The sequence below is a fragment of the Cryptomeria japonica genome, chromosome 4, assembly GCF_030272615.1.
Source record: "Cryptomeria japonica chromosome 4, Sugi_1.0, whole genome shotgun sequence".
NCBI lineage: Eukaryota > Viridiplantae > Streptophyta > Pinopsida > Cupressales > Cupressaceae > Cryptomeria > Cryptomeria japonica.
In genome coordinates this window covers 361,621,477-361,765,655 of record NC_081408.1, presented here as the reverse complement: position 1 = coordinate 361,765,655, position 144,179 = coordinate 361,621,477, and the positions used below count along the sequence as shown (strand labels likewise).

Here is a 144,179-nt window from a genome sequence, read left to right as displayed (position 1 = left end):
GGCTTAGAAAATCCCATTCTAGGAGAATATCAATTTTTATGCTATTATCTTGCCAAAATGAACAAGAATAATTAAGCTCCTATAAATTCCCTAAATCAAAATATTCTAAGAATTTCAATAATGAGATTGTTGATCATGTATCTAGAAGAGTAGAAAATTGTTTATCATACTCTCCTAGTGTGACAAAAATTATGGTTTTTATAGGATTCAACTTATATTTAGACCAATTATCCTTTACCGCATCAGATTTATCCATACCTATTTTGCATAGTTGTTCCCCACATCCTGAAAAAATCTTGCAGCTATTAGTTTGCTAAAAATTTCCATCTATCTGTGTTGCAGGTTCCATCTTAGGTGCATAGTGTGAAATGACTTCTTTCTTCTCAAAATATTCTTCATTAATCATTGCAAAATTCTCTTCAAGGAAATATTTTTCACAGTTAAGAAGAGTTTGATCAGTAAGAACTTATTCATAATATTGATCAAGCAACTATTCATATTAACTTTGATTCATCTCTTATGTGTGTAAATCTTCTGCTAAATACCATTTTCCCCCCATCAAACTTTCCATTGGGATTTTCTTACCCAGAAGGAAATAACAAGTTGTTAGACTATGACAAACATGTTGATTCCAAAGGTTTTCATATTGGATTTCCTATCATAGAAACATCCAAGATAATAGATTTCCAAGATTTCAATATTTAGACACACCTCCTCATCATGTGGTGTCCTTAACTCCAAGGGTCCAGAGAAGAAAGTTGTTTGTAGTCAACCTTGTTAAAAATCCCGATGTGTTTATTCTTCAACAACTAGTAAATGATAATTCTTACAAAAGTGCTTTTAGAAGAAGTCACTCAAGGGCTAGAAATTTAGATAATATTCCAAGCTCCATAAATAAGCCATATGTTGATTACAATCTTGAAAAAGCATTCACTCCCAATATAGAATATCCTTTTCAAGGACAATTATCTTCTGGTAGGTCTTTAAATCCTTACCCTTCTAGGTCTTATATGGCAACACTCTTTGATTTAAGTAATCCAAAACTCGTGGATGTTTTGACAAGACAAGTCTTTATAAAGATTGCCTGACTCATAAAGAGAAGAAGAACCTGAGCAAGATAATAAAGGAAAAGGGATTAAGATAAGTAAGATGCCAGAAAGGGCAACTACGATTAGAGAATCTTTCCCAAGAGCACAAGGGGAGAAAAAGCTAATATTTTAAATAAATATTGAGTGGAAAAAATAAGAACTTACAAGTTATGAACCAGGTAGATGGTCAACTCCTGAATCATTCACAATACTTAATGAGGATTATAAACTTTAGGGTAGATATCAGTTTAAGACCGCGCAAAAAAATTGGTCAAACATAGAAAAACTCTAAGGCCCCCAAAAAATAGATTTCTCAATAGAATATATCAAATCAAGGAAAACATTGATGATTTGGCTCTTGATGTCTCGAGAAATTTACAAATTTTTGAAGGTAATAATATTCAGATAAATATTATGTGTATAAAGATTTCTTCAATAACTCATAGCCAACAAAGAACTCAACAAGATATGTTAGAAAAATAAAGCATTGGTTGATCTAGTTTCTAAAAAGCTTGATAAAATTAGATCTAATGTCAAAAAGATCAAAAGTAACTTAGGCTAAATTGATAGTTTTAAAGAAGAGGATAAAACCTCTAACTAAATTGATGTAGCCAAATCAGAACATAAATGGCACCATTGATGAAAACACAAAGAGACACCAGAATGGATCAATCTATCCTTCACTGTTATGCTCCAATATATCTCTACGACCCAAAGAAATTATAGTCTATAGCAAGTTGAAATTACCCTTTTTGACCTTTTTGACAACTTTCAGAACTTGCCTTTTTAGGTAATTTCCAAACTTATCAAAAAAATCATGAGAAACTTATAAATATCTAAAAATCACAACTTCAACACAAATTACCAACTTTATAAATTAGTAACAATAAATAAGTTCAAAAATAATTGAAAAACAACATTCTAGAATCTAAAACAATTGAAAAATCAACTTTCTAAAATCTAGGAAAAAACAAAAATGGTTCTTTTTAAAGCTCTTGCATCACTCCCCTTTGGTTCAAAAAAGATGCAGCTCTTGCAAGTTTTTATCCTCAAACCATTTCCACTTGACATGATTCAACTTCTTCAACTCCCACTCTATAATCCAAGTGCTACATGCTAGTGATAATCCTTCCCACTATACCAAATATCTATTATGTTGACCTTGTAGAATGTAAAGTGCCTTCTTGTCCATTATTTTTCCCTTTGGATTTTCTTCCACATGCATTTCATCTTTAATGAAATTGGAAAAATTAAAATTTACCTCATTCTCCTTCATTGTTATTGCTACATCCTCATGTTCATTTCTTGTTGCATTTTGATATTTCAAATCTTGAACATCCTCCAAAGGAGCTGCTTCTAGTATTTCTTCACCTTCTTCTCTTTGCATCATCAAGGCATAACAAAATCTCATTACCTTAATCTCTTTGACAAGTTATCTTTTAGACAACATAGTCTCACCTTTTCCTTCATCCTTAAGAGGCAACAAAATTACTTTAGATCCATCCTTCCAAAAGGCATATGTGTTTTTCTCACAATCATCAATAACTTTCCTATCATACTGCCATGAACTCCCCAACAATATATGACAAGCATCCATGGGAATGACATCACGCCATACTTAATCCTTATAGATCTTTCCTATGAAAAATTTAATTAGACATCTCTTATCAATAGTAACTTCATTTCATTTTTTGAACCATGCAATATAACAGGGATGAGAATGTTTTTCATACTACAAGTTTAATTTATTTACCATTTCTCTAGAAACCATATTCTCACAATTGCCTCCTGTAGACACCTAAAATTGTCATGTCTAATTAAATAAATATTTTATTTATTTAATTATCTAAGCCTAATTCTTCTATTAATTAAATAAATCCTTATTTATTTAATTAATTCATTTATCCTCTTCTAGCCTTATTTCTCATTTAAATAAATACATTTATTTATTTAAATTATCCCTTTCCTAAATTAAATAAATATCTTATTTATTTAATTGATCCCACTTCTTCTATTAATTAAATAAATATTTATTTATTTAATTAATTCATTATCTTTTTCTACACATGACACATGTCATTCATCTCTTAATTCATACACTACCTACCTCTTTCATTATTTTGCTATTTCTTTTACCTACCCTCTAATCCTAGCCGACCTCTCTTTTTACACCTCTCAATCTTAACCCTCCATTTCTTATTGTGTCTTCTATTTAAGGAGATGCTTTCTTCATTGTCAAACCCTAATGACACATGCTAATGACTGATTTTGGAGGACTTGGCTACACTACAATTCCACTTGCAACCACATTCCGTTCTTTGTTGAGCTCTTGTGCATACAAAAATCTGAGAGCAAGCATATCAAACAAGATCAATGGAGATAGGAAGAATGGAGATCAAAACCCTATTGGACATGTGATGGTATAATCTTTATGATTTTGAGTTATTTTACATTGTCTTAGGTTATCTTCATATGTTATGGTGGATCTTTGTTCATTGTTAGGCTAGGGTTTAGTGGTTGAATCCATTTTAGTCTTTCAATATTGTTGTTATTTGTTATCCATTTTCACCATATACATTTTGGCACGCCCGGTGGGACTCTTGTCCCTTTGCATTTAACATTTTTGTTGCAGATTTTGCATTTTTGAAGTTGCAGATCGGACGATTTCGACGACATTTTAGGTTTTTTTCCGCGTCTGCGAGTGTTCGGATCGCGTTTTTGTGTTTCAGAAGTGTCTGTGATATCGTGAATCGCGCCTGTGTTTTTGCCAGATTTTTATTTTTGCAGGTTTCTGGAATCGCGTCTGAGAATTTTAACCACGTCTGTGACTGATCTTATCGCGTCTGCGTTAGGGAGAGGCGTCTGTGGTCTCTGATCGCGTCTGTGAACTACAGAACCGCGTCTGTGTAGTTCAGACGCGTCTGTGTCTGGTATAAAGGCGTATGTGCTTTCTGTTTTGCAACTTTTTCAAGTTCCTTCGATTCGGGTTTTCGGATTTTGTACTTAGGGTTTCAGATCTGGTTTATTTTCGGCTAACCCTTGCAGATCTAGCTAACCTGGTTGTGTACAGCTTGCTTTGGAGGCTAAATACGTTTTGTTGAAGGCCCCTTTTCACAAAGTCTTTTTGGGTTTTTTAAAATTTACCTAACTTGTGTGCTTGCAGGAAGGGGTTATCATTTGAAACAACCCAAACTACTAACAATTTTGTTGCAGGGCCTTAGCTAGGGTTTTGTAATTTTTATTGTGTGCCTTGTTTCATAGCTTAGCAAACACTTCAATTGGTGCACTAAAATTGAATCATTGTCTTTTGTGTCTTGAGCAATAGGCTCTTTTTGTTTACTCTTTAGAGGGCCTGTCTTCCCGTGTGGTCATTAGGACTACTAGTGAGAAGAGAACGACCCAAGTGGTAGCGAGGAAAACCCACCTCATCCAAACCACTATAATCAAATGTATTCATGGTGAAAACTATGGATAACGTGTGCTGATTAGTTCATACCGACACTATGTCTCCCCATAAACCCGTTTGATCAAATTTATTTGATCATTTGTAGGGCGTAACCCCTACCGGCTGGGAGCCTTCTGTATTTACAGAGCTGAAAGTGCTGCATGTATGGCCACACGAGCGGATGCCCTTACTAACACCTCTTTGTTTTAGATGCCCAAATCCTTCTAGTTGTTGAGGCAGGAGGTCGGACCTCTGGTAGCGGCCCACACACATACGGTTCTTAGTAGAGATACAAAGTTCGCCATGGGGAGTTTTCATGGGGACTGATGCTTGGCTGACCCGAGAAGTGAGTGCCGAGGGTGGAGCCAGTGAGGTCAGGCATCTAAGTATCCGCTCTGAATAGCGTAGCCTCGAGGGTAAAACCCTATGTGGGATCAACAACTATTGTCTTGGCCAGCCCTAAGATTTGTGCTTGTCTTATGCTAAACACTCAAACATTCAAGACAAAACAACAAAACATTGTGTCTTTTGTGTCTTCAAGTGTATGCAAAAACTTTTTACATCAAACAACACACTTTTTGGAGTCTAAACAGTCTGCAAACATTGAGTCATCAACACTGTGTCCTCTTGTCACGAAAAACAGTCGAAAAATCAGATTTGGTCACAACAAAACAACTTCACAGATAGGAAAAATTGCACTAAGGTTACAGAAACGCGTCTGTGTCTGTTCAAACCGCGTCTGTGTCGGATAAGCGCATCTGTGAAGTACAGAATAGCGTCTGTGTTTTTAACAGCGTCTGCGTCAAACAGAGTAGCGTCTGTGTCTTAAAACCACGTCTGTGAAGTATACAGAGGCGTCTGTGTCAGGATTTGAAAACTTTAACAGTCAAGCAAACAAAGAAAATCAGTTTCGGCATACTTGAGCTTCCTAGGTTGTCTCTTCAGGTTTAATCTAGCATTCAGCCTGTTCTAAAGTCTTACACAGTCCATCATTGCTTCATACCTCATTTTACATTCACAATTGTTTAAACTTGAGTCAAAAGGTCACTTGCTTGTCCTCATCATACTTGGTCAACACACTACATACAACTACACTTTGCTGAGTGGTCCCTCATCAAGGTTTCTTACCTTTGGGTCTCATTTGGTCTTACTTAGAGTCAAGGTCAGCTTACCTCATCAAGAGAAACTATCCTCTCTTTGGAAGTCACACCTACTCTACTACTTACATACTTGGTCTTACACTTTGGACATTGCAAGTACACCTCAAGATTCATTTACACTCCATACAACTCTTGGTCTTCCATACTCTTGTCATTTTCATCTAGTCTCTCACATATTGGTCAAACACCTAGTTCATGGTTGAAACCCGCCTTCAAAAATCTAAGAGAATAGCTAAAGAAGCTCAAGAATCCGTAAACATGAGTTCTTATGAGTATGACAATGATGTATTCTACAATCCTGAGCACACTACATTACCAGACATGAATGTTTATAGACACAATCCAAATGTGGAAAGCGCAAACACTATAAACAATGCTACACACAATGACACAATGGACAATTCTTCAATACTATCAGCAGAAATACAAGAATCTATAATGGACCCTCAATTCAATAGATTGGTTGAAGAGATAATGAGGAGAGATCGTCAATATTTTCTAAACATGATGGCACAAAGTGGAGCCAAAATACCGCATGATTTTGACTTATCTCAACTTATGGAAAGTAGACCTTCACAACAAACTCAACCTAACATGGATCAAAGGAGACCAAATAGTGGAGGACCAAATAATATGATGCCGGAGTCACCATCAGTTTTGCTTTAAAAACCAGCAATACCACATACACAAGCTCAAATATATGATACTTACACTCAAAGACCATCATGGAGGCCTTATGCTCAAACACATGCTCAAGATATGGGTCAATTAAGACAAGTGGATACACAAGGACATCCTCAAAATTTTGACACAAGGAGACCTCATGTCAAAATTGGGGGCAACACAATGGAAAATGAAAGGCCTATTGAATATGGTTTATATACGCAAAACAGATATGGGGTCCCTCAACAAGAAGTTATGCCAAGTGCTCCATATATGTTGCAACAATATAGACCTCCATATGGACATGTCTATGATCAGTATCATCCATATATGCAGCAAGCTCCTCCTCAAATGGGTGTTTCAAACATGGGATATGCTACAAGAAATCCATCTCCTCCCAAAAATAATTTGGAGCAACAAATTAGAGATCTACAAAAGAAAGTGGAAGACATGGGCACATCAAAACCCACATATACTATGAGAGATATATGCCCTTATCCCTTCGATAAGAGCATTCCAATGCCTCCATTTCCTCCGCACTTTGTAACACCAAAATTTGACAAATATAGAGGGAGAGGAGACCCCAAGGCACATATAAGACAATTCTTCACAGCTTGCATTGAGGTAGCCGCAGAAGAAACATACTTAATGAGGTTGTTCCCACAGAGCTTAGGAGATCAAGCTATGGAATGGTTTTCTCAATTACCTCCCGGTATTAAGTCATGGGGCGACTTGGCAGAAGCATTCATTCAACATTTCTCTTACAACATTGAAACAGATGTCTCAGTTACTACCTTGTGCAATACAAAACAAAAGGAAGGAGAATCTTTCGCAACATTTTTACAGAGATGGAGAAACTTAGCTAGCAGATGCTCTTGTGAGATCCCGCAAAAACAAATGGTGGAGATGTTCACACAAAACGTTAATAAAACTATTGGCTATGATCTCAGAAAAGCTTGTTTGTCTACATTCAAGGATGTCATTGAAAAGGGCCTAGCAACAGAAAGAGTCTTAATTGAACAAGGAGTTATCAAACTATTCAAAGAAAACAAAGAGGACTTCAAAGGAAAGGACAAACCAAAATTTTGGAACAAGAACAAGAACACAATTAATGATGGTGTTGTTGATGCCAATACAGTGAGACCAAAGTTCATCTTTTCTGGTTCAAATTCTACCAACAATCAAGTGAACAATCAAACGGCTGCTAAACCACGAAGGAAGTATACTCCATTGGGAGAACCACTTGAATCAGTATTCAAAAAGCTTGTAGCAAACAAAGTGATCACGGTCCCAGATTTTCCTCCATATGAACCAAAGGTAAAACCGAATTGGTGGAATGATGATGAATTTTGCGAATTTCATAAGAGCAAGGGTCATAAGACAAGTAATTGCCATCGATTGAAAAACATTGTACAAGATCTCATTGACAGAGGAGATATTGAGATTGAGGGACATTCATCTAACCAAGAGCATGAGGTGTTTAAGGAACCATTCCCAAAACATGACAAAGGAAAAGGCAAAGTCACAGATGATCAAGCCAATTACACTAGAGCATCTTACAATTATGATTCCACTATTAATCACATCTCAATGGACAATCATATTTCTACCATTACTATCAAAAACAAAAAGCCTGAGAATCCTTCTCAAAGACCCAAAATTGTCCTAAAAGGTGTGGGATCTTCGTCCGCATCTACCTCTGAATGTCATGTTACAACCCGTCGAGGTAAGATCACATTGCCAGGTGCCTCTACCAAGAATACCAATCTTTCATCTACCAAGCCTGAGTACGACCTTGTAGAGCAATTAGGGAAAACACCCGCACTCATCTCTATTCTTGAGCTCTTACGTATATCTCCTGCACATAAAGCTATCCTTGATAAAACCTTGAGAGATACTGCTGTCCCTACTGATCTGAACGTGGACCAGTTTCAAGCCATGGTGGGATACTTATCTATTCCACACTCCCTCACATTCACAGAAGCTGATGATGCCTCCATAAGTCAGCCTCATAATGCACCTCTACACATTGAAGCCTTCATACATAAACACCGAATAAAATGAGTCCTGATAGATGGAGGAGCAGGTCTTAATATTTGTACATTGAGCACCATCAGACAATTGGGATATTCTGACAAAGCTGTGAATTCTACAAACCAAATCACTATTAAGGCTTATGATGATGAAGAGCGTTCGTCCAAGGGCACGGTCATCTTACCACTAAGAATAGGGCCAGTCACAAAGGACGTGGTTTGTCAAGTCCTGGATCTAGACCTCACGTATAACATATTGCTAGGACGTCCGTGGATTCATGAAATGAGGGCAGTCCCATCAACATACCATCAATGTATTAAGTTCCCTCATAATGGAGTCGAGGTAACGGTTAATGGTGATCCAAATCCATTCATATATTGCAATAACTTGAGATCACATACTGAGACTATCATTCCCAGCAATCGTGAGGCTACTCCTTCTTCAGCATATATTGATCCTGAGTCATTAAAGCCCTCGACATCCAAACAAGGTGAACTTAGAGCCAAGTTTCAAGACAAAGGCATGGGAGAATACACTCTGAATCAAACAATGTTCTTACGATAAGTCATGAACTCCCCCAAGGAATATGGGAGGCCACATCCTAATAAGCAAATCTCCCTCATGCTACTCAAATGGGATCCTACCGTCTTTCAAAAATGGGGCGAACTAGAGGAAGAAAATTTATATAAAATGCTATATAAGGACGCTGAAGAGGATACACATGATCAAATTATAATACCCTGTGAGAACTATGGCAAAGGTTTCAAAATTCTGCAAAGATTCGGGTATGATGGGAAAAGTCCTCTTGGACTACGCAAAGAAGGTGTCATGGAGCCTTTACAACATGAGCTAACTACAAGAAGGGAACGCTCCAAGGGGCTTGGTTTTCTAAATCCCAAGATTCACAATAAAAGAACAAAATAGATATGGCGAGTCAAAGTGGCTGAAATTCAACAAGAAGATGACTATTCTACAGATTCCAATGAATGGGAATGGGGTTCAGACAAATCCTCCAGTGACTATGAGCTCAACGAGACATTTAGAGAGCCAGAGGAACCTACAGAGGAGGAGGAGTTTTACAAGAAATTCAGAGTTGGTCAAGAACCGACCCATAAGGATCCCGCACAGTCGACGTTTCAAGGCCCTAGGTCAAGATCACATAGGATGAGGACACCTGTCCCTGAGGGTGCTACTAGTGATGATAATTTGGAATCACTCACGATCGAAACTGATGAGGAGAGTGCCATTGACGACCTCGATGACTATCTGGACCTACCTGAATATAACCACATCTTCACTATTAGCCTTGCGGACTCTAAAAACACTAAAGACCTTCCCCTCGTTCACCCCCAACTCATTGACTGGGATCATGACGGACCAGCACAGTTTGATACATTTCAAAATGATGAAGCTATTGTCGATTATCTTGGCATTCGCGATGATCTTCCTCCTGGAGACCATAAAGCAGGATACGCCATAGAGCTTAGTAACATGGCATACTTTGGTGAGGGTGTCGGGCCTTCTAGTCGCAAAAATGTGAAAATAAAAACAAAACAAGGGTCTTATGGCGAAAACCACACTGTGGCGCTATCTGACTCTAAAAAAGTAAAAAGAAAGGACGTATCTGAGGGTGAAAACCTCTCTGAGGCGCCCGAAGACGGAAGGCTTGACATTCTCCCTGCATCATACGAGGAAAAATCATCCATGTTGGTAGAGGAGACTATAAAGACAAACATTGGTACAACAGAGGTTCCACATAACATATTTTTGGCTCAATCATTGACAGAGGCCGAGAAAGCAAGATTCATAAGCTTCTTTAAGGAACGACAAGTCAACTTCGCATGGTCTTATGCTGATATGCCTGGACTAGACCCGGATTTAGTAATGCATCATTTAACAGTCAAACCGGGGGCAAAACCAGTAAAGCAGAAATTGAGGAAAATGCATCCACAAGTGGCATTATTAGTCAAGGCAGAGCTGGAGAAATTACTGGATGTCGGATTCATACGTCCAATTGATTATCCCGAATGGATTTCCAACTTAGTACCTGTTAGCAAACCAGATCGCAGCATCCGAATATGTACAGACTTCAGGGATATCAACAAGGCTTGTCCAAAGGACGATTTCCCATTACCAAACATTGATTTAATTGTTGATCTCACAGCAGGCCATGAGATGTTATCCTTAATGGACGGATTTTCTGGATATAATCAAATCAGGATAGCACCCGAAGATCAACATAAAACATCATTCACTTGTCCATGGGGAACCTTCTGCTGGAATGTCATGCCCTTTGGGCTGAAAAATGCAGGTGCCACGTATCAACGAGCTATGACTACTATCTTCCATGATCTCATGCACATAACCGTGGAAGATTATGTTGACAATCTTTTGGTTAAATCAATAGATAGAAATACACACTTGGACATACTTTCAGTTGCTTTTGATCGGTTGGAAAAGTACAAGGTAAGGCTAAATCCTAAGAAATGTTTCTTTGGAGTAACCTCCGGGAAGCTCCTAGGATTCATTGTGTCTAAAAGAGGAATAGAAGCTGATCCAGCAAAAGTCAAGGCTATCTTGGACATGCCGCCACCCAAGAATATCAGTCAACTTCGGTCTTTACAAGGGAGACTCCAGTCCATACGAAGATTCATAGCACAACTTGCAGATAAGTGTAATCCTTTCCAGCACCTGCTACACAAAAACATCAAGTTCAAATGGGATGAGAACTGTCAACAGGCTTTTCAGGCCCTTAAAGACTATCTTTTGAACCCGCCAGTTTTGATGCCACCAATTCCAGATCAACCATTGCTACTTTACATATCAGCTACTCCAACAGCACTGGGGGCACTCCTAGCACAGCAAATACCTGACGGCAAGGAAAAAGCAGTCTCCTATATCAGTCGCACATTGGTGGGATATGAGCTGAACTATACACCAATTGAGCGTGCATGTCTCGCTGTGGTCTTCGCTTCACAAAAATTACGACATTATATGCTCACTCACAAGACTAAGTTGATTGCCAGAATTGATCCACTAAAATATCTTCTCAACAAAGCTACACTTACTGGGCGGCTAGCCAAGTGGGTAATGATCTTGAGTGAATTCAACATTGAATACGTGGACAGAAAAGCTATAAAAGGACAAGCAATTGCAGATCAATTGGCAGATGCTCCCATGATAGATGATGTTCCTCTACAGTCAGAATTTCCAGATGAGTCCATTCTAACAATATCACCTGCAAAGCCATGGCAACTATACTTTGACGGCTCATACACACAGCATGGGGCAGGAGCAGGTATACTCTTTATAACTCCTCAAGGCGATTCTATACCAAATTCATACCGCTTATCATTTCCTTGCACCAACAATATAGCAGAATACGAGGCATTAACAACTGGGCTAAGAATTGCAGTTCAGTGGAAGATCCAAGAGCTTCATGTTTTTGGGGATTCTCAACTGGTCATCCGTCAAGTAACTGATGATTATCAAACAAAAGATGAAAAGCTAATGCCTTACAAACAACTGGTAGATGATCTGAAACAGCACTTTGCAAAGATAGAGTTTGAGCAGATACCAAGAGAACAGAATCGTGCTGCTGATGCCATGGCTACAATTGCTTCGCTCATTGATCTACCGCAAAATGAGACCTGCTATGAGTTCCTGGTAGACAACCTGTTGATTCCTTCATATGAGATCACTCCTACGGAAATCATATGTGTTGTTGGTCCTGAATCCCAGTTATATGGTTCCATATTCACATACCTTCGCGACAATATCTTACCTCCCGATCTATCGAACAACCAACGCCGCACTTTCATTCGCCAATCCTCTCGATACGTCATTTTAGCTGATATCCTATACCGACGAGGTCTAGATGGCACCCTCTTTAGATGTTTAGAGAGTGATGAAGCTCAGATTGCATTACGAGAAGTGCACGAAGGGATATGTGGTCCGCATACTAGTGGTCCTACCTTGGCCAAGAAACTCATCAAGACTGGATACTAGTGGCCTACTATGGAAAAAGATGCATATCAGTTTGTCAAAAAGTGTAAGTAGTGTCAAATTCATGGAGACCTTATACATGCACTGGCATAGGAACTATAGCCACTTGCATCTCCTTGGCTCTTTTGTCAGTGGGGACTCGATCTCATAGGCAAGATTCACCCTCCTTCTTCCAATGGACATAAATTCATTATCACAGCCACAGAATATTTCACAAAGTGGATTGAAGCCGTGCCTCTCACACAAGTTACTGGGAAACAAATCGCTACTTTCATCCTGAACTACATCATTTGCCGATACGGGATTCCTACTTCCATTATTACTGATAACGGGCGTCCCTTCAAAAATCAGGATGTTCGTGAACTCTGTGAGCGCTTCCATATCTCTCACCGTTTCTCCACACCATACTACCCCCAAGGTAATGGCCAAGCTGAGGCATCTAATAAAACAATTCTCAAAATCCTTAAAAAGACAGTCGACGACGCTGGCCGTAACTGGCATGTCCAACTCAATCCCGCACTTTGGGCCTATCGTGCCAGTGTCCGCACACCTACAGGAGCTACACCCTACTCACTTGTCTACAATGCTGAAGCCATCTTGCCTATTGAGGTCGAGTTACCTTCTTTACGGGTCTCCTTGAGAAACATAATCAACGATGAAGACTACAGGGTCTCTCGCTTACAAGAACTAGAACTGCTGGAGGAACGACGACACACTGCTTTTAATCATCTCAAGGCTTACCAACAAAGAATGAGTCGCAGTTACAATCACAAGGTCAAGCCTCGCACATTTGAGGTAGGTGACTTAGTCCTCAGAGAGAACCCCAAGAATCAGCAAGACAGAGATAAGAAGGGCAAATTTGAACCCAACTGGCTTGGTCCTTACATCATTACAGCAGCCTATGGATCTGGGGCATATCAGCTCTCAACTACAGAAGGTGAACCCTTGGAGGATCCTATCAACAGCATGCACCTTCGCAGATTCTACACATAAGCTCTTTGGAATATCCTAATGCAAAAATACAAAAAGAATAAAAAAATTTCAAAAATACAAAAAAATTATAAAAACAAAAAAATCGTTACTTGGTGAAAACCTGGCAAACAGGCGCCTTGTGACAACAAAAAAATTTGAAAAATCGAAAAAGTAAAGAGAAATAATTTCGTCCAACGCTGAAAACCACTTCGATGGCGCCCTGGGCAAGTACCATGGTGAAAACTGGGTCACCAGCGCCATGCGTAGAGAGACTTTGCTCCTCTCTCCTTCAGGATTCTCTTTCATCCTTTCACTTTGCACACACTCACAACCTATTCACTCACCAATAAACTTACCCATTCCCATCATGGCTTGTTATTGATCTACCCAAGATTGGTTAGCCATCCATAACCCTCCCTTTTCACTCCCTTTCCATCCATAATAAATCAGATCCTATCTGTGACTAAGGCAAATCCTACGTCTAGTAATGGGTGTGGAAGTGAGAACATCACATGTTTCGAGGAATACAGTTTCTTCCAGCTTCCTTCAAGTCTATCCGCGCACAATCCGCAATAAAGCAACATCTGCATCGCCAGTCCCCAATAAAGTTTCGTCTTCTTTGCAATAAAGTATCAGTTTCATGGATTCAGTCAGTTTCAAATGAGACACAGCAGCAACAATGAGCTTCAACAAAATCAAATCTTTCAACAGACTCAGACAACATATGGTTCAGTGCTATCTATCCTTTTTGTGAAAATAAACATTGTGACCATAATCAAACATGACTTATACAAGTGACAAGAGACACTAAACTTGAGGACTACAGTGGATGTTGGTGTCGAGTCTTGGTTTTCTTTTGATTTTATCTTTTTGGTGACATGTCTTTTAGCTTTTCCAGGATGTCTTTGACTAGAGATTTTATCTCCAGGATGTCTTTGACTAGAAAGGCGAGGATGGGGTATCGTCACCTATTTGCATTTGCTGTCTGTGGATTGTCTTTTAGTAATGCTATGACTTGTCCAAGGATATGAGGACACTGTGAGTCTAGTATGAATTGGGGCATTCCTTGTTTGTGACTGTCTTATCTCCATGCAAACGGGTACAATGACTTTCTGGGTCGAACAGATGCCTCAATTGTCATAACCTATTTTGCCATAATAAGCTCAATGATGATACCGCACAAGAAGCTCTTTCACGTTCATGTCTTCTATCTTCCATCCCCCTTTCTTGATTGACTTCCATTGTCCTTCTCGAGTCCGCGTAGCCCGCTATCACATGACTGAGTATAATGACACACCAAAAACATTTGCATTTCATGTAGCTGCACCTACATCATCACATATAAGCATTTCATACATACATATAGATATCACAATTGCATCACATCCTGCATATAACACATGTTAGCACATCTCACATTTTCATTATGTAAATAATCATTTGCATTATCATATTCATTTGCATTACATACATTCACATTTGCATCATGCATCACATATACAACATAAAAGAACAAAAATATATTGCATTGCATCATATAAGCATCCATATCATAAAACATGTATCACATAAGAACATTTCATCACATAAGGTACACATGCATATAGCTGCCGCAAAAATGGATCATCTCTCCTATATAATCAAAAGTGTCATGATACAATGATATTAAAAGAATCATATGGCTACAAAATCACCCGCAGGTGTCTACAATACAAAAATGGTACAATACTGATACATAGGGAGCCCTCTAAGGCTATGATGAACTCCCTCCCTCGGAGCCGCCTGGCCTCGACGCAGTTTGAGCCCTAGAAGGACCCACCCCAAGATCAACTCTCCTAGCCCCTGTGTCCCCTGCAGTCACCCCTCGTGTCGTCCTATCCAGACAGAGGAACCCACTGATAACTCCTGCCAACACTATTGGTAGTGCTAATCCTGTCCATGTCATGGTATCCCATGCCACATGTCCCACCCTCATCCCTAGTCCTGGATCCTAGAACACTCGTCTCAGTGCATCCCTATCTCCGTCTCGATCATAGGGTACTAACTCCCCATCGATCAGTATCCGTAGAATCCTATATACATCCTCCAAGGTGACTGTCATCTCACCCATCGGCAAATGCAAACTACAAGTCTCTGAGTGCCATCTCTCAGCCAGTGCAGTCAACAATCCCATGTTCACCCGAAACTCAGGCACATACAGAATGTATCTCAATCCCATAACCTCAATCGCAGCTCAGTCCTCGACTGTCAACTCAGGTCACAACCTCTGAGTCGATGAGAATCTCTCCCGTGACTCCAGCATCGGCAAGTACTCCTGCAGTCAAGCAACTCAATCATGTCAGTCATAGTGACACTCACTGTTCATCACAAAGTGTTGCTATCTATCCTAGTAGTACTCCCTGTTCATCACAAAGTACTACATGTGTGAGACTCACTGTTCATCACAAAGTGTTACTCACATTTGCACTCCCTGTTCATCACAAAGTGCTGCTCATATTTTAGTACTCCCTGTTCATCACAAAGTACTTTATCTTGGTACTCATTGTTCATCACAAAGTGCCTTGATCTATCTTAGTCTTCCCTAGAGGACCTTCTTGAGTGTATCCTCTCAGCAGCTTATCCAATCGACAGCATATGTTCATCACAGAACTGTCGATTTGACCTGGAAGACATAAATGTGCATTTATTACATTACCTAGTATGCATTAATGACAACAATAAATGCATCAAAGTACGAGGAGGTTTTGTGGTACTCACTGGCTCTCCTGCCTCCGTTGGCCTCTAGAATCGACGAACACGGTCGAAACTATGAACAAAAGCCATCGCTGCTGACTGTTGCTGCTTTATTTTCGCTTTGCACTATGCTCTTGTGATGGTGTAGATGACAATGAGGATGTATTTTCCCCCGTGGTCTATCTTATAGATTGCCCTAGCTCTTATTTCCCGAGTCAGTCTTCCTTATCCCATGACTTTGTCACTTTATCCAATCAGTCCATTCTATCCCGTCTTTCTTATCGAGAGATTGTCTGCAATCTTTTCAGACATTTTCATCCAATCTCTCGAGGGGGCATATAATTCCCATACTGGGGCAACTTTGTATCAGTTCATCTTATCTTCTTTGAAACAACGCGACAAGCCGCATTGTCTCAAAGAGGGGCAAAATGTAGACACCTAAAATTGTCATGTCTAATTAAATAAATATTTTATTTATTTAATTATCTAAGCCTAATTCTTCTATTAATTAAATAAATCCTTATTTATTTAATTAATTCATTTATCCTCTTCTAGCCTTATTTCTCATTTAAATAAATACATTTATTTATTTAAATTATCCCTTTCCTAAATTAAATAAATATCTTATTTATTTAATTGATCCCACTTCTTCTATTAATTAAATAAATATTTATTTATTTAATTAATTCATTATCTTTTTCTACACATGACACATGTCATTCATCTCTTAATTCATACACTACCTACCTCTTTCATTATTTTGCTATTTCTTTTACCTACCCTCTAATCCTAGCCGACCTCTCTTTTTACACCTCTCAATCTTAACCCTCCATTTCTTATTGTGTCTTCTATTTAAGGAGATGCTTTCTTCATTGTCAAACCCTAATGACACATGCTAATGACTGATTTTGGAGGACTTGGCTACACTACAATTCCACTTGCAACCACATTCCGTTCTTTGTTGAGCTCTTGTGCATACAAAAATCTGAGAGCAAGCATATCAAACAAGATCAATGGAGATAGGAAGAATGGAGATCAAAACCCTATTGGACATGTGATGGTATAATCTTTATGATTTTGAGTTATTTTACATTGTCTTAGGTTATCTTCATATGTTATGGTGGATCTTTGTTCATTGTTAGGCTAGGGTTTAGTGGTTGAATCCATTTTAGTCTTTCAATATTGTTGTTATTTGTTATCCATTTTCACCATATACACCTCCATCAATAATATCTTGACATACATTTCCTCTTGAAGTACATCTAGTTCGAAAGGTACTAGTTTGAAGCCATGAGTCATTAGAACTTTTACTATGTGCTTTCTACCTCTCTGGAATTACCATGGTTCTTCTCATCATGATGTTTTCTCCTACATCTGGTGAAACTTTAGATCTAATTCCTTATTTTGCATTCTCAACTTTAGCTAAGTTCAACCTGGGTCAGAAGTCGTAAGGGTTGTTATTAATTGATTATGGGTTATCTATATAGCTACCCCTATGGTCATATATACCTCCTTGTAATTGTGTGGATTTTTCCTCTTGAAATTGCCACTGGTATAGCATTTTGTTCACTCTTGACTCATGCATCTAGAAAATTCGTATTGTTGTCCCTAAGAACCTCAAAATTTTGAATTGGAGAACTAAGAGCATTAGAATCCCTAACTTGAAACTTAAATTCTAATGGAATGCCCCTTCACCTGTATTCTTACATTTCTAATTCAACATAATACCTATGAAATGATAAAGAAAACAATAATCATGCTTCATGACACAACAATATAGTTTTGAAAATGCAATCAGAGAAGAAAAAAATTGTTGTACTATTTACTTATGTTCTATTACTCATCATTAGTACTCATACAAATACGGGTTTAAAGTCTTCATTCAAACATAATTTCATGAAATCAACATATGTACATTCATCCATACAATGAATAATGTATTCAATTGCAACAACTTAGAAGCTTTCACGAATCAATAATAGGCTTGGTCTATATTTCTTTTCCACATGCAAGACAATGTGAGAGCCCAAAAAACGTGTTCCTTAGACTTTTTCAACCTCCCTACACACAATGGAGTTGTTTTTAATCACTTTCTCTCTTTCATGGATGTCATCATAGCTTCTTGGATGATATTGGAAATCTGGGGCTTTCTTCTTGCATGAGAGCTCAAACATAGTCTAATATAAACTCAACCCAAGAGTGCTTAGGTAAAAAATAAATGAATTGTGTTGAACCAACAACTTACTTCCAAAGGCTCACATGGTTACACGAAGGAGAAAAAATCCATACATGGTGTGTAAGACTTGTTTTCAAAACTAAAAGAGCAAAATGCAATTCAAGGTTTAATGCATGACCTTACACAACTAAAATTTGCAATAACTTGAACTAAAATCTACTCATTTTGCTCCCTAAAAGATAAAAATGACAACAAACCTTTTGTTTAGGTCATGTATAATTTTCTTGAATTAGATCCTATTTGTTAACTCGTTGGTCCAACAATCCCTAATATCATGAAATATGCATTTACCTTCATAATGAAACCTTGCCACCTAATCTATCTCATGCATAACTAAAAACCCTTGTCCATTGCTCATTTGATTTCACAATCCTTGGCTCGACATTATATAAAAGGATATTTGATGGCTCACTATGTAGATTCCTTAATTCAAAAGAGTCTTATCTCACAGTAAAAGAGGTGCTTAACAATATCTATGGTGTACACTAGTTGTATCCTCCTAGCCAAAAAACTCTTTAGAAGATGATACCATTCGGTCACCATTGAGTATAATGCATTGCTATTTGTAAAGAATTATTAACCTATCTGTAACATGGATATTTGGTTCATGTTCCATCATGTACATTGTAACCCATCACCACCCCATGACCCTTTTTCACAATGAGGCCTCAACATTTTTGGTAATATTCATTCATCTTTATTGTATAGTGTAATAGTGAAAAATTAGGGTTAGGGTTAAATTAAGATAATAAAACCACTAAATGACCTAATTAACCAATTACATTAAGAAAGAGATGAATCTAATAGATCTAGCCTTCAAAGACCAAGATTATGATCAGATTCCTAGTTCCTTAACAAGGCTTTATCCTCCTTGAATTGAATTGTTGAAAATTAGGGCAAGATAGTGAACTATTGAAGCAATTCGATAGGAACAATGAGCTATAGATGTCATATAGAGCCACCAACCTGGATCTGAGAAGAAGAATATATTTCATATCTGTTCCCAAGAGTTCGAGCTGATTTTTTGAGACTGGATAGTATCAATTCGCCCTAGTCCTCCAAATTTCTCACCGTCGAAAGATAAACTATTTGTCTTTGTGAATTATGTTGATCCTCCTTGTTACAGTTCTATATTTGTTCCTTCACACATTGAGAAGGGGAAATATGTTGGGAATAGGGGTTTACCTTAGGCCAAACCCTAGTTTTGTAATTAATCATGAAATTGAATTGAAAATGTAAAAGAAATACTTAGTAAATACTTTCCTTTTGAGGGAAAGACTGAAAATGATCGAAACACTAATGATATACCTTAATGAAGTTTTGTTTGTGTCCACAAAGGAACTAGGGTTTCATGTAGGTTATCTTCATAAAACATAGAACATGAATGCCATCTCCAATGGTTGAATATTGAATTCACTTATGCTCCAATGCTTGATAGAAGACTATTAGCTTGATCACTTGAATGTAGGATGTTCATTTTTCTCTCTTGAGTTGATTAGGAACTTTGAATTAGGGTTAAAATCAGAGGGGTAGACCTCCTTTTATACTTGCTTGTCAAAAATCCGATTGAATTTCCGCAACAGGCTGACACGGGGCAATATTTATTGCTCATCAAAGGTGATCGTTAGAGAGGACCAATATGGGTCCAAATTAAAGAGGTCTAGGGTGTATACACCTTGGTCCCGATTTGGGACAAGGGTGTCATACGTCTTGGTCCTGTAAATCAAGACTCCAAACTAAGGGCTAAGCTGGAAAATTGGTGTAAATGTGAGGTAAATGAGTGGTGTGAGCAGAATCGGTATTGCAATCAAGCTTTGGAGGTTGGAACACCAAAGTGAGGCCTAGGTGAAGAGAAAATTACATGCGAGTACAATTTAGGACACTAAAAATAGTTACAAATTCACAATAATCGCCATTGAATACTTCACCAAATGGATTGGTGTTATTACTCTTATCTATCCCACTAAACAATAGATTTTTGAATTCATTATTGATTATATTATTTATCATTGTCGTATTCTTTTTCTTATTATTATTGACAATGACAAATAACTCAAAATAATGAAGTGTACACTCTTTACAAGTGTATCCATATCCAACATTATTGGCCCATCCCATCCTATCCACAACGCAACAATCAAGTAGAGGAATCTAATAAAACCGTCTTAAATGTCCTTAAAAAGATAGATAATGATGTTGGTGGTGATCGACTCCTATAACTTAATCTCACCTTTTGGGTACATCACATTAACATCTGCCACATCAATTGATGTGACTCCATATTCCCTCATCTTTGGCTTTAAAGCTATCTTGCTAATTAAGATCTGTATATGGTGAAAATGGATAGCAATAAACAACAATATTGAAAGACTAAAATGGATTCAACCACCAAACCCTAGCCTAACAATGAACAAAGATCCACCATAACATATGAAGATAACCTAAGACAATGCAAAATAACTCAAAAAATCACAAAGATTATACCATCACATGTCCACTAGGGTTTTTTGATCTCCATTCTTCCTATCTCCATTGATCTTGTTTGATATGCTTGCTCTCAGATTTTTGTATGCACAAGAGCTCAACAAAGAACGGAATGTGGTTGCAAGTAGGATCGTAGTGTAGCCAAGTCCTCCAAAATTAGTCATTAGGGTTCTGGTAATGAAGAAAGCATCTCCTTAAATAGAAGACACAATAGAAAATGGAGGGTTAAGATTGAGAGGTGTAAAAAGAGAGGTCGGCTAGGATTAGAGGGTAGGTATAAGAAATACCAAAATAATGAAAGGGGTAGGTAGTGTAGGAAATAAGAGATGAATGACATGTGTCATGTGTAGAAAAGGTTAATGAATTAATTAAATAAATAAAGATTTATTTAATTAATAGAAGAAGTAGGGCAATTAAATAAATAAAATATTTATTTAATTTAGGAAAGGGATAATTTAAATAAATAACTGTATTTATTTAAATGAGAAATAAGGCTAGAAGAGGATAAATGAATTAATTAAATAAATAAAGATTTATTTAATTAATAGAAGAATTAAGCTAAAGTAATTAAATAAATAAAATATTTATTTAATTAGACATGACAATTTTAGGTGTCTACAAGATCAAACTTCTATCTTTAGGTGTGTCCTTACAACACCTCGTTGATGATGAGGAGTATTCGATTGCATGCTTGTATGAGTTAGAAATTTGAGATGAATGGTTCCTTGATGCCCTTTGTTACCTTTAAATCATATTGGAACCATCTCAATCATAATTACAACAAAATCAGAGCTTGGGAGTTTGAGATTGATGATCTTTTCTTTATTAAAATCAAATAAATCTTTAAGACAGATAAATAAGGTAAATTTGAGCCTAATTAGTTAGGCCCACATGTCATAATTTCTAAGTATGGCTCAGGAGCATATTAGCTAGCTACCCTTGGTTCAAGAGCTTAATGAACCAATCAACATTGTGCACCTCAAGTGCTTCCATGTTTAATCCAAGAATTTTAAAAATCCACAAAAAAATCACAACAATAAAAAGAAAAATTGCTCTCCATTGAAGACCAATTCTATGGCACCTTGGGCCACTCACCATGATGATAAATCAGTTAAAAATGTTATGATTGACGTCTTAAAAAAAAAGTGAAAAAAATAAAACAATAAAGCTAAACAACATCCTGTGTGAAAACCACCTCTAGTACTTGCTTTGGACAAATACCAAGGTGAAAGTTTTCTCGTGAACACCATGTTTAATAATTTGGGATTTTTTGTCTTATAGATCCTAGTCCATTTCCGATCATATTCCATACCTCCAGTTCACGTTTCCATCCATTACATCCATGCCTTGTTATACACTATGCATAGGTGACTACATCCCACTTTGGTATAAATATTAGTTTATGTCTTTTGGCTTGCTCAATGAATATGATACCTTCGATAATAAACAAATTTTCTTGCATTTCTAATGATTCTACATATAAATATAAATACAAATATCAAATACCAACATGTGCTTTCAAAATCACAAATAACACACTTGAAATATGCACTTTTAATGAACAACCTTGGAAGTCTACACTTGAAATACGCACTTTTAATGAACAACCTTGGAAGTCTACATTAACCTTGATAACATAAAATAGTTAATCCTTTGCTATCATTAATTTTTTCTTTTATCTAACACTTGTCTTAAATGAGATGTTTGCTCACCTAAACTAGACATGATCCAAATCAAATATTTTTTAATCTTTTTGACACCTTAGCATGAGGTAACATTAGTGTGTGTGAGTTGAAAGATTCTCATATTGTTTCTATGGTTTACCTTTTTGATATTTTTACTTTTATATTTTATTTTTTTTCTAACCCACAATATGCCTACACAGGGCTACAACTATCATTTTATATCATGGTGTGCTTTGAATGGTATAGATTGGGCTAACGTCTATTGTTTCTATGTGTCATGTTTGATGGTTGTTCTCTCAATTGACCCACAAAATTCAAGTACCTTATGATGTGTAGGGATCTCCTTATGTTTGTTGGTTGTTTCATCACAGATCCATTAAGAGCATTATATACCTTGTGAGTGTTGAGGCATTCTTTGTTCATTGTTTTCTTGAGAGTCAGTCCATGCATTAGATACATTTCCACCTTGGTCTTGTATACCTTAGTGCACAAAATCCATAGCTACATTAAATCAAGATTAGTAGGCTCGAAGTTAGTGTAACACATCATCGTGATATTGGATGTCATCATCATCATGTCATTCGTAATCACGTTTCTTACATATTTTTTCCATCTAAACTTTTCTTTGCATCTCTTTTTATGAGGGTTCAATCATGTAGTGTTTGCATGGATAATCTCTCGAGTAGGGATCAAGATCATCCATCATATCACTTTCTAAATTTTAATTTCTCATCCAACTATGACATATCATCATTTTCTTTTTGTTATAATTTTTTATTCTTAGATACTTTTCTTTTTTGTGAAACAATTTCACTCCAAACATCATTTCAAAGAGGGGAGATATATTCACTTTGAAATATTCTTGCATTATTCAAAGCATCGTTTATTAATCATTCATTTATCGATCATTGATTAATCATTCATTTTTTAATCACTTATCATTAGACATTTAATCATTCATCACAATTACCATTTATCAAATAGTTATTACTATTTTCTACCATTCATTCATTAATTAATTAGATTAAAAAAAATGATATATGAATGTGGCAAAGGGTGCCACTTCCATTATAGAGTTTGAATTAGTGTCTAAGACATCAAAATGTATACTACAGTAACTACTAAGAAAACTATAACAAGAAAAATACTTAATGATCTAACATCGTCACTACCGAAATGACGCAAAAAGAAAAGAAAGGCAAATTCCTTACCCAACCATCTTTGTTGTATGTGCTTCACCACCTACAACGACATCCTTCAACCCTTTCGACACCATTGTAATCCTAACATCCTCCATAAGGAATTCCAACTAACCCTTTGCTCGAGCTTTGCGAAAATCTTCATCAAAAGTCATTTTGAAAATGAGAAAGGGCATTAGGGGCCTATTGTAGCATTGGTTGTGAACCCTCATCTACGGTCCTAAAAATTTCCCAAATGAATTACTATGGTTTCCAAACATCATTCAAAGGAAATTTGTAACAAAAGATTTAGGAGTCTTACCTAAATCTCTTTTTATGAGGGTTCAATCATGTAGTATTTGCATGGATAATCTCTCGAGTGGGGATCAACATCATCAATCATATCACTTTCTAAATTTCAATTTCTTATCCAACTACGACATATCATCATTTTCTTTCTGTTATAATTTTTTATTCTTAGATACTTTTCTTTTTGTGAAACAATTTCACTCCAAACATCATTTCAAAGAGGGGAAATATATTCACTTTGAAATATTCTTGCATTATTCAAAGCATCAATTATTAATCATTCATTTATCGATCATTGATTAATCATTCATTTTTTAATCACATATCATTAAACATTCAATCATTCATCACAATTACCATTTATCAAATAGTTATTACTATTTTCTAACATTAATTAATTAATTAATTGGATAAAAAAAATGATATATGAATGTGGCAAAGGGTGCCACTTCCATTATAGAGTTTGAATTAGTGTCTAAGATGTCAAAATGTATACTAATAGTAACTACTAAGAAAACTATAACAAGCAAAATACTTAATGAACTAACATCGTCACTACCAAAATGACACAAAAAGAAAAGAAAGGCAAAGCCCTTACCCAACCATCTTTGTTGTATGTGCTTCACCACCTGTAACAACATCCTTCAACCCTTTTGACACCATTGTAATCCTAACATCCTCCGCAAGGAATTCCAACTAACCTTTGCTCGAGCTTTGCGAAAATCTTCATCAAAAGTCATTTTGAAAATGAGAAAGGGCACTAGGGGCCTATTGTAACATTGGTTGTGAACCCTCATCTACGGTCCTAAAATATTCCCAAATGAATTACTATGGTTTCCAAACAACATTCAAAGGAAAATTGTAACAAAAGATTTAGGAGTCTTACCTAAATGAGGATGATGTCGAAAGATAGCATGGTAGGATTGAAAGCATGTACCATGGTTTTGACATTAGCAAAAACTACTCACAACTCCACTAAAATTCACATAAGATTGTGTTTATATCCCAAATATCGTCAAAAAATACCACAAAAAATCCTAGTGCATAGGGGTAGATTTGCACATCAACAACCAATTGGGGCTACCAAGTGTTTTTAATCCATTGTTGTAGTTCAAAGAGGCTTGGCCAAAAACCTTTGAATCTTCCAGTTTCATCTTTGTAAAATATGATACATTTTCTTCCATTTCTCCTTATCTCCTCACTAAAATGCACTATTGGAGAGGCCAAGGCATATGCTCTAAACCAAAAACACTGATTCAGGAAACCTTTTTTTCGTATTAGGTCAACATAACAGTCCCACCCTGCATCCTACTCAAAGGTCATAAACTATGGGTTTGAGCCACAACATACTCCTATAAAGAACCCCCTACACATCTAACTTCACAATGTTGCAACCCAACACACCTAGCAAAGTGTCGAAGGTTAAAAAATGCCACTAGGAACCCTAATCCACATAGAATCATTCAACTCACGCATGCCAAAAGCTCACATCTCATTTTACATTTCAATTAGATCATATTTTATCATCTAATTAAATGGGATCTAAATATTATTTTTTAATAAATAAATAAAATTTAGATTTCTAACATTGTTAATTAACTCCTAATAGTAACTTATTCTTCTTATTTATCCGTCAAATGAATTGAAAATTCATTATTACCCTTGAAGGAACACAGTGGACTAGTGAGAGGGGTGGTGAATCAGTGATAATAAAAAATTCTAACTATCTAAATACACAAAACTTTAATACCAATAATCAAAACTATGAGCAAAGATACATAACACATTTGCACACACATGTAGATTGCAAACACATGACACCAGATGTACGAGGAAAAATGACGGTGGGGAAAAATCTCAGTAAGAAATGATTTTGGAGTCTATTGCTTCAATTTAGCCTCACAAATAAAATTGATTACAATGTTTATGGGCATCAACCCAAAGGAGCACCAACCCCTGAAGTTTATGGGCACCAACCCAAATGAGCACCAACCCCTAGCTCTGAGCACCCACTCAGAGATTTACAATAATCATGTAATCAAATACAATTTACGTACCTTGTTACTAATGAGGTTTTGTAACACCTTGCTAATTATCTTCTTCTTTCAAACTTAATCCTCTGCACCCTAACCTCTTCTCTAGTTCTATGCTCTTTGCACTTGTCTTCTTTTTGTTCTCTACAAACAACTCTCTTTTTTTTTTGCTCCGATTACCTCTCCTTCTCTACCTCGCATAGTGTATATGACCCACTGTGTTCTCTGCCTTAACTCTCCACTTCTCTGGTCTTGGGTCTCTGTTGCTTTCTATCTCACTCTCTAGTTTGCACACACTTCTATCTCTACCCTGCAACCACTCTACCACAACTCTGAATTTCACACCTCTAAATTTCACACCTCTGCAACTCTTTTAACTCCTCGGTCCAGCATAGCTCTGCAACACTTTCTCACCTTCAGTATTCAATAAAATAACAACAAATTCAACATATTCATCAGTTTGGTCAATCAACAACCCACATCTTTATACAACCTGCAATCACCTCCACAAGGTCAACCGATTGTAAATCATCACAGGCGGTTTGCATTGTTGTCATACAACATGGTCTGTTCAATTTCTCATGTTGTATTAGATTCGCCCATTTAGTCGGTTCACATTTTCTCCAGTCAACAACTCGAGTTCCCAAATGCACAAAATCGCGCCAACCTATGTTCTTCAAAGACTTTAAATATAGATCGTCGATCTTGTAGATATGACCAAAAGACTTGGTCAAATATGCCATGGTAGCGGTGTGCTGAACTGACATTTTTTGCAAATTGCATAATATTGCATGTTATGCACGTCCAACCTTCATGCGGGTTGGCGGGATACATCACCTTTCTTCATTTTCTTGCCCCGCGAGACCATTTTCTTCTAAGCCCGCACCGTGCGGGATAGCGAGATCAACCTTTCACCTTGTTCTTTGTCTCCCTGCAAGACCATCACACATCCAACTTGTATGGTGCGGGATAGCGGATGCTTCTCCCATCTCAATCTTTTCTTTCTCTGCAAGGTCACTTTTCTCTCATACGTCATGCCATGGGATGGTGGGATATTGCATTCGCATTGCTCTTCATGTTATCCTGAGAGGTCTTTTAACACCCGACTATCTTGTTGTGGGGTAGCGGGATAACCATATTTTGTACTGTGGTTATTTCCTCCCAGAGTCTCCCTAGTCCATACTCTCTGGCTGCGGGATAATGGGGGACATCGTTTACCTTGCCTTTCATGTTTCCCCACACGACCATCACTCTCCATTCAAGCACGTCACGAGATAGCGGGGCGACAAGCCTGTCGCGTTATTGACGTGACTAGCCTGTCGTGTTGTTGACATCTTCGGTCGCATAGCCATCGTGTTATTGACATATGCTGTCACATAACCATCATGTTATGGACATCCGTGGTCACATAGCCATCATGCTATTGACATATACAATCACCTTCTGTAGTTTTGTAGATTGAGATAACCTGCATGTTATGCACACTAATTGTAACATTTATGTAACTAACACGGCGTGTTATACATAACTGTAGTTATAATTTTTATGTCAGACAAGATTGCACAATCCCTTACCAACTCAATGACAGTGTCTTCCTTGTCCATTTTTCACGTCCCAATGACTCACTTACTGCTTTCCCTTATGTGACTAACACGGTACATGTTATATGGTGCTGCAACAACACTTATGCTCTTGGTCAAATTGGTTTGCTCCATGCTATCACAACTCTATGACCTTGGTCCTTTAATCACCTGCAAGTCCAATAACAGACTCTTGTGTGCTCTCTATCTTATTTGAGGCCATTGACTCATGCAACCTCCATGCATATTCAACAACACTATATTAGCCAATCTAATCATCCTTTGAGGTACACATCTTCTCGTTGTCAACCTAAGACCATACCAACTCTATCAATCTTGAGATCTTCCTTTGGGGCACATATCAGGCTACATCATCTTATCTGCAACCTACAACATGACCTTGTCGATATTAATGGCAACACAATGCTCTATTATGCAACTTCAACTTTGACATCTCTATCATTTTTGACTAGTGGGTGTGAAGTTGTTACTTAGCATAATCTCTGTCAAGATGCACTTGTTCTCTAGGACACTTATTGTCTCTGCACTCTATACACTACATCACCTCAACTGTTGACATCAATGATAAATTCAATGCCAACAATCCTTATAGGAGTTTTGGTGCAAGAGCACCCAAGACAAGATTGGCCACCATGAGGCCATAATGAAGATTTATGAGATATTTGAGATGTAAGGTCAATTTGACCATTTTATTTTGTAATCGTGGCTAATAATGCCATTTGAAGTCACATTGTTCATGTATTGATTCATTTTGTAATGAGTTGTCATGTGGGTAAAACAATGTCAAAATGAGTAATGTAATTGGGTTCAAGGGGTAGATTAGGATTTTAATGAACATTTTGTGTTCCATAAGGTCTCATAAGACCAATTTGATGTAATTAGGCTAATTAAGTTGTCTAGATAAGAGTCAAGGTACAAAAAGATTAAAAACTTGTCAATTGACAACAAAAAGTGTCAACTTGACAACAAAATAGATGTAAAATGCCTAATGAGTGGTTAAAGAGGTAGTTATGAGGGTGGTTGTCGGTTCCAATAGAAGGAAAGGCTTTATAAATGATTGTAATACTCCACAAAATGGAATGGTGGTAGAGATATTAAGTTTGTGATAAATAAAAAGATCATGCACAGGTTAACACGTGTGTTGAATGATGGAAATGGAGTGCATTCTTGTCTCAGACTGTGACAAGAAAGTTTATGATAGTTTGGTGGATGAATGGTGCAATCCAAGTTGTCCACAAGGGTTGGAGATAGTTGGGTAATGTGTCATGGTGAGTATTGAAGGTGTCCAAGGGGTGTGAGAGTCAGGGACACTTTATTTGTGTGAGTTTAGTGACTGTCTCAGGGATATATGTATGACTGTCCCAAAGAGTTGTGTATGACTGTCATTAAAAAAAACACAGTCATGGCGCAGAGGGAACAACTTTTATTTTAACTGTTCGATTTTGTTGATTTTTGGATATGTTGTTCCTAGCGAAGTTGTATAGGTTCTCACCAAAGAGATCTTCCAAAATTTGTCCGGTTTGCAAGTTATGAGTGGCAGAGTTTTGTACTGTCATAGTTGACAGTGAGTTCATGTTTGTATCACATTTGTTGTGTGTCACCCCAAGTCTCAAAGGAAGTAACAACGGTTTGTTGAGGGTTTAAGGGTAGGAAGTCACAATGTTGTGTTGACACTTATAGATGCCAATGTGTTCAAGAGAGTTGATGTTGTTAGTAGGCATTGCTAGCGCTTTGAAAATGGGAAAAGGATTGGTTGCATGAAGAAGAGACTTAGTTGTCATTGAGAGAGAGTTGTTTGTTGAGTTGTCAAAAGGTGTAAGGTTGCTGTCATAAGGGTATTGGTTTATCAAGGTTGAGTTTGTGATCAGTCAAGAAGGGTATGTGTCCAAGAAGATAAGTGTTTCATAGATGTTGTGATGAAGCAAGGGTTGTGAAAGAAGAGTGAGTATTGGTGGATGTTGAAGATAGGTCCTATTGATGGGTTTTGGAATGGAGTTTTGTTACCAAACAAAGGGGAGATGGAAAGTTCTCTATTGATGATGGATGGGCCCATGATGTCTCTGCATCAAGTTTGAAATGATAATTTTCCATTATGAAGTGCATTATCTTCTCCACTTTATTGAGTTAACTCCAAGGTCAATTCAATCAACTTCAAGTCTTCAATCTCATCTTCTTCCTCCATTTGAATTATTATTTTTATTATTTTTTATAAATATCCCCATTCTCTCACCACTTTAAAATGAAGTTCGTGAGCAAGTTTACTCTATCAAATTCATTATCAAAGTCAACAGTGTTATACAATTGAGTTGCATCCATACCCATTAACAAGCAAGTCGCCGCAACAAGCTTGATCTAAGATTCACACAAAGTTGGAGTTTTTTCTTTTCTTTTTAGTATGTTATTTTCCTTGTTTCAATTGAATGCTTACAATAACAGCTCTATCTTAGGTGACCTTCGATATTTGATAGATATAGCTAATTGGATATAACCAATACGATCATTGAACTCATTAATGCACACCTATCATAATGATTTGATCATGTGACTATGGATTTGGCTTAGGCATGGAGGTGTTTTCGCTGCTATGTGTGAACCAATATCCTCATCTCATCCAAATCAAAATAACACATTCATAACAATATATTGTATATAGAAAACAATAATTTTGAAATAATGAATTTGAAATAATGAATTTGAATGCATTTATTAATAGTAAACATTCAATCACATTAATCTAACTAATCATGAACTTTCCATTACAATAACTCAATATTCATTCCCATAGTTAAAAAAATAGATACTGTCTAATTTATTGCGCCTAATTTTATATCATCAATAATTCAAATAAAGTCTAAAAAATATTCTTCTAACGTAATTAAAATTTACCAGCATCTTTTAATCAAACTCATACACGAATAAGCATATGTCATAATAGTATTTTGTATGTATTATTCATAGATATGTTCATTTCGAGCACATCTTTATGAGATAAAGATGAGTATCAATGTATAATTTGAATGGAAAGAGTTATCAAGATAGATGCTTATAGGCTAAAGAAGTAAACCCATGCTTGAACACCAAAATTGTTGATGCCTAGTGAGACCCAAAGAAGCAATCATCTACGAAGAACAAAACATCAAATACAGTTAAAATAACAGATGAGATTTGAAGATGCTCTCGAGACCCATAAGTGGTTATTTGACAATTTGACATTAATGCATCATGGAAACACGATCATATGTGGAAGCATTCTTTACTATAAATCCTTCTAATGCAATTGAGTGCTTAATGAATCCAAAGATTGGATACCTTAATTTGTGACTCATATGAAATTGAGGGTTTAATGATTGAAGTAAATAGACACATCTTGAATTTTGAATTGAAAGATATTTCACTTTGAATTGAATCAATTAAATATACTAAAAAAAATGATATAATATTTCATAATTTTTTCATTTCATATATATAATATGTTTATAATCTATACAATTATTTGATTCTTATCCGATTTGAAATCAATCTTTATCAATACATAATTTAAAAATAATGATTTAGAGAACCAATAAAATCCATTTACCACTCGTGCTCTAAACGACATTGAGGAAATATAACCATAACAAATTAACAATTGAATGTGATTAGAAGAAATTAATATTAAGAAATTGATTTTGGCGGGAATACATAGATTTTGAGTTATGAAAAGGGCGAACGAAACCCTCCGCACAAAGGGTGAGGGTGAGGGTAGATGGTAAGGAGAAATGGAGGATTTTGGCGGATGGGAGGATGTGGATTTGGACGAGTCTGACCTTGTGAAGAAATTGCAGGCCTCACAGCGCCTCCCGCCCAATCATTATGACAAGCACACGATTTCTCAGCTCTCAATTCCTCCTCACAACAAGGCTGCCGAGGAAGAGGAACAAAATATCAGGGCGCCTCGCAGAATCCCTGGCCCAGCTGGAGCTCTCCACAGAACCTTTCATACAAAAGACGGCAAAACCTCTGTAAATGAGCCACGCGGACCTCAACTCTCCGCTTTGTGCCCCCAAATTGACTTGGATTTTGGACAAGGTCCGTGGCTCTGCGCAATGGATTATCTACACAGGGAAAATCCTGGTATATCTTCATATGCCTCTTCTCTCCGGATGCTTTTGATTGCCATTGGAGCAGTGGGAGCTTGAATTTGTCATTGCAACGTTTATAAAAAGATGATATCGAGAATTTGTGAATATGGGTATGGCTGTGTTACATTTATATGTTGAGTCACCTGGAGATGCGAGTGTGGTTAAAGGTACAAAACCGTGAGTTTTCTGCTGGCTATAAAACTGTTAACAGCTAAATAAAATTAATCGATCACATTATAAAGCACATTGACTATCAAGTTATTAACCATCGCAATTCTAATACATTATAACAAGTTCAAAAAATACATCTTTTTGGTTGGCCTTTCGGTATGGAGCGTAAGATTGTGAATCTTTGGATGCCTGTATTCTATACAGTGGTTCCTTTCCCACACATTTTTCTGGGATGCTGCAGCTAGCAGTTAAGGTGGCCAGGCCTAGTGACTCTCCTGTTCCAGAAAGCTTAAATGGCTTTCACTTGTTGCCTCCCCTGTTTTAATGATTAAACTCAACTGTAGCCGCAGCAAATGCAACAATTTTGGTCTAGTGGCATGCTCCTTAATTTCTAAATTCAGGTGGGCTTCAATTTATGTAAAAAATGTCCCAGTACAAACGATTTACCTTTATAAGAGAAATCAAGGGAAGCATCAATCTAGGTAACCTGCCTCCAGGGATTTTTTCTGCCAGTTTCTCGTTTCTAGAGGATAGGCACGTCACGGTATTGCACTTTTTTTTCGTTCCCTTTCTCCCACTTTTGAACCATCCGAGGAGTCAATCATGAAAGTCCCCATTTAAGTCTGTCTATATCACCGACTGAAATTTTGAGAGAATATATTCTAGAAGAAATTGGACCTTTTTTGTGTCTCTTGCATGCGTTGGAAAAGCATTTAGAAAGAAATATATTGGATCTGTGTATGCACAGGTCTTGGTTCTATGAATGCTGTTCAATAAGATAGTAGTGACTTCTTTGACATTCAGTCTCACAATTTTGAGAGCCAGTATTTTAAATCTCATGCCTGTAATGAATGCAAGCAGTTGGAAAAAGGCTACGAGTGTGCAAAAATTGAAATTTAGAAATATCGGAATGCCTCATAGCTCGGTACCAGTGGCACAGGCTTTCAAAAGCCTAAGAAGGACCGTGAGGAATTTCAAGAATGAGGACTATAATTTTCTATGCCATCCTCGCGCTCTCTAAGCCAAGGTGACTTAGAGTTTATGACTTCCATAGTTAGTTTGGAAAATAATTTTTTCAAAAGACTGAAACTCAATTGATGAGGTGGATGGTTTGATATTTCTTTTGACTATCTGCAACATTCAGAATCTCGCGATTGCTTGTTTGACTACTTCGATTAAAAAAGCTATGAAGATTGTTTAGAGAGGATGCCCGCTTTGAAGAAGGTGAATATTGATCAACATTAACTTCTTTGAAGCAATCTACTAATTCATAGAAAGTTAGTAAAACCCACTTAAGAAGACTTTCTTTAAATAGAATTGGAAATAAATTCACTTTTATATAGTTTTAGCTGAGATTACTCTTAAGCTAGCTTCTTCTTAATGGTTCATATGTTTTTCTTGAAGAAACAGAGTGAGTCTTTTGTGAGAAAAAAAACTAGGGTGAATATCTCTTTTGAAGGAATACTAAGAGTTCTCTTCCGTTAATGTAAGAAATAGGTTTCACATCATGTGGTAGATTGAGGGCAAGCTTGTAAAAGGGTTTCATGGTGGTATTGGAGGCCAGAGGCATTTAATAAATTTGATAATATAAACTTTGTTTTATGTGGATGAGTAGTGCAAGTGAATAGGGCCAAACATTGATAAGAGAGAGAAGCCTTCTTACATTTGAACCAAGGGAAAGGTATGTAGGAAGGGTAACAAAAAGAGAAATTGTCCAAATTATGTCCTTTCTAAACCACAAGAAAACTAGGAAAGAGATTTGTGCCTGTTCATTTTACATTAGACAACGTAAAATGATAAGGAAAAGAGGAATGACAACGAAAAAACCCAACAAATTAGTAGAGGCTTAAAGATGATGAATGGGCAAAGAGGCTTTGCATTTTGACCTCTTGGATGAGAACATCTAGGAGGCAATAACAGAAGAGTAGGTAGACATAGTTATGGTTAAAAATAGTGAAAGAAGAGGTTGTGTTGAAAAAAACAGGGCAATACCCTTCCCAAAAGTTCTTTGAACCTTGGCTTAAATCTACATGGCTAAGTAGTGAAATTATCAAATGGTTTAGTGATGGAATTATCCTACCATGTGTATAATGTTAATTGTTTGTTTTTGACGTCGTTAGGTAATATGGTCAAGAGTGCTCGAGAGAGATGGTTTTGGTATTATGGGCAATCCCTCTTTAAAGACATGCCCTAAAGTTTAGACGTGGAAATAAAATAGTTACATAAGCATGAAATTTACTCATGCAATATTATATTTTCCTTTTTGATATTCTACACCCATCGGGGATCTTTTAAAAGTGTATTCTACCAACATTTCATTCCCTCACATTAATGCTTGTGTTTCAATTTCTTTGCTTGTAAAAGATCATTTAGTAGATGGTAATGCGAATTTTGCTGAACTAATCTAGTTTAGTACAATGAGAAAAAAACATATAGTGAAAATGACATTTACTGATAACATAGCTCATGGGGTCTCTAGATAAAGACATCTTTTAATGTATCCTCTCCCAAAAAGGACCAGCTAATACCATCTCAAAGAAACTCAAAGAAGTCACATCCAATACAAGAGTAAAATGATGATGAAAAGACCTTCAAGGTCAATTCTTATCTTTTGACTTGGCTCACAAATTTTGAAAGAAAATCACATCCATTGCATATGAAATGAATCAGTAATATGGATACGGAATCAATTAAAGTGCTCCTTTTCAATCACCTCTCCTCATACATAGGATTCTAAAGAAGACATACTGCACACTTGTTTTTGAGAGTACATGCTAAATCACCAATAGTAAGACTGCTTATTAAAAACTGAATCTTCAACTCTAGTCGTCCTCTCACATTTGTCTTAATGCTAAATCACCAATAGTAAGACTGCTTATTAAAAACTGAATCTTCAACTCTAGTCGTCCTCTCACATTTGTTTTCATGCTTCTTTCTCTACAGTAGCATGCAGATGCAGAGCCTGTATGCAATGTGTAAGTTAATTGAATTCTCTTTCCCTGAACTATGACTACTGCCATTCAATAAGAGACTCACAGGCAGGAATATTGTAAAGCAAGGATAAAATGTCATCAGATTTCTCTCCCTTTCTCTCGCTCTCTCATTTCCATGTACATACTCACTGAATGTAACACTCCTAGCATTGTCTCCCCAAATTTTCTGCTTGAATTGAATTGAATTGAATGCAAATTGCTTGAAGGATAAGAAAAAGTGTGTGGTTTTAATGCATGTAGTCTTTTCTTTTATCTTTAGATAAATTTTCATGTATCTTCCACAATTTATCAATAAGAAAAAATGGGTGTGATGTTATGTGGAAAACCATTCGATATGAAAGGTTTTAAGTTTTTAACCTAGGTTACCGGGTTCGCCCTTGGGACGCCCTGGTACGGGTCCGGGTTCGACCGGGTCCGTGGTACGGGTCCGGTTTGACCAGGGTTCGAAAAACCCAGGGTGGGTTCGACCCTGGTCGAACCCAGTCGAACCCGGGCGGACCTAGTCGAACCCGGGCGGCTGGGCGGCCCATAAAGTCAAAAAACAAAGCAAATTTTTTTTTTTTTCAATTCCGCCTTGTAAAAAGTGAAAGTTATACTTGAATATTTTGTCATTTTGATATTGAACTTGATGTATATGATGCTATTATCAATTATGGTATGATCATGATGCTATGATTACAAGTTTATGTTTGTTTTGTTGTTTATATGATGCTATGTGACATGCATATTTTAATTCATGCTTATAGGCTTCACAAATATCAAAAAATATATATATATATATAAAATTTACATGTTTTTGTACTAACGAACCCAAACGAACCCAAACCCCTTTTCAAAATTTTGCCGTACCGGCGTACCGGGTTCTTCGAACCCGAACCGGCAACCCGAACCCGAACCGGCAACCTAGTTTTTAACCATCATTTCTTTGAGCCAAAAGACACCATGTAATGCCTGCCACCAGCCGTCTATGATTGGAATGATCAAAGAGGAATACGGAATATCATAAAAAGTCAAAATTAATTACATGATGACGAAATGAAGGGTTATGATAATTAAAAATAAAAGGTGTATAAAGGAAGATAAAACCAAGAGGGAGCTAGGAATTGATCAAGACGTTATTTATTTTCCTTTTGGAATACGAATTAAGGATTCGTAATCTGAGAGGACAAAACCCCTCAAGATAAGAAATATAAGGATGAAAATCCTTAATTTCTACTGTCAGATTAGTGGATGAAAACTTTTAACTTAGGCAGAAATTTAGGAACATTTTGAAGGCACTTATGCAAAGAGAGATTAATGCAAATTTGAAAAAAAGAATTACTGTAGAGGCTAAAAGGATAATTTTATATTTTCAAGAGACACATCATAAGCTTTAAATCTGAATTATATAATAAAGTTATTTCTAAGATAAATTATTATTTATAATCAACTAAGAAATTATAATTGTAAGCTAGGGTTATTTATTTACTGTAAAATAAGGAAATTTCAGATTGGGAAATTACAATTGTTATCAGGAAATTTATGCAGTGGACCCAAAGAGATCAGAGAGCCTCAAAGAGAGAAAAGAAAAAACTAGAGGTAGCATTACAAGAGGCTAGCAACCAAATTAGAGGTAGAGGAAAGAATAAGATGGTCAATTGAGAGGAAGAACGAGAGAATGAGTGGAAGGCTTATATGCAAAGACAAGAATAAATGACAGAATTACTCTTTCAAATGCTTCAAAATATGAATAATACAATCAATTTCCTCATGCCTGCATGAACTAGTGTAAGAGAAGATAGTAATTCAAATCATTTAGCGTCAGAACATAACAATAGAACTCCACTTGGATGACCACCTACAACCACACAGCCCACATTCTTGCCTCGAGTTGAGCAACCATGGGGAGAGGAAGAGGCAAACATGGTAGAAAATGACTTTGATGAGTGCATAGATGCATACTCAAGTCTTGATCCAGATATCAGAAGACACATTCCATTTATGGTTTATACAATTTCACAATGCAAGATCAAGGAATATTTCAAGAGGAGGAAAAGACAATCCAACGGAGATATGCAATGAAGGTTAAGTAAGCTGACTCTCCCTACTTTTAATGGTTCAGGGAAGGTCATTGCACGGGCATGGGTCCAAAAATTAGATACCTATCTTTCACTTAGTCCGATGACAAAAGATGAAGCTGTCAAGTTTTCCATTCTTCACTTGGAGTGTACAAGACATGAGTGGTGACATCATGGCCTGATTACACAAGGGCATCATCAAATTATGACATATGCTGATTTCACACAAAGGCTCATAAACAGATTTGATAGGGAAGACCTGAAGATGCACTTTAGGGAGTTGACATGATTAAGACAGCCGGGTGCAGTAGAAGATTATGTAGCAGAATTTCAAAAGATTCTAGTCATGATTCTGGATATTACTGAGAGGAGACTCATGTTTCTGTTTATTGAAGGGCTTTTAGTGTCACTTTGGGGTTTGATTCAAGATTTTGAGCCATCATCTCTATAGGATGCTATTCGAAGGGCTTTGAAATTGGAAGATTCAACAACCAAAAACAAATTTAACCCAAAAGAGCACTGACAAAGCAGCAAGAGAAACCCTTCCAAAAAGATACCCTCAACCAATAGCATTGCTTCCAAAACCAAACAAGGGTGAAAAACTAAGAATGAGCTTTAGAGTAAGAAGTTGTGCTTTTCTTGCAGAGAGCTGTGGGAGCCAGGCCATATATGCTTGGGGAAGGGGCAAATACACTATATAGAGGTTCATCGCAAGGTAGACTCAAAGATCGAAGGAATTGAGCCTAAGGCTATGGCTAATGAGATAGAGTATGAAAACAAAGAAGAATAGGAGATTTCGAGAGGCATTCTTCCTACTCTTTCCAAAGCATCCAAGTACCATGCTTTGAGAGTTTGGGAAGTTTTGCAGGGTCACAAGGTGATAGTGTTGATTGATAGTGGGGCCGCTCATAATTTTATAGATGCAGATTTAGTTTCTAGGAAAGGTTTGGATACAACAAAGTTTGATGGGTTGAATGTTATGCTTGTGGATGACCATATCATTCCTTGCAGGGGGAGACTACAACAATCCAACCGATATTTGGCAGTTAGCAAGTCAAGGATGATCTATGTGTTGTGGGAGGCGAAACAAATATAATCCTAGGGGTGCAATGGTTGCACTCACTAGGAGAATTTTCTCAAAACTATCAAAATATGGAGTTCAAATTCAAAACAGATGGGAAAGACATGATACTCTAATACATTTTGAATGGAGCCCCAAGCATGGCTGAAATGAAAAGAATGGAGATGTGTGTTTGGAAAGACCAAGCCACTCCATACATGGAGATAATCAAGGACTCTCTCTAAGGTAGTATACTTCACTATGATAATGCTTGGTCCAATTTGAATATGATCATTACAGCACTCCAAAAATGACTACCATATGAGGTATTGGCTAAAAGAGACCCTTTTAGGAAGAATCATCATTCTAGCATGGCTGTTTGGGATTCTGGAGGTAAGATCTGTAAGACATGGGTCATTGTGAATATTGCTGCCCATCTCAGTATTGCTGCTACTTATATTTTTAGCTTTCCCATCCATTCAAGACAGCCATACAGAAGAAGTTAAGAGGCATCTTCCATTTTTAAACCTTGAGGAGGTTATTGGGAATGCATGAAGGTTTCAACCAACATTTCTCTATTTTTGATCAAGAAAAAGAAAAATGACAGCCATGGCAAAATATTTCATTTGACAGTAAAGTTGAACTCAATAGCGAAGTTTTGGAAGAGGCATTTGCTCATGATGTTGAAGCTTACACATATGATGATAAGGTCATTAAAGAAGCAAGTGTGATGGGGAAACCAGGATTAGTGATTATTAGTATTACTACTAAAGATGATAACTTATTTGTTGCAGTGCCCAGGATTGATGATCATGGATCCATGGTATGCTGTGACTTGAAGTGGCTAAAGCTTCTGGAACTGTTATTGCTTGAGGACAAGCAATCTTGGGAAGGGCAGATTGTAATGCGCCTACACATAAATAAATCGCTGCTAGCTGCCTATGATAGGAGTGATCAAAGAGGAATAAGTAATATTATAAAAACTAAAAATTAATTGAGTAATGAAAAGGTCAAAAGGTACAAAATAAAGGGTCATGACAATTAAAAAGAAAAAGGTATGTGAAGGAAGTAAAACCGAGAGGGAGGCAGGAATTGATCAAGACATTATTTCCTTGTGGACAATGAATTAAGGTTTGGTAATTTGAGGACAAATCCCTCAAGGTTAAAGATTTAAGGACAAGAACCCTTAATTTTTATTGTCAAGTTAGTGGATGGAAACTCCTAATTCAGAATGAAATTTAGGAACATTACAAAGACATTTATACAAAGAGAGATCACTGCAAATTTGAAATAAGAATTACTGCAAAGGCCAAATAAGTTTATATTTTCAATAGGCACATCATAAGCTTTAAATCTAAATTATATAATCAAAATTATAATTTTCAGAATAAAAAATTATTTCTAATCAACTATGCAATTGTTATTGTAGTTAGGGTTAGGCATTTATGCAAAGATAGATCGCTGCAAATTTGAATGCAGAATTACTGCAGAGGGTAAAAGGATAAATTTACGTTTTCAAGAGACACATCATAAGCTTTAAATCTGAATTATATAATCAAATTTCTAATTTCTAAGATAAATTATTATTATTTTTTTTTGGTAGGTAATAGGCCAAAGCCGAGTATTTTGAATTATTATTATTATTATTATGTTTGATTAGATTGACCCTAGACCTTCTCACAACTTAGAATTTATTTTAGATGTCCTTATTGGGAATTGAACTTGGGTCTCCACAGTGAGAACCCAGCGTTTTAACCAATTAAGCTTAACCCCTTGGACTTCTAAGATAAATTATTATTTATAATCAACTTTGTAATTACTATTGTAAGTTAGGGTTATTTATTTAAGGCAAAATAAGGAAATTTCAGACGAGGACATTACACAACAAAACAAAAAACACCCAACTACAATAAGATTATCCTATTCTATTATGATGATCGCAATAGGATCGGCCTAAATTCTATTATTGTCCTAATCCATGACTTCTATTCTTGCGGGTTCTAGGAGAGGCATAGAGAATGCAATAGTAATAGCCTCTATACACTTTTGAAGATAAGCAAGCTTCTTGTTACTCTTACTGACCAGAGGATAGACCTCACACACTTGATTATTGTAGTTTGCATTATGAATGACCAGGTTATTGTTAAGTTAGTAGTTAGCACTTGAAGCAACAATTGTATTTGAGGAAGGAATAATATTGATCACATTATAAAGGCTTTTGTGTTCATATGTAGAACTGGGTTCCTTTGTCATCTTGCCAACCAAAGCTTGGGCAGTTATAGCATTTGAGTATCCATATTCTTTACTACTTTGATACGATCTTGAAGCTCAATTTTCATCATTAGGGGAGCTGCTTATACAGATAGGTATAGAATTTTCCGTTATATTTTATGCATGGGATCATTCTCATCAGTCTTGGACATATCATCTATAATTAGCTTCCACATGTTGTGGCTAGGAGGAGAGTTCATAGGATAAATCTTGTTGTTAGGGAAAACCATTTCCTCCTCTCTCTTCCTCTTGCAACTAGTGTAAACTACGCCACAATAAAAACAGGCACATCATAAGCATAGAAGACTATGACAACATGATCAAAATTTCTATATTTCTTTTTCTTTTTAAGGGTAGAATGTTTAATGATAGGTCATGAGTTAAGGAGAGCACAATAGCAAGCCATAATGTCATGGGCAAAGGATTCCAGAATAAGAATGAAAATCATATATTCACTCCTCATACAAGTCCAGGCAGATATGACTTAGCTTTTCCCAGTATCATTATGGTTTACCTTCTTCTCCATGATATCACAATAGCAATACAATACATTTAAACAACTTACAATTCTGTTCTAGACATTCCCCACACATTAAAGATTCAAGACCAGCCTGCTACAACACCAACTTTAGATTTTAATGTTTTATTAATTGTTGTAAACAAAAATGTGGCATAGGCAGATTTAACACAATTTCAGTCACTTCAATGTCATGCTCTTTCCTCTCTATTATAAAACTTATTATTGAAAGACCAATTAATGATTGGTTTTCCAACAATTTCAATTTGGAGACATGTTCAGGTCACTGGAGCTAATGAGAATGCAGGGGGTGTTCCAAAGCAAATTGAAGAAGCTTGTCTTGTATTTCTGGGTCCAGAAATGCCCTGCCACAAATGAAGATAATATATTTTTTAAACTAATTGATTCTGTCAAAACCCAATTTCTAGGGTTTTGAAGTTCTGAAAATTAATGATTTTTTTTCTGATTTTCTCAACTTAAATGATCGTCTGTTTGTTCTATTAAACTGATATGATTATTGACTACTTTTGTACATGTTGAAGAAATGTACCTTGAATATCAGCGACAACTTACACTACAAAAGACTTGCATTCCATTCATACAACTCTAGATTACAATAGTATTCTTGAATAATCAGCTGTTAGTTGGATTCAAATGCCTGTAGTTCTGATTTACATGGCAGATAGTATGACATTGCTGATTTCACACTCTTTTACAGCCATTTTAATGTTTATATTAAGCATAGAATTTGCTGGTACAATAAGAAAATCTGATACAAACTGATATAAAAATCAGTATTAAATAAAGCTTGTAAACACCAATGAAATTACATGAACACTTCCTAACAGTGTCTTCTCAAAATGGCTAAGAAACTCACATTGTTTCTAGCTAAAATCAAAGACTAAACAACGTGACTATAATACAAAGATTGAATTGGATTAAACACAAGATATTATTAATTGAATATGGAGATTCGTATACAAAGCCATAAATTATAAATCAATAGTTGCTGAAATACAAAGCTTGCAACAAATATCAAACACTAATCAATTTGCAAAATCACATCACAAATAACATGTAAGTGGGCTTGAATTCAGCTGAATCTTTAACATAATTATACAATGCAAATGTCATAGTTAACTTATAAACGAGAAGTCTGCTCTGCTAGGGTTAGGTCTTCAAGATGATCGTTTCTGGTGCTGTTTGGAGCAGGTTCCCAATGGGAACTGTAGGTGGGTGCCCCCTGCGGGCGTCCCCATCTCCCCCCCTCCAAAAAGGGGGACCCTGCTGACTTTGCTGTTTTGGGTCAGAACGTTGCTGCCTCTGCTGTTGCTGGTCAGAGATCTGCAGTACAACCTTCAGCTTTATTGTCTTATCAGCTGGAGTCCTTTTTTTCAGAAGAGGAACCTGCAAGTTTTGTTGACAAACTGTTGGGTGACAGATCTACTAAAATGAACAAAGTTTCATCCCTCTCTGAGTGAAAGAGGCCTTGCAAAATCAATGGTCTATTGGTTGAAGTCTTTGATGAGTCGATGAACGATGCTATTGCTGAACTAAGCCTGTCTTTAGTGGGTAAGTTCCTTGCTTTCCGTCCTAATATTAATCATTAGGAAATGGGTAGATCTTCATTGGAAAGTTAAAGGAAGTGTGAAAATAAGTGTTATGGCCAATGGGCTCTTTCTCTTTAGCTTTGTGAATCAAGATCTTGTTAAGATCCTTATTGAAGGCCCTTGGACCTATGGTAGTAATTTAAAAAACTTTCCGTCTCTTTGCAAATGGAAACCAGGGTTAGATCCTAAGAAGCACCTTAGGGCAGTGGCTCCAACCTGGATTTGCCTCCTAGGCCTTCCTCTAGAATATTGGACCTATTGAGTCTTTAGAGGGATTGCTGAATCCTTTGGGAGTCTCTTGGCTGTGGACAAAATAACTCAACACAAATCTAGGCTAATTTTCGGTAGGATATGTGTCAATGTGGCGGTCAACTTTGCCCTACTCACTCATGTTACCCTCCACTCAAGATATGGATCTTGGGATCACCCTATAGAATATGAAAATGCTAAAGCTTATTGCCAAGTCTGTAGGAAATATGGACACTTTAGGAATGAATGTAAAAAACAACCTATTAGGAAACAGTTTGCTCTAAAATTTTTGTTCAGGACACATCTTCTTTGAGTAAGGGGACTACCGAGAGCTCTGGGATCCCGATGGTAGCAAAGGCTGGGATCCCAACGGTTGAAGAGGTTGAGAAGACTCATAGATTGAATAAAAATAAATGAATAGATGATCTTACAACGTCCTCATCCAAGACAAGGCAAGATAATCAAAAGATTGTGGAAGACCAGATAAATGGAGGGAAAGACCTTGTTTTATCTGAGATAGACCAAAACAAGGCAGCAAATATCCCCAAGGAAGGAGAACCAAAATTTAATAAGGAAAAAACTAAGGAAACCATTTTGGCAAAAGATAATAATTTGATTGTGGATCTATGTTCCTTAGATACTAAGAAGGCACAACATTAAATCAAGGGGTTAGTGGTTGGGCATGAGCAACAAGCACAAAGTTTGGAGAAGGAGCTCATTCATTGTGATAAGGAGAATGTGAATCTTGGTAAATGCTGGTTTGATAATGAAGGAAAAGGAAATAATCTTGATCAGGGTATAAAGAATTTTAAAGAAAACTTGGCCCTCTTGGGATTCTCTTCTAACCCTCCACCTAGTAAATCTAAGAAGACTCATGAAGAAGAGGACTCGAAAATGGAATGGACACAGGTTGGTGTCAAACCTAAAAAGAAAAAGAAGGCAGATGTGGGAGAGGATGCCAAACTTGGAAGACCTTCTCAAAGAAAATCAAGAAATAGGGATGCAACCAAGGAAGTGGCTACTGGGAGGCAGAAGACCCTTGATGGCCTCTCTGATCCAAAAATGAAAAATAAATGAAAAGATGGGGACCCCTTAGATGGGGAGTCTCCTTTGCAGCTCAAGGATGAGCTGATTTCTATCCTCTTTTGTAAAGATGCGGATTTTGTCTTGGAATATGAGAAGCTTAAATAGCCATGTTAAACAACATATGCTTAAATGTACTCTGCTAGAGTAGAGGGTTGATATCCTTCTCCATCAAGAAACTAAAATGAAAAAGGAAGCTTTTCAAAACATTGTTAAAAAATTTGGCCTTGTGCTGATTTTTTTGTAAGTGATGCGGAAGGTGCTTCGGGAGGCTTAGCTACTCTTTGGAACTTGATCTCTTTTTTAGGGACTATGTGGCATTCGTCCAAGAATAGCTTGATGGTTACAATGCAAAATTTGAAGTCTAGTCAAGTTTGGAATTTTATTAATGTTTATGCCCTAAATGCTCGATCCCCCAAAGTCGCTTTTTGGAACTCCTTGGCCTCTTTATCCTAAATTGTTCGGCTAACAAGTGGATGTTGGGAGGAGATTTTGACTCCCCCTTATACCTTTTTGAAGAACAGGGTGGTTTTGAAGACTTCTCAGATAGTATGAGTGATTTGGCTGATTTTATTTCTGTTGTTGGTCTTATGGATATAGGGTTGCAAGGTTCCTTATTTACCTGGTCAAACAACAGACAGGGAAATCACCTAATCCAAGTCAGAATGGATAGGTTCTTGGTCTCTAGCAACTGGGATAATATTAATATCCTTTCCTTGTTTGCTCTCCCAAAGACGGGGTTAGATCATAATGCCATTATTCTATCTTGGGATGAAGGGTTACTAAAGGCCCCTTCCCTTTTAGATATGAAATCATGTGGACCTGTCATTCGGATTTTAGGAAGCTTGTGGAGAAATGGTCGAGCCTTGTTGCAGGTACTCCCATGTGTTGTGCCTTGCACACACTCCCTGTCTTCGACAAGGACCTCTTCTTTTTGTTCGCTTCGTTGAGGTCCTGAAGTAATTTTTGTCCTTCTGAGAGAGAGAGAGCTTGGAGGTAAAGCAAGAGGAGAATAAGGTGAATGCAAGCCTATACATCTGAATCTAAGCATCAAACCTCACCATATGAAGAAGGAGAAGAAGGGTCTTCAATAGCCAAATTTGGACTTGAAACTAAATTCTAAAGTTTTCCTACAAAATTTGGTGATAGCTCATCTAGTAGGATTAAGACTCTATTCCCTAAAACCTTCCAAATACCAAACTTTTCCCTTAAAACTTAAGTTCATCCTAGAAGTTCGGTGGTTGAATTTTAAAAGGAATTAGCATATTCCCAAATTGTTTCCAAACTCCTAAATTTACCCGAGATTTTAAAAAAGGTGCCCCAAAACTTAAGTTTTGACAAAGTTTTTAAGGGATCAGTGAAAATTTCGGTATTTGCATTCGAATTCGGAATAAGCTTATTCCCATTCATGTTCCCAAAGTTTTTAGTTTGTTGAAAAAGTTAAGTATGAAATAGAGCGAGTCTAAATTTTGGTGCCTTTACTCCTAAAAGTTTTTCAAATGTCGAAGTTCATGTCAAACTTTATCTTGAGACATTAAAGGTCGAGTTTAATAATTTTTTAAAACGTGGAACTCCAATATCGGTGTTAGCAATAAAAAATGGAATAAACCGTTTATTCCAAAGAGCACTCCCAGCATCGAGGAAAAGTCTGAACTTATCCAAGGTTTAAAAAGAGCAAGTTTAAATCAAGATTTAAAAACAAAAGTAGCGAAACTTGGTGTTAGCATGAAAGCTATGAGTAAGCTTGTTTCTAAAATGTTTTAAAGCAAACTTTATGAAGATCGCACCACAAAGAAAGAGAATCGTAGAGCCAAAATCCATGAAGGAGAATTGTAGAGCTAGAAATCACGAGACATGACATCATCTCTAGGAGGAAGGCGTCTAAAAAGAAAATCGAGAGGAATTGCTAAGGATAATTGAAGCAAGGCAATCAAGAAAGAAAAAAAATGATTGCTGAAAGAGAAATCACGAGATAGGAATTGTTGCAAAAGGGAAACATTAAAAAAGAAGTAAATCAAGCCAGCCCAAGAAAGTAAATCATGGAGCCCAAAATCGCAGAAGGAGGATTGCTTGAAAAGAATCGTCATAGAAAGAAGCAAATCGCACAAGAAAGAGGATGACCCAAGATTGGGCCTCTTTTAAAAAATTTCATCAAAGCAATTTCCCTAGGTTTGTTTTTCTAGTCTAATGGCCATTTCAGCTAGTGATTGAAAGTTTGTGCTTGATTAGGTTAATAACAAAATGCTCTGTTCAAACCCTAGGTTAAAAAATGTATTTGTGGTTTAGCTCATTTTCAAAATTTGTTTAAATTGTTGCCCAATCCAAACCCTAGATTAAAACATGAGCATTACCTAGGTTGAAAACCAACCAAAAAACTACGTTGCCATCTCAAATTCGGGATTTGCATCGAAAATCAGAATTAGGGCCTGTTCCTGAAAGCCCTCCTAAGTCCAAACTTTTTCCTAGAAGTATGGAAAGTTCAGTTTTTGCACAATAAAGTGGATTAAACCTTATTTCGGAAAAGCTTCCGAATACCGAATTTTTGCCTCGTTGATTGGCAAACATTGGAAGTGTGAGGTTTTCCTAAGTTCTGAAAATGTGTCCCAAGCCTGAATCTGAAACTGATGATTGTTGCCTGCGTAAAATTGCTAATCAAATACTTAAAATTGCTTCCTCGCATCTAGTCATGCTTTAAGTGGAAACTTTTTATTGTTGTGCTAACGTCTTGTTGATGTGTATTTTATGTACATACGAACATAGAATAAAATACCAAAGTATTTCTCTCTCTTGAACAAAATCACCTTATATGCTAAGATCACTAGAAGTTCATATGATGATTCCAAGATTTCTATGGTCACGACTTGACATGTGGGTAACTCAATGGTTGATGTGAATTGCTGTTTTCACTTGGGGACTTATGTAATTGTTCAATATGGAGACTTTTCATGAATCAGATTTGGAATAGGAATGCTGAGGACTTAGGATTTTGCAATTCAGCTCTTGATCTAATGTAACAAAGATTTTTAAAAAAGGACAAAAGGAATAGGGTTTAGGAATTCTATTCTAAAGCCTAGAATGCAAGAAAAGGGTGAACAATTCATTGGAATCCTACTAGGCAAGGTCTCATCATCAAATTGAACAACTTGACACAAGCTTAGTGCAATCATCTAAAGCATATCTCATAGATGTTCAAATCATTACCATCAAACATTGATACCATTCAAGTTAATGCATAACAATCGAAGTTAAGTGCGCATAAAATTCCAGTTGACCACGCAAAGCACACTTACAATCAGCAAGAGGCTAGTTGTATGGACTAAATGGATTCCACACAAATGCATTCAACAAATTCTTTCATTCAATCTAACAATACTTGAAAGCAAATTCTAATCTAAATTTCTAATCTAACTTGGAGGCAATGAGAACCACAAATGCAATGCAACACTTAAACAAAAATCATCATCAAGTCGAACAATGATTTGTATTCAAATCTGCAGCATGTACCGACAATTCTCAAAAATATCTCTCTTACAAATGAGAGGCAATGAGGTTTATATAGTTAATTAGGGTTTACATAAAAAATGAAGCCACCATCATATGGCTCAATGAGATAATGCCTAATCATCAAGTAGGGAATCTTCTAGAAGATTTTGGCTCGCATCTTTTTGTCTCACAGCATATTCTAGGAGTATAGCCAATATAGATTCTAACTCTTCCATGGAAATGCTAGGTAAAACATCCTGCTGCACATCAATCACATCCAACGCATTGGAACAAGCATCTAAAGTGTTCTCCCAATCTGGCATAAGCTTCTGTGAATTATGGACATGGATCAGCAAGGAACCAAATCATCCATCTGATTCTTCTTCAAAGAATCCAACTGATTGAAGTACATGAACTTCATTTTATCTCTCAGTTCTGCTAAGTGTAGACCGTTGGCATCACTGGCATCTACTCCCAGTAACTCTTCTATAGATGTAAGGATCTTTGATTCTATCTCGTGAATTGATCCTTCCATCTCTGCACAATCCTTACGTGCGTGCTCATATGTGGATTTCTTCATGGCCAATGAACAATACCAACCATGGAAATCATATCTGTCTGCATCATGCACAACACCTTCCTTGATCAATATGGACATAGGAATCCTCTTCAAAACTTTGAGGCGGGGAATAGTCTTCTCCTGAATAGGCTGGAATTCATTCCAAACTCCCTCCAAATACTGTATCCTGAATATAAGTCGTTGTCCTATCAAACGCCTGGACAAACTGAGTAAGGAAATCATCCGCCTGTCTCTTCACATCTTCAATCCATTTTCCCAATTCCGAGAGTGTAGCCCTCGCTACCTCGTAATCAATATGAAGTCCACGATCGACTGCAATAGGAGAAACAAAGGTGGGATTCTCACGCCTTATCTCTGCAATGTACTCTCTAAGTCTGATATTCTCTTCTTTATACTTTTCTTTTTCTTCAATCTCCCTATCAACCCTCGCATTGATCACCTGAATTGTATCATTGAGTTCTTGGAACTCTTGCTCTTTTGTAGTTCGTCCAAGGACAACCGAAGTGATCTGGAAATCCATAGGAGTAGTTGCATCCATACTCACATCACCAATAGGGATGGCCACCTGTGCAATTCGCATTCCAGTCTCATCTCTAGCTATGCGTTAAAGTATCTCAACCCTCCTAGTCTCTTTCTCTTGATTTCTCCTAGCTAGGTAGTCTTCAATATCATTAGTGGGCCGCGCCTCTATCATCTTCTTACTTTTCTCCATGCTCTTCATTAGCCAATCGGGAATAGCAGTCATCTCCATCCCGTCATCAAGACACATCTCTTGATCAAATTCCTTCAATGCTGAGATAACATCATCATCATCATCACTATTCTTGGTCAAATCATACACATTCTTTCCCAAGCTAACCTCCAAAAAGACAGTGGGAGATCTTGGTTGTTCATCATCTTCATCAGGTGGTGCAGATTTGGCTGTGGCATGCAACTCCTGAGTATTATCTGGTATAATCACTGTGTTGGAACATTGTTCAAATTCTCCATTTTGTTCAGGCATATCAATCTCCTTGATTGATGAGAAATTGATGGGAGACAAAGGAACACTAGGCTTTTGCTTCTTCTTCTTTACATCTTCAATCTTCTTCCCCTTAGCCCTAGTTTCTTCTGGTGTATTCTTCCTTCGCTTTGGAGCTTGACTCTCTTCATTTGCATGAATTCTTATATCAATTGTTCTTTGATCATCTTCGGAAGAAGAATCCTCCTGTTTCATCTTCTCATATGTGAAGATAACACCCATATCTACTAATCTGTTCATTTGCTTGTCTACCCATCCTTTGGAGAAACTCATGACTTCTCTCATCAATTCATTCAAATTTGTTTCTTTTGGCTCAGACCAACTAGGCAATAGGATAGACCTCTTCATTTCATTTTCATATTGTGGACGAGTATGATCCTTATCATCCAATACTTAATCCAGAATGAGAAAGAGTTCATACTTTCTCATGAAATCCACAAACATTCTAGACCACATTCTTCTCTTCACTGCTTGCTCGTCCATCAGGCTGGCCCAATAATCTTCAATATCCTACTTGTGTATGAATCTATCTCCTTTGATCCTTCCAACCTTCTTGTGCGAATTGAATCTTTCTCTTTTCTTGTATGTCCCAAGCCGATAGAATGCAATCTCTTCAATCACCGTACTAGCTGCAGCAGTGGATTGGCACACCTCCAATGTTTTTCCTATGGAAATAGGAAAAGTCATCCCAGTTCTATGCTTCTCCTTTTGGATGGAATCATATTCCAAAAGCTGTCTCACTACTTCCAATAGGATCATTCTGTCAGTAGGATACCTAGGAAGCTTGTATGGTTCGAACTGAAATCTCTGAATCCTTAGGTATGCCAAAGTGGGAAACTATATGTCCCATGATCCATATTGTTCAACTAATTTCGTTGCCTCTTTGGACAACCTTTTGTGGATTCCGCCTTGTAACATCCTCGTAATATACATGGTGAATGCATCATTCACCCTCCTGTAATCTTCAATTCTATACATGCTCAGTTGTGGATAGCATTCATAACTTCTGTATTGCCCTTGTCCATTCCCGACTTCACCTTTGCATATCAATCCTTTGTATGTGACAAATCATGCAAGTATATATATAAGGTAAGAAGTCATGGTGAAAGACTTGGATCTCCCTACATTTCTCAATTGGAAATCCAGATTGTCGTTGATGATTTTCGACCAATTGATCATTGTTCCTCTCAGACAATCTTGGATAAAATAAAACATCCTTCCATCATATAATGCACCTTGTGGCATCCCCATCACTTGGTTCAATAGGAATACCAAGTCGCTATATTCCTCCTTCAAATCTGTGCACATGAGTGTCTTGGAATGATGAGGCCTAGGCTCAATCATCCACTCTTTGTTAACTATAGTTTTGCATGCATCCGCCTTCGCTTTATACTTTGCCTCATACTCATCCTTTGTCCTATCCTTCATGTTTGCACTGCGGGGAATTCCAAACACTTCGATAATAGCGTCCTCAGCAAGGTAGGCAATGGTCACACCCTTGGGAGTCTTGATCATTCGGGAGAGAGGATCGTAATGCTTTGCACACTCTAAGATCAACTCCTTGCACTGTATGGATTGTGGAAATCTAGCGACATGATAGATACCACTCTTCATGATGTTTGCATAGGTAGGAGAGGGAATCTGGTTCTTTATCCCAAACATCCTTTGCCGCATTTGCCCCATATTCAGGAAGTGCATGTTCGTATCTGATCTCCTTCCATTTGGATAACAATTTGGATTCCGGATAGAATCCCTCCTGAACTATCTTTTGCTGTTCCTTCCGAACTCTAATTCCGGATTTCGACATTGTACCTGTACAAAGTTGGAAGTCAATAACTTTGGAAAATTCATCTTGATAGCTATTTACAAAATTTAGACAAGTTCTGATTTCTAATGTTTTAGACAATTTTAGGGATGGAAATCAGAAATTTGATCTACATTTCTAACGAATTCTGAAAATAAAACGTAAGTATGATAAGGATAGGGTCAAAACCTTCATAAAACCTCTAAAAATCATCAATTTCAGACTTAACTAAGTCTGAAGACATTAGTATACTCAGAAAATTCATCAAAAATCTAGGTCATAGGAGTATACCAAATCTGGAAATGTGCTAAGAAAGGTGTGAAAAGTCTGATTTTCACTCAAAAAATGTCTGAAGACACCTTTCCAAGCTCACCAATGGCTGCCAATAAGTCTGAAGATAACCTGCAACACCTAAAATCAGTCACTTAAATCATGTTGCAACCATGTAGAATGCAAATGCATTATGAAAACAACCTTCCCAAGGTTAAAACAATCAAATCTGGGCATGAATGGAGGGCTGGTAAAAGAAAATTAGTCTGAAGACAAGTCTGAAAATTAAAGTTTCAGACTTACCAGCACCTCAAACAATGATGATAAACCCAGAAAATGACCACAAAATGTCATAAAAATGTCTTCCAATGAAATCGCCCAACTTGGAAGGTGGCTAGAAATGAAGTTAAGTCTGAGGACAGCCTGCAACAATGGTGTTTCAGACCTGCAACATCAATGGCAGCCTCCAAAACTCTGCAAAAAACTCATCAAAACAGTCTGCAATCAAAATCGCCTCAATGTGGAAGTGCTGGTAAGTGAAAAATGAGTCTGAAAATGTAGTTTCCAGCCAGCAATGGAGGTCTGATCAGCTTCAACAATGGAGGAAAATGCAGGTCTGAAGGTAATTGTAGCAAACAACAATAATGGCGCCCCCATATGCAAGTGCTTTACTCCAAAAATGGAAGAAAATCTCCACCAAATAAAATCACCCAGCTGGGAAGATGGCGCCACCTCAAGCAAAATCGCCTAAGCATAAAAATCGCCCTCTAAACTTTCTCCAAAAGGCCTTCAAAATTTTCACCCAGGTCTGATTAGGCAGAACATAGTCTTCAAAGCACAACTTTAGCTCCAATGGTGTCACAATTACACTTCACAAAAATCGCCCAGCTGGAGAAAATCGCCTAACTTAGCCAGTTAGCAATCACCATCAGCAAAGATAATGATATTATAATGCTGGCCAGCCCCCTTTAAACTTGTTTTGTCATTGATTTTTCACCACACAAGCAATGTGGGATAAACTTTGCCTTCATACTTGCATGGGGTGAATCGATTTGCTTCTAGAAGTGTCTAATCATTAAATGATCATTGCAAATCATTAATTAATTGTTTTGATTTTTAAATAATCGTCAACAATTGCAAAAACAATTAAATTTGGGGCTGATTTATTAACATTTTCAAAGTTTAATTCATTTTAAACCCCTTCGAAAAAATCACCCCATATTTGGATTAAAAAATCCAAATAAAACTTATTATTGCCTTCTGGGGGAAAATTGATCCCTATTGGGATAAAAATCCCGATGAAAAATCATCACATTTGCACAAAATGTCTCCAGGGGAAAATCGCCATCCATTTGGAATCAAAATTCCAACTTATTTTCATCACTTAACCTCAAAAAATCACCTTGGGGAAAAATTGACCCCTATTTGGATAATTATCCAAACAAAATTTCATCAATACTTGCACTGGTGGAAATTCACCTTTCATCAGGAATCATTATCCATGCAAAAATCCTTAAAATTTAACAATGAATAGCCTTGGTGGAAAATCGATTATCATCAGGAATATGAATTTCATCAGTATAAAAGTCATCTGCACTCCCAGGGGAAAAAGGTGGGTCATCAGGAGGATTTCCCAACACTTAGTCAAACTTTACCTTCCCTGGTGGAAAATCGCCCTCCATCAGGAATCTAAATGGGGAAAAATAAGGTCCATCAGAAATCAAGTGGAAATTCATATCACATCAGCATTTTGAGTGGGGAAAAATTATGGGTCATTGGAAATGTGGGGGAAAAGCACCTCCCATCAGAAATTTTGACATTTAGACCCTTAAAACATGTATTTTCATCAGGAATTTAATAAATTAGCCAGTCAAAATCATCCAGACACTTCAAATTTTCAATAAAACGCATCGGGACTTCTGCAAATTCACCAAAATTTGAGCGACACAAAAGGAATTTCATCAAGATAAAGTGCAAATTCATCTTGAATGTCCTCTTAGGAGCAAGAAAATAACCCTTAAAGGACCCTTTAATGCTTGGGCACTAAAATATCACCGACTTGAATGTTTAAAACACATCTATGCTCAAAAGGGTCTACACTTGGACAAAATTAGGATCACTTTGACATCTAACATTTTACACACTTGATCCTATACAAAATTTGAAAACCCTAATGGCAATTAGGCATGACCACATTTCTATCTCGAGACTCAGACATTGAAAACTCAAAATTGCCAGACGCGCTGCCAAACCCTAATCTAACAAGACGCAAAAAGCAGAAAGAGGGGGTCCCCGTTTGCAATGGGGCGATGTGTGAAAAGGTCACAGCATGTCTATATGCAATTACCTTTATTTGGTGAGCTAACCTCATATTTAATCCTAGAAGGATCCATCGTAATTCGCGTCCACGTGTGCAAGGTAAATGCCTCCTAAGGCAACCAACTCATATAAGGCACATGAGACACCAAGTACATCCAAGACATCCAAAACGAAAGATCACCATAAAGTGGACAAGATGAAATATGAGTACTATAGGAGTCCAAAATTCAAAGCAAATGGAATTATATAGGATACACGAATTTTGGACATATAGACATCCAAAGTTCAAGGAGAGGATGTACGGCCCAAACCCAACTTGGAGGGCACAAATGATGGTCCAGAGCGACATAGCACAAGCTGCTGGTTTCCCACAGGCCATTCAAAATTATGAATTAATTGTGGAGTGTGCCAAGCACTACTAACCATCAACAAGGGTGGTATTTGTCAATGAGATGGTCATAGCAGATTTCACACTCCTTGCCATCATGAAGGCTTTTTGCATTCCCATCCATGAGGATATGATAGTTGTGCATATGGATGAAGCCCGAGGATTGTTCAATCAAGACCTAACCAAATGCAAAAGCAAGATGAATGATAACTAGTATAGGGAAAGGAGACTTCACTGCACCAAGATATCAAAGAAAATCTACAGGAGTGAATTTAAGGAGGAATTTGGGGATATGGTGACCCTCCTCAGTTTGGTTATGGGATTACCACTATCGAACGTGTTCGAGGACTGGATGTTTTATTACACAGAAGAAGTCTTTGGAGGTCGACTCATGACAAAATGGGCCCAAATCATAAGTGACAACACCCACGAACAATTGGTGCACTTGGCTGAGAGGAGGGCATTCACTATGTCCTCCTATGTGGTATACATGTTGGCTCGACATTCTAGATACATTGGGCTGATCTGCCTTGGTGAGATTGGAAATGGAGAAAGGCAAATCAAGGTCCATGAGTGTTACCCCCAGCTCCACTTTCATATAACATTGGCCAAAGGGAGATAAATAATGCAGCCTACGGAATAGGCCAGTATGAGAGGGTAAATGATGCCTTCACTATGCGAATTGTCTGAATAATGCAGGAAGGATTGCAATAGAGGTTGTCTAAGCAAGCAATCGCATTGGTGAAACGATATAGAGCTTGGTTTATACAGCTCCCTAGGTTCTCTTATTTGAGAATTTTTGGATATGAAGGTTCTCCATATAGGCTCCCCATGTGAATTGTCTGAATAATGCAGGAAGGATTGCAGTAGAGGTTGTCTAAGCAAGCAATCGCATTGGTGAAACGATATGGAGCTTGGTTTATACAGCTCCCTAGGTTCTCTTATTTGAGAATTTTTGAATATGAAGGTTCTCCATATAGGCTCCCCAAGTACCCTACAAATAAATTGTTCCTCCTAGAGGTAACTAGATAGGCAAGCGCAACAGGAAGGGTGCTGAGAGAGGTCGCAAGGGTATTGTTTTCAATGGCAATTGGGGATAGAAATGTTTATGTGCAAACCATTGCCCAAGCATATAAATCAGCAGAGGAATTGGCATCATATGGTCTACAGGAGCACACTAGTAGGAAAAGCTATGATCCTACTGGACTAGAACGAAAGCCTATGGGAGGCATTATAGGCACAAGGTTGACATAGAAGACTATTGGGTCTGTTGCAACAACAACTTTGAGGTCCAGAGGAGGGAATGTTCTTGGCTGAGTCTAAACCGGATAAGAATATATGAGTATGCCTGGGTGCCCGATCAGATGAATGATAATGAAGATTGCCTGTAGCATCCCATATATGATTTTGTCAAGGATCGATCACCAACCTTAATTGATTGGTCGTAGGATCCAATCACCAGCTTGGAGGTGATAATGAGGAGGCCGAAAAGATACATTGGTGCTTGGATACACCAACAAACTAAAGAATTAATGTTTGAAGGTGTAAAGCTTACATACAACTTGATGGGAGGCCTTGAATTAAATTCCTTCGAAAGTAATGAGTAAATTGTTGGTATTATGGATGACTTCGTCATGTGTTGCATTGGTTTTGTCATTGATGTCAACACTTATCTTTCTGGAGGTCTACATTGTTGATTTGGCACTCTGGTTATATTGGTTTGTTGTTGAACCAACACATTGTGGTCCCGACATGGATATTGGCTTATGCACAGTCACCAGTATATGTTTCACTGGCAGCTCAGGAAGTTGATGATGACTTGTTATCATCTGGAGATCATTTGGTTATGTCGAAGACATGGATTGGATGTTTACATTTGGTGTTTTGCTTATTGGATTGATCGGGTTCGCATATTTGCCTTAATCGACAGATAGGTCTAGGTTATGGACCGGTACAAGCTATCATGTTCCAGATCAGCACGACACGTTTTGGAAATGGTTTATTGATTGAATAATGTGTAAATATATTGAGGCCGACATATTGTATCGCATCAAGACTTATTTTGTAATTGTAATATCTTTAGTGGGCTGACCTCATGATTAGGTCTTAGGGTTTTGTATAAATAATTGTAAGATCTTATTTGAAGATCATTATGAGTGTGTGCGAATATTGAAGATCATTGAGATCCTTGTGCGAATCACGCAGATATTATCTGAAGGTTGAAGGAAAGGTTATGTAGGTGTTTGACACTCATGGTCAGAGCTTAAACCGGTACTGAATCCAACATTGTAGATGCTATACTGAAGCAGTACATTGTTATTGGATTTAACCATCCAATTGTAGTCAGTGTGACTCCTATTTTGTGATTGAGCAGTGAGCTCTAGGCGGTTGGCCTTTCTGCATATGCAGACCCCATTATTGTATTCACTTACTATCTGCAATAGTATCATTTGATTGTGGGTAAGGTTTCCCACCATGGTTTTTCCCCTTACAGGGTTTCCACGTCAAAATCTCTGTGTCATGTGTTGTGGATGTTGTTTTGCTTTCTGTTTCATGCATTAAGTTGTACCGGTAATACTATAACTGTTAATCTGTTTTACCCGCACTGAGTTTTAAGTTGGAATAATTTGTTTTGGGTTATAATTTATTGACAACTGATTCACCCCCCCCTCTTAGTTGTCCTTCCCGGTTCCTAACATAAACATAGGTTGCAGCCCAAGGGGATGAAGAAAATGAGGATAGTGAAGTAGAGCGTCCAAAGAAAAGGAAAAAGAAGAAGGTTGTCAAAGAACAAAAGGCAGCTAAGAAGTCTAGGAGGAAGAAAAACTCATCACCTGAGGGTCCTACTCGAAAAAGTTGAAAATAAGGCGACCTTTAACTACAACTACCTCCCAAGAGTTTTGCATTGTTGTAGGAAATGCAACTTATATAGAGCACATGCCTACTCCTATGCTGCAAATGGAGGCAGTCTTTGTAGAGGCAATCAATCCAGAAGAGTCGGGCTTCCAACAACAGGAAATACAAATCATTGACCTAGACGACCTTGCTAATGAAATTGAGGAAGCGGATATCCCGCCTATGGGGTCAGATAATAGAGAAGAGGACACAAATAAAGGGGCGAAACAACAAGAAACAAAAGTGCTTCAGAAGTTGTTAAATGAAGTTGGAGAGAGCTCAACTAGAGGGAAGGATCAATACGTTGTGGAAGGTCAACCTCCTTCTATGGAAAAGCATGAGAATGTAAAGATTGGGTCGATTGCAGCTTCCAGAGAGTAGGGGAAAGAGATCATAGCCACCTCCAGTCAATCCACACCTCCCATATGGTTCCAGACTTGAATAGAAGAGAAAGCATAAGCAAGAACAGCATCTTGAAGGCTCGACGACTTATTTGCATGAGTAGGACAACCAAAATCAAGGAAAGAAAGAAGCCAAGGACCTACTCACAAATAACTAGAGATGCGGAGTAGAATCAAGTTGTGCGTGTAGCCATCTTACCTAAGGACAAATTAGTCGAAGAGGTGACCCTTGCGGTTTACACAATTTTATCATTGAACATGGGGAAGGCGACAAAGGAGCAAGAGGTCGAGCAGTTCCGGGACTCTTCCGATGCAATACAAAGAAGGTTGAAGAAAGAAACGGAAGAGAAAGAAATGTATAAGGTTTGAGCTAAATAGGTTAAGAAGTATATTGAACATTTGCTTAGACCACTGTAGCAAACAAAGGAATCTTATGCCCCTCCTGCAACACTTGCACAAAGACGACAACTGAATTTGAAGAAATGAGGGCCTGTTATCAGGAAAAGTGTATAGTTAGTAATGTTAATTATCAATAGTTAGTTAGCCGATGGGTAGGTAGTTGGAGTCGCGACGGTTGTGTCGCACCCCTTCGGCTGTCATATATTGTACCACCTCTGGGTGTTGGGACATGTAATATTGACGACAGATTATAATATGAACATCCTTTGACATTAATGGCAAGCTTATTCTGGTACTTCTTTTATATTTGCATTGCACATTGCTGTCCGATTTCTGTATTCTTCCTGTTTACCCAGTGAGGTAAACATTTGGCGCCGTTGCCGACACGAATTCGGGAACAGGAGACACGGATGGCGCACAGACACAATGGGCCTACCCGTTGGTGAGGTGAACCCGGAGGTCGACGATGCCCAAACGGAACTCTACGTAGGAGAAGACACCGCGACGAGAGAATTTTCAATTCTACTCCAAGTAGCCATTTAGACCTACGTGCGACGAGAGGCGGCGGAGGCGGAAGTCCCACTAAGTGCCGTGTGGACAGCGTTGGAAGTGAGTCCGGAGGTAAATCGGTTGATGAACCATCTCCCCCGATTGCTAGCACAAGCATCGTTGGCACAACAAGCTCGCCTGGAGGAGATTGCCCAGGAAGAGCGACGCCAACAAATTTTGCAGCAGTACGAGGAACGGGAAGCAGAACGAGATGGCGCCAGGTCAGGGGCATTTGAACCGTGAGCCATACGGGGCGGAATAAAGAACACTTATTGTAATAATTATGTCATATTGTTGGCATAAACTTGTCTTCCACATTATGAATGAATAAAAGTGTTCTACTTTTTATGTCATTAAGTATATAGAAAGCTGTCTGGGAATTAATGCCCAATACACTGAATAAGGACAAAAATAAGCCACAATATATAGATGAACGTGCAGTAGCCCAACGTGCCTTGATCCTTGAACAGCAAGCGGAAAGGCGACAGAGGTATAAGCGAAGAGAGGAGGAACGCTCCGAAGGGGACGGTGAGGCCAGCGGCCACCCACGGAGTCGGGAGGAGTTACTTGCGGAAACCCGCTGCAGGATAGAGTGTACCAAAACTCAGTTGAGGGATTTGAGGGACTTGCCACACACACCAGAGGCTAGGAAAACTCCAAGGAGTGGGGAGGAGGCAGAAGAGGGAGAAGACACCGGGGCTGTGTTGACGTGTATTTTGTACACCATCATACACAGAATAAAATACCTTAAGGCATCTTATCCTCTCTTGAAAAAAGTCTCTAACTGCTGAAGATTCGCATGAAGGATCAGTTAGGATGACTCCAATGTTCTGGTTAGTAGGGTCTCTACGTGTGGATAAGCACCAGTTGGTATGATGTGATTTGCTGTGTCCTCAAGGGGATCTTACACTCCGAAATTCCGAAATCTTACTAAACTAAGAAGCTTTCAAAAAATAACAAAAGGATAGGGTTTTGCAAGGAGTCTAATCTAGTCTAACCCTAAGAATGACTTCGTGTGAACAAGACTTGGCAAGATTCAACCAACTTCAATTTTGCCATAAGATAACAACTCAATTGAAATTGATGCGATCTTCTAAGGTAACAAAATGATTTTCAATGCATTAAAGATCAAAGACACCACCACGAAGGTACATATCCAAGACACAATAATGATTGAAGGTTAAGTGATTCAAGGTATTTTCCAGTCGACCACGCAAGGCGTTCCTACAATCAGCAAGAAGCTAGTGGTTTGGATTACGAATCCTACCAAAGATCAAGTCTCACACTATGTCCTTCAAATTAATACACTACTTTGATTGAGCATGATTCAAGTAAATTGAACAACCATGAAGATAACCAAGAAAGTTGCAACAAAACACCATAACTTCAATATTTCATTGATTTCAAAGTCATCATGTACAACAATTGCTTGAATTCCTCTCCTCAAACTCAATCTTGCTACAAAAGTAAAATTGCTTCTAACTTTAATCTCTCTAATCTCTCAACTATCTCTATTCTCTATTACTCTAGTTACAAATGAAATGAAAAATGAGGGTATAAATAGCATCCTCAATTACAATGAATGGTCCAGATTGAAAGTAGATCAACGGTCAAGATCATGACACCTAAACCCTAATTAGGGTTTGTTACAAATGGCCTCCTTTTTACTGAACAATATTAAATGCATAGCCAAATATTAAATCTGGCACAAAAACCTAGGAGACATAAACCAATGACAAATAAGATGCCATGTCATCTATAACAACCTTTCATCTAGAATCTTATTCCCTTTCCAATTCTCTTTTTTAGCATATGCAATGAATCTTGATACGATTCCTTCGATCTCTGCAATTGGAATCTCGGGAAGATTCTTCATACTTTCTTCCAAATGGATGACTTGATCGAATGCATCTAGAAGAGCTGCGTCCCATGAAGATTCAAGTTCCTTTGTTCTTTCAATCAGGAGCATGGTGGCAAACATCTGATCATATTGCTCATCTGTAACATTAGCGTCCTTGCAAAAGATGACCTTGATTCTATCCTCTAATTCCTGCATATCCACATCTGTCTCGATCTCGATCCTTCTGCCAAGAATGGTACGAAGTACCTCAAATACTCTGTCCTGGATAGGATTGATCACCTCCTCAACTTGGCTACATTTAGTACTGATGTCCTCGAAGAGAACATTCTTCATATGGAGTAAGGTTGACCACTGAAGCAAACTGTGAGGTCCTCCATCCATGATCTTTTCTTGCGCTAAGACCCTCCTTGATGTGTGTCTAATTACTTTCAAGACAGGAATGATAACATCCTTGGTATGGGCAAATGCGGCTACTGTTATCATCAAATTGTGGATTATCTCAAGAACCTGGATAGCTTGATGAATAATCTTCATCATCCTTGTTACAAACTCTATGGCCACTGTATGAGATTTATCCATCCAAGTACTCGTACGCTGGACCATATTCCTGAATCTTTCTGCCTCATTGATTGATTGAAGTGGAAGTGCCTGCACTGGTGATCTAGCTGGATCCTGACGTCCCAAAGGTTCATTGATGTGACTGAAATATGTCCTCCATGCACCTCTCTCTCTCTCAAGCTTTCTATTCTTCTCCATTTCTTCTCTAAGCTTGTCCTTCAATGCTTCAAATGAATCGGTGGCATCATCCAACGTCTGCTCTGCTGTGGATGGTCCTAGCTCAAAAGTCTGTATATCATATTCCTCTGCTAGGATCTCACCTTCATATTTGTCTACTGCCGGTGTAGCTATCTGCAGTTTCCTGGATCCAGTCTCATCTCGAATCATCTTGGACATCTTGGTAGCCTTCCTCTTCTCTGTTACTTCGTGTGAGCGTCCAACAAGGCTCTCTAAATCAATTGCATTGTCCTCGTCCTCTACTACGATCACCTTGGTTAATCTTTCCTTCAACCAATCTGGGATAGCCGATCTTGTCTCTTGAACTTGAATTTCTTTATGCACTATTTCCTCTTGTCTGGGAGGAGATGTCATTTCATTGTCTTCTTTATCTTCATCAAACTCATAATCTTGGAGAGATCCATCTGGTGACCCTTGCTGTGCCTGTCCTTCCTCCTGCCTGTCGTTCTGTACCATCGACTCCACGGATTCTTCCACTTGAAGTGTCCTTTTCTCCTGTTGAGAAGATGTGCCGGATGAACGATCTCGGTGGGCCTCTTGTTTCTTCTTTGAAGATTCTCTCTTTCCAGGTCTCTCTTTCCTCTTCGAACCTCTTGGATGGAGATTACCCTCACTGGCACATCGAAGGTTACCTTCACCTGAATTTCTAGGATTAGGATTGCCTTCACTTACACTAGCTCCACCTTCGGCTGGTTTCTCTTCCAAAGTGAAAGTCATAGCTATGCCTTGCTCTCTCAATTTCTGATGCTGTACGTCAACCCATCTGCGAGTACAAGACAAGACTGGAGCCATTAAAGCATCTAAATCCACGACCTCGGGCTCATTCCAATCTAACCTTATTGTTTTACTTTCTCGATCATAGGATGATTGGATATGTCTGCCACTGTCCTGTGCTTGGTCGGCCACTCCGTAAATCCTACATTTCCTGATGAAATCCAAAGGCAATCTAGAATGCATTTTTCGTTTCACTTCAAGATCATCTAAGAGATTCATCATAAAATCTTCTATTTGGTACTCATGCTTAAACTTCCTACCGACTGTCTCCTCTAAATGTCCATGTGGATCAAAGCTTTCTCTCAAAGCAAAGGTTGAAAAAGAATACAAGGCTAACTCCTTCTCTGCGTCATCCATGGCTAAAGCATTAGGACATACCTCAATTGAATTGCCCAAAATGATAGGTACTGGAACTCCATTCCCATGTCTGTGTCTGAATGCCTTTGCATATGCTGCCAACTGTCTTGTTACTTCAAGTAACACAATTCTGTCTGTCGGATATCTCCGCAACATGTATGGAGGTAAAGGACATCCATGTACTCTAATATAAGTGAACTTCGGAAATTGGATAAACCAAGCACCGTACTTCTTCACCAATTCTTGTGCATCCTGAGATAATCTGTTGTGAATCCCACCTTGCAACGTCCTTGTGATGTTCATCGTGAAGGTATCATTAACTAGCTTGTAGTTGCTCCCTGGCGGATGATGCAAGTAGGCATAGGAATCACAAGCTCTGACCTCGCCGGGTCCTCTTCCAATCACTCCTCTGTGAGGTAGTCCTGCGTACTCAAAACTCCTGATCAAGGCATAGATGACGTATGAACTCATGTGGAAGGACTTGGTAGCCTTGAGTCTCCTCAACTGTACGTCTAAGCAATGGCTAATCATCCTAGCCCAATGTATCGTACCTTTTCCCTGGACAATCACCTGGATGAAGTAGAACATCCACTTCTCAAAGTAGAAGGCGTGAGGGGCTCCTGTAACTCGGTTGAGCATTGTAATCAAATCTCTGTACTCCTCCTGGAAATCAATCCTGTGCGGTGTGTTCGGGATCTTGCTCAGACGGGGACGGCTCTTAAGTAACCAGTTCTTATTGATAATGCTTAGACAAGCATCTGGATCATCTTCGTACATTGACCTGGCTCCTTCTATGCTCTTGTATATCATGTCCCTGTGCTCTGGAAGATGGAAAGCTTCACTTATAGCTTCCTCTGAAAGGTAAGCCAAAGTGTTTCCCTCATTGGACACGATCGTTCTGGACTGTGGATCATAGTGACGAGCACACTCGATCATCAACTCATGGCACTGAACAGCTGGAGGAAAGCCGGCCGCCTTAATGATGCCACTCTCGATTATTCTCCGGGCGACAGGTGATGGCTTGCCAATGTAAGGGACCTCTCGAAACTTCCTCGTGCTGAAGTTACCCAAGTTAGTATCTCGAATGTTGCTCCACTTCGACACGATCTTAGTCTCCACTTCTTCGGTCTTCTGATCTTCTTTCATGAGAGCTGAACGACTGGTGGATGCTCCCGCCTTCGGGGTTGCCATACCTACACAACATTTCATAATGAGAAACTAGATCTTGCAATATATAACATAGATTAGAGAATATTTTAGGAAACTTCATGATAAGTCTTAGAGTTATCATTTCCTAAAAAACGATTGAGCTAGGAATTCAAAATTCAAAATTCAAAATTTAAGCTATGACGATCTAAAACTTAAAACAATAAAACCAAATCGCCATACCTCACGAGAGAGCTAACTCTAGAATGCAAATGAATAAAATCGCCTAGGCAAAATTGACGTTAGATGGCCTTCAACGTGGTCTTTAAATAAATGTCCTTCTTATCAATATCGCCACCTTTCAAGTCTTTGACGTGATCTCTCAATGCCTTTGACAAATTCGAACCTCCTTGGATAATATTTGCGCCTTCCTTTGGATATAAATTCGCACCACCTTGCTTGAAATGAAATTCGCACTTCTTCAAACACAATTCGCACTTCTCCCTCAAGATCGCATGTGAGATGATAAAATGATAATGTGAAAATAAAAGTCTTTCACCTCCCTTTATAGCGCTCACCTCATATTCACCTTGAGGCCGACTTGGTAATTAAATAAGGCAATTTAAACGATTTTTAAATAAATACAAGGGCCGACCTCCATAAAACAAATAAATACCAAGCGCTATATTTAATTTTTTATTAAAATAATTAATTAATTATTTGCCAACGTTTTTTAATTTAACAATTTCGATTTTTACAAGGCAAAAACAATTAATTAATACCAAGCACAAATATTAAATGCCATTTTAATTGGATTTTCAAACTTATCGAATTTTCTAGCATTTAAATAATTTCAAAAATGTGTTTGAGCGCCAAAATTTGAAAATGAAATATACAAACCTCATCGCCCTGGTCCCTGACTGAGGGACAGGAGCGATCCATCATCTTGGTTCCGATCCTTGCACTTTTGACGTTCAAAGTCTTCATCTTCACGTTGAAGTTGGCATTTTCGTTGGGTCCTTCGATCTTAATTGACTTGCTTGTGCGAATGAATGCATCTCATGACCATTATCGCCCTGGTCCCTTGGAGAGGGACAGGAGCGATCCCTATTCTTTTACGTGAGATTCTTCGTTCTTGATATCAATTCCTCGTTCATTATCCTTCAAACAACGTTTTGAACCCTTTGCAAGTTTGTTTTGTCATGATCTTCGAAGGATGATAAGTGCTTTAGCAAATATCGCCCTGGTCCCTTGGAGAGGGACAGGAGCGATCCTCATAATTTCTCCTTGACCTTTGTAACTTTGAACTTCAATCTTTGTTGTGAAGGATAAACAATGCTATTCTTTCATTCCACTTTCGTTTTGCTTGAATTCCACAAGACACCTTGATGTTTTAGAAGATCATCGCCCTGGTCCCTTGGAGAGGGACAGGAGCGATCTTGAAGCTCTAGCTAGAATTTGCCACCTTTCAACCTTTGTACTTCGATCATCATCTTTCAAATGGCGTTCTTGATCTTGCCCATCCTTGTCTTGCCTTGATTTTAAAGGAATATGAGTGTTTTAATAAAAATCGCTTTGGTCCTTGTCCAAAGGACAGGAGCGATATAACTTTCTTATTCAAATTGGTATACTTTGACGTTCGACACCTTTGCATATCACCTTGTTAAGACGCCTTAGACCTTGTGTGATCCTACAAAACCTTGACTCGGCATGAATTTTACATGAATTGGCAAGTATAATAGATATCGCTCTGGTCCCTTGGAGAGGGACAGGAGCGAACTTTAAGATTTTGAGCATGTCTTTGTTTCCATCCACTTGCCATCGCTTTCATAATGTAAGATGAAGTCCCTTGATCCTTCTTAATCACTTGATACTTGTTTGGCTTTTGAAATCTATGCCCTTATGGAAATATCGCTCTGGTCCCTGCCTGAGGGACAGGAGCGAACCTAGGTGTCTTGGTGTAAATCCTTCAATGTTGCGACCTTTGATGCCTTGTGTTTGATTGAGATGCCTCGAAACGCCCTTTGCCACCTTGTTCTTCATCTTGAAATGTCTTGAACTTAAAGAAAAGGCAACATTACCATTATATCGCCCTGGTCCCTTGGAGAGGGACAGGAGCGATCTTGCTCTTGTGGGCTTCATCTCACCTTGTTAACTTCAAAAATTATCTTCAACGGGTTTAACTCATATCTTTTCTTGCCTTCAAAACAAAAACTTGCTTGATCTTTGTCCAGAACATGCCCTATGAAGGACTTCGCTCTGGTCCCTGGGAGAGGGACAAGAGCTACAAAGAACTTCGCCCTGGTCCCTGACAGAGGGACAGGAGCGATTTTTATATTTTGAGTCATTCTCCTTCACGACGGCACTTCAAGTTATATTCATTTGGTAGAACACATCTCCTTGGACCTCTTCAAATCATCAAGTCGTTAAAATCCTGCAAGGACAAAGCAATATTTGATTTTAAGCTCCGGTCCTTCACTGAGGGACAGGAGCGATTTTCTTCCCTGAGGCATTTCCGTGTTCGTGAAATTCTTCAATTTATATTCAACGGAAAGATCACGCCTTCCTTCATCACTTTTAATTCGAAATTCATCTTGACTCTGCAGGGACAGTAAGATATTTGAAAACGAGCTCCGGTCCTTCACTGAGGGACAGGAGCGATTTTGCTCCTACAGGCCAAAATAACATGATTTCACAAGTTTAATCAATTCACGAGGCAAAAACAAATCATTCCCAATGCCCGGGATCAAAAATCAAAAAACTTCAAAATTTAGTCAAAATTACTCAATTGGACAAAAATTCACATTTCATCTTCAACACTTAGACAAATTTAAGCTCTGCACTCAAAATTTCCAATTGAAAATAGACCATTTTGGCGAATTCATTGCATTCAAAATTGCATCCTACGAAAGGAGGCTCAAAAAGCTCTCAAAACTGACTGGATTCTGGCCTGAAAGGACGGCAATTAAAACCCTAAGGCTTGACCCTAAATCCAGACAATTGACTGACTAACAAAACCCTAAAAAACGAAGCGAAAGGCGAGCGAAAAACGAGCAAAAAGAGGGGGTCCCCATTTCAAATGGGGCGATGTGTGAAATGGTCACAACAGGCTGCCAGGAGTGTCGGAGGGACACCGGGGCACGGCGGTCAAGCACCCCTTATAGGATCTGACCCATCCGGAGTAGGACAACAGCCACCAGTAGTAAAAAGGCAAGGTATGGCACAAAAACAAAAACTTCCAAAGTTCCATGGGGATGGGAAAGAAGACCCTGTTCGCCACTGTCGCACTTGTGAAACAATTTGGGGAGCGAATGGTGTTACCGATGAGGACAAGTGGGTAACACAGTTTCCCGCAACCCTGAGGGGCGTAGCCATCGACTGGTTTTCGGATACGGATAAGGCTAAAATTAGCACATGGGCAGACTTGAAGAAGGAATTTCAAGCAGAATTTCGTCTCCTAAGAGACGATAATGAGATCGTAGCCGAAATCTACGGCACGAAACAGAGAAAGGACGAGACTGTTCGAACCTACAGCCGGCGGCTCAAAGAGCTGCTAGGAAAGATGGAGAACCAGTCGGCAGACGGACTGAAAAAATGGTGGTTCGTGGAAGGTCTAAAGAAATCCCTTAGACGAAAAATGAAGATAGTACCTCCTTCTTCATATTCCGACGCCTATAACAGGGCAATGGATTTAGAAAGTGAACAGAAGACGTCCAAGAAGAAGAAAAATAAATCCTCGTCGGAGGATGATTCCTCTTCTGACAAAAGTGATAGCAGTGATGATGACTCTAATCGGAAGGTACGGGCTCTCCAGAAAGATATGGAGCGAATGATGAGAGAGATAAAGACAACCAAAGGAAGCACAAGCAAGGGCGACGAAGGGGAGTTATGGTGCACGGACTGCCGTACCGACGGACACACCAAGGGGTCTTGTCCGAAAAAAGCATTTTGTGATATTTGCCAGATTGCCGAACACCTTACCAAGGAGTGTCCGTACAATATGAGGACCCGTAACCAACAGGTTCTCTTTACAGAACCATCTGCGTCAGCCGGCACGTCCCAGCCTGCGAGCAACAACGCCTCGTCTGGCGGCTATCGAAACAACAGGCGAGGAAGAGGTAATAATAACAATACGAATAATAGAAGCCGAATCCAATACGACGCTAAAGGGCGGCCGATGATACAATGTCGAGCTTGCAATCACTGGGGGCATTTCGCCAGAGACTGTACAGTGGAGGAAGCACCACAAAAACTTTGCAAGTGGTGCGGTCCGGGGGACCATGATGATGGCAATTGTCCCAAATCTGGCGTGAACCTGTTGAATGTAGAAACGGAAGATGCACTCGCCATAACAAGGTCCAAGACGAAAGCAGCCACTTATCCAGATCCCCGCACGGAAAAACGAAAGGCACTGGAGGCACGGGCGGAACTGGAGAAGGAGATGTCAACGAGCAAGGATGCACAAGGGCTTGCGGGTACGTCTCGCTCTAAAGGAGAAACAAACATTATAAACCAACTGTTATAGGTCGAAATACCCGTCAAAATGAAGGACCTCCTGGAAAGTATGCCGCACTTGCGAGCGACATTGTTGCAATCCGCAATAATAACCCCAGTAGGCCAACCAATACATGGCAAGGACAACCTTGGCGAGACAGCGGCAGACCCATTAACCCTGACGATCAATAATGGTAGACACCCAGCAGTGGTGGAAATGGGTATATTGGGCACCATCCTGACCGACACAATTGTCGACGGCGGGTCGGGAGTAAATGTCTTGCTAGAGGAAACATGGAAAAAGTTGGGTAAACCTACCCTCTGGCCGTCCACCTTTAATTTATTGGGAGCAGACCAACACGGCATCAAGCCGCTTGGCACACTCATGGCGCAACCAGTGACGATCGGAACACAACTGTTCGTCTTGAACTTTGTGGTCATCCCATTGAAGAAGAAGGGGTATGATGCCATCCTCGGCAGAGGCTGGTTGGTGGCGGCGAAAGCAAACCACAATCGGAAGAAGAACACCTTGTCCATGGAAAACGCTGGCCGAAGGTATACCATTGACCTCAAAACTCAACTGGTCAGTGAAGAGTTGGCGTCAGAGTCAGAGTTCGACGGAGACGATACCGACGAAGGAAAAGAGGGCAGGGAACCAGATGACGAAGGCATCTTAGGAATTCAAGCTTGTTCTGAGGATGAGACGGATTCTTTAAGAGGGTTCTTCCATTGGCAAATGGAAGACTATGAATTATTGTACGGGTGCAATATGTTGGGGATTGAAGGACCTGACATGAACGAGTTTCCGCCAGAATACGGACAATACAAGGAAGGGGATGTCCCTATGGATGACGCACCAGCGCACCAGTTTGACAAAAGTAAGCCCATAAGGTACGAAGAATCCGCACTTCAAGTTACAAACCTTGGAGAAACTTCAGAACAGAAAAATATTCTGGTCGGCGACAACTGGAATCCGGTCTTTAAAAACGGTGGCGTTCAAAATCTTCACAGAATACAAAGATGTGTTCGCTTGGACGTATAAGGACCTCAAGGGGGTACCACAAGAACTTTGTGTACATCGGATCCCTCTGGTTCCCGGAGCCATGCCCGCACGGAAGAGGCCATACAGGATGAACAAAAATTATGCGGCCAGGGTAAATAACGAAATTGACCGCATGCTTGAAGCAGGGATTATCTTCAAGGTCCAGACGAGTGAATGGGTATCACCCATTGTGATATCCTTGAAAAAGGAGGCCGATCAGATAAGAATCTGTGTAGACTTTAGGTGTTTGAATGCTGTCACAATTAAAGATCCATTTCCCATACCATTCACAGACACCATCCTCGAGGAAGTCGCGGGTCACGAAATTTATTCATTTATGGATGGATTCTCCAGATATAATCAAATTTCCATTGCAGAGGAGGACAAATTGAAGACCACCTTTATTGTAGAAGATGGCGTCTATGCATACAACCGGATGCCATTCGGGTTGTGCAACGCGCCAGCTACCTTTCAACAGATAATCCTCCATATCTTCGATAAAATGTCCGTGGGAAACTTCAAAGCATTCTTGGATGATTGGTCCATTTACAGCACGGAGGAGGCACATCTGGCCGCACTTGGCGAATGCATGGAGAGATGCCGACGAGCCCGCCTCGCCCTAAATCCCAAGAAATGCAGATTCATGGTGCCTCAGGGCAAGTTACTAGGGCACATCGTCTGCAAGGCTGGACTGAAGACGGACCTTGACAAAATACGGGTCATTGTGGAGATGGAGGCGCCCGACGATGTCACTGGCGTCAAGTCATTTCTTGGACACATCGGGTATTATAGGCGGTTTATTAAGAACTTTGCCCAAGTATCATACCCACTTGATAGGCTGACACGAAGGGGGGAGTCGTACGTCTGGGGGACGGCCCAAGAAGAGGCTTTTCAAGAGTTAAAGTCACGGTTGGTGGGTGCACCAATCTTGACATACTCGGACTGGGACAAGGAGTTCCATGTACATGTCGACGCATCCAACTTCGCCATAGGGGCCACCCTGGCACAGGTCGGCAGCCACGGGCTGGACCACCCAGTATATTTTGCAAGTCGACTCTTGTCAAACGCGGAGAGGAACTACAGCACGACGGAGAGAGAAGCCCTCGGCATGGTATACTCCGTCCAAAAATTCCGACATTACCTATTGGCGACACCATTCACATTTTATGTGGATCACCAGGCGTTGATGTATTTGGTGAACAAGCCAATCATCCAGGGGCGGATTAGTCGATGGCTGTTGCTATTACAAGAATTTACGTTCAACATCATTGTCAGACTTGGCAGGAGCCATGTCATAGCCTACTAGCTATCACGGATCAAGTCTAGAGAACCGGCAGAAGGGGTTAGCGAGGATTTTCCGGACGCCCATCTTTTCCGCATTGCCATCCTTCCTCATTGGTACACGAGTGTGGGTGAATACCTGTCAACGTCAACATTTCCTAAGGAAATGTCAGTAGGCGAAAGACGGAAACTTGTATTAAGAAGCCGAACATTCCAACTTATAAATGGCCTTCTCTACAAAATGGGACCTTACCAGATCCTACGACGATGTGTCTTGGAAGAGGAAATCCCAGGAGTATTGAGAGAAGCCCATGAAGGGGCCGCTGGAGGACACATGGGACCCGATACGACAGCAAGGAAGGTCCTACTCGCTGGCTTGTGGTGGCCGACATTGCATAATGACGCCAGAGAATGGGTGACAAGTTGTGATACATGTCAGCGTGCTGGGCGACCGTTAAAGAGGGATTTCATGCCACTTAACCCGTCGCATGCTCAAGAGTTGTTCGAAAGATGGGGGTTAGACTTCGTTGGTCCATTGAAACCAAGTCGCGCCCGACGATGTAGATACATTGTCGTGGCGACAGAATATTTGACCAAATGGGTCGAAGCGAGGGCTTTGGCAGACAACTCCGCCGTCAGTACGGCGAAATTCATTTATGAACAGATTATCACCCGGTACGGAATACCTATTCAACTGACAAGTGATAGAGGGGGGCACTTTGTAAATCATATTATTCGACTACTGACAACCGAGTTCAAAATTTTTCATTCTCTATCAAGTCCGTACTATCCCAGGGCAAACGGTCAGGTTGAGGCAACCAACAAAATCATCGTGTCGGTAATTTATAAGTCCTGTGGGGTGGAAAAAGAAGACTGGGAAGAGCGTCTGCCTTCGGTACTTTGGGCGTACCGCACAACTTACAAAGTAACCACCGGGCAGACACCTTTCCAATTGATGTACGGCCAGGAGGTTGTGGTACCGGTGGAATTCATGGTGCCAAGTCTCAGAATCGCTATTGACAACAAGCTAGGCGACATGGAAAGCCTTCGAGAAAGACTATACGCCTTAAATAAGTTGGATGAAAGACGGACGATGGCACAATGGGTGACAGACGTGGCCCAGCAACGCAGGAAATACTGGCATGACCAACACATTCGGCGGGCGAGGTTCACGCCGGGCCAATTAGTCCTAAAGTATAACGGACGGAACGAGATTAAGCCCGGCAAGTTCAGAGTGAAGTGGCTAGGCCCTTATAGGATCCGAGAGGTCGCAGCCAATGGATCCGTCAAGCTCTCGACCCTCGACGGACAGGAAATTCCAGAGGGCGTCAATGGGTCAAAACTGAAAGTGTATCACCAGAGGCTGGCGGCGCGTAAAAGTAGCCCGACAGGAGGCGCGCAGTCACAGTCAGAAAGAAAATGAAAAGAAAAAAAAAAAAAAAAAGAAAGGAAAAAAAAAATAGAAAATTTGAAAAAAAATATATATAGATAAAATGAAAAAAAAATATATATATATATAAAATTTGAAAAAAAAGTATATATAAAAGAAAAATTGAAAAAAAATTGAAAAAAGAAAAAAAAAGAAAAAAAGAAAAAAAGAGAAACGAGGAAAAAAAACCACCGTACGGTGGCCACGTAGTGGCACCACCGTGCGGTGGCACCACCAACGGTGGATACCACCGTGCGGTGGCACCACCGAAGGTGGATCCACCGACGGTGGGAGCCACTGTGCGGTGGGACCACCGACGGTGGAAGCCACCGTGCGGTGGAAGCCACCGACGGTGGAAGCCACCGACGGTGGACACCACCGTGCGGTGGAAGCCACCGACGGTGGACGCCACTGTGCGGTGGAAGCCGCGTGGGTATAAAGCCGCAAAACCGCATAAATAAAAAGGTTATTACAACGCAGTGCAAAGGAGAAACAGGACACGTAGCGAGGGAAAAAGAACCCCGCACCACCACGCCACCACGCGGTAAGGGAACCACCGAAGAAAAAGAAGCAGCCGAAGGGAAGGAAGAGGGAAGCCACCGTGCGGTGGAAACCGAAGGCCGTGGGAGATAAAGGCATGGGAAACAAAAAAGCTACCGCACGAAGAGCTACCGCACGAAATGGAATAGAGCCTGATTTTTATCGAAGGCCAGGTTTAACTGAAGCAAACCAAACTCTTACTCGCTGCCATGCTTCTACCACAGGCCGACAAAAAGCTACCGTGCGGTGTTCACAAATCTAGGCGGCAAGAAGTTACCGTGCGGAGTAGTGCGGGAGGTGGACAAGAGGATTTTTTTTGTTCAGCTTTTTACTAGCCGGAGGTAGTTGGGGATTACCGCCGTACGGCCTATTGCGAGGAGGTAGTTAGGTGCTTTCCGTCCGACAAGGGGAAATCAAGAAGTGGTCAATGGAGTCTGCGGGAAAAAGAAATTGGAAAAAACAGTTGCAGGATAGCAGCCATAGGAAGCCGGATGCACGTATTCTTCCTTCAGGTGTTCGAATAGCAGGTGGCACAATGGAAGCCAGGCAGAAGAAAAAGACACCACAGCAGCCCACTGCACGAGGGAAGAACACCTCCACTTCACAGAATATCACCTTTGAGGGATTGAATGGGGTGGAATGTCGGAAATGGTGGCAAGACACGCCGGATGATAATTTGGTGAAGACAAGTCTTCGCAAAGCAGGGGTAGAATGGGCTATCCGGATGCCTGTGTTCGCCATTCGCGAGTACGTGGGAGCATTGCGATATATGGTTGATACCTTTGATAGCCACTCACGCACGAGCACATTTGAGTATCTTGGGAAGGATATCACCATATCCTTCAAACCTGCAGATTTCACGAGAGTATTTGGCATCCCAGGCATACATGGCAAGAAAGTGGACTTGAAGGCGAAGAAGATGACACGGGAGGAAAAGGAACATTGGATTACGTGAGTGTCCCGAGACTTGACCCTAGCAGTGTTGGCGAGCATCGTAGACGCCACGAAGGGTCGTGGGATGCGTAGGTCCTTTGTCGCAGAGGGTCATTGGCGATGCATTATGGACGTCATCAAAAGCAGGTTGACAGGGTTGGGTAGGGCATCAGACATCGCTCTACCACAGATCGTATTGATGAACGGGTTGATGAACGGAGTCGTGTATGATTGGGCTACCTTGTTATCAGAGCGGATGTGTGCATTCTTGATGATGGAGTAGCGCACGTTTTACATGCCCCACTATGCCATTGGACTGTTCTTGGAGGCTACGCGGGAAGCAGTGCCAGAGGCTGAGTTGGAGGTACAACCACAGGGACCTTTGGCGGAGGGTGAGCCTCCTATCATGCATTGGCGACACCTGGATATTGGACACTCTTCCGCGAAGCGGAAACGGGTATTAGAGACCACCGCAGCAGAACCGGATAGTGGGTGAGAAACTTCCAGCAGTACAGAGGATTCCGAGGATTCCGAGGATGAGGATGACAGTAGCAGTCGGGCCACAGACGAGGGGAGGATGGAGCCCGCCGGAGAGCGAGTGTTGTTTGCACCACCCACACTCCCACTTGGGACACTTGTGGGGTCGTCGGCCGGCAGTACTTCGATTCCGGCATTTGGGCAGAGCCGTACGCTCGTTACACTCGGGCCCATGCAGCCGGCCGCATCACCTTTCGCCATACCACCGCAGCAGTCTTGTGCACCAGCCGCAGGACCGACTCCCGCAGAGGCATGTACTGACAGCAGGGCGGAGTTGTGTGGTCCACCGCAGGGAGGCGTGGCAGGGGAGATGGTTGAGACGGAGCCTCAGGTGCGACTGGACGTTGTGGGATCCGACGCAGTGGTGACGGTTGTTGCCTCCTTGTTGGAGGAGCCCATCGCAGGACATGTTTCCGAGGGGGAGAGAGGGTCGGAGGTGTTGAGTGCAGCTCCATCGGTGGTGGCTATGGGGAGTTGGCTGACCCGGAGATTCCAGATGACAGTGATGCCACTCGTAGGAGTAGCTGTATTCTCACCTCGGCGAGAGCCTCCCACTGAGGTGGTGGATCTGGAGGATTCCTCGACGGAGACGCAGGCACCAGCAGAGGGACAGGTGACTGGAGAGGGTGTTCCTACCGGCCCAGAGCAGGCGACTGCTACACTTGAGGGGGCGGGGGAGACACCATTGTGCCAGCAGGAGGCAGCAGGTGTGGTCCCTGAAGAGACTTTTGACTTACCACGTGGGCTTCCTGTACCTACATCGGGGCTGGATGGAGAGGATATTGAGGTTTACTTGGCAGATATGGTGACGAGGGGTCGGCGAGTGGTGGCCGCGGCTCAGACACGAGCTCTGCAGCAGGTTGTGGAGGAATTAGAGCAGGTCCTCCAGTTTATGCGAGACGGCTGTCTCGTAGCTTTCACTTCATGTTTTGAGGCACAAGGGTGGCCAGTTACCCAGACAGATGCGATGTTGGAGGCTTGGCGTGTGCCTCAGCCCGTCGTGGAGAGTAGGGTGACGACTCTCGTCCGGGAGATTGAGCAGGTTTACAGGGAGGCCTACTATGCCTTACGCCAGACACAGCACGAGTCTGCGGTTCGCGAGGCTGCTCGAGTTGAGTTAGAGCAGGACATGGCCAGACAACAAGCCTCGTGGGCAGCCGAGAGATCAGAGTTGGTCGCACAGCTTGAGACAGCCCGCGCAGAGAAGGTTGCGGTGGACACCTGTCTTTCGGAGGAGCAGAGTGCGCGGAGTCTCGTCCAGCAGGAGTTAGATGTTGTTCAGGCCCAGTTGGTTCGCATGACAGAGTCGGCCGATACCAAGGAGAAGGAGCTACTGGAAGAGGGAACAATGTGCTTAAGGAATTGATGACCCTTCAGCAGGGATGGGATCAAGATATCCAATCCATAGAGCCTCAGGGATCAATTTGATAAGTTCTACAAATCAATTTGTGCCAACCTTCCCCTTTTGATTGCTTTGGTGTGGACCTTTGCTAAGATTCCCACCAACCATCACATTATAGAGCCACATGACTTCAGAACCATTGAGGGATGGTTTCAGGCTTTAACATTTAAAAGAGACACTATGATCGCTATTGATAAAGGATTTGAGGATTGTGAAGATGCCATCGAGTTCTTTAGAGAAAGCTGTGCTGACTTCTCGCAGAATATGATCTGTGATAGGAATCCCGAAAGAATTCTCTAGAAGAGCAGCTAAGGAACGATAGGACCCTGTTTGCCAAGGGTGATATGGAAATTGCCAGCAGATTGTGTGTTGTAATGTGCAAACATGACACCAAGAAAGAGGTTTGGAGCCGACATATAAGGGTGATAGACAACCAAAATTGAGACTAACCAATACAGGTTTAGTAGCACCTCTGTGCCTCTTGATGAAGAGTAAGGGCAGTCATGATGAAATTCCAGGATAATGTACGGGTAGAGTGAGGTGTAGTCTGAGACATGGAAAAATTATTTGAATGATGAAAAGGAGTTTTTATTGTAAAAAGAAATATCTATTTTGGGCTAAAATAAACATACAAACACAAAGCCCAGAGCTACCTTTATCTCCAACTAGAAAGTTACCTTTTTGTGTCTTGAGCTTTGTGCACTTTTGCTTTTTGAGGGGATTAGTTGCAGGTAGTTGCAAGTTAGTTAGGATGTGATATGAATCCTTAAATGGGTATGGTGCATGTTTTTGGGGATGAATCTGGGCCATTAAATGAATTAAATCCTAGCCATTCATCTAGTTTCTTGAATCTATAAAAGGGAGCAAGCTCTCTCTCATTTTTGTAATAAGTTTCAGAATTGTTGTAGAAACTCTGTCGAAATTAATATAGAAATTGTTGACAGAATAATTTGTGTTATTTCATGTGAGTGCATGGTTCTTCCATGCATGTTAATATGGAATGATTTTTGAGCTAGTATTTGATGAAGTCTTTGTTCATACCATTAGGAATTAGTTGAATGATGATTTCTGTTTATGGTTAGTCTGAACTTATAGAGCTTTAGTTCAATTGTTGAATGTCTATATTGGAGTGTTGTATGTCTGTTGGAGTTCGATATATGCATTTTGGCAATCTGAAAATATGTTTAATCTCTTGAAGATCGCACCGACTTGTACTAAGTTGTCTTATACTGGCAAAGCTGGGCCTGGTTTTTAAAGGCTTTGTCTATTGTCTTGGAAATTATTTCATTTAGGCGAGATTGGCTCTCTTAACCCTTACTTTTTGCTATTTCTCTTGAAATCAGTTGCGAAAGTATTTCATAAAGCATCATATATGTTGAAAATCTGATGTTAGTAAGGCCTGTAGATTTAGAAGATCATCTATGCCATTTACCTTGAAAATCCATCTAGAGAACATGCACAAATCGCTTTGTGATTACTAGCAAATCGCATCAGCCTTGAGTTATCTTGAGCTTATTCATGACTTGACATTAGGAACCTTGAGGTTACTTTGTTTGGGCAGTTTAAAGGCATACAAAGTTTCCTTATGCAAGAGAGAGTAGGATGTACTTAGTGCATTTTATTCCGTGTCAATGGAAGTGCTGCATTTCCCCATCTACACCATATATCAAGTGGCCCAAAAATTGAAGATGATCAAGAATATGGCTAAAGGGTGGAATAAAATCTCTTTTGGTAATATCTTCAATTCTAAGAAACAAATTGCCTTGAAGTTGAGGACTATTCAAGATAAAATGGAGACACGACAAATGGAGTTGGAAGTTCGCATTGAAGAAAAATCCCTAAGAGGTCAATGGATCAGACTTAATAAACAAGAAGAGATTTTTTGGAAACAAAAAACAAGAGTCCAATGGCTTATTGAAGAGGAGAGGAACACAATTTTTTTCCATCAATCAACCATTAAACACAAAAGTAGAAATAGAATAAGAAGACTGCAAAGAGGTGATGGATCCTACACTGAAGATGATGATGAGATATCTGCAGTGTTCCACGGGCGTTGGGGACGGGGGGGATGCGTTTCTGGGACGGGGGGACCAAGGGCCTAAATTTGGGGACGACAGGGGGACGGCGGCGGGGGGGGGTGGCGGGGTGGTGGTGCTCATATACTTGTACATATACATATAGTACTTGAAAAACTAGTTTTGAAAAGATGTATGACAGTATTACAGTGTAAGAATTACATTTCAAATGAGACTATAGGAAATTTGAAATACTAAATCTAAATACCAAGATTTCTAAGTTGTGTTGTTATATGGAGCCTAATCAAACTCGGAGGTTAGATTTTCCCTACTTCTATCGGCGTGGTTTCCCCCTATATTTTTCAACGGGGGTTTGGGGGCAGCGCCCCCAAGTTGGGGTCTACTTATCTTTCTGGAGGTCTACATTGTTGATTTTAATTTTAAACATTGCATATAAGTGGGGGCGACAGGAGACGTCTGGGCGTCTCCCCGTCCTTGGAGAGACGTCTGCACGTCTCTTGAAGGACGGGGAGACGCCCAAACGTCTCCCAAGGAGACGTCTCCACGTCTCCACGTCTCCCTGGGAGACGCGGGGACGTCTCCGCGTCCCCGCGGTGCTTGGGTGGCGGTGGCGGGACGGCGGGGGATGTCGCATCCCTGTCCCCCCGTCCTCGAGACGTTTCTGACGGGGGGACGTGCCCAAAAAGGGGGGGGACGCATCCCCGTGGAACACTGGCATATCTGCTATTGCTATTTCCTTTTTTGTTGACTCATAGCAAAATGCACAAAACAGTTTCTTGGACCCTAATGGGATTTTGAAGGTTATTACGGAGGTGATTACGGATTAGGACCTCAAACAACTTACGGAAAATGTCTCATATCAAGAAGTGATAGAGGTAGTCTTCTCGTTAGGAGCCTTTAAAGCCCTTGGACTTGATGGTTTCCCCCTGCCTTTTTTCAAGACTTCTGGGACTTAGTGGGGACGGATATTTACAACGCAACAAGTAATTTGTCCAAAATAGGTAAACTCCTTAAACAAGTTAATTCTACATTTATAGTTATGATCCCCAAATCTGGGATTGTTGCTTCAATGAAAGACTTTAGGCCTATTAGCCTTTGTAACACCCTTTATAATAATATAGCTAAGATCTTGGTTTATAGGCTCAAATTGGTATTAGATAAGATGATATTTGAGAATCAAAAAGGTTTTGTTAAGGGAAGACATATGCTGGATGTTGTCATTACTACTCATGAGCTGAGCCATTCCATGGAGACCAGTAAGAAGGTCGGTATAGCACTCAAGCTTAATATTTCCAAAGTTCGTGACAAAGTTTCTTGGAATTTCCTTTTTGAGATCCTAAATTTTTTTGGGTTCAAAGGTAGATTCTTGAAGATGATTACTGAATGTGCAACTTCTCGTATGTATTTCATTTTGATCAATGGATCACCAAAAGGCTACTTCTCCTGTGGAAGAGGGTTTAGACAAGCTGATCCTCTTTCACCTTGTTCATAATTGTGGTTGAAGTTCGTGGATGAAATATTCAGAAGTCTAGAGACTTGAGACTTCTCAAGGGAGTCAAAGCTGCTACACAAATGCCTCCTCTTATCCACCAACATTTTGTGAATGACACTATTATCTTTGGGGAAGCCTATGTTTCTGAAGCCAAAGGATGGAAAGAGATCCTAGACAACTATGCCCAGATATCTAGCCAACACATTAATTATCAAAAAAGCAAAAATTATTTTTTTAATGTCCTTCCTTCCTTACAAACTAAAATCACCACGATTCTTGGATGCGGTGTTGCTTTGCTCCTTGATCTTCCCCTTACCACTAAATGCCCCTCTAACAACTTCTGGAACAACCTCATTGATTGATTCTAGAAAAAACTTGCTGGTTAGAAAGGTAAATTATTGAGTTAAGTAGGAAAAGTTCAACTTTTGGAATCTTGTTTACAAAATATCCTTGTGTATCATTTATCTCTCTTTAAAATCTCTAGAGCCATAGTTAACAAAATTGAGAAGATTTAGAGGAAATTTTTATGGACTAGAACTGAAGAAAAGTATCAAATTGCATTGCTAGGTTGGAACAGAGTGTGTAAGCCCAAAAAACATGGGGGACCAGGGACTCACATAATCAAATTGTTTAATAGGTCTCTCCTGTCTAAAATTGGGTAGTAGATTATTGAAGGAGACAAGGATTGGGTCAAAATTATTAGAGATAAGTATCTCAATAATGCCTCATCATTTTCACTTCATTTATGTTATAAGTCAGCCTTCTAGATCTCCTATTTGGATCAATATCTTGAAAATCAGAAATATTTTAAAAAAAGGGGGCAAAAAGATTGTAGGAGTTTGAAATGATGTTTGGTATAAGGATGTGGCCCTTTCAGCCACCAACTATTTTAACTCTATGAGAGACTTCTTGATTCAAAAAAATAGGATTCTGCTGCATAACTATCTCATCTGGTAAGGAAATCATTTAAGTTGGAATAACTTCAGAGAACGACTAAAAGGGGTTAGGGGTGTTAGTGTCTCTAATCTTAAGAAAATGGAGGATGAAGTTGCACTTCTACAAAATTATCTTGGTGAGTGTTCTTTATTCTCTTTGAATCGAAAGGATGTGTGGATTTGGAGACACCAACCTTTTGGGGTCTTCTTGGTTAAACTTGCTTAATGATTGCTGGAGAATCTTAGGCAGGAGACTTTCCACTTGAATCAAGTTTGGATAGCAAATCTTATTCCAAAAATCAATTTTTTTTGGTGGGTCATTGCCCATAGTAACATTCTTACCATTGATAACGTGAGTAAACGGGGGTTCATGTTCGTGAATAAATGTTCCCTTTGTCTTGTTAATTTTGAGAGCATAGATCATATTTTTCTACAGTGTCCTTTTGCTGGGGAAGTTTGGTTAGCTGTCTTGTCTTCTCTTATGATATCTTGGCCCTTTCTTGAGAACATGAGAAGTTTTATGGAGCTATGGAGCTTTTGCCCTTTCAAACACCCCATAATTCAAAGTCTTTGGTTTCAGGATCCTCCTTTTGTGGTGTAGAATATTTGGAAGGAAAGAAATAATAGAATTTTTCAGGGAAGAATCAAGAAACAACTATATGCTCTTCCAAGTGATCAAACAACAAATCAAAGAAAACATGAAAGATGCTTCTTTTGGTTATTCAAAAACTACTCCTAATCTTCAAGATCTTAGGATTAGACAGATGTGGGGGATTAACCAAAACCTAATCAAAATTAATTGGAACAAGATGATTCAAAGAAAGGAGAGCAAATGGAAACCACTAGAGGATGGGTGGATAAAATGTAATTTTGATGGTTGTTCTAAGGGGAATCTAGGGATATTTGGAGCTGGGGGTGACTTAAGAGATAGCAAAGGTTTTCTCATAGAAGGGTACAACAAAAGTTTAGGCATAGGCTCTAATAATAGAGCGGAAGCTTTTGCTACTTGGCAAGGTCTAAAGAGGCTTAAGGAGAAGAAGTATCGGAACATCATTCTTGAAGGGGATTCAAAAGTGATTGTGGACTGCCTTAATGATAAAGCTAGTTGTCCATGGGAAATAAGAAGTTTAATGGAGGACAACAAGGATTTGCTTAGGAGTTTCCTTCAATCCAAAATTCAACACGTTTTTAGGGAAGGAAACATGGCGGTTGATAAAATAGCAAATTTAGGCCTTAGGCATGAGTATTGGACTCCTTTATATTTTCCCCAGTGCCCCCCAGAAATTGTTTCTTTGGAAAGGGGACATTCTTTCCAATAGGGTGATAATATTCTTACCATGGTTTCGTGACAATGTGCACCATTTAATTTAAAAGGAGAAAAAAGATAGGTTTAGGAAAGGTTTTAATCGTCCCAAATTCCAAATTCAAATCTGTATGAAGTGTGTTATGATGATGTTGTATTTTGATTGGAATCTAGGCTAGATGTTATTAATTGCCTTTCTCAGCACAATAGAAGTTATTATCATAAAAGATACAAATTTTTTGAATTGGCCTCTTTATGATATTGCCATCATTGCCATTAGTTGCGATAGGATTTGTGGTGATGGCGGTACTTTGCAAATGGATTATTGAAAGGATGGTTATTTATGGAATGTCATTTCACATGTGGTAATTGGATCTTTTTGGTTGATTTTTTCATCCTCTCTAATCTTAAGTGTATTTCCATTATTTCCCTTTTGGGTCGAAGAAATCTTTGTTGGTCTATTTAGTTTGCTATCTGCTACTTTCTTATAGCAGTTATTGTGATTAAGGAAGCTATGGGGGGTGCTTTGAAACATTCACAGCCCAACGATTGCAACGAGTTAAGGAAAAATGAAGATTTGTGGGACCTATTTGACAGAGTGAGGATGACTCCCTATTTCTTGGCCATGAAGGGTTATAACAGCTTGTTGTCGAACAAATTCTGCAACTCTTGGCAAAAGGGTGCCGTTACTATTCATAGTATCAAGTTTACTGTTACTCCAAAGCTCATTGCGGAAGTTACAAGCCTGAAATGCGAGGGGCAAAAAGTTGAGAAGAAAAGCTTGGGGGTTTACAGAGGGTTCATAAAGAATTTTTTTTGAAAAGGGTGAAAGGCTGACAATGTTGTAGAATGGTTATGATCGCTCAATCTTGCCGTCTCCATATGCCATGGTAAGTTTTCGCGTTATGAAATACTTTAATCTTGAGGGCATTATTCCACCGTTCATAGATGCCACTTCCCTATCTTGAACCATATCCGCCATGGAGAAAAGACTGATCTTCCTTTTTGGCTGTTTTCCTCTTTGAATGCTAGCATTAGTAATGGGGCTTCCCCCCCCTTCACCAGGGGTTAATTTTCACCCTTTATCACTATGTTTTTGACCGCTCATCCCAACACAGTTGTTTTACTACCTACCTTGGTAACCTTAGCGACAATGCTGAAGCCCCTTGTAGCTTGGTGCGTATAGAACTTATTGAAACCAACGCTTTGCCCTTTGACAAGATTAATCCCGTCCCCAAAAAGAAAGGTAAAATGCTGAAAAACCCTCCTGTTAATGAGGCTATGGAGGTTGCGCTCCTAAAAACCACCCCTGAAAAACGCAAAGCCCTTACTCAGCCTAGTTCCTCTAAAGTCAAGAAAATTGAGAGCAAAAGACCTACAAAGAAAAGTGTCACAATCAATCTTGATGAGCCGGGATCAAATGAAGAAGAGGATGTCAAATAGGAAGGTATTAAACTAGAAATAAGCCCGGGAAAACAACGCTCTATTCGTCTCATTGAGGATAACAAAAGCAAAAATGTTGTGAAGGAAGAAGAACCTGTTTTTGATTAGGGGTATGCTCCGCAAGAGGATAATTCCTTGAAGGAATCTGAAGATGAAGACTATTCGGCTAAAGAAGAGGAGCTGGAGGATGATAGTGAAGACTATGGCAGCTACAAATGAACTTGAAATCGAAATCGAAATGCCAAACCAAAGAATCCCTTCTCCATTTAATACTGGGGAGTATGTTATGGGGTTAAAGGCTCAGGACCCTTCCCCAATGAAGAGTGCAGACAAAATTGCTGATTTGAAGGGTCTAATTGCTGATTTACAGGTTCGTGTGATGGACTTGGAAACCATAGCCAAGGAGTTTCGTAAAAACAAAACTTAGATGGGTAGAGCTATACGTTCTCTCTGTGTTATTATGGATGGGATAATGAGAAAATCGCCTATGGGCTTTGTCTCCTGGTAGAGTAATTTAAAAAGGAAAGGCAAAAAACAATAGGGAACAATGCAACAATAGGTGGAGGTTCGTCTGGATGTCGAGACAGATTTGGATGCATGGAAGGACCAAATGTAGCAACTCTCAAGGAATTGGGAGCTCCTCAATAGTAAATGATGCTATGGTTCATGATGGGGTACTGGGTTTTTTGCCTTTTTGTTGCTATTTTGATGCTTAAGCTTATTGGTTTATATGGCTTCCATAGGTATAGAATCCTGTTATGGCTTAAGAATGATAGTTTTGGTATCTTCAAGTTTTATAATCCTTTCAATTTGAAGTGTAAGGCCTGCGTGCCTGCTAAGATTCTCCACTTTTTTGATGGTAATACTGTTAGTAGTGCTAATTTAGGTCCTAGCTTAACTGATACTTGTTGTCCTCATTTTTGTTTCCAAAAACGAAGGACCACTACATAAAGTTTTTGTGAAAAATGAAAATTTTTACTCTATGGCATGCTTCCCGAGGCAGAATTTCGACTAATCCTTGGACTGGCTTAATCCTTAGTCCATCCTCGAACTACGTTTCGAATTTCGTCGAATTTTGGGTTCGTTTGCTATGTCTTTCCTTCAATTTCAGGTTTTAAAACCCCGACTGTAGGTGGAGAATTTTCTTCAAACTGCAAGTTTTAATGATATTCATTGTTTTGGTCTTTGTAGGGGAATTTTTGGCTTATTACATGTGCACTTTTATTTAAAAGATGTTACTTGTAATTTGTTTTAAATTTCCCCTTTGTTTGCTTTATCTTTTTTATTGTTTTTGGTCTTGTTTAGTTAAAATAGGGATTTTTTGGCTAGATTACAAGTAAACTTGCTGTTTGGTCTAAAAACCCCTACTTTAATGGTTTTTACATGTAATAGGGATTTTAAATCCCCATTACATATGTGCAAGCAAGTATAACTTGTTTTAGGGATTTTATTTCCCTTTTGCAAGTAATTAAAACTTGCATTTCTCTCCAAAAAACCCGATTTTGCCTTGCAAATGAAAAAGTGACAATTTTAAACTTGTCATTTGTTCCAAAAAACCCGAATTTGCTTAGTAAGTGAAAAAGTCAAAAATAAAACTTGCTATTTGGATCAAAAAACCTGATTTTGCTTAATAAGTGAAAAAGTGAAAATAAAACTTGTATTTGTCTCCCCAAAACCCGATTTTTACATGCAAGTGTAAATTCGAACTTGTTCTTCTCTCCAAAAAACCCGATTTTCAGTTGGAAGCAAATTTGTTGAAGTTTTCAATCGATTTTTGTGGAGATCTTCAAGGAAGGAGAGGCGTTTTGGTTTCAACTCTATTCCTATGTATTTGAAACCACTTGTCACGCCATTTGGAGGTTGTATTGACTGGTTTTTTGCTCCAAATAAGCAAAAACGTGTTTCCAAAATGCCACATTTTGGGGAATTAAAACTTAATGAGGCTGCATTCTTCTAAATCGATTTGAACTCTCCTACCTAGGCATGGAGTTTGGGATAAGTCTCAAGCTATTTAATGAGCCATTTAAGATGCATTGGTGGCCACGTTTTTCACCACGTAATTCCTTTGGCTGCGTTTTGAAAGGATTTGACACCATTTCTTCATCTCCTCCTTAGGCCTTTTGCTTTAACTCTCTTGGGTGTGCTCTCTCATTGGCATTTTGGCCCTCCAAATTTGGAATTGCTGCCACGTTTTTCAGTTTGTGGCATTTTTGCAAAAACATGATAAGGGTTTTAGCATTGCAGATTGCTTCTATTTATTGGTTTTTCTTCTTCTTTCAAAAATTTGGTTGCATTTTTGGAGAAGCATTTTCAGTTTGAAGAAAGGTATGTTCTCTTTCTTTTCTTTCCTTCATTTTATTTTTTTCTTGTTTTCTTAGTTTTCTTTCTTACATTTTATTTTTTTCTTGTTTTCTTAGTTTTCTTTCTTAATTGCATTTTTGTAAATATATGGTTCTTCCCCCAAAAATCGGTTTTTGTGAGAGAAATCTTCCCCTTGGTATGCAATTTTTGAATTGCATTGTTCTTCCCTAAATTTCATCTTTACTTGCATTCGGGATTTTTAATCCCGATTACAAGTTCGCTGGAAATTCTTGTTCTTCCCCTATGGTTAAGGAATTTAACCATTTTTGGTTAAAATTCCAAGTTGAAAAGTGTGAAATACCCCTCCCTTGCAAATTTGGGTTTTGAAAACCGGATTACATGTTGAAGAGTTCTTCCCATTTTCATGAAAACGACTTTCCCGGATTTTCCCATTTCTACATATTTCCCCTTTTCCTCTCACAAAATCGTAAAGTTCAAGAATCGAAGTTTTTCCCATTTGGAGAAGGAAGAACGATATTTGCAGCTGACTATGATGTTGCCTTAACTCTTTTATGTCTTCATCACTGTATTCCAGGTTCACAATCAATGTCAGATTTGCCGGCATCTCCAACTCCAAAGAAGATGAAATACAAATATGACAAATATCAAAACGAGGTAGCACCTTCCCAGGTTTCTTATCCTCTGGATCGCATCAGAGATACGGAAATAGGGCACGTTGGTATTTCGGAATTCGTCAAAAGGGTAGAAGATCCACAGGATAATAACTTGCAACGGCTGTTGGACAGCCATATCCATCATGCATCTTCTTTCCTAGTGGCTGCCCTAGAACCGGAGTTTGTTCTTGCCTGCGCCCATCATTTTGACAAAGAGTCAAGAGTCATAAAAAATGACGATGGCGAAGCTATAATCCGCCTTGATGCAATTATGATCAAGAAGGTCTTCAAAATACCTCCTGCACCTGTTTATATGGAAATCTCCAAAGAAAGTGCAGCGAAGTATAATGTGAAGAGGGAAAAAGATTGCAAGCGATACATCAATAGGTGGATCCAAGAGCCACGAGCCTCCTGCTCAAGGTGGGCGAAGTTGTACCGCTACGATTTCAAATGGGAGATTGAAGACACCATAACCCTTCTCAGTAGGATGATGGGCCTTGAGCATTCCAATGTCTTTGAGCCATGGATGTACTAGTTCATCATGTTCATAAGGTAGTCTCATCACATTTCATGGGGGGAAGTCATCAGTGATGCCTTGTGTGAACAACTTGCATCAGTTCCTATCACCATGACCTTCTTCATGAATTCATATTTGGTATACTTAGTAGCGTCACTTAGACACTTTCCAGGTCTTTCTACCAAGGGTGATCGCTCACTTATACCAGTTTGGGAGTATTATGACCAGTTGCCATTGAAACCTAGCAGACTGCATTTTAGAAGAGTCCAAGATGCATTCTTCGGAGATTTCATGTGTCAGTTTGACAGAAATCTCAGGAACAATAGAGTATCAGATGAGGTATGGGACAAGGTGTGCGAGTATGGATGTTTATTTCTGCAGTTTCCCACCTTCACCTATATGAGGATCGGATGCTATGGTGGTCAGCCATACATGCTTCCCAGATACCCAACTGATAAGATCATTCTTATGGAGTTGGGAAGACAGATCATGGCTGTCCACACTTTTCAGTCTGGTAAGCACAAGGTTGGAATGCGGATTCTACCACAAACTCTTTGAAAATTGGCCGGTATTCCCTTGTTACATCTGTGAAGGCTAAAGCTATGGAGATTGAATTGCAGGAAATCAAGCTCAAAAGGTTTAAACCTAGAGCTGATTTTGATTATACGGGTATGAAGGAGAAGATCAAGAAATCCTTTGTGCATGTACATCGCATTGAAGACATTTGGGTAGATCTCCGCACGGAAGTCGAAGTTCTGAAGATGGATTACTGCAGGCTCACTGTTGAGCAAATTGTTGATTTGAACTTGGCGGATATCCCACAAGGGATGATTGATGACGGGCATATCTTGATCTTGAATACATTTCACGGAGGGTTGAGGAAGCTCCACTTCCTTTGCTCCAATGGTCACACAAGGAGTGCATATCCATCCTTGACAGATTTCAGCCTATCTTTGCTAACACCAACGCATGGCTGAAAAGTAATGCTGTTAGACTTATAAAAATCAAGGTTGGTAAAGAAGATGATTCTACGGGGCCTCTTGGACGAAAGTCTGAGATTCAGATTGACAACAAGGAGGGTGCTTCATCTTCGGGCACAAGGATCAAGTTGCGAGTCAGTCGTGCAGTAGCGCTTCCTCCTGAGGAGACGACAGTTCGTGGGAAGGAAAAATCACGATTCCATGTTCAGGTGATCGATTTGGATAATCCAGAAGAGGGGCAGCAATCTGATGATGCTCCCAAGTTTACAGTTTCAGACTCGCCTCATGAGATCATTCCACTAGTTTCCATTGAGACGCATCTTTCTCCTCTTGATTTGATTGTGGATGAGTCTCCTCAGAATGCAATTCCCATTTTAGCATACGAGCCATCTCCTGATCATCAACAAGAGAGTGTGTTGAAAGTTCCTGAGGATATTCCTACTTGCGTCCAGTTATCATAAATTAATACTTCCACTTTTGGTTTTGAAGAATTCATGAGGCAATCTTCATGCCCATTGGTAACTGAGCAAACCGTCATCTCTGTCCAAACAGATATTCCTCCCAGGATGACCACGGTGATTCAAACAGAAACTGCTTCTGCTTTGCCTACGGTTGCTATTGGAGGGGAGTTGATGACTTTGCCTCCATGGCTTAGTTCTTTTACTCCGAAAAGGAAGAAGCAAGAAATCTCACCTGATGCCTTTGATTACCAGCAACTGAAACAGTCCAGATCCAAAGTTGCTAAGAAGGCCAAGACTATCTCCAGAGTAACTGTTGACAGCAACAAGATGAAGGTAGCTGAAGTTGTGGAACCTATTGCAGATAAGCCACTTGAAGAAATGTCAGCGGCCGATTATAAGGTTACAAGGATAGAGTTGGGAAAACAGACACATGAGGTCATTAAACATGATGCTCAGTTTTCTGTTGCTTCATTGGTGCAAACGTGTGATGATCTTGTAGCAAAGAAAGACAAGCTAGAAGAGGAAAACCGACAGCTTATGACAGCCATTCATAAAATTACAAAACCTGCTGTTGAAGGGAGTAACTCCATAGGTTCTTTTGGTTCCCAAGAATCAATTCGTGGAGTGGAAAGGGCTGTTCAGAAGGTACAAGCACTGGATTCCTGGGTTGATCAACTTCATGATCTATGTGCATAGGTAATGAAAGACATTTTTCAGATGATGTCTAAGTTTGAGACTGTTGAGGAGAAACTAGATCAGACTTCTAATACTTTCAAAAAGAATTTGGAAAGTGTTGAAGAAAGTTTGACAATCTGGCGTACCATGCCCCAACAACAGCTGAGTGTTCTATAGAAGGACGCCATTATCTCTTCCAGGGTCATGTACTTGGAATTTGAAGAACTCCTGGAAAACAAGACCTGTGTTCTTAAATCCCTCGTTGAGGAGATCGGTGATGCATAGAGATTCCGGGGTGAAGTTTTCCGAGATATTGTCTCACATTGTGAAAGGGCCTCTTGCAAGATAGTAAGTCAGGATGGAGAGCTGATTCCAGAAGAAGAAGTTCTTGCTGATTTACAAATGAGGATTCATGATGAATGGAGGAGCGAACAATTCACGACTGCTTCAATTCAGACATTGATGAAACACCAAGCCTTTCTGCATGAAATCCAGTCTATCCTGGATAAAAACAATTCTGCGCTCCTCCGTTGTCACGACACTATTGTGAAGACCATGGTTGTTGCCAAGAACACCCATGAACCGAATCCCGAGGACTACAAACGAGCATCCAGAAATTTCAAGGATTTGTGTCTTCACAAAATTCAACTTAAGTGGTTTTCAACACTTAGTTGAATTTTCCCTCTTTTGTAATCTTTAGTTGTAATTTTGTTTTGACAAGTTACATGTAAAAGTATTTGTTGTAAAAAGCAAGTTACACATTACTTGCAATTTTGTAATTACATGTAAGGCAACTACAAGTTCTGTCCGATTAGGACTGTAGTTGGAATATGTCTTAGTTAGTTGGAATAACTCTTATTTAGTTAATTAAGTCTTAGTTAGTTATTGAATAAGTTTTGGTGGTTGAGAGAATCTCTCAAGTTAGTTGGGATCCTCCCACCTTTTTCTCAAGGCTCCTCTTCTATAAATACCTGAGGGGTCTATTGTAATCATGATCTTTTGGGAAAACAAGCAAAAACTTTGCCAAATTTACAGCAAGAAGTCTTTGAGATTATGTATGTGAATTGAAGGTTTTGAAGAATTATAAAGAAGGATCACTCAAGTTTTGAGTCTTTGAGTTACATGTTTGAGTTTGAATCTTTTTATTTCTTCTATGCAAAGTGTTTCTAAAGGAGGTTAGTCCAATCTGATTTGAAGTCTTTGAGGTGCAAGTAGAGAAGATTAATTAAAATAGGAAAATCTCTAGAAGGATCAGCAAGTCTTTTAGCTTGCGTCTATTCCTGAGGAAAAATTACTGTTTGATAAGAAATAACAGCAAGTCTTTGAGCTTGCATTAGTTCTTGTCTTTGTGTTGAAAGAATAGATTATTCGAGTCTTTGAGCTGTTGTCTTTTATTCGTTGTAAAATTTAATATAGAAAAGGGTAGATAGGACTTCACATAATCAATTCTTTGAGCTTGATATTGCTGTCCCGTCCCGATGGAAGTGACAAAAGTCTTTGCATTTTCAGGAAACTTCATTTCCTTTCTTTCATTTCACTTGAAAGTGGTTACTGCTGTTCATATTCGATCGCTATCCTTTTCTGTGAAGAGAAAAGGATATTGTCTTTCTTTAAAAAAGAGGAAAGATTGCTGTCTGTTGTGCGTTGCACACGCTCCCTGTCGCCGACAGGGTCCCCCTTCCCTTTTTTTGAGCCTTTCATCTTTGCCCTGTTGAGTTTCGCGCAGTGTCTTGCCTCCTTTCTAGCGAGTCTGCGATCGGTCCCTGAATTGATGATATTGAAAGAAAAGGCCCGATGATTCCATTAGGCTAGTCTAGCCCTCGGGCACGAATACTAGGAAATTGTTCAAAATTGTGAAATCGCCTTGGATAGGCGTAAGGTGATAGAAGTTGGCGAAGCTTGCCAAGCAAAGAACACCGCGTCTGAAGGTCGCATGACGACCCAAGATTGTCATTTTTCGCGATGAGATAGATTACATGAGGTTTGTTTTTGCAGAGTTTACGAGATTTGAACGAATGACGATTTTTGACGGCCGAAGAAGGAGCGAATTTCATTTCAAAATGCCAAAGTTAACAAACTCGCCCAAGTGCCCAAGCTCGCACTCCTTGAGGAAAAGGTAAAAAAACGCTGAAATGCCTAGGAGGGAGCGATTGTTGGACTTTCTGTCCACAATGAGAAATATTCACAAAAAATGCCAAAATGGGCCTAAGGTCCGAAAATCCACAAGGTTTACAAAATCGCCTAGGGGGTCGAATTTCAAACCCTAGGGTTGAAATTTTAGAAAAGTTAAAAACTTGGCAAAATTGCCCAGGGGGCCGAATTTCGGACCCTGGGGTTGAAATTTTAGAAAAGCTAAAAAATTGCCAAAATTGCCCAATGGGCGGAATTTCGGACCCAGGGGCTGAAATTTTAAAAAATTCAAAAGTTGAAAAAATGGGCAAAAGGTTCGAAAATGCCTTAAAATTTGCAAAACACCCCCCAAGGTCCGAATTTCACTTAAGTTGTCAAATTTCGGACCCTGGGGCCGAAATTTCAAAATTTGTTAAATCGCAAAAGGTGTTTTAGGGTCCGAAATTTGGTAAGTTTGCAAAGGCGTTGAAAGCTCCGAAAATTGCAAAAAAAAAACTCCCTAAGGTCCGAAAAGCTCCGAAAATTCGCAAAAGTGCCTTAAGGTTCGAAAAGTAAAAGGTTGGCAAAAACTCCTATAAATGCCGAATTTCGGACCCTAAGGGTAGAATGGAAAGAATTTGATAAGTTCGTGAAAACGCCAAAGGGTCCGAAGTTTGCAGAAACTGCGTGAGTGCCGAAAATCGCGAAGGAAGGGAGTATTGCGGGAGAGTAGAGTTAGAGGGTTTTAAAGTTTGCAAAATCGTGAAAAAACGCCGAACTTAGGTGACAAGCCAAACGGTGCGAAGAGTTCATAAGTTTTCAAACCTCTCCAAGGTTCGAAATTCCCCTTAAATCCTCAAAGTCGCAATGCGTAGGGCAAATGAAGGAATTCGAAATTGGTAAAACCCCTCCATTCCTCCGAAGATCACAACGCCATAGCTCCGAAGTTCGCAATCCGGAGGATGATGTTGCGCAGAAGTTGAAGTTTTTTTAAAAGCTCCCTCATTCCGCTGAAATTAGGGTAAATCGCGTGAGAAAGGGATCGTGTGAGGGGTAAAGAGAAATACGGAACCAATTTAGCATAATTTGCATCCAAAGTAAAATGCTGACATAAACCATTCCAAACATTCAAGTTCAAATTGCCATTTCGCCTAAAGTGGAAATCGCTTAGTCTAAAACTCGACATTGCAAATTCTTTTCCAATCCAAACCACGAAAATTTGAATTAGAGAGATAGCTGTTGGAATTCAAAATTTGTAGAACTATCCATTTGTCTTTGCGCAGCAAGTCGGGCAATTTCTCGCCATCCATTTTCATTAGGTAGGTACACTTTGTCTCTCTTGATCATCTGAAATGTTTTTTTTTTTTAAAAATTGGATGCATGCTTGTGTAAAATTGATTAGAGTGCTTAAGTCTTCAAAATTCGCATCTTTTTTCGACTATTAAAGCGTCATTCAAAGCAGTCGAAAATTAGAATTTGCTCCTAAGATTTGACTAGAAATTGCATTTTTTAAAAAACTTTGGAGAATTTTTCGAGCTTTGTCCCTTTTGAAAATTAATCCAGAAAGTGCTTAAATATAACTTCGCGATCGAAAGCTTCATGAATAAATGTTTTGCTCAATCAAGCTCTCAGCTAGCAATATCACTCTGTTTCCAATCTAAATTTTGAATTAATTCTTGAACGTTGGAGTATCCTCTATCTAACCCGCCTTACTTCTTTTGTATCGCCTCGTAATCCGTGTCCGATTGTGCAGGATAAATGCCTAAATCGGTGGTAGAATCATCAAAGACGCCCGCTACAGCCGAGACATCGCAAGCATCCAAATCAGATATCCCACGCAAAGTTGAAAGGATGAAGTACCAGTATCAAAGAGGGGGATTGAGGGAGTCAAAAGTTCAGAGCGTCTGGGACAATGTCGGTGATACCGACCTAGGCCATATTGACATCCAGGACTTCAAGAATCGGGTCTTCTCCCCTAATGCATATGGCAAGCCTAAACAGATGGTAGAAAGTGGTATCGCCCAAGCGGCGGGGTTTCCTCCAGCAGTACAAAACTATGAGTTAGTGGTAGAGGCTGCCCGACATTATCAACCAGGTTCCAGATTGGTGCTCCTCGAGAATATGACTCTCGCCAACTTCACTCTTGAGGCCATTGGCGACGCATTCGACATTCCCTTCCCAAACAATCCCACGGCCACGACTATAGATGAAGCACAGGGGGCATATGATATGAATTCGGCTAGATGCAGAACACTGATCAACGAAGAGTGGTACAAGGACAGAAGGCTTCCAAGCTCCAAAATTGGGTAAAAGACCCCAAGAAGTGACTTTCATAATGAGCATGGGGATATGGTCACATTACTCAGTTGGGTTATGGGACTTCCTAAATCCAACTACTTTGAAGAGTGGATGTTTTATTTCATAGAGTAAGTCTTCGCTGGGAAGTCTAAGTTTGACTGGGCCCAGATTATAAGCGACAACATCCATGCTCAGCTAATTGAACTCGAGAGCAAAAAGTACTTCACTATGACCTCTTACTTGGTCTACATGTTTGCCAAGAACCAGTCGTTGCCAGGTTTGATAATGAAAGGTGAAATCGGGAATGGGCCTGGTCAGGTAAAGGTCTATGATTGTTACCCATAGCTGCACTACCAAGATATAGCTCAGAGAGAAAAGAGCAGCCCAGTTTATGCAATTGGCCAATATGAGCGCGTCAATGATGCCTTCACAATGCGCCTGGTCAGACTAATGCAGGGAGGATTACACATAAGGCTCTCAGAGCAAGCTACTATTCTAATACAGAGATACGGAGCCTTGTTCATCCAGTTCCCAAGGTTCTCCTATATTCGAATAGCGGGTTTGATGGTGCCCCTCTCCGACTTCCACGGTACCCAACCGACAAAATAGTTCTTATGGAGGTCGCAAGGCAGTCACGTCCGGCCGACATCTTACTTAGAGAGAGCAAGCAGGCTGGATTCGCGTTCCCCATGATTATAGGCAACCAGGATGTCCATCTGAAGACCCCCACCCTAGCAGAGGAATCCCTTGCAGAGCTGGCCTCTTATGGCTTACAAGAGCATTTTCCGAGGAAATATTTCGATCACGATAATCTGGCAAAGAGAGCCTATGGCCGGCGGTACAGAGCAAAGGAATCAATTGAAGACTATTGGAAGAATTGCTCTGATGACTATGAAGTTCGAAGGCGTGAATATTCCAGGCTGAGTGTGCAGCAGATGCGACTCTATGAATATCGCCGGGTCCCAGATCAACTCACAGATTCAGGAAATTGCCTCCAGGTCCGAGAATTTGAGGCAGTAAGGCATCTTTTGCCAAGCGTTGATTGGTCACAAGACCCTATCACTGATTTTGAGGCAGTCATGGCAACCCCAGCAAGATATATCGACCAATGGTTGCATCAGCAGATTGAGAGACTAATTCATGAAGGAGTCCAGTTCACCTACCACCTAATGGGTAGCCTTGATTCTCAGTCCTCCGAAGATGAGGGAACGTCCAGTGCACCCAGGGAAGAAATTGAAAAACCCGAGAAGAGAAAGAAGGCTAAGGCTTGCAGAGGGACTCAGATGTCCAAGAGAACAAGAAGGGAGAAGATTCCTATAAGGAGACCAGAGGTCACTTCATCGTCAAAGGACCCCAGTTCGTCCGACGATGTAGTGGAATTAGATTATATACCTGCTCCGCCTTCCCAGAGTGACATCGATGCATTTGGAGCTGATGATCCCCCCGCACCCGACATGCTAGAAGCTGAGCTAAGGGCCATTGAATCAACCCAACTGGGTAACCAAATGGAGGAAGGAGAGATTCCATCCTTTCAAGGGATCGAAGTGCATGAACCCACCCAACAGAGCCGCCATGAACTGCTGCTCCATAATACAACCAAAGATGACTCTACCATTGAAGGAGAGCAAAGGGCAGAGGAGACCCACGAGCTCGAAAGGACTGAAGAGAAACCATCACACGAAGGCACCAGACAATTGTTCAGTGAAGTGGGAGAAAGTTCAGCTGCAAGTAAGGAACTTGGCACCTCCTGCACCCCTTCGGTAACAGAACGGCTGCAAATTTGTGATGAGGCGGCTGAAAACATCAAAGAATGGAGTGAAAATTTAACCATAGTGTCAGCCCAGACTGTACCTCAGGAATGGTTAATTGCCAGAGCCCAGCGCAAGGCCGCCACCAAACCACCTATCGACCTTGAGGACATATTCTCACGCATAGACCAAGCTAAAGCTAAGGGGAAGAAAAAGCCCAAGGCATATTCCAGAATGATTAAAGATGAGTAAAGGAACCGTACTCTTCCCATTGCCACCCCGCCTGTAGACAAGCCAACAGATCAGATTACACTGGCAGATTATAGCATCACGACTGTCCCCATTGGACGAGCCACTAAGGAGCAAGAAAAAGAAGAATTCAAGGATTCAGTGCAGAACATACTCAGGCAACTTGAAGAGATAACAGCTGAGAAGGATATGTATCGGGCTCGTGTTGAGCAGGCCGAAGGGTACATCGATCAACTCCTGAGACCATTACACAATGCCTCCGAATCCCACATTCCCCCGACAGCATTGGCACAGAGGACCACAACAGAATTTGAAGGAGTACGAGACACCGCAAGGGCCATCAAGGAATGGATACAAGGAATCAGAAGAAGGGGAGAACGAATCCTTGAGGAAGTGAAGGAAATGGCTCGCCACTGAGAAACCACTTTGGTTAAGTTATTAGAGGTAAAGAGGGAATCCTTCCACATCCAGGAAGTGGCTGCCACTACTCTTCCCCTCATGAATGCTCTTTTTTGGACCCAGGCACAGATCCCTACACTCTCCGACATCCTGCACCCTCATGGTATTGACATTTTCAAAGAATGGTACTAGACTATCAACATGAAGAATGATGTGAAGGAAATCATCGATAGAGAACACAATGTATGCGAGGTAATTCTGAAAACCATGTAGGAACTTGGCAAGATAATCCTTCGATCAATGGTTTCGGGATGGGTAAATGACCAATCCGATGAAGTGATACCACCAAACTGGGAGGAAAGATTGGGAACAAATAAGATTACTTATTCCACTAAGGACCTAGGCTTTGCCGGTCAATTCCACTCGGACATGTTGTGCTTTGAGCGTAATCGTTCTAGTTGGCAAGATGGTCTGAAGCAGGTAGACCAATACCTCGAAGGCATGCAATATAAAATTCGCCATCCTCCTATGCCTCCATTCAGTCTGCTTTTCCAATTATGTATCAGGTTCCAGGAGTATGTTTGTGAGGAACGTGCAGCAGGTCGAGATCTTTGGCGGGAATATTTGCATGAAGAAAGTCAATTTTTGATTAAAGGATTTGAAACTGGAAAAGAAAAAGCTTTCCTAAAAATGCACTTTTTTCCTTTTTAAATTTTGAAAAGTGCACTTTTGGCCAAAAGGGTCATATTTGACTTTCAAGTCAACTAAAATGTAAAACTTTATGAATGCACCTTTTTGGATAATTTTGTATGAGTTTTAATTATCCTTTTTGGGTAGTTATTGCTCAATTTGGGGTGGTTGTTGATATTTGCCTCCCATTTATGGGTATGGGCAGCCATGTTTTATGGATGAATCTGGGCCATTTGTTTAGATTAGATCTGGGCCATTCATCCATTTTTGAAGCCTATTTAAGGGACTGGTTTTCCCTCATTTTGTAAGAAGTTCTTGAATTGTTGCAAAAGCTCTGGCGAAATTTACAGGATTTAATGCAAAGATTAAGATTGTTTCCAAATTTCCTTGTGAATGCATGGTCTCCTTCTTCATTAATTTAGAAATTTTTCAGTTATGTTTATTTCCTTTATATAGCATTTTCAAACAAACATCCGACAGAATCCTCGCAGTTCACACCATTAGGGAATGACTGATCGCCTTTCTCTCTGCATGGTTAGTCTGAACCTTTCATATGCTTGGTTCGGTTATTGAATGCTCACTATGAATGTAAAAGTTCTAATGTTGTAGTTGATAACATGAAAATCCTATTTTCCTTTGAAGATTGCACTAGATTTATGCAAGTATTGTGCTTAAATAGTTGGTGATGCTTAGTCTTGTTATTCGGAGGTGTCCGTCTGTTTACTGAATCTGCTATCTTAGTTAAAATTTATATTTCATGTATCCCTCTCTCCCTATCCTTCCCTCCTTTTCCCCCTTTTTTATCAAGAGAATCCGCAGTCCCATTGAAAACTATATCAACTCAATTGAAATCATTTGATAAGAAAGATCATAAAGATTCCAGGGAACTCATCTATCAATCGCCTATCTCACCGTAAGTCCCCCTTGTGTTTCCAGCATAAACACATCAAACCATTGAGCAATCCCGCAGTCAAGACCTGACAAACGAAACCTTGAGGTTGTCCCCGTTGATCAAACGTAGAAAATAGCATTAGGGATTTCGTTATCTCAAGAGAGGATAGGATGCTCAGCGAGTTTATTCTATTCTGCGTTGGCCGTATGGAGTTTGCAGCAATGCGATTCTAGACACGTCAACACTGTCCCATCCTATTTTATTTCCAAAGTTGTAGTTAGATAGGGAGAGCCTTCCCTTAATTAGGAGAGTTTTTACTCGTGTGCTGTGGTTGAAACCACAATTTTGTATATTTCCCCAAGTGTACAAAATTTTCAACCAACTATACTATATGGTTATATGGGTTTGATGCTAGTTGATCGACTTGCCTGGAGGGTTGTGTCTTTGGATATCTGTGTTTTTGATTACTCACTGGTGGGTTTGTAGCAGGTTTGTTTCTTTTGTGCTTTTGGCTGTGTGATGCCAATTGTTGTTTTGCTTTAGTTGCTCTGGTGTGCTGTTTGCTGTCTTAATTCTGTGAGGGGTCAAGGCCCTTTTCCTTGCTTAATTAATAAAAAGCATTTTTAAGAGAAATTATTATTCCCTCATTTCATTTAACTACCAAAAGTATTTATTCATAAGTGTTTACAATACTTTGCATGAAAAAGAAATAAAAAACAACTACAATTCCTATGCTAAGAATAGTTTGCTTGCACACAAAACAAGCCTTAACATACACTTTGTCCTTGAATGCATAAATTGGAATTAGAAATCTCTAGATAGATTTTTGATACAAACATATATCTCTATGAATGGACTTTCTAGATCTCTTTAAAATAGTTCCCCAAAATAGCATGGGCTAAAAATAGTTGCAATGAAAAATAACATAGGCTGAAAATAGTTGTGGTTAAAAATAACTAATTTATTAATTGGTTTCCTACATTGCTTCTTTGTCCTAACCATAGTAGATCTTCTAAAGAAGCTACGAAACCCTAATGACCATTGACGATTCACCAAGCAAGCTTCAAGAATTCCTTTTAGAGAAGATCTTGAAGAGTGCATGTGATGTGTGGTAGTTGCAGATAAGCATTTGCATATCTCTAGCATTTTACAATTGTTTTGATCTAATCAATTTTCCCTTACCCTTGAGTGCATTATTCATGGCATGAACACAACAAGGAGTCCAAATATGTCTATGAGCTGCCTCAATTAATTCCTTGTAGCTTTGCAAACATGGGCTGCATTTGTCTCTACTTGGACTACATTTTGTAGCCCAACCTCCTCTATAGTATCTCTAAGGACCTACAATTGAAAATCAGCATCCTTGCAATGCCCTGAACAATAAAAAACCCTTAGAAAATAAGGGCTCTCCGTAAATGTAACCATGATGGTAACGAGTGTACATTGAATAAGTTTGCTAGTGGGTTTGAGGCATCACTTTTCACCCTACATTTCCCCTTAGCCTTTGCTAGACCTAAAATAGAAGAAAATAGAATACGTGCAACTAGCTTTTGCAAAGTAGTAGAAGTAGAACCCTATCTTTGATTATCCCTCGCACTTGGTGCCAAAGATGCAGATGTAGGTGCATTTTCTTCACTAACACTTGATAAGTTGCTTATCTCAGCCCTATATTGGATATTTTCAGCCAACTTCTCACATACTTCTACACCTTGATGTCGAATATGGAGTAGGTGGGAATTAACTCTAGTAAAGTTCCGTTAAAATTCAATCTTACAAAAGTAGCACTTCCCCAACCTAGTGCCCCCAGATTCCCCAGGCTTTGATCGTAACTTTGTTGCAAATTGATTTAGAAGGGACTTAGGATGAAAGGGACCCTTAGTATATTTTGGAAGGGCAAGAAACATTTGCACTCCCAATGGAACTAGTGGTTTCATCCTCCTTTGCTTCTATATTTTCATTAGGTGCATAATTGAATTTTGTTTTAACTTCTTTAACCTCTTGAGGCTCAACCTTGTCCTCACTCATACTCATAGTGACATTGCAATAAATGATATAAATTTATAAGTTTATAATTTTGAAATCAAAATTTAAAAATTCAAACTATGTATCATGCAAGGGATTAAGACACAAGGATTTTCTTTTTGCTTTTCTTACTTCAGGTTGCATGAAGAGCAGAAGTAGAGGATACACAAATAAGAACCCTTGTTCATAACCTTTTTCAAACAAGGATTTTATTTTTGTTTTCTTTACTTAAAAGTCGCACAAAGCATAAAAATAGAGGTTACACAAAGGTTGTAATACTAATTTGACTAAGTGAAAATTTTAATATCTAAATATTTTAAAATAAAATATTGCAGCTTGCTGTTATAAAATTAAAAAAATTAAAGTTTGATTTTATTCATTTGTAAAAATAAAATAATATTTTTTAATTTTGAATTGAAATTAGCAACAATGTTGATTGTAAACCTCTAAGCTAATTACTAAATTTTCAACTAAAATTTAAATTGAACAATGAAATTAAAAAAAAAATCATGAAGGAAGCCTATCTAGAGGCTTGAATAATGCTTTGAATCCTTTGCTTCAATGGCGGATTGTCATTACTCTTCCTTTTGCTCTTTGACTTGCTCTTCCTCAATCCAAATGTCTTCACTCTCACACTTATAGTATATTTATGCAACTTTTAACTTTGTTATTGAAAGTTTGGAGTGAATTGAAATGAGGCTTAGATGCCTATTTGTAAGTTTTTTGTGAGTGTTTAGGGTTTGGGTGGGGCCCGTGGGCCATTAGAGTCAGTGCTTACGGCACACACTTCAAATAATTGTTTTTGTTTTTAAAACTTCATGTTTTGCATCGCAGGGGATGCTTGGTTGTCTCCGAGACATTTGAGGGACTCTTGGGAATCCCTTGGATGTTCCAGTGTCTCCCAAAAAGGGGACATCTCAAAGATGTCCCCAAAACCTTGGTGGTAGATGTGGAGATTGGGACGGATGTGTCCTTGTGGAATATTGCGTTCAACATGTTGTCTTTGTGATGTTTGGGGTTGAATAAAGGTTGTGGGAGGGTTTGTGGGACCCCCATGCCCCTTTTGTACCCAAGATGTTTTTGCCTAAAGTTAAATTTTTTTAAAACATTATAAAATTTGATTTTGATTTTGGGGACATTTGTTTTTGGATAAGTAGCCCCTAAATGTTTCTTATAATTGGGACACATATTTGAAATATTTTGGAAATTCATAGTTTTTTGATGATGGCTAAGGGATGTTCCCTTGTCATGTATTTGAAAGGCCACTGGGGATGGGGACACGTCCCTTTGGAACACATGTTTACTTTTGTTATAAGGGAGTTTCTCTTTAAATTTGAAGAAAGGAGTTATTTTGCATGTTGTCTTGAAAGAGACAAATTGAAATGCTAACAAATGGATGGAATGAAATCTATCAAAGGATGATGTACCTTTCTCTTTTAGTTGAAGACGCAAGAAAGTAAAGTTATTAGTTCTTCTACTTTAACCTACGTTCTTTTGTCAATAGCCTCTAAAACATTATGTTTGATGATTCCAAGCTTCTTATAATAAATTTATTTGATAATCATCTGACTAGGAAGCTTTGCTCTCTTTTAAGGTAACCTTGCGCCATTGTTTCTTCTTGAGTGTATGCTTAGTGCTTTTTCCATGTGATCCTTTCTCTTAAAGAATTATTGGATTTTTTGACTTGTTTGTTTTCTTTTTCTTGGCATTATTTTTAACTTCCTGTTTTGTAATTTCTTGACTAGAGAGTTTGGGATCTTTTCATTTGCAGTAGTTTTGATGATCTTTCAACAATCTTCGTGTAGTAATCATAAGTAGATTTGATGATCTTTTAGCAGTCTTCATGCAGTAATCATTCTTGATGAAACGTGAAGGGAATTCTAACATCACTTTGAACTGCTGGGCAACAAATGGAAATCTTCGGCTGGTTGGGTGTGGGGGAGTGATTAGGGATGATAATGGAAGGCTTATTTCAGCGGTGGCACTCCCCTTGGGATGTCAGACAAACCACTTTGTTGAAGCTATTGCAGCCTACCATGGCTTGAAGTTGGCTAAGAGCATCAATGCCAAGTTAGTGTGGCTAGAGGGAGACTCTACTAATATTATTCAATGTTTAAAAGGCCAACAAAAATCCTCGTGGACCATTGAAAATTGGATTGAGAAATCTATGGAAATTATAGACATTTCAAAAAGTTCAAACTTCAAATTACACATGCCTACTGTGAAGTGAATGGACTTGCAGATTACTTTGCTAACGTGGGAGTTAGGAGTAATAATGAAAAGGTATGGAGCCTTGGGGATCGTGTTTCGATAGATGTTAAGGCCTTGTTATCACATGACTTATCCCAGGCTAAACGATCTAAATATTTTTATGATTGATAATGTTATGCTATAATATGATAGTCTGAGTCATTATTAAGAGCAGAGCCATTTTAAGGAAATGCCTCAAAGCCTTGTGCACTTTCTGGGTGGCTACTAAGTTTTTTAGGGTTTTTTTCTATTTGTACATTTCTGCCATTGCTGCAACCATGGGAGGTGAAAGGAGAAGGGTTGAACCTCTGAATTGTGAAGAGGTCAAAAAGGACAACCATTTGGTGAATTTTGGAATGTGGAGGCCTAACCCCTTTCATTGAGAGGCTTCATGGATGTGATGCTAGTGTTACTAAAAAATTCACAAAGGGTTTGAAGGAGGGGCATATTCAGATGTGGCAGGAATCTGGTGATTGATGAAAATTTGATAGTTGAGGTCACTGATTTGTCCATGGAAGGGGCAAAGTTTTACAGAGATAAGAAAATGTCGGATGCAGTGGTTAAAAAATTTCCCAAAGATGACAAGGAAAGGAAGAAATTGGCCAAAGTTGACAAGAGCAGCTATGATACTCATAAAATTAAAACTATTTGGCTTTCTGTGCTTTTTGTTCTTATGAAATATATTACCCTAGATGACAGGTTCATTAGGGCTTTTGGGCATCGTTTCATTTTGTTGAATCATTTTAGGCATAAGATGCAGATCTCTTTTCCTTTCTTTTTACTTGCTTCCATTAATGCCAGTATCAAAGACCATAGGAAGAACAAGAAAAACCCAGTCCTTCATGGGGTTTGTTGTTACTGATTCATGAACATATCAAATCTCAATTCTCTCTGTCCACTAGAGTTTTGGATTCCTCATATGATACTGAGGAAAATGAGTCTGTTAGCCTCTCTTCTGATGAGGAGTGGAATATGAATTTGGAGGATTTTGACTCCGAGACGATAACCAATGTGAAGCAAAGCCACAAAACCAAGAGGAGCAAAGCTTCCCCTATCACCATATCCAATTCTGAGTCTAGGCCATCCTTCAATGCCATGCCGGATAAGTTGGAGCCTATCTTAAATAGGAATGCTAGATACCCTTTTCCAAAAGACCTCAATGCGAGCTCTCCTTATGTCAGCATGGACTGAGAGAATCCTGATGATGTTTTGGCTACTGCCCATGATTTTGCAGTTGATAATTTCAGATTACATAAGTGGGCCTTCAATGAAATTAAGGAAATCAATGTCAAACTTTGTGCTTTGATCAGTAAACAAGACAACCAATGTGCTGAACGATGGAGTGTTGAGTAGAAAAAATCTATTGCTGAGTCTATGCAGAAAACTGCGAGCATAGTTAATGACCCGAAGAAAGAATGTGACAACAAAATTTCAATTCTGGAGGAGAAATTAAAGAAAGAGTATGAGGGCAGATTGAAACAACTGGAAAGCAAGTTCCAGAAAGTTAATGATAACCTCATTTCACTGGTGACTTACAGCCACAAAGTTGTGAAGAGCTCAACTGAAAGCATAAATACAATGGTTGGAAAATTGGAAAGCCTCCATCAGGAAGGGATAATGATTGATGTGGAGTCTATTGAGAAGAAATAGGATGAAAACACCGGTCCTTCCAAGAGGACTAGAGCCAACCTGAAGAGGAAAGTTCCTAATCAAGACATACAGGATTTGAAGAAGACCTCAACATGACACAACTAGAAGCTGAGGTTGTGGAGGCCCTCAAAAATTTGAATTGGGTTCTCCTTTTTGCTGTTGTTTGTTTGTCTTCTGGCTTTTTGCTGTCTTTTGGCTGCTGTTTTTTATTACGGGTATATCTTTAAGCAACTTTTTGTAATTTTTCTATGTTAAAGGGTTTCGGGTCCCTTCAAAACCTGTTTGTTCCTTAATCAAAAACATCACTTTGAATTGCAACACGAGTAATATCTGTTTGTTGTAGGAGTTTAGGTTGCCTTTGACTTTTTCTTCCACATGCAAAAGTCACAATGGCGTCGTTTATAAATATCCAAATTTATCAATGACCTTTGTTCAAATAACTCCCCACAGCAGATCTCGTTTTATTCTAGTAGCCTGCAATATTTCACCACCTCAGGTGTTCCTCACTGCAAAGTTTGCCAACCTACCATTAACATGTATGCGTGGCATTTACTAGATTGCGGTTATTTAGATCCTCATGGTCAGCTTTCATCCTTTCAAGGCTACTAGAAAGTTGCCTGACCATTGGATGAATCCCCAGCCTTCCTTCTAACAGTCTTCTCTCACAAGCAACTATCTTTTATCAACCCTCTACTGGGACTTAACAATTCAACACCTGCAGGATGACTCATTTTATGCCAATCAGATATGTGTTATATTGGATGATCTGATTGCTGATATCAGATCCTTTAGAGAAGCCTCTAACTTGTCTTTATGATGATCTCGTGAGAAACCAAGGTTTCCATATCAAGGTAAAAAGAATTGATTATTTGACCAAAAGAAGGATTGGCAGCATGCTTTTGCCTGTTCAATCCATCTATCATTTCTGTCTCTAGTTTTACAAATTTGTGGTGTATTGTTACAGGGGACTTGGCTTTGGAGAAGACAGAAACAATGGAAGCTCCTGCATGGAAAAGACAAGCAGAAGAAATACTCAACTTTCACAAGCAAAATGATTCACTCACCACTTTTTCATAATTTGATGCTGCTTATTGTATGAATAAATGACCATTTTATTGGTCTAGTTCTTTTGTCACTTATGCTTCTTGCTATTCAGTGTATTAGTTGAGTTAGGCTTTTGTTTTGGGTGTCAGGCAGTTTTCTCTCGTGGTCTCTAAGTTCTGTACACAACACATCAGTTTGGAGTTTCTTTGTAGATCTTGCTACTGGTATGGTATTCACACAGTATCAGATACCCTGCGATTTTCTATAAATGGGCTTTTACTTATATAAATACAATATTGTTTTCGATGAAAAGTATTGAGTTGCTTTTCTTTTTACTTTTCCTAATTCATGGGTTACTAATATTGAAACAAATGTCTATATCTTTATTTGATTAATTTAATTTAATTTTTCCCTGTTTTAAAGTAGAGTAGGGAAATCATATCTGCATCTCATGTTTTAAGTTGAAAGCCCTATTTTCTCACAAGCACTGCTGTTGCAATACTTTAGGGTTGAAGGAATGAACGTGTTTGTTGTTCCCTAATTAATCCAGCTTGAGAATGGTACCTATTTGAGCCATTTTAATTTCTTCCATTCTCTTAGCAGAAATCATATTCTGCTGTTAACACCTCATGTTTTTAAATTTATTTTCATTTCAAACCATTGCAGGATTTTTTTTTCTGTTTTCAAATTATTGTATGATATCTTTGGAATACAGCTGAAATCTGTTCCTTATGATTGATTCATTAGCAGTCTGTTGGATTATCAGAATGCTCTCTTAATAATTTTGTCATAAGGTGTCACTGATGATTGTTTGCTAACTTATGCTTCTTTTTGCCTTGATAGCGGAAAATTTATCTTCAAATTCAACAATAGATTTCATTAAAAAACGTGGAAATATAGATAGAATTCCTCAGGTATTATACTCAGGCTCAAAGCATTGTAACATTGAATGTATTTCGATTTAGAAATAGATTGAAATTTTACAGTACAACTTTTGTAAACATCTCAGATTCAAGCACAGTCCTTGTGTTTTTCGTGTATGCAGGTTTTAGGAATTATCAAGACATGCATGCCAAACAAGTTAGGTAGCGTGTTTGTCACACTGAAGGTAGTAAAATGCTTCTTTTGATAAATGAAGGTATTATGTGGATCAAATTCTGAGTTAATGTGTAAATTGAGATCTTTTTTTCTTTTTTATAGGATCCTACTGGAACCATTGGCGGCAGCATACATCATAAAGTCATGGAAGAATCACAATTTGTTAGGGATATTTCAGTTGGTGCAGTGCTTCTTCTTCGTCAGGTGCTTATTATCTTTATTGTGCTTAACATTGTTGTTATAGATGGTATACATTATTAATGTTTGGTGCAGAAAGAGTACTGAGGGGTTTGCTGATTGAAACAAATGTATTGCATGAAAAGCAGCTTATTAAAAGAGCAGAATTTGCTATTTATTTTAGACCACATTCTTTGTTATTTCTCACTTGATATTAAGTTACAGTGTAGAACAATTTGGATTTGCAGGTTGTGGTGTTCTCTCCAACTCCCTGGGCACACTATTTGAATATTACCTTGACCAATATTTTGAAGGTATTTTTTTTTTCATTTTCTAAATTTGATTGTAGTTTGAAAAAATTTCTTAGAAAAATAAGGCAGTCTTGACTGTGCATCAAGGACTACTGTACATATTCTAGGCTTTTGTGCCATTTTTAACATTGCTATGGTTCAACTGTGAGCTGCACTATATTTTTGAAGATCGCTTCTGTGCTTAATGCATCCACAATGCTTTCGTTTTTGACATGGTTTTTGTGTCTAAAATTGTTCCCTTTGTTGGGAGATTGTTCAACTCGAGTAAAGCGAATTAAGCAAACTTATCTTTCACGCCCATGGTACTTCTGGTAGCAGGTGAATTTATATTACTTTGTTTCCATTGTTTATGTATCATAAGAAATTGATGATCCTAGAGAGGTTATTCCATGTGTTTGTGTTGATTCTGGTATGCAACCGCTATATAGTTGACCAGTGACAATTAATATTAGATTCTAACAGGGAATTATGTTGAATAATATATTAGTAGTAGTGCATCAGAGTATAATTCCAAACTAATTAATATATACATTTCTTAGACTTTTATGCTGTTTATATTCCTCTTGGTGCATCTTGTAAGAACTCTGCATCTTTTGGTTGCTCGTAATGATTAATTGTTTTTTGTGATTAGGATCTCCTTTTGTTTGGAAAAAAATTCTATCTAGTCTAAAAAATTATGAATATTTCAAAGAAGAGGAGAGCAAACAAGACCCATCATGAAAAGACCTACCTATGAAGGAAATGTTTACACTCCTTTTATTCAATTCAAGCTAGTACTCATTTCTTGGTATCGGAAAAGAAAAAGGAGCCAGCCTATGACGGAGGCATATTTCAATATGAAGCAAAGTGCCCAACCTATAGAGTGTTGATAAGTTAATGTAACATTGGATGTTCAGCCCTCATGGTTTGGGTATTCTCCTTTCATCAGATATACTTTAAGATGTAATTTAGTCTATAGAGTAGGAATGTGAATATATAAACAAGAAATGGTCCAAGGCACGTTGCTCCCCAAAAGTAATATGATATAGGCCTTGAATCAATTTTATCAGTATTAACCAATATATTTTCTAAAGAGGTTTCTATATTTTGTGACTAATGTCAAGCATTAGCTTTTATGACTATGCTACCAGCTTCTGCAAACCTTAAATTTCTTTCTATGGATTCATACTTTTTTTATTACATTTTATATCTTAGGGGCTTTTTACCCTAGAACTTCACTTCTATAACTAGTTGATCTTTCTAAGTCCCAATAACTGACTTTGGTCATTTGTGGATACTAATACATTTTATTTTCCTTCTTATAACAAAACCTCTTATTTATAGGCTTTGGTAACCAAAAAATTACATCTTTAGTACCTTACTTCCTAGAAATGATTACTCTTTTTCGTGAAACTAATCAGAATTGGATCATTCACAATTTCTGTACCACAATTGTTTCAAACAAATTAGATTCCATCGTGATGTGTCGATCAATAAAGGACTTATCATATGCTTCTACTCACACTTGTAACACCACAATAGGACAGAGATAATGTGCATGGGAGATCATAGGAACAATACAACCAGGAAAGCTTTCTAGTAACTTTGGCATGCAGGGGCCGACAATGGCTGTAAAAAACATAAACAAGTGCTGAAACTGAATATATATGGTCATAGCTCCATTAAAGGTGTATTTGGCACCATCTGAAATGTTCAATCTATGGTAACAGAAAACAATGTCAAGTAGACATATTTGGTTTGGTTAAATCTATACCAACTATGGAAAGGTAAGAATGCAGCAACTAGAACATATGGCATGGAGTTCCACCTTCCTACTTTTGAGGTGAATTAGCTTTTCGAGTCTTTTGTGTTCCTTCAATATTGTCTTTGAAGCATATATAGGCCTATGGAGTCTCTAAAATCATCTAGAACCAGGGTCTCTGAGTTATTGAGATGTGTGGACACAGCTACAGGTGTTTAGAGACAATCGATATAAAAATTAGTTAAATAACCATAAATTGGGCAAAATGAACAAAATTAAATACATAATTGAGAACATGGTAATGAATAATTAAGTGTTAATTGTCAAATCATATATGTTGAAGATAAAATCAAAAGTGTATATCACAATAATGTTACTTGGAATAGTAGTTGATTTGGTTAACTAAATATAAATGGAATTCAATTACTTGTGATTTATCTGGGAAAAACTCCATGAAAAAATTGTTTTTCCATTGGGCACAACACAACAATTTCCTTTTTTGTTTTTTTAGAGGTTTAGGATTTAAAATTTCTTTTATGCTTGTTTTTTATGTGCCTAAAAACTCTATGATAAGGGGGCATCTTGGGTTTTGCCCCCATAATTTAAAAAAAAATGGGAATCGGGTGTTGAGTTTTTAGCTCAGTTCAGAATTTCTGCATAGGTCCAATGTGAATGTGCAAATAGTTTGATTTTTTTTCAATTTTGTAATTCACTTTAGTGATGAAGTGAGTCTTTTATATAGTTAATTAAGTCTAATAAAATGTACTTAATCATTATTGATTTAGAATATCTTCCAAGTCATCTCTTGTGTGAGATAAGATTTTTGTTTTAGAAGAGAAGATGTTTTAGCTGAATAGTGTAAAGATATATGCAAGATAGAAGTTCAATAACTCAGAGAGGTTGCTTGTAAACTTTAGAAGGAATGCAAAGTAGATTACAGGTGTAAAATATTTGTGTCTCATGTTCATCATTTCTTCTGTTTTAATTTTAATATTTTGTGTGTAATTCAATGTTATTTCAGCATTAAGACAATAATACACGTGTTTGAAATTTTTAACATGGTATCATAACTATGTGTTGGGATAGTGTGAGAAATTTGCAAGGGTTGCATGGGTAGATTTTCAGAGTAAAATCGTGCAATTAGAGCACGAGAATTGGAATCAAATTCGTTTTCTTTTATAGAATTGTATTCATGTTGTTGGTAAAAGAGTGGACTTTTTTTAGTAGAAAATTGTGATGAAAATTAAGAAAATTTGTGCCCCTTTATTTCCCGAAAATTTTAGGATTTTATGGTGGAATTGTGGACGAAAAATGGAAGGGAAATCATGGGGGTTTTTCTTTATGAATTTCATGCCTAGTTTGCAAGAAAAACCACACAAAATATTTCTTGTAAAATTGTGACTAAATGAGGTAAAAATTGAGGCACAAGGGTTTTTAAAATCCATGTCAACCAAGACAAAGAAAGTTTAACTTGTGGCAAGGGTTGTTCCTTTTCTTTTAAAAGAAAGGTTGTAGGATTTTTAGCAGTCAACCAAGAATTTTGTGTAGCACCTATGGTTTTCTTGGATAGAAAATAGTAGCCATGGAAAAATCAAATAGGGTTCTACTAGTAGCATGCTAGGGTTTACTAGAAGTAATTGTTGATGTGTTTTTTATGACAACGCCTAAAACAGAATAAAGTTGCCTAAAGGTCACTTCACTCTCTCTTGATCAAAGTACGATTGTATGCTAAGATTGCAAGTTCAAACAATCGACTCCAAGGTCCCTATATGCGATGGATGTGACTCAGTGTGATGTCCCCATTTTTGTGAGCGTCAAAGTTCGAGGGATTAGCCTATTATTTGGACTCTCGTAGGCTAATATGTTTGGATAGAGAGTCTCAGTGGCAATTAATCGAGATTGTTGTCACTCCATGTCTTCAGTTCAGTCTCAGTTTTAGCTCTAGGCCTTTGTATATCAGTATTTGAGCTTAGTTGAGGAACTTACTATTTATAGTAAGTCAATTTGATAGTGAAGCTATTTTTAGTCAAAGCACCGAGACACATGGGGGTTATACAGTGTTGACCCTAGCTGTTGACAACACCTCAAAAGACTGAATATTGATTTCTACTTAAGTGAATCATTCAATCAAGGAATTTTCCATTTCTATCATTTTCCATACCTTCTTGATTTTGGCGCCCTTCTCCTGACTTGGGTGCCAAAATCACACTATGGTGGAATTTTGCCTCTTGACCTGTTTTCCTTGAGAGCCTTGATTTGGTGCCCTTCCTAGGCTATGGGCGCTATTTCTCTACGATGGTGGAATTTGGAATTTGTTAACTTTTCCTTGACATCATGGTTTTAGTGCCTGAATACTGACTAGGGTGCTGAATCCCCAAGGTGAAGGAAGTCGCCTTGGATGAGGAATTTCCTTGACATAGCCATATTGACGCCCCTAATTGACCTTGGGTGCTATTTCCTTGACTTGGAGGAATTCGACCTTTTAGCGTTTTTTCCTTGCCCTCATTCATTTGGCTCTCTATTCCACACTTGGGCGCTAATTTGCCTTAAGGAATTTTGGTTTCTTCAAGTTTTCCCTAACCCCTCCAATTTGGCACCCACACCTGGACTTGGGTGCCAAAATCACTCCATGGTGGAATTTTACCATTTTCAAGTTTTCCATGGTGCCTTGAATTTGGTGCCCATACTTGATCTTGGGCGCCAAAATCACTTTGCCAAGGAATTTGACTTCTTCCTCTCCAAACTTATAGTTGATTTTGATCATTTTTGAATCAGGACACCATTTTGGGGAATTGAAGCGATTTTCGCTAGACTTGAAGATTTTCCATGTTTTCCACTTCTGGAATGAGTGCTCATACTTGGCCATTTTTGATCCATTGAGCTTGCTTTTTGACTTTTCCGGATTTAGAAGTGTTTAAGAATGCTCAGCCTTCAGTGTCGGGATCCTTGCTAGTTGAGAACCTGCTACAAATAGACTTACTATAAATAGTAAGTATTTTAAAATGTCAAAATTAGAGCAAATTGGGGCAGGATGGCACTTACTAAAAATAGAAACTGCTAAAAATTGTAAGTTTGATTTTTGGAAAAATTGGACAAATTCGGGAGGCAGTGAAATCCCTAAAAATTAAGAACTTTCAAAAAATAGAAAGTTGCTCAGAATTCGCTCTAATTTCACGGGTAGGCTCTTTAAAGGGTCCTGATTCCAATGCAACATTCAGTTTTTCCAAAACCCTAAAGGAAAGGCCTCAAATCCAAGTCCAATGGATGAAACCCTAAAACGAACAAAACAAGCTCCATACTTAGCCAAATTCGCTCAAACGAGTTGCAGACTTGATCAAATTGACTCCCAAACATTTGCGAATTGAGAGGATTGACGAGATTGCTGCGAAAAGACCCAAAAACCAAAACCAAAAGATAGAGAGGACCTAAAAAGTAGGGGGTCCCCATTTGCAATGGGGCGATGTGTGAAAATGTCACAACAGTAACTAGCTTTTGGAAAAGGTATTTTTAGAACTTTTTGAACAGTTCATTTATTCCAGCTTTGAAAGGGTTTTTTTTTTTAATATTTGAATTGTGTCGCCGAGTCTTTGATTTGATGATAGTTTAGATTGTGTGTTAAATTTATTGCTAGGAAGGGCAAGGTGACCTTGTTATTGGAGGAAAATGATCTTTGGGGAATTGTTGAGGATCAAGTGACTTTGCCTATGGATTTGTAGGATTTGGTAGTTCACAAGAAGAAAGAAATTAAAGCGAAGCGGATAATCCTAGATGCGGTGAAGGATAATTTGATTCTTGACTTGCTAGAGAAGAAAACAACCAAGTAGACGTTCGATGTCTTGGTTAATCTTTTCCAAAGTGGAAATATTAACAGGGAAGTGACATTGAGAACAAAGTCAGATTCATAGAGGTGACTAGAGTGTATACTGTTAGTAGTTTCCTTGTGAAGCTCACTCAGCTTCGTGACCAACTTGTAGCACTTGAGGAGAAGGTTGTGTTGTCCTCATTTTTGTTTCCAAAAATGAAGGACCACTACATAAAATTTTTGTGAAAAAATGAAAAATTTTACTCTATGGCATGCTTCCCGAGGTAGAATTTCGACTAATCCTTGGATTGGCTTAATCCTTAGTCCATCCTCGAACTACGTTTCGAATTTCGTCGAATTTTGGATTCGTTTGCTATGTCTTTCCTTCAATTTCGGGTTTTAAAACCCCGACTACAGGTGGAGAATTTTCTTCAAACTGCAAGTTTTAATGATATTCATTGTTTTGGTCTTTGTAGGGGAATTTTTGGCTTATTACATGTGCACTTTTATTCAAGGATGAATACTTGTAATTTGTTTTAAATTTCCCTTTTATTGTTTTTATCTTTTTCATTGTTTTTGGTCTTGTTTAGTTAAAATAGGGATTTTTTGGCTAAATTACAAGTAAACTTGCAGTTTGGTCTAAAAACCCCTACTTTAATGGTTTTTACATGTAATAGGGATTTTAAATCCCCATTACATATGTGCAAGCAAGAATAACTTGTTGTAGGGATTTTATTTCCCTTTTACAAGTATTTAAAACTTGTATTTCTCTCCAAAAAACCCGATTTTGCCTTGCAAGTGCATTTTTGACAATTTAGAACTTGCAGTTTGGTCTAAAAAACCCGATTTTGGCCTAGTAAGTGAAAAAGTGAATCTTAAACTTGCTATTTGTCTAAAAAATCCCGATTTTGACTAAATATGAGGAAAAAGTGAAATTAGAACTTGTCATTTGTTACCAAAAACCCGATTTTCACATGTTTATGCAAAATCAAACTTGCACTTGTCTTCCAAAAACCTGAATTGCAAGAAAAAACGGTTTTTGAAGAATTTAAAGCAAATTTTTGTGGAGATCTTCAAGGAAGGAGAGGTGTTTTGGTTTCTACCCTATTCCTATGCATTTGAAACCACTTGTCACGCCATATGGAGGTTGCATTTACTGGTTTTTCGCATTAAATCAGCAACCATGTTTTTTTTAAATGCCACATTTTGGTTGATCAAACCTCCATCAAGCTGCAATCTCCTAGTTCGATTCTACCTCTTTCACCTAGGCGCGGAGTTTGGGATAAGTTTCAAGCTATTTAATGAGCCATCTAAGATGCAATAGTTGCCACGTTTTTCACCACGTGACCCTCCTTTGGCTGCGTTTTGAAAGGATTTGACGCCATTTCATCATCTCCTCCTTAGGCGTTTTGCTTTAACTCTCTTGGGTGTGCTCTCTCATTGGCATTTTGGTCCTCTAAATTTGGGATTGCTGCCACGTTTTTCAGTTTGTGGCATTTTTGCAAAAACTTTATAAGGGTTTGGCATTGCGGATTGCTTCTATTTATTGGTTTTTCTTCTTCTTTCCAAAGATTGGTTGCATTTTTGGAGAAGCATTTTCAGTTTGAAAAGGTATGTTCTCTTTCCTTTCTTTCCTTCTTTTTGTTATTTTCTTGTTTTCTTAGTTTTCTTTCTTAGTTGCATTTTTGCAAATGTGTTGTTCTTCCCCCAAAAATCGGTTTTTGTGAGAGAAATCTTCCCTTGGTATGCAATTTTTGAATTGCATTGTTCTTCCCAAAATTCCCTCTTTACTTGTATTCGGGATTTTTAATCCCGATTACAAGTTCGCTGGAAATTCTCGTTCTTCCCCTACGGTTAAGGAATTTAACCATTTTTGGTTAAAATTCCAAGTTGAAAAGTGTGAAATACCCCTCTCTTTCAAATTCGGGTTTTAAAAACCGGATTACATGTTGAAGAGTTCTTCCCATTTTCATGAAAATGACTTTCCTGGATTTTCCCATTTCTATCCATTCATGTTCCCCATATCCATACTTTCCATCTCTGTCATTTTCCGCAAGTCAAAATCTCATTTTCCATCCATTTCTCCATTTGCAATTTTACAAGTGTACTTGCATTCGGGTTTTAAAACCTTGATTGCATGTATGTTCTTTCCAACTTGTATACTTGCGAAAATTTCCCCAAGATCCGAAATTGGTCAAAGTCAAGATTTTCCCATTTCCATATATTTCCCCTCTTCCTCTCACAAAATCGTGAAGTTCTAGAATCGAAGTTTTACCCATTTGGAGAAGGAAGAATGATATTTGCAGCTGACTATGATGTTGCCTTAACTCTTTCAAGTCTTCATCACAACATTCCAAGTTCACAATCAATGTCAGATTTGCTGGCATCTCCAGCTCCAAAGAAGATGAAATATAGATATGACAAATATCAGAATGAGGTAGCACCTTCCCAGGTTTCTTCTCCTTTGGATCGCATCAGAGACATGGAGATAGGGCACATTGATATGTCAGAATTTGTCAAGAGGGTAGAAGATCCACATGATAATAACTTGCAGCGGCTGTTGGACAGCCATATCCATCATGAATCTTCTTTCCCGGTGGCTGCCCTAGAACCTGAGTTCGTTCTTGCCTGCGCCCATCATTTTGACAAAGAGTCAAGAGTCATCAAAAATGATGATGGCGAAGCTATAATCTGTCTTGATGCAGATATGATCGAGAGAAGGTTTTCAGAATACCTCCTGCACCTGTTTATATGGAAATCTCCAAAGAAAGTGCAACGGAGTATTATGTGAAGAGGGAAAAAGATTGCAAGTGACACATCAATAGGTGGATCCAAGAGCCACGAGCCTCCTTCTCAAGGTGGGCGAAGTTGTACTACTGCGATTTCAAATGGGAGATAGGAGACACCATCACTCTTCTTAGCAGGATGATGGGCTATGAGCATTCCAATGCCTTTGAGCCATGGATGTACTAGTTCATCATGTTCATACAACAGTCTCATCACATTTCATGGGGGGAAGTCATCAGCGATGCCTTGTACGAACAACTTGCAGCAGTTCCTACCACCATGACCTTCTTCATGAATTCATATTTGGTATACTTGGCAGCATCACTTAGACACTTTCCAGGTCTTTCTACAAAGAGTGATCGCTCACTTATACCAGTTTGGGAATATTATGACCAGTTGCCGTTGAGACCCAGCAAACTGCATTTCAGAAGAGTCCAAGATGCATTCTTCGGATATTTCATGTGTCAGTTTGATAGAAATCTCAGGAACAAGAGAGTATCAGATGAGGCATGGGATAAGGTGTGCGAGTATGGATGTTTGTTTCTGCAGTTTCCCACCTTCACCTATATGAGGATCGGATGCTATGATGGTCAACCATATATGCTTCCCAGATACACAACTGATAAGATCATTCTTATGGAGTTGGGAAGACAGATCATGGCTGTCCACACTTTTCAGTCTGGTAAGCACAAGGTTGGAATGGGGATTTCTACCACAAACCCATTGAAAATTGGCCGGTATTCCCTTGTCACATCTATGAAGGCTAAAGCTATGGAGATTGAATTGCAGGAAATCAAGCTCAAAAGGTTTAAACCTAGAGCTGATTTTGATTATAGGGGTATGAAGGAGAAGATCAAGAAATCCTTTGTGCATGTACATCGCATTGAAGACATCTGGGTAGATCTCCGCACGGAAGCCGAAGTTTTGAAGATGGATTAGTGCAGGCTCACTGTTGAGCAAATTGTTGATTTGAACTTGGCGGATATCCCACAAGGGATGATTGATGACGAGCATATACTTGATCCTGAATACATTTCACAGAGGGTTGAGGAAGCTCCACTTCCTTTGATCCAATGGTCACAAAAGGAGTGCATATCCATCCTTGACAGATTTCAGCCTATCTTGGCTAACACCAACGCATGGCTGAAAAGTAATGCTGTTAGACTTATAAAAATCAAGGTTGGTAAAGAAGATGATTCTATGGGGCCTCTTGGACGGAAGTCTGAGATTCAGATTGACAACAAGGAGGGTGCTTCATCTTCAGGCACAAGGATCAAGTTGCGAGTCAGTTGTGCAGTAGCGCTTCCTCCTGAGGAGACGACAGTTCGTGGGAAGGAAAAATCACGATTCTATGTTCAGGTTATCGATCTGGATAATCCAGAAGAGGGGCAGCAATCTGATGATGCTCCCAAGTCTCCAGTTTCAGACTCGCCTCATGAGATCATTCCACCAGTTTCCATTGAGACACCTCTTTCTCCTCCTGATTTGATTGTGGATGAGTCTCCTCAGAATGCAATTCCCATTTCAGCATACGAGCCGTCTCCTGATCATCAACAAGAGAGTGTGTTGAAAGTTCTTGGGGATATTCCTACTTGCATCCAATTATTAGAAATTGATACTTCCACTTTTGGTTTTGAAGAATTCATGAGGCAATCTTCATGCCCATTGGTAACTGAGCAAATCATCGTCGCTGTCCAAACAAATATTCCTCCCAGGATGACCACGGTGATTCAAACAAAAATTGCTTCTCCTTTGCCTACGGCTGCTACTGGGGGGGAGTTGATGACTTTACCTCCATGGCTTAGTTCTTTTACTCCGAAAAGGAAGAAGCAAGAAATCTCACCTGATGCCTTTGATTACCAGCAACTGAAACAGTCCAGATCCAAAGTTGCTAAGAAGGCCAAGACTATCTCCAGAGTAACTGTTGACAGCAACAAGATGAAGGTAGCTGAAGTTGTGGAACCTATTGCAGATAAGCCACTTGAAGAAATGTCAGCTACCGATTATAAGGTTACAAGGATTGAGTTGGGAAAACAGATGCATGGGGTCATTAAACATGATGCTCAGTTTTCTGTTGCTTCATTGGTGCAAAGGTGTGATGAGCTTCTAGCAAAGAAAGACAAGCTAGAAGAGGAAAACCGACAGCTTATGGCAACCATTCATAAAATTACAAAACCTGCTGCTGAATGGAGTAACTCCATAGGTTCTTTTGGTTCCCAAGAATCAATTCGTGGAGTGGAAAGGGCTGTTCAGAAGGTACAAGCACTGGATTCCTGGGTTGATCAACTTCATGATCTATGTGCACAGGTAATGAAAGACATTTTTTCAGATGATGTCTAAGTTGGAGACTGTTGAGGAGAAACTGGATCAGACTTCTAATACTTTCAAAAATAATTTGGAAAGTGTTGAAGAAAGTTTGACAATCTGGCGTACCATGCCCCAACAACAACTGAGTGTTCTATAGGAGGACGCCATCATCTCTTCCAGGGTCATGTACTTGGAATTTGAAGAACTCATGAAAAACAAGACCCTTGTTCTTAAATCCCTCTTTGAAGAGATCGGTGATGCATAGAGATTCCGGGGTGAAGTTTTCCGAGATATTGTCTCACATTGTGAAAGGGCCTCTTGCAACATAGTAAGTCAGGATGGAGAGTTGATTCCAGAAGAAGAAGTTCTTGCTGATTTACAAATGAGGATTCATGATGAATGGAGGAGCGAACAATTCACAGCTGCTTCAATCCAGACATTGATGAAACACCAAGCCTTTCTGCATGAAATCCAGTCTATCCTGGATAAAAACAATTCGTCGCTCCTCCGTTGTCATGACACTATTGTGAAGACCATGGTTGTTGCCAAGAACACCCATGAACCGAATCCCGAGGAACTACAAATGAGCATCCAGAAATTTCAAGGATTTGTGTCTTCACAAAATTCAACTTAAGTGTTTTTCAACACTTAGTTGAATTTTCCCTTTTTTGTAATCTTTAGTTGTAATTTTGTTTTGACAAGTTACATGTAAAAGTATTTTTTTTGTAAAAAACAAGTTACACATTACTTGCACTTTTGTTATTACATGTAAGGCAACTACAAGTTCTGTCCGATTAGGACTGTAGTTGGAATAAGTCTTAGTTAGTTGGAATAACTCTTAGTTAGTTAATGAAGTCTTAGTTAGTTATTGAATAAGTCTTGGTGGTTGAGAGAATCTCTCAAGTTAGTTGGGATCCTCCCACCTTTTTCTCAAGGCTCCTCTTCTATAAATACTTGAGGGGTCTATTGTAATTTTTATATTTTTGGAAAGCAAGCAAAAACTTTGCCAAATTTACAGCAAGAAGTCTTTGAGCTTATGTATGTGAATTGAAAGTTTTTGGAGAATAATAAAGAAAGATTACTCAAGTTTTGAGTCTTTGAGCTACATGTTTGAGTTTGAATCTTTTTATTTCTTTCATGCAAAGTGTTTCTAAAAAGAGCTTAATCTAATCTGATTTGAAGTCTTTGAGCTGCAAGTAGAGAAGATCAATTAAAATAGGAAAATCTCTAGAAAGAGCAGCAAGTCTTTGAGCTTGCGTCTATTCTTGAGGAAAAGTTATTGTTTGATAAGAAATAGCAACAAGTCTTTGAGCTTGCATTAGTTCTTGTCTTTGTGTTGAAAGAATAGATTATTCGAGTCTTTGAGCTGTTGTCTTTTATTCGTTGTAAATTTTAATATAGCAAAGGGTAGATAGGACTTCAGATAATTAAGTCTTTGAGCTTGATATTGCTGTCCCGTCCCGAAGGAAGTGATGGAAGTCTTTGCGCTTTAAGGAAACTTCATTTCTTTTCTCTTATTTCACTTGAAAGTGGTTACTGCTGTTCATATTCAATCGCTATCCTTTTCTATGAAGAATAAAGGATATTGTCTTTCTTGAAAAAAGAAGAGAGATTGCTGTCCCATCCTATTTTATTTCCAAAGTTGTAGTTAGATAGGGGGAGCCTTCCCTTAATTAGAGAGTTTTTACTCGTGTGTTGTGGTTGAAACCACAATTTTGTATATTTCCCGAAGTGTACAAAATTTTCAACCAACAGGTTGAAGATGCAAAGCTCCTAAATTTGGCATTGAATATGCTTTTGTTTAGGGAATTTGTGCCAAGAAAAAGCTTCTTTGTTTTGAGAGACTATGGGATGATTCTATTTTGGAGGAAACTTGGATGGAGTCAAACACTAGCAAGAAAGGTGGTGGCGAGAATTTATCTCTCGTTGAACAACAAAAAGGAAATAAAGGAAAATGGATGAACAATGGAAAAGGGTTTTGAGTAAAATCAAGTGCTATAGCAGTCATAAGTTTTGTCATTTTGCTTCAAAGTGTCTATAGAATTAGAAGAACCAAGGAAGCAACACGAACATGGAATAACAGCATTTGTAGAAACTCAAATGAATGAGTTTGCTGCTAACATTTCTCACTGGTTTCTTGTCTTTCTACTAGCACAATTTCAAAGTATGCTTGTTTTTTGGATTGTGGTGCCTCTATGCATATGGCATCAAATCGATAATGTTATACCAAAATGGAAGAACACAACTTTTGAGTTCAGGTTGAGCTTGGTAATGACTCTAGTTATCCAGTAGTAGGAGTTTGTACAATTCCTTTCCTATTACAATTAGGTAACTCTTTAGAGTTTGACAACATTTTTCTTCTTTCTGGATTTGGCAAAAATTGCTTTTAGTTTCATACTAGGGGATAAGGGCTTTGTAGTTGAATTCAAGGATCAACAAGTTCTTATCAGGTCAAAGGGATCTAGCCTTGTTATAACATAATTTATAGGGGTGGATAAGGCAACCTTTTTAGGTTACAAGGTGAACCATTTGCCACTTTAGTTCATAACAATGATAATCTGTGTGAGTTATAGCACAAGAGGATGGGACATCTGCATTATGTAGCACTACTTGTTTTGAGGGAGATTGTCATAGGACTTCCAGAGCTCAACATTGAACAATAGGGAGTTTGTAGAGGATGCACACTTGGGGAGCATGCCAAGGCTGCTTTCCCAAGTAGCGAGGATAGGTCTAAAGGGAACTTATACAATGAATTCGGATGTTTGTAGTCTGATGTCACTAGGATCAATTGTTGGAAGCATGTATTATGTTTCCTCCATTGTTGATTTCTCTCGCAAAACATGGATTTATTTCTTAAAGACCATGGATAAGTTCTCAAGCAAGTTATAGGACATGAAAGCTCTAGTTGAGTATTAGAAAGGAAAAGATATCAAGGTCTTGAGATTGGACAATGGGGTAGAGTATACCTCCGAGGAATTCAAAGGTTTTTGCAAGGAAGCGGGAATAAATAGGGGAATGATGGATCTGGACAACCCACAATAAAATGGGATTGTAGAATGGAAGAATCAATCAATCATAGTTGTTGCTAAGGCCATGATTAATGACTTGGACTTGTCGATATTTCTTTGGGTAGAAGCATGTATTGCAACAATATACATCTAGAATAGGTGTCCTCATAGGGATTCGGAGGACGTGACACCAAAAGAGGCATTTAGTGGTGTAAAGCCATAGGTGAGTCATTTTTGTATCTTTGGTTGTCTAGTAGTTATTTCCATATACTTTTGAGAAGAGGACTAACTTAGAACCTTCCAGTAGGAAAGGTTTGTTTGTAGTTTATAATGAGATTCCAAAGTCTTATAAACTTTACATTCCAGAGCTCTGGAAAGTTGTTGTCAACAAGGATGCTAAATTTGAGGAAAACTTTGCATCCAGGAAATCTCAAGAGTTCATTCTAGCAAAAAAGGATGGGGAGAAAGAAGCTTCAATGGTTGGATATCCAAAGATTCTAGTTGTTTTTTAGTTTAGGATAGCAACCTTTAGGTAAGGAGGGAGAAACTTCAGCCCCTTGTTTTGTTGGGAGACCTTGATGGTTTGAACAAACATTGAGGGATTTCAGGGGCATGATGAGGCTCCTAGGAGCACATTTAGGGAGAATAGGCCTCCAAAGAAGTTTTATAACTACATAACATTGTAAGCAACATCATTGAGTCTTCCAACCTCCAAAAATAGTGCATCAACCATTATTTGATAATTTGACCAAGCCCTTAGAAAAAGGAAATTTGAGGCATGTAGATACAAAGTTAGATTGGTGCATAATTCCTTCTTTGCTAAGAGAGAGTGTTAAGTTTTTAGCTCACTTTGGAACTTTTGCACGGGTTCAGTGTAATGTCCAAGTCGATCGAGTTATTTCTGTTTTGTAGTTCACTTTAGTGATTAAAGTGAAAGTCTTTTATTTAGTTAACTAAGTTTAATAAAGTGTAGATAATCACTAAAGATTTGGAATTATCTTCCAAATCATCTTTTGTGTTAGATAAGATTTCTATTTGGAAGATTTGATATTTTAGCTGAATTGTATATAGATATATGCAAGATAGAAGTTCAATAACTTGGAGTAGTGTAATGTTTCTGCACAACTAAAGGACTAGTTGTAGAGGTTGCTTGGAAGCTTTCAAAGAAATGCAAAGCAAATAATAGGTGTAAGATATTTGTCTCGTGGTCATAATTTTTTCTTTTTTTAATTTCACTATTGTTTTGTGGAATTCAATTTAATTTCAGCATTAGGCAGTTGTACATTGTGATTGAAATTTTTAAGATAGGGAGGGGTTTTGTTCTCATCCCTTTGTCTCCAAAATGTATTCAGACAAGAGGCATGTTAGGAAATCCTCGAGGATGTATACTTGGTGTATACTATCTAGAACATTAGGAATGCTTGTACAAATGAATGTAGAAGTGAATGAATTGGCCTTATGTAATGGACCAAAATGCTTGTTTTGTATTTCTCATGTCTCTTGATCTAATTTTGTGTGCGTGTTCTTCCCCCTCAAACCCTCACCCCCCCATGTTTCGTTGGAGTTCCTCATCTAGGCATGCTTCCCCATTTAAGTTGTTCAAGTTTTCCTTGGCTCTTGGCAAGCCTTTCAATTTCTCTATCTTGGGATGCCTTTTTTCCCAATTCCATCTTTTTTCCTATTCTTGTCAGAGTTTTGGGCTTACTTGTACTTGGGCACGTTTTGTACCTTACTCTCAAACTTTTATCCTTGTTAGAGTATCCGGATTCCCCATATGGGCATACTTTGCGCCATTCCTTGTTTTCCCTCTTCCATCAGGACTTTGAAGTTTTCTATCACGTCATCACTTTTTGCCTAATTCTGCTTCTTAAGCTTTTGTTGGAGAGTCGTATTACCTTTGATTGGTATGCATCACCTCCAAACCTTGATCTTTGACTTGTGGTATCAGTCTTGGGTTGTCTTTCACACTTGATCTTTAACACTCCCACCATTTTTCATTGTTCACCTCACCTACCTCTAGGTCTGTCACAAAGCAACATTAATATGTAGTTTTGACACAACTTCTAGAATGGATTCCCTTTTGCCCAAAAACATTATTTAATATTTAGGATGTGGATCAATGTGTACCTCCAATAGTGGATTTAGAGAAAATGACCTTTGTTGCCATTAATGCAATGGTTAGGGCTTTAAAACTTGCACAACCGCATGTCATCATCGCATTGAATATTTGTGAGTCGAAGGAATCCATTTGCCATGCCTTTCGTGTACAACCTTGCACACCTGAGTGTGATTTTGAATGCAATTGTAGGGAAAATGATGCTTGTTAGATATGGGCATCCTCGATAGAGTACCAATCATGTTTTCTAGGACTTTAATGCATATTTCAACACTCTTTTTGGGGCTATTAAGGGTCTAGAGGCTTCATAGAGAAATAATATTGAATATCGACAAATCCTAATTGAACCAATTCTAAACCCTTATGTTCAAGCAACTAGATTTGTGGATGAAAACACGTGGTTTTACTAGAGATCAAAGGATGGAAACCCTTTGCTTTTTTGTGTGTTAAAGGACGAGACCCCTTTGGCCATAAGGATGATCTCACTCAGAGGTTATGTTTGAGCTTTCATGGTGGCGGATTCATGAGGAATTTAATGTGTCAACTTAGTAGTGTAGCACATGCAAGCATTGTATTCTTCAATTATTGTTATGGTTGTGTAGTTGATGTTTCTAATTTTATTGCAGTTGTTCCAATTTGAGTAACCCAGCTTATCATGGTGGGTTTAAATGTTGTTGTATTTTAGTTTGTTATTGTTGATGTAGTAGCATTTGTCATGTATTACAAACCCATTTAGTATACTAGATGTTTTTCTATTTATTGTACATTTTGTGAACTCGATTTGTTATACACTAGGTTTTCAATTTTACTATAAAAGTTAGGGAAATTTAATAAGCTCTAGTCAAAATATTAAACCCAAAATCTATTTGTCCAAAATAATTAGTTTGTTCAAAGCTAAGTTGCTGTGTTGTTCAAAGATGCGCCCATCACCATGCTAGATGGTATGGGTTTGGGTGTGGGATAGGGCCCTACTACCTTGGATACCACATGGGTATGTTTGGCTTGGTTGGAACATGTTGCAAGCACACTTTGTTTAGCTCATGCATGAAGCTTTCTCTCCCAGTTTTTAACTAAACACTTTTCAATTCTCTAAACCTTAGAGATTGTTGTGCCCAATGAGATGTTTGCAAGAAACATTGTGCAGGGATATTATTATACGGTGGGTGATGGGTTTGTTGTCAGCTCTCCAACCCTTGCTTGTGGATGTGGAGCTATAATTTTAGATTAAAAAAATTTGAATCAGCTTTTGACAATCCTTTTCCAACTTGGAAAATGTTGTCTCAAGTGATGGGATAAGATTATCGTTGTCAGAACATGTAAGCACCATGATGCTAGGATAATGGAATGGGAGTTTCACAATGGCTAGGAGGTGCTAGGTACCTAAAATTTCCTAGCTGGCATTTTTAGGAATATTCAAGAGCTTTTTTAAGATAGAGGTCTTAAAGATGAGTTGTAGATAGATAATAATACTTGTATCTTTGAAAGTTCCTTACAAAAATATTTAGCGAATTTAAAAATAGTTAAGAGTCATTGCAATGTTGTTATACGATTACAAAAATTCATAAGGAGTAAGGAAAATTTTCAACGACACTAATTACAAATTAGATCAAAACATGGGAGCTAGATTTTAGATAATGAAATTCTAATTAATTGCATGAATATATGTGTGATTGAAAATTATTAGTTGTAGCAAAAATCGTTAAGGGAAAAAATCGGCAAATCAAAAGTATAAGATTTTTTGAAAAAATTGGGAAAAAATCGGAAAAAATTGTAGAAAATTAAATAACTTCAGGGCATTTCCATAGCATAGAGATATAAAGAGCAAATAAAATAGAGTTTAACCCATGAATTGTAGAAAATAATTTTTGTTGTTTATATTCATATTACTGATTACATAGGCAAATAATCAGTTTACTTTTTAAGAGGGCAGTTACCAAATACACCAAGTAGTTGTCTAAGATCAAATATTAACTAAGTCTATGAAGTAACTGAGATCAAAAGGTAACAGACAAATAGTAAAAGTGAAAGCCATTTTGAAGTGACCCAAGAATTTCATTGTGATTGAGGCAAGGAGTTTTGTAGGGTTAATTCAATATTTTAGAAAGCTTATCAAATCATATTCCACAATTGCAATGCTTTATATCATAGTAACAAAAATCAATTGGGGAAAAAATTGGCAAACCAAAAGTATAAGATTTTTTGAAAAAAATGGGTAAGAAATTGGATTTTAAAAAATCGTAAAAATTTGTAGAAAAATAGACACAAACTACTTTTTTTTTAAAACTTGAAGGCATTTCCATACAATAGAGATATAGAGAGTAAATAAAATAGAGTTTAACCCATGAATTGTAGAAAATAGATTTTGTTGTTTATATTCATGTTGCTGATTCCATAGGCAAATATTCATTTAACTTTTTAAAAGGGCAGTCACCAAATACACCAAATAGCTGTCTAAGTTTGAGATCAAAGATTAGCTAAGTCTATGAAGTAGCTAATATCAAAATTTATCAGACTGAGATCCAACTACTGTTAGGAATTTAGTAAAAGTGGAAGCCATTTTGAAGTGATCCAAGACTTTCATTGTGATCGAGGCAAAGAGTTTTCTAGGGGTATTAGATAAGTCTATGAAGTAGCTGTTTATCAGATAGAGATCCAACTATTGTTAGGAATTTAGTAAAAGTAGAAGCCATTTTGAAGTGATCCAAGACTTTAATTGTGATTGAGACAAGGAGTTTAACCCATGAATTGTAGAAAATAAATTTTTGTTGTTTATATTCATATTGCTGATTACATAGGCAAATATTCATTTAAATTTTTAAAAGGGCAGTCACCAATACACCAAATAGTTGTCTAAGTCTGAGATCAAAGATTAGCTAAGTCTATGAAGTAGCTGAGATCAAAATTATCAGACAGAGATCCAACAATCGTTAGGAATTTAGTAAACGTGGAAGCCGTTTTGAAGTGATCCAAGACTTTCATTGTGATTGAGGCAAGGAGTTTTCTAGGGGTAGTTCAATATAGAAAGCTTATCAAATCATATTCCATAGTTGCAATGCTTTATATTCCCTGATGGCAATTGGTAAGTCTTTTATACGGGGTAGAATTCAATAAAAGACATTTGTTTAGCTGATTTAAAAGATTAGCAAGCCACTGGTTTTGGCAATACCTAGCTTGCAACTACTATTTTAGGTAGAGACAAATTTTAATGATTGTGTGTTGGAGGATCTTTTATTACAACTATGTAAGCTGGTTTGTTGTCATTCAGATTTATTTCGTGGAGCACTTTAGATGTATTGCTCACATAATGAATTGTATGTCTTTGTTTGAGCAAAAATTAACTGTATCAATTAAAAATTAAAAATCATATATCTATATCTACATATATTAAATATGTCTTTGAATGTTTAGTGTTGTGGTAGAAAAACTCCATTGGTGAGGTAGCCACCAAGGTTCAAACTGTTGATACATGATAGCTTCGGTAAGATAAATGATTGAATGAGAGATAAATGAAGTCTCTCATTCAATCATCTATCTCATCGATAAACTATGATAAGACTTCATTTATCATTCCTTTGTCTGATGATTATTATAATTGTTCTTCTATATGTTATTGCATTATCGGTTTTTCTTATACCAATAATGATGATCGTATGCATGATTATTCAAACTTATATTGATATTTACATATACGATCTTGCTGTGATCGTATTCCTTGATTTGTATATATATAACCTTGCAAACAAATCCCGATTAATATCGGGTTCTTAACCAATGCATAAATATTGATTAGCATCGGTCATAATTCGTAATGCATAAACACCGATTAGTATCGGTTGTATTTGTTAAATACATTCACACCGATTGGTATCGGTAAAGTACGATTATGGTTTTGAAAAGGCACGATCAAGTAATATCTTGATCGGCCATGTCTAATAGACATGACCAGTCAAGGTATTACTTGATCCCCTTGCTTGCATATATATATATACCGATCAGTGGATGTTTGAGAATCATCGAAATTATTAATGCTCTCTCTCCACCTGCAACATAGAATATAATAATCAGATTTATTATATAGTGAATTGACAATTACTTGAAAAATACAATAACATTATATATCTTGCTCATTGAATAGAAAATTGAAAACATTTACATGGTATCAAAGCTATAGTAAAATCGAACCTGCTGCATTTCAATTTTGTGTAAAATTCAAGTCAAGAATATATCCAACATCACATTTCTCCAAATGGCCAACACTATCAGATTCGAAGATAGACTCGGAGGAGGCGATGATTTCTAAGCATGGAAGTTCAGAATTAAGATGATTCTAAGAGAAAATAAAGTTGAATCATTTGTAAAAGATGAAACTACAGAACCTGAGACTGAACCTAACAAAGCGACATGGATAGAGGGAAATGAAAAAGCCATCAAAATCATAGTTGATGGGGTGAGGAATAATATTATGCCCATCATAAGGAAACATGAAACGGCCTACAACATGTTCAAAGCACTTGAAGATGCATTCGAGATATCCAATGCAAGTAGAACCTTGGCTTTAAAGAGAAATAAATCATATAGCTATGATCAGAGGGGAGTCAGTCAATGCCTACTTCATGCGGATAACAGCCTTAAGGGATGAGCTAGCAACCTTTGGATATGAGATCCAAAGCAAAGAATTAACACTCATTGCTCTAGATGGGTTGCCTAGTATATGGGAAACGATCGTCCAAGGCATCAGTGCAAGGGGTAAATATCCAAAGTTTGAAAGGTTAAGGGCAGACTGTCTCCAAGAAGAATTAAGGTTAAATAAGAAAGGGATCAAACAAAAGAATATAGATGAAGATCTCCAAGTCCTAAATACAAACTCCAATAAGAAAAGCAAGAAGAAACAGTTTAGGAAGAGGAAAGGTCGTCAGGGCAAGAATACCTCCCAAAAGGATCTCTCTCATATTCAATGTTATAGGTGTGAAAAATTCGAGCACTATGTTGCTAAATGTCCGGAAAGAGCTAAACAACAAGCCACATTTGCCAAAACTGGAAAATCAAAGGGAGGAGATGACTCCGAGAAGTATGTACTCTACTCGGCACTTACAAACCAAGCATCAAACAAGGCTAACTCATGGGTGATCGACAATGGCTCATCCAGACACATTACAAGGTTTAGAGAAGTGCTAGACTCCATGATAGAGGAGAATGATGAGGAAGTGACTATCGGAGATGACTCTACACATCCAGTCAGAGGAATTGGAACCTGCACCATCAAACTGAAGTCAAGCGTATCATTGCAGCTTAAAGGAGTACTATATGTACCAGGCATCAAGAGAAACCTAGTCTCCATCTCAGCACTAGAGGATAATGGGTACAAAGTGACCTTCATGGACAACAAAGTGTTGGCTTGGCCAAGGAATTCATCCATTAAGAAAGCTAAAACCATTGGTCAAAGACAAGGCTACTTATATGAGCTGTGCACAAAGCCCAACCTAGCCTTAATCTATGAAGTTGCAGATGCTAATGAAGTTTGACATAGAAGACTAGGTCACTTGAATTTTAGAGCTTTATCATCAATGGGAAACCTTGTCACAGGTCTACCCAAGTTAAAGCAATATCATTCAGAGGCATGCAAGGGACGTGCCCTAGGTAAAAATACTAAGGGTTCTTTTCAAAATAGTACTAGGAAAACAAGTAATGTTTTAGAATTAGTCCACTCTGATGTATGTGGACCTATGTCTGTAGCCTCTTTAGGGGGATTCTTGTATTATGCAATATTTGTTGATGACTACTCTAGGAAAACTTGGATCTACTTTCTGAAATGTAAAGAATTAGAAGAGATCCTTAATAGGTTTAAAGAATTTAAATCACTAACAGAAAACTCAGGAAATATAGTTAAAACCTTAAGGACTGACAATGGGGGGGAATACACCTCAGATTTGTTTAAAGTTTTTTGTAAAAATGCTGGGATTAAGAGGGAGCTTACTATACCTTATAATCCTCAACAAAATGGGGTAGCTGAGAGGAAAAATAGGACAATTGTAGAAGCTGCCAAAGCTATGATCCTAGATTAGAACCTCAATACCAATCTTTGGGCAGAAGCAACCAGCACTGCCGTGTATATACAAAATAGATGTCCTCACTCTCATCTTGAAGATAAAACTCCTGAGGAAGCTTTTACTAAAGTAAAGCCAGATATCCGCCATCTTAGGATATTTGGGTGCCCTGTTTATTTTCATGTACCTAAGGAGAAAAGATCAAAACTAGAGCCTTCTGGAAAAAGGGGAATATTTGTTGGGTATAGTGAAACCTCCAAGGCTTACAGAGTCTATATACCTGGTTAGAGGCATATTGAACTTAGTAGGGATGTAATTTTTGAGGAAGACTTAGCCTTCAAACGAGCCCAAAGTTCCATGGAACCTGAAGTCCATGTTCCTGCCCCTAGCATAGATGAAGATCCTACCCCTGAGCTTCAAACAAAGAATCTTGAGGAAAATGAAGGTGAAATACAAAACCCACCTAGAGAAAATCTCAAGAAAAGACCACTATGGGCCACCAAAACTGTAGAAGAAGCTCAGAAGTATGCTGCACCTTCAGGAACCTTCAGAGAAAGCAAAAGACCTAACAAATTCACCAACTATGTTGCCCTCATGAATGATCTTTCAAAAGCTGAACCTACCAATGTATCAGATGCACTTGAACATCAAGTATGGAAGAATGCCATGTTTGAGGAATACCAGTCCATTATGAAAAATGATGTTTGGGAGATTGTTCCTAGGCCAGCTGAAAAATCTGTTGTCTCCTCCAAATGGCTCTTAAAGATCAAACTTGCTGCAAATGGTAGCATTGAGAAACACAAGGCTAGATTTGTAGCCAGAGGGTTCTCACAAAAGGAAGGAATTGATTATGAAGAAACCTTTTCACCTGTAGCCAGATATACCTCAGTAAGAGCAGTCTTAGCCATTGTAGCAGCAAAAGGATGGGAAGTACATCAGATGGATGCAGAGACAACATTTCTTAATGGAAAGATTGCACAAGAAGTATATCTAGAGCAACTTGAAGGGTTTGAGATTCATGATGTAGAGTCTCATGTGTGTAAACTCAAGAAAGCTCTTTATGGGCTTAAACAGGCTCCCAAGGCCTGGTATGAAATAATTGACACTTATCTCTCAGGGCTAGGCTTCTCAAAGAATGATGCAGATCCAAATCTCTACTATAAGCAAGACAAAGGTGATATGTTGATATTGATTTTATATGTTGATGATTTGTTAATCACAGTAAAAGATCACCTCATAGATCAGTGTAAGAAAGACCTTGCTAAAGAATTTGACATGAAGGACTTGGGACTCCTTCATTACTTCCTAGGTTTGGAAGTATGGCAGAATTCTTGATGGCATTATACTAAACCAGGGTAAGTATACCTTGGACATTTTGAAGAGATTTGGAATGCTAAACTGCAGACCCATGACCTCTCCACTGGAAACAAACCTTCATAAAATTAAGGAAGCAACAACATAATCACAACCTTCAGATCCTACTCTATACAGGCAAATGATTGGGTTGTTGATGTATTTGGTAAATACGAGACTAGATATCTGTTATGCAGTTAATGCCTTGAGTCAGTTTATGTGTGAACCAAAGGAGATACACCTGGTAGCAGTAAAACATATCATGAGATATCTACAAGGTACCCTAAACCTTGGTCTCAAATATGAGAGAGTTGAACTAGATTTACATGGATTCACAGATTCAGATTGGGCTGGAAGTGTAACTAACAGGAAAAGCACCTCAGGATGCTGTTTCAGTTTAGGTTCAACCATGATATCCTAGATCAGCAGAAAACTGTCATCGGTAGCACAGAGTTCCACTGAGGCCGAATACATTGCAGCTTCCATGGCTGCTCGAGAGGCAGTATGGCTTAGGAAGTTGCTTGTGGGGTTATTCGGTGAACCAATGAAACCTACAATTATTCATTGTGACAACCAAAGTTGTATAAAACTTTCAGTGAATCTGGTGTTTCATGACAAATCCAAACATATTGAGATTCTATATCATTATGTGCGAGACATGGTAGACAGGAATGTGATCCAGTTGGAATACATTTGTACAGGAGATCAGACAACAGATATTCTTACCAAACCACTTTCCAGGGTGAAAGTTGAGCACTTCAGAAAAGGTCTTGGTATGATTGAAATTTAATTTGCTTTGTATTCCTGTACTTATATTATTAAGATGTTTAATGTGTAAACTTCTTCGTCGTGATATGACTTTTATGGGCTCCACCCCCTGTGTACATTTCTAAGAGGTGACGATTTCTCAGATAATGAACACTTGTATGTAGACATTATAAGGTGACGATCTTATAATGATCAAACCAGATATCATGTGTGATTCCTGGTATATCATGGATGTGCCATGATTATGTTGTGGTAAAGACATTTGGAAATGTTAGTGCACATACCACAATTTGGATAAAATGAGAATTTAATTACTCTTATGTATTTATCCTTAGTATTGCTTACTTTGCAATACTGATATCATGTGCTTAGGTGATATCTTGTCATCACAAGTTGATGTGATGAACTTTTGTATCACATGTTTAGGTGATACTTCATATCACATGCTTAGGTGATGTGATTTCTTGTATCATATGATTGATGATACTTCATGTCACATGTCTAGGTGATATGATCCTCTGGAGAGTGATATTATAAGACTACATAAGGAATACTGACCATCATGAGAGATGTGATGCTAGATATGTTGTCTTTCATTCATCTTCCCTAGCTAAGAGGGAGTGTTGATACATGATAGCTTCAGTAAGATAAATGATTGAATGAGAGATAAATGAAGTCTCTCATTCAATCATCTATCTCATCGATAGACTATGATAAGACTTCATTTATCATTCCTTTGTTTGATGATTATTATAATTGCTCTTCTATATGTTATTGCATTATCGGTTTTTCTTATACCAATAATGATGATCGTATGCATGATCATTCAAACTTATGTTGATATTTACATATACGATCTTGCTGTGATCGTATTCCTTGATTTGTATATATATAACCTTGCAAACAAATCCCGATTAATATCAGGTTCTTAACCAATGCATAAATACCGATTAGCATCGGTCATAATCCGTAATGCACAAACACCGATTAGTATCGGTTGTATTTGTTAAATACATTCACTGGTATCGGTAAAGTACGATTATGGTTTTGAAAAGGCACAATCAAGTAATATCTTGATTGGCCATGTCTAATAGACATGACCGGTCAAGGTATTACTTGATCCCCTTGCTTGCATATATATATATACCGATCGGTGGATGTTTGAGAATCATCGAAATTATTAATGCTCTCTCTCCACCTGCAACATAGAATATAATAATCAGATTTATTATATAGTGAATTGACAATTACATGAAAAATACAATAACATTATATATCTTGCTCATTGAATAGAAAATTGAAAACATTTACACAAACCCCTACTGGGCCATTGAGCTTGTGGGCTTTCTACCTTTGTTGGGTCATTGAGCTCGTGGGTTTGAACAAGTGAAGTGTGGGGAATGATGAACCCTCCGAAAATGGACAAAATAACAAACTTTTTCAATGTTGATTCAACATTGACTCTGATTTTGTCTCAGACCAACCCTATTTATAAGCAATTCAGTAATTTCACACGTTTTTCTAGGGTTTTGCAAGTTTTTACAATGATTTTTTTCACTTTTTTGCCATTTTTTGGGTTTTTAACATGATTTCAACGTGATTTAAATGCAAAAAATCTTTGAAAATTGGGTCAATGCTTGGTCAACGATTTTTTCATGAATCGGGATTTTTTTCGGGGAATAAATCGGCTAGCTCCAAGATTCAGGATTAATCGGGTATAATTGCGATTTTTTGCAGACTATTGCTTCATTGGGCCACTCTTTATCACCACCAACTGCACTTTTTAAGTTCGATACATTTTTTTTTGCTGCAAATTATATATATATTGTACATTTATACATTGGGAAAATGTCACAATATTGATATACTTGAATTTAAACTCATAGCCGAACTAGAAACTGAGGTTTAAAGTAAAGTGAGTTTGTGATAGCATTGTTGAAGTGGTTCAAAGACCCATAGTGTTCTCAAAGGTCCCATGGGAGCGATTGGCTTGTATGATGATAATGGGGACAAGGCGGTCCAACTCCACTCCTTTGGAGTTTTCCCACATTGGATTTCTCCATGGTGAACTTTTTGTTATTCCACTCTTTATGTGTTTGTTTTAGTCATTTACTTGCTTAGTTTCTTCATATGCAATTGCTGTCATAATTTTGAGAACTCATATAGCTTCACATTTCTACGTTAATGTTTGCTTTTAAGCATATTATTTTATGAACATCAATACTATTTCTTCGTATAAGAATTAAGTGGTTCACTAATGTGATTTACAGTTTTTTTATTCTTGAAGTTGATTCTCTTGTTTCTGTACACTTCTTGTTTTCTGTACTGGCTCACTGTCATGCTGATGCAGTCGTAACTGCACTGTAGTGGTCTCCACTGCGCTATTCTAGATTTTTGTGAAGAAGCTGTTCTAGATCATTTGTGCATTGTTGTTCCAGCCTTCCACTATTTGTGTCAACCTTCTGGTCCAACTATTGAATCAAGGTTGCTCTTCTTTCCTTATTTGTCATTTTGATAGCTTAGTTTCTTTACGTAAAAGTTTAAAACCCAGCTCTAGTAATGTTTAGCTAGCATACTGTTTCATTTACAATATTGTTTCTTCCTTAATGATGGAGTAAATGAACATGTTTTTTAGACCATACATTTAATTAGATATAAAAGTCAAAACTTATTCTACACCAGGTAGCAGGCATAACTTTATAAATGTCAATATGGAAAAGTGGCTACAAGTCTAGGCAAATAACATTCATTAAGTGCAGATAGATTGTGAAAACACTCAAGTGTTTGGATTGTTGTTTCGAGGAATCAATGACCCTTTTTCCAATGGAGGATTGAAGGATGCAACAACATTTATAATGTTATTAGTTACCATAATCTGCCCTGTTTGCTGATACAACTGGTAAATTAAGTACAGGAAATAATAATGTACATGACAATGCATACCAAACACGGCATAAAATATATCTTTATTCGCACATTCAATTATTACAAGAAGAGACCAAAGATGGTCGGCCAAGGATTACACTAGATCCGACAATACCATCCCCTTCCTTGACAGTACACAACATATTTAAAGGACCCGACGGTTGCCCAGAGGTACGCAACCGTCAACCAATCGACACATAACCACCCGAGACTGACAACCCACTTAATACAATTAATTAATACCTTGTCGGATAACAAATATTATCAAACATAACAATAGGCAATTTATGCCGACAACATCATCCCCCCCCCAAGAAAAAAGTCGTCTTCCGAATTACAACCTTCGAACCCACACGGAACTCCATGGCGTGCATCAATTTTCTGCTTTTTTAAGACGTTAGGGGCGAGGTCAATGAAGTCAAAATTCTGATCAAGGTGCATTCTTTGGTACGGGAATTGTGTTTTCTGACTTGTTCTTTATAGACTTGTGCTTCTCTCTTGGTTGTACGATGCATAGGTGTGTGGCTTGAGACTCCCTTCATCCAACTCAAAGCTGATGCCTTCGAGTTTTTGATATATTGCTTCCTTGACCGTACGGTATTCCTCCTGTGGTCCGTACAGATTGCTCTTGGTTGTTGTATCGCCTCCGCCTTTGGTTGCCGTAATTGTAGCGTGGTCAAACGACCTCTCCTTGACTGCATCCTTGTAAACCGTACGATGCCTCATGTACGATGTTCATACGGCTTCCATGTATGTCGTACAATGCCTCTTGTGCCATATCTGTCGTACGGTTTCATCGTACACCGTACCCTTTTCTCTATGTAGTTTATGTCGTATGTCGTATGGGTTGAATGAATGGGTTATGCCATACGAAATGGTTGGATGAGCTACGCCGTACAAGTTGATTGAACTAGGTAGCCGTACGGGTGAGGTATGTCGTACATAATGGTGCTCTGCCGTGCGCTGTACGGAATGGTGCTATGTCGCACACCGTACGGATTCCACGCCTTGTCGTACGGAATGGTGTGATGCGCCCATGTGTCAACCGTTCTCGTTGATCGTACGACGTACGGAATGGTGCTCTGCCGTACGCCGTACTGACTCCTCGCCTTGCCGTGCGGAATGGTGCTATGCGCCTGTGTGTCAACCGTACTTGTTGACCGTATGACGTACAACATTTTTGCTTCTTCACCTGCACCGTACGGATTCGACTTCTCTTGTGGCTCGATGGGAATGTTCCTTCCCTCTCTCGATTTTGTCCTGCTGTCAAATCTGCTTCCTCGGCTCTCCCTTGACCGTACGGATCTCCAACACTCGGCTTCTTTAGTTTGTACGGTGTAGTTGGGGCTCTTAGCTTCATGTGGTAACCTCATCACATTGACACAACCTGGACCCTTAGAAGCCAACTTGCTCTTGTATGCTCTGAACCGTACGGCTGAATTGCTTTCGGCTGATGTGAACTGTTTAGCGTATAGTATTAACTTCTTTGGGGTATCTCCACTAGGCTCTACAGCATCCAATTTCAGATCCTTGCCCTGTGAATCTTCTTCATACACCTTAGATACTTCCCCATTCCCATTCGGCGGCCTCTGTTCATACGGTACAGGCTCACTTGGTAACTGTTCGTACAACCCAGACACACCAACGCCGGATGTGCATAGATGAATATCGTATGACGGACTTTGTACTTCCTCAATTTGGCCAATTTGTAGCATGTTACAGTCGGGGTGGAAAACTTCATAATCCTCCATCTGCCAGTGGAATAATCCATTAAGAGAACTCGTCTCATCTTCAAAGCAATCTTCTAGTTTGAGCACCCCTTCATTGTTGGGTTTCCTGCCTTTCCTTCCTCCGTCCATACCTAACTCTCCACCCTCAGACTCAGAGTCCGAGGGTGCCAGTTTTTCACTCACCGCCTGGTTCCTCAAGTCAATGACGTGCTTCCTCCCGTCACTCTCGATCGAGAGTGTGTTTCGCTTCTAGTTATGATTCGCCTTTGCAGTAACCAACCATCCCCTCCCGAGAAGTGCATTGTATGCCTTCTTCTATAACCAGATAACTACAAAGTCCAAGAAAAATTGTTGTGTCCCAATCGTTACTTTTTGTGCCATCAATGTTCCCAACGGCTGGATGTCGTGCTAGTCGGCACCTACCAAGTGGAAGGTTGGCAGCCAAAGCTTCGGCTTCCCCAGACATTTCCATGTGTCTTCTGGCAGTACATTTACTCCCGAGCCTCCATTGACAATGGTGTTTGTCAACTTCTTCCCCATTATTTCCATCTCGACGACCGCCGGCTTCCTCCCGATGCTCACCGTAAACAACATTGGATCACTTGACTCATTCCCTTTGGCTGATTGTTTTCCTGTTAGTTCCTCCTCGTGTGGCTTACATTGGTTCTGGAAAACTGTGTCGTCACTGACTGTGTTGGCAATTGCCATTCTCAGTTGCGGCATAGTTTGAAGAAGGTCTGCCACCTTGATGGGTACGGTTGTTTGTAGCACCTGCCAGACTATGTTCTTCTTTGACTCCCGCAATGACATACTTGCAGTTCTATTGGAAGTTACTCGTTCCTTCGCCAACACTTGTTCTACTTCGGCTTGTTCCTTTTTCGTACTAGAGTTTGAATACATTGCCTTCTTTGTTTGTGCTCTTGTGATTGCCAAAACTACGTCCTCTTGTTCCTCCATGTCCAGCATATTAATACCCTTCTGATTCGGGCAGTTGGTGTCTTCATGGTCACCTGGTCCACACCATTTGCACAATAATTGTATGTTGTCTTTCTTGTTATGGCAGTCTCTCGCAAAGTGTCCCCATTCACTACATTGTCGGCACTGTATGATAGGACGTCCTTTGGAGTTGTACCGTATTTGGTTTCGCCCTCGTTGATTTCCATAACCACTTGGCGATACATTCTGTGATTTCGATGGGCTGGACTCTCCCTGTGTGAAGAGTATTTGTGTACTTCTCATCTTCAAATTGTACGGGCACTCCTTATTGAATGCCCTAGCACTCGACAAATTTTACAAAACATATTTCTAGGACAATTAGCTTTCGTGTGCCCCTCCCTTTTGCACTCAATACACCATAGTTCATTACCTTCATTGCTGGTTCCTTTCTCAGCCTTCAATTCTTTCATCATTCTCAACATATCCCGTCGAACGGCTCGTACGGTTTTGGATTCTTCGTCACTGCTACCTTCGGTGCTCTCATCATCATTGGTCTTCCTCTTCTCTCGGGAGGAGGTTTTATTTTCACTCTCGATGTCCATTGTTCGATTGTACGCATCGGCGTATGAGGATGGAGGCACTACTTTCATCTTCTTGCGCAGTGAGGGTATCAATCCCTCCATGAACCACCTCTTCTTCAACTTGTCGGCTGGCTGGTTTTCCATCTTGTTCAATAGTTCTTTGAGCCTATGGTTGTAAGCACGTATACTCTCATTTTTCCCTTGCTTAGTATTATAGATTTCGGCCACGATCTCATTATCATCCCTCAAGAGTTTGAATTCCTCTTGGAACACCTTCTTCAGATCACTCCATCTCGTCTTGTGTTGGGCGTCGAGGTTTGTGTACCAGTCAATGGTGATCCCCCGAAGGGTGGCCGGAAATGCCTTTAGCCAGTAGTCCCTGTCATCATGGCCATTTGCCTCCCAAATGGTTATGCATGTTTTGCAATGCCGTACCGGGTCCTTCGACCCGTCTCCCGTGAACTTCAGTAGTTTCTGCTTCTCTTGGGTGTTCAACATTATTTTCACTCAGAAGGTACGTGTGTATTCGCCTTGTGTGCCGGACTTGGGTGGACCGTTTCAACCGCTACGTTCCGGTGCTTTCCCTGCACTCTCGGCCACGCAGGCATCCTCTACCCGTCCACCTTCAACATCCCCAACACTTCGAGTACTTCCAGCCTTCCAGGTGTGTCGGACCTGAGTGAACTGTTCCGACCGCTACGTTCCGGTGCTTTCCTTGCACTCTCAGATACACGCGCGTCCTCTACACGTCCACCTCCAGCGTCCCAACACTCCGAGTACTTCCAGGCTTCGACTCGTCTCTGTGCTCCCTCCGACCGAGGGTTGGCAGATCACCTAATCGCTTGGTCTTGACCACCCTATGGCCTCTTCTCACCTTTGATGGGATCTACGGACATGAATCACTTAAGGTTGACCCGATTTCTTTTAAGGCAACGACGCCAAAATGTTTGCTGGTACAACTGGTAAATTAAGTACATGAAATAATAATGTACATGACAATGCATACCAGACACGACAGAAAATATATCTTTATTCGCACATTCAATTATTACAGAGAAGAGACCAAAGATGGTCGGCCAAGGATTACACTAGATCCGACAATACCATCCCCTTCCTTGACAGTACACAACATATTTAAAGGACCTGACGGTTGCCGAGAGGTACACAACCGTCAACCAACTGACACATAACCAACCGAGACTGACAACCCACTTAATACAATTAATTAATACCTTGTCGGATAACAAATATTATCAAACATAACAATAGGCAATTTATGCTGACAACATGCCCCCAAAAAGAGAATTTTTTTTCAGTTCGATTACAAATAACCACATGAGTGGAGGACCCCTCTATGAGTGCACAAAGCTGATGCAGACGAAAGTGAGAGACCATACAAAGAGCCATGGAAGCAAAACTTTAACAAGCTTTATTAACAGGCTGAGGAGTTGAGTTTGTAGATGCTCCATTGAAAGGCTAGTATGAGTCTGCTAATTTTGTATTTTGAATGATTCTTTCAAATTCACCTTATAGCTTAGTATGGCAGATGACTTCCTTGACATGCTTGAGAATTTTGTATGGCCTAATAAATCAAGCAAAGAATCACTGTCCATAAATTGTAATGCATATGGGATTCTCAATTGATAATACGAATGAGGAAAAAAAGTAAACTATTCTGCAATCTCCAATGGAAAAGCATTCATTGTTTCAGAAACTTAACTCGATAGGCATGTAATGGAGATATGGAAGAAGTTGCTCCTAGTACCCTAAGAATGTTGTGCTATAGTGTGACTTCTGTTAAATTTTTATCATGTATAGCCAACCAAAAAAAGGTGGTAACTTTTTTCATATGCTTATATACATGATTAAGAGGGAGATGCTTTGGTTGGAGCGAAGGGATATTTGTGATTAGAAAGAATTGGTAATGAGAGGATATCGATGCATATAGGAATTATCTCAACCTTGACCAAAATGTGCCTACAATGTTCAAATAAAATAATTATCACATTCCTTATGCCTAAAGCACATCACTTGTAGGATACCTTTAGATTTATGAAATGAGTTGCTTTTGTTGTTTCGAGCTATCTCCCCATATATTGCCATTGTGAATCATGAACTTCACAATATAAATTGAGGCCAAATTTAATTTATTTAGCTTCTAGATTGAGGTTGATAATGACAAGGAGCATGAAGGAGTAGCTGTAAGAAGAACGAGAAACATGCTTTGCTCTTTGATGCGAGCATAGAAAGGCATATCACATGCCAAATTTCTCATGATGGCCAACATATGATGCCATTGGATTTGAATAAGAAGGTGCTTGTGTTCCTTCCAATGATCTTCTTGTTTCTTGCTATTTTGTAATCATTAACTTGACAATATAAAATCAAGGCCCAAAACATCAGGCCCTGTTTAATTATAATATTAGATTTAGCTTTCAAATTGAGTTCCCTAATGGCGCGAGGAGCATATGGGTAAATTACTTAGCTTTTGAAAGATGGTGCTGCAAAGCATTTGTGGACTTTAAAATTGATGACAAATTCCTCATGACAGCTATTTCAAACAAATTATTTAGCAAAGATTCAGGTCAGCAGTTCACAAAGTTTATGGTTTCACAAGATAGGATATTTAGTTTTAACAATAAATTTTGTTGATTGTCTTTTTAATTTTGTATCACTGTGTTAAGTATTGCATATACTATAGTTCCATGGAGTTTCAGAGAGATAGGGAACTAAAGACCTTGATTTGAGGACAGTGATGAGATGGTGTTTGGGGCTGGAGTCCCCAACATGTTTGAGGTGTAGTGTCCATTGTAGGGTCTAGGGACATCACCTTTGGCACATTCCTTGTAGCAATAGGGCAGGGTTGACGGGGTTGGAACCCCTGCCACCAAGCCCAAATTAAGGCCTTCCAGACCACATGGACCTTCATGGTGTACACCATTGTTCATAATTTTTTTACTATGTTTTCTTCAACTCCAAATTCTCACCATGGGGTTGAGAGGGTTGGAGCCCCTGCCACCAAGCCAAAATTAAGGCCTTGGAGACCACATGGACCTTCATGGCGCACACCATTTTTCATAATTTTATTATTATGTTTTCTCCAACACGAAATTCTCACCAATTTGACTAAATCTTTATTCTACAATGTACAATGGTGAAGTTGAATAATGTTGCTGATCTAAATGATGAGGTTCATGTGGTTGTAGAGAAGAATATTGTCATTCTTGAATCTCTTTTATTTATTTGTTTTCTAGTTCTAGTAGATGCATTATTAAAAACGGCTTAAACCATAACATTCAAAATCAAGTTCACAATTATTTCACTGGATTGTCATGGCACCTTTATTGTAAACATGAATTTTCATTCTACAGTTAAATATTTAAGGAATCAATCTCATCGTTTTGAGCCTTACAGGATTTAGTTGTTTGAAATGAAAAAGTGCAATTACCAATATCATTGCCTCTTAATATCTACCCTGAAGTACAGAAGGTAAAAGGTAGTTTTTTAGGTAAATGCCAAGCAAGACACTGGTTTGGTGAAAGATTCCTACCTTGTCAGAGCTCACAAGGGGGGTTGTTTTTCCATTAACCTGAAATATTGTTCCAATTTGTGCCTCTTTGGGCTTTGATCCTTTCATCAAGCTTTAAATAATTCAAAGACTTGTCAATCCTCTTAAGAGAAATGTATAAGCAAATCAGTTGTAGAAAAGCTTTTGAAGGAATTTTCAATGTGAAAATGGGTTTTTGGTGTTATTCTTGCTGATGATCACTGTTACATTTTTATTTTACCACCATGCCTGTATTATTATCTGCTTTAAGATGCATAGTACTACCTCATACAAGTCTTTCCTTAGAGATGTTGGTTCTTTTAGTTTGTGTGCCTCTCTTTTATCATTTATTATAAAGGGATTTTATTGATTTTTTTTTTTAATTCTCAGTTCCCTAAATGTGACCCCAAAATGTCTGTTTGTCTTGGACGCTCTTATCCTCCCTGAGACAGTTGCTTTGAGTTGATTATACATCTGAAACATTGGGTTTTTGCTTTGGTATGTAGGTAAAGCTTTTTCAAAATAGCATGACTCATAATATTTCTTGTTGCTGTTGTATTTTGTTTTAACCTTTCTATTAAAAGGTGGATACAAGTCTATCATGTCTATGCTGACAATTACTGTCAGCTTTTTGCATAAACATTTTATGTGCTGCCAAAAATGTTTTTAAGTGTTCTCATGCCAACAGGTTTTCAAAAAGGGCAGCTGTTTGCTTGAGAGACAAAAGGGGGCATCATCTAGCAAAAACTGGAGAAACCTTGGTACAGGTAAGTTATATCTGGTCAATTTTTATATTCTATTATTTTCATTTTGCAGATATAAAAGTATAATTTGTACTTCCGTTTCTTCAAACTATGTATAAGGAACCAAAGCTCATATCCTGCATTCTTAGGATCATAAATGTTATGGGTAGTGTCATAGCTCTAATTTTTGCCAATTCAGATATTTTCATGGAAGCGGAAACTGCACCATTATCAAACAAAAGAGCTCCCCAATGTGATACCTCCATCAGCCCCAAAAAACATAAGGGGATGGACCATATGCTGCGTAGCAGGTTGCTTGATACAAAGGCAACTGCTACACCTAATGATGGTGTTCTTCAACATCGTGTCACCATTAATAACAACTTGGAGGGCATAAAAATTCCTACACAGGAAGATGGTAGTGAACAAGCAACACATAACAGGACTGCTTCAATAAGAATTTCTAATGTTAAGGATAATATCTTGGAAGAGGCAGCTGCTAGACAAAATCCAGAGGCAGGAACCTCCTTTAAATCTGATAATCTTGAGGTGTGCTGCAACCAGAAGGCATCTATGCCTGTAACTATTGATTGGAATGATGAAGTTGAGATGCTCATGTCTGATCAGCTTGATTTGTTCACATAGAATTGTAACTGCAAATTACAAGAAAATATTCTTTCTTTGTAATATCCTCTCATGTGAATTTCTAACTGTTTTTTCATGTATATATAACTGAATTTCATCATTAACCACGTGGCAAGTGTAAAGAGTTGAATTGTCTCAGAATCTGATATTGTTTACTAACCAATTTTCTTTCCCTAAATTTTGATTAGCTTCTAAGCATGCTCAGGAGAAATCAATTAGAAATTCAAGGTAGCTACATACATTGGAATCACAACATTTAAAATATGATCTGCTGATAATTAGATAATTTGACACAGAGATCTTGGACTTGCCAGAACTCTGTGAGTCCCGAGTTGGGTGACCCTGGGCGAGTCCCAGGGGCCCAGACTTGGACTCATCTAAGAGTCCAGGGACTCGTAGACTCGACTTGGACCCAGCGAGTCCTTATGCTTGGACCCGGCTAGATTCAATTTTTTTTCTCTTTAAATCTTAGAAAATGACAAACGAACATTTTTTGATGTTTTTCTCTCTTTTTTGTTTGTTTTTGGGGTGGGCGGGGGCATAGCCCGGAACCCCCACTTCAGACCTGCAGGGAAACACAAGCGCGTTTCCCCACACCCCTTCTATTGTTGTTTTTCTCACATCTAACACTTTGTGTGGATCACTAAGGATATGGATCTTGTCATTAGTGATGAGAACCTTGATTGGGTCGACCAAGCAAATAGAGAGGTTGAGGTTGTAGCCATGGTAGAGGACGAGTTTAGAACACGAGCAGACACAGGCACAACTGATGTTAGTGAGGGTGGCATGGAGTCACGGACAGAGACTATGTCTGTTGAATCATTTAGGACCTACCTTAGATGCCTTCGTAGGAGGGATGCAAACTCCTTTGAGCCATAGACTTGTAGTTATTGTTTTGATATTTGTATGGAACATTTGTTGTCATGGGTTTTATATTCCATGAGTTTTGTATACATTTGACAATATTTATATATCTAAGTTTGCTATTTGCTTCAGCTACAATTTGCATTTATACTTATGTGATTGATGTATACTTGTGCATGTGATCAAATTAGCTTCTATTTTTGATGTTATTGTGCCCTAGGTTTATTAAATAAAGGGTGCATGAAACAAGTTCTAAATCCTTAAAAATCTCTAAATTTTTGGGATTTTTCACTTTGCCTAGTCCTGCTGAGTCCTGCTGAGTCCTGCCGAGTCTACACCGAGTTTTTTGCCTAGTATCGAGTCCTGAGTTGAGTCACCCTTGTTGAGTCTGCACCAAGTCCGAGTATCGTTTCTACAATCTGACAAATACAAAGTTTTTAAAGAAATGACGGTTTACTGAAACACAAAGTTGATGCAGATTTGACATGTATTCTGGACTACTTGGGTGATTAATTAAGAGTAAAATAACATTGAATACTTTGTCCAATGTTGAAAATTGTGTTTTCATATGTCGTGTTTAAGGAATGCTACATAATTACTAATTGTAATGTTCAACTTGGAAGAGTACTAATAGACTAGCAGTGGTACTAGTTGCATCAAAGTTGGGGGACTTCTGATACTCAAATTTAAATAGGTTATGGTATTTTATTAAAGATTTGTGTCCATGTCTTATACCACACTGGTCCATTCACAATTTTGACTACTAAAGCTCTCTCTAATTTGCAACTTTCATATATCCTGTTTATGGAATGTTGGCTTGGATTATTGTTTGTAATCTTGAACTTGTAAGAGTAGTAGTAGACTAGCAGTGGTACTAGTTGCATCCAAGTTGGAGGACTTTAGATAGTTTAAATAGTTTATGGTATTTTATAAAGGTTTGTCTTCATGTCCTCGACCACACCAGTCAATTTGTAGCTTGAATTGCTAAGGCTCTCTCTAGCAATTGGAGAAGGCCACAACCTTCTCAATAGATCAGCCTTTTAGAAGCCAGTAAACTACAAAAATGTGATAACATCGGATCAAATGAAACCAAGCAAAGAACTAAAAGGTTTCATGCAATATCATGTGTTGAGGGCCATTAGTAGGTCAAACTTATCACCCAAGACAAAAATGTAAAATTCACCAAAAAATCACTTCATCCTAGAAGAAATATATTAAACATAATGGAAGTTGAAGAGTGGACTTGAGCCATCCATTTATGGGGGCCTTTCTAGGACCTTGAACTTTGAAGGCTTTAATTCGAGAGTATTGGAAGCCAGTGGGTGCAATTGAAATATCGGTGATGATTGAAAGCTACTTAATGGTTTGTTTTCTTCTCAAAACAAGAATATGTTAGAAGCATAGACCTACAAGCTTTGATAACGAGACATTAGTAGCTAACTCTGCAATGCCCCAACGTCATATTGTCCCTGCATTGAGTTGTTCAAGATTATTAATGAGATTAAGGAGACTTCACTATCACTCATAAATTAATTATAATTGTCCACACTACCACATTCATACCTTATTTAGTTTCAACCAATACATAAGTATTAGGGTTTATAAAGTCATAGACAAGGTTCTAAGTGCCTTTTACTTTGCACAAGTCTTAGTGTTGAATTCATAAAGCAAGTTGTCCCTTGGAGGTTGTTATAGTGCAAGCTCCAAATATGACCCATCACCCTATAGGGATTCTTCACAACTTAACTAAGTCATGGTTATTGACAAAAAGACAAAAATAAATCATGTCTACAATGTGTCAAGGTAGTTGTAGCAAAGAGCCCTTCAACTAGTTTCAATGAAAGACAACTCTAAAAGTTAGTATTCCTCTTGTTTGCCTCCAAGTTTAAGCAAGACAAAAAGAATAGAGAAGACAGATTTTGGTGGTTCCTCCAATCTCAATGCAAGGTCAAAGAATATCGACATTGATTTTTCCTCTAGTAATATCTATAGGATTTGTGTTCCTTCTTTGAAACTATGGGTAAAGACCACAATGCTTGCTAATTCAATTGGCACCCATCAAATCCTTACAATTGTATTCACTGATAAAACAAGGCACAAATTGGGGTTTTGATGTTACGAGGTCAACATTCAATGATAAAAACATATAGCTTAATCAAATATAATCATAATGAATATAATCACTACAATCAAACATAATCATTGTCTCATCTCACACCACTAGACTAAGCTAATCATTAATGAGGCATGACACAAATCATTCCTAATTCAAAACATGAACATTTTCACACATCAAGTGGCCATTAACATGTTCAATGCACAACATTTGAAACATGCTATTATTCGAAGTCTCACATGATGAATACATTACACAAGTTTTAACCCAATGCAAAAACATTGCAAGTTAACTAGAGAAAATGGGTAATATGTTTGTGGGATTCACTACAACTGTTGTGTATGCTTTAATTTGGTACTTTCTCCTCAATGATACTCACCCTTAGGTCATAGTGGGGTCATCCAACATCTAGCTCACATCAAGAACCCAATAGTTAGTTTGATATTATGAAAATAATAATACAAGCAAACAGTTATAGTGAAATAGAATCACAATAAATTCCATTATTTTGATTGCAAATCCACACATGAACAAAAAGCTATATTTTCAAATTAGGAAATGAATAACATAATTCATATAATATTGGTAAGTTATGATTATCCAATATGTTGTGATATCCGTATGCACACAAAGTAGGTAAGTGACAACAATAAAGCAAAGTAGGAGATATATTTGTTATACAAGAAGAGATACACATCTCAAGCATTCTCAAGAGCTCAACCACAACAATTATATGAAACTCAACCTCCAAAATTGCACTACGAGATATATTTGTTATACAAGAAGAGTTACACATTTGAAGCATTCTCAAGGGCTCAACCACAACCATTCCCAAATCCCAAACTTGAATTGATTTCCAAGAACATATGTAGCTTTAGTGTGATAACATTTTAATTAGGATTCATGAACAACAATGTGGAGTTGAGCAAGACATCGAGTAAAGCTCACCTAGAAGTGACGAGATAGATAAACTCTAGGAACTCAAAAGGGTCTCACACATCTAGAATCAACCTTAGCTAACTCACTAAATGTTGTGAAAATCTTCTTAGGTTAGAGATTTAATAACACCTTGTTACCAAACACAAATTCTTAGGGAGTTCTCTTCTAATCTACTTGTGTCTATTTGCAAGTTCTTTTAAGCACTTTCTAATTGACTTTACCTAGTTTTATATCTTCTTCAACATGTTTGGATCAATAACTATCCTCAAGACTATTATGATTAACAAGATTACAATTCTCGTACTATAAGGAGCCTTGAAGGGAGCCATGCCTATAGTTGAATGATACATTTTATATTTAGACTCTAATATTGGCACTTAATCTTCCTTCTTACACTATTGGTCCATGTTGTCGATTTAGAAAATGTCTCTAAAGACATATTTCACCATTTATAAGTTTATTTTTAGTAGGCTAGTATTTGTTGTTTTGGATTATGTATTCTCTTTGTAATGTTTGTAATGGTTATTGATGTATCGCTTTATATACTTTTCTAGTTAGATAACACAGATTAAGCTCCTATAGAATCGTGATAATATTATAACTAAAAAGTATATTAATAAACATATATTATTATAAAATGTCAGATATTTATTTATGTATGGTAAACATAATGATACACATTATATGTATAAATAAATAGTAACATTTTAATATATTATTACTTATTTATGTAAGAAATAATATACATATAATAAATGTGTTAAATAAATTATAATAATTTAATTTGGAAAGTAAAGTTAATATTAATGGGTGGATATGTAAATAATTAATGTAAGGAGGAAAATAAAATAAATTGTGATTAATTATTATGAAACTAAAATTTGTGTAGGTATGTTGATTGAAATTATTATGCTATAATAAAAACTTCTTGACATAAATTTGATAGTCATTTACATTTTAAATAATTAATATTTAATAATAAGCATAATATTAATATTAATAAATATAACAAATA

At 38.6% G+C, this 144,179-nt stretch overlaps 1 protein-coding gene across 2 annotated transcripts; it reads left to right on the top strand.

The window, feature by feature from the left end:
* Positions 1-31,311: 31,311 nt before the first annotated feature.
* On the top strand, positions 31,312-139,361 carry LOC131041003 (uncharacterized). 2 transcript variants are annotated; one of them, XM_057973980.2, is made up of 7 exons: positions 31,315-31,739; positions 103,470-103,540; positions 103,672-103,734; positions 103,827-103,928; positions 104,150-104,215; positions 138,546-138,624; positions 138,800-139,361. In XM_057973980.2, the coding sequence occupies exons 1-7, from the start codon at positions 31,385-31,387 to the stop codon at positions 139,243-139,245; spliced, it is 1,182 nt and encodes a 393-aa protein (XP_057829963.2). In that variant the 5' UTR covers positions 31,315-31,384; the 3' UTR covers positions 139,246-139,361. The 2 variants fall into 2 exon arrangements, with proteins under 2 accessions (XP_057829964.2, XP_057829963.2); XM_057973981.2 differs by lacking the exon at positions 104,150-104,215 and having other exon boundaries at positions 31,312-31,739.
* Positions 139,362-144,179: the final 4,818 nt, after the last annotated feature.

Excerpts from the sequence above, each read along its gene's own strand:
- LOC131041003 (XM_057973980.2), top strand. The coding sequence starts at position 31,385 with ATGGAGGATTTTGGCGGATGGGAGGATGTGGATTTGGACGAGTCTGAC. Across the intron at positions 103,541-103,671 it reads ATATAGATAGAATTCCTCAG|GTTTTAGGAATTATCAAGAC; the intron begins GTATTATACTCA and ends TCGTGTATGCAG. Across the intron at positions 103,735-103,826 it reads GCGTGTTTGTCACACTGAAG|GATCCTACTGGAACCATTGG; the intron begins GTAGTAAAATGC and ends TCTTTTTTATAG.